This window comes from Cryptomeria japonica, chromosome 3 (genome assembly GCF_030272615.1).
Source record: "Cryptomeria japonica chromosome 3, Sugi_1.0, whole genome shotgun sequence".
NCBI lineage: Eukaryota > Viridiplantae > Streptophyta > Pinopsida > Cupressales > Cupressaceae > Cryptomeria > Cryptomeria japonica.
In genome coordinates, this window is record NC_081407.1 from 578,866,951 (window position 1) to 579,011,129 (window position 144,179).

Consider the following 144,179-nt stretch of genomic DNA (forward strand, 5'->3'; position numbering starts at 1 on the left):
TTTTATCCTCTCTTGAACAAAATACTCCCAAGTGCTAAACTACGTGATCAAATGGGATGACTCCAAGATTCCAATAGTCAGGTCTTGACTTTATATTGCAGATAGACTCAATGATTGTGATGTGATATCTACTAGAATCACAAGGGGGACTTACGTTGCTTGCATCAAGACCTATCCATTCTCATGTTTCATGATTGATTTAGACTCCATGATTTAGGTCATCCTTGAGCAACATCTTGACTTAGCCAAATTTTGTTTTTTGTACCCTAATTCTTTAATTTTGACCCCTTACTAGCATTGCCTTAGGTTTTATTGGAATTCTTGCTTCTCTAGCATGGGCATATTTCTAGGGTTCATTCGCACAAATTTCTCTTGATGAGCAAGCTAGTATCATGACCATGACTTAAACAAAATTTTAACTTAGTCAAATTATCTCCTCCAAACTTCTATGAGTTCATTGCCTTCATTCTTCATCATTTGGATGTCTTTTGTCATTGGAAGGTAATTCTTGACCACCATACCTCAATCTTGACCTAAGTTATACCCTAAAACCCTAGAACCTAGTCATGTTTACAATTGAGATCTTGGTGACTTGATCACTTAATACAGTTTAATCATGAAGGTCTCATCTAACTCTGACTCCAACACTTAAGAAAATCAACCCTAGAAACCAAGTACTTTGGGAAATATCTTGCAACTTGACAACATGGGTAATGATGGAGGAATGGAAGGTGAGACCTATAGAGGTGAGAGAGAGAGAGGGTGAGAGGAAGAGATAATGACCTGGAGAGGGTAGAGAAAGAGAAGTAGAGAGGGAGAGAAGAAGAGAGGGATGGAGAAAGAGACCTAGAGAGGGGAGAGAGAAGATATAGATAGTAGAGAGGGATAGAGAAGAGAGATAGAAGAGAGATACCAATGTCAATCTTTTTCTATTAAAAAATTTTTCCAAAAAATCGGCCTATCATCGGAATTACGACTCCAAAGGATAAAATTTCGACAGAGGAGTGTCATCGGATGCACATCATCCTCATTGGAACTCTCCTAGAGGCCTCCAGGAGAGTTCTGATGAGGATGTTGTGCATCTGACGGCACTCCTCTGTCAGAATTTTATCCTTTGGAGTCAGAATTCCGACAATAGGCCAAGATCGCGATGGTATTCTTTTGTGGTATGAGCATCCATGGCTGTCGTCAGAAAGGTTGGAGGTGATGTCGGAATTGCGATGACCACAAGGATAGTCGGAACTTTTGACACAAAGTTTTTGATGACCTTTTTTTTTCAGTAGTGTGACGAAATTGTGTCGGAATTCTGATGATTTGCCGTCAAAATTTTGACCCGAATGTACTAGTGTATATATATATATGATATGTAGGTCTTGGCAGTGATCTATTTATGTTTTGTTATTCATGTATGCTTATATTATGCTATGAGTTTTATGATGCATATCTATTTGATTCTATATGATTCTGAATGCAATGGTAGTACATATATGTATTAATGATGCTAATGAATGTAATGGAATTTATAATGAATGTTTTTTAATCCTATAATGAATGCAATGGAATGTATTATGAATGCAATGGACTCTATAATGAATGTAATGAAATCTATTATGAATGTTTAATAAAATGTATTATGAATGTTTTTGTATAATAATGGCTGAACTAATTTTACCTCAGATACACTGTGAAGAAATGCTAGTTAGATGATAGAAAGAAAAACTGATGATAGAAAGAATGTTAGAAAGAATGCGATTTAGAAAGAAGATGAGAAATCAATAAACTATAAATAAGAAAATGAGATGAGAATGAAATTGAAAGAATCACGAACCCGTGTCACATATTTTATTACATCAATATATATTAATCACTGAGCCTTATTATTGAACAATGAAGCTTAGCACATCAAGGTATAAGGAACCAAGATGCAAAGATATCTCATTGTAGAAACAAACACATAGCAGACAAGGAGTGAACCCTCCATTCTATGAATTATGCTAAGGATCGAGGTATGTGTGGCATCCAATAGCTGAATGCTCCTATCACAGACACCCACTAGAGCAATTTCCCTAGAATTTCATCAGTTCACACTGTTGGTTAACGGATTGGATTTCTCAAAATTCATAAATAAATACTCCTGTTGCCCAAATAGAAAACCAACGAGAACGAGTAGTTGGGTAAATAATTATTGTTTTTACCCTCTATGTTAACGTATAGCTCCCTATATGATATTCAATGAATTTTGAATAAATTTTTTTATGTGATTCACTTTTAACCAGAAAGCAAACAAAAGGCTTCTACATTCACTAGTCAACACAACGTGAATGCTTAATGATGGATAATAAGATTCAAAATAAGACATTTGATCTCAAATGAAAATTAACTCACAGGATGATGAAAAGAATATTTGAACTCTGATTGATACTCGCTCATGTCTCACAGGACAAGGGGAATCAAAAAATTCAAATGCTTTCGGCTAGTTTCATTTACCAAATTGATTCGCAGACTTCAAATGAAAAATCAGAGAAAGAAAACAGATACATGAACACATAATCATTACAACAAAAATTTTACGCATTCAAAACACACAGGTTTCTAAAGTTGTATCATATATTTCATTCCACTCAAAGATGGGTATTTCACTGAAATTACAAGTGAGATCAGTCTGTTCCTCCCAATTTTTACACAAAAATTCTATATCCCATGAAAAAACATCCTTACTAATATATATAGCCCCTAGGCTTAATTGTCTTTTTTTAAAACAAAATGAAATTATGAAATTCAAGAGACAACTGCCTGTAACTGAAATTAACTAAATGGCTACAAGCCGTAAATAGAGCCATAACGAAAAGAATAGAAAATGGCCTAAATTGTCTTTGGGATGTGGGTGTGCCATGTATATTTCACCACTCCATATTAGCCATGGAGAAGTTATGAACAACTTGGTAATGTGGGAGCCCAATGTGCAGGATGCGTTGCTTCCAAACTTCTTTATCCATACCCACTTGCGTGACTTTAGTTTTGTGCACTTCTAAGTGATCTGAATAGACAACCAACATGGATTCAATGCGAGCTACTCTAGTGAAGTCATCTCGGGTGAAAGATTTTGATTCTTTAATAGAGTTTATTTTCCCTTTGAAACTCTGCACAATATCTACTACCTACTCAATAGTCTATCCATCTTCCTTCAGAAGTTGTACATCGATGCACTTCAAGTCTTTCTGCATCATGGCAATGAGCTCTTTCAATTCTTTTAACAATTTAATGGGCTCTTCGTGACCTTGTTTTATGATTGAATTTCTCCATTCAATGTTTTCCTTGGCCACATGCAGTACCTTGTCATCCAAATCATTTACTAGCTTTTCTGTAAGGAAGTTCATGACACCATACTTCTATACATCTTTCATTTGAATCAGTACTGCAGCCCATTTTTTCCTTTCCTTTTCCCATGCCGACACCTCTGTTTCAAGCTCTTGAGTTACAGTTACAACATCCTCATACACCTTGACCAGATTAGCAATATGCTCTATTCCTTGCTGAATTATGAATTCAAGCCACTCCTTGAAGGTTTCTGCCAGCACATGATTTCTCTGAACCTTATCCAACAAATTTTGGTTCATGGGAGATTTAGGATCAAAACTCTGAGGAACCCGTGACAGGGGCTATGCACTAGGATGATGAATGGCATTAATGTACTCCGCCATCTGCTTAGCGGTCTATTTCAACTCATGTTTGTCCTTCTCATCCTTCCATGTTCTGGACAACATTCATTTAGCGAAGGACTCTAGGTGTTTTGCATTAGCAGCCCTTGAAGCAGTTCCTAAATCAAGCTTTTCAACAACAAAATCTTGCTTAGTTGCATTCTCTGGATCTTTGTCTGAAATCGGCCTAGCCACTTCAGCTACCCAGTGCCCTGTATTCTCATCCACCTCCAACATAGCTTCGGCTTTTAGCTTTTTAGACATAGGTGTTTTCCCGAGGCATTTACTCACCATATCCTCCATGGGTACACTGATAGGGACTACATTGCGTTTCTTACTTATTGATGCTCCCAACCACCTTGAAACATTTGAGGATATCTTTGCTGGTGGTGTTTGAAATTCAGATGAATCCATGGTAGCCAAAGTAGTCACTTGATTGGGGCCTTCCCCGGGTTGCTCCTTTTCTTTACCTACATCTTGAGCTACAGGGATGTTTGCTTCCGGTTCACCCATAATCACTTGGGCCTCTTCAGTATCAAGAACTATGATAGTTTCTTTTCCTGTAATGTCTGCACCTTTCTTTTTACTTCTGCAATAGGTGACTCGGACTGTTGACGGGCCAAATAGTGGTTCTTTAAGTCTTCTAGTTTGAACCTTCTCACCTTGAGTACCAGTGACACCTGCAATATCAACAATAATGTAAGAAGAAGAAATGGGTACAATAGCATGAGATTTCTCAATTGATTTCTTGACTGAGGTAGCGGTTAGTCTTCTTCCAGACCTATGATCTCTTAACCATTTCTCCATTCTCCTTATTACATTAAAGGTTTTAGACTGAATATTTTCTTCTTCTCTCCCATCCCAATCAATTTCAGGAATAGGTTGCTCATGAACTCTTTCATTGAACTCTGAGTCCAATACATCTTCACCTTCCTCTTCTTGTATTCATGCAATGTTCATTAGCAATTTCAAAGTAATGATTTGCCGTAAAGTGAACCTTGACCATAATCTTCTCCAGACTTCAAATTCATCACAACAATCTTCCCAATAGTCTTCTAACTAGGGTATATGTGAAAAGTTCACATCAACATTTAGGTGCTTCACTGCATGTTCTTTGTTGTCGAACCCCTACCGAGTAACATATGGCGGCAAATTCATCTTCTTGAGCTCCAATTCTAAGTTCAATGCATCAGAAACAGTTTGGCAACTATAATGTCCGAGTTTAACTGGGAAAATTGCTTCAGAGTCACTTTTCATCCCTAATCTCTTATCCACATGAGCTAACTGTCTCCTAACTTCTAAAAGTACATAACTATCGAGAGCATATTTGGGCAATCTGAAAGGTTCATCTTCAAAGCCACCAAATCTAATATAAGTAAATCTAGGAAATTGAATAAAACAACTCCCATATGTGGTGACCAACTTTAATGCCTCAGGTGACATTATATTATTCAAATTTCCTTATAGTTCAAAAGTTAATCTTCCCACAATGACATCATTCCATCTCAAAGAGTTTTCTATGTACCTCTGTATTTGCAAATGTTGATAGCACTCGTAGACCTTCATTCCATTAACCCAAGGTTCTTGATGTAATCCTGGCCATTCTCTGACATAGGCTAAAATATAGAACAAGTATGAAGTCATGTGAAAATTAGCTGTTCCAACAAAATTACTCAACCCTTCATGCAATCTCTCAGCAATTACTTGCACCTAGTCAAGGTATTTTTCACCAGATAAGAGTACCTGAATATAAAAATACATCCAATCTTCCCAATAGAAGGTATGTGAATTTCCCTTAAGCCTGTTCAAAAGAATCATGATGTCCCTAACTTCTGTGATGAAATGCTTTCTTGTTAAGGGTTTAGGCAACCTAGAACCCCCCTTCTGTATTTTAAGGAGCCAGTTTCTAGCAATGACGCTTCGATTAACACTTCTCTTCTCAAAGTAAAATGTGTATGAGGTTCCTATGGACCAATCTTCATACAGCTCTTTGTGAGGAATTCCAATTGCAGCCATTATTGTTTCTCTATCAATCCGCACTAGCATGTCTCCATTTTTGGCTCTAATACACCTATTACTAGCATCATATCTGTTCATGCATGCATATACTAATTCTGGGCAAGGAGCAACAATTGGGAATGCGGCGGCCTCAACAAGACCACTGTGAACTATCTTTTCCATCATGGAATTGGTTGTTGGGTTCTTGGCCCTCTCTAGAAAATTATCTAACTCATCCTGAATGAAGGCTCTATCATCTAACTCTGGGAGGGTACTAACCAAGCATGATGTTCGACCCAATTTGGGCACAGTCGATCTCATTTTTGCTTTAAATTGCATCAACGAGACAACATTCAACTTCGAGGCAAAGAATTACACTTTTCCAATTTCAGAACTAAAATAGAGCAAGGGAAAATAAGCAATTGAACTCACCTGTCTTCAACATCAAACTGTGAAACCCTCGAAAGAACTGAGCTAAATTACCTTCTGCGTCTCCACTCTTCGTCAACAGTAACAATAATTATCTTAACTGAGACGCCCCATATTTAAAGACGAAAAACACTGAAAAGAACCAACACACGCTTCGGGCCAGCTCATTCATCCGTGTAAAACCACTTGTGATTTGAGATAATTCTGACATGCTTATTAATTAGAAATCAACTCCACATAGTCAACATGCCTTCTCATGATTGTTTCCATATTTGCAATTTGAAAACATGAAAACCAAGGAAAATTCTGTTTTGATTGCGCCGCCTTTTCTTCCAAGACACCATTGGGCTGATTTGAAAACACCGCTTTGAACCTTGAACTTATTTAAAAAGAATTTCATTGGTTCAAAGTTCAATGACAAAAAGTCACAGTTGTGAACAAGAAGAAAGAGACAAAAGGAACATTCAATAACATGGGAATGAACCCTGAACCTTGAACCATTTTAAAACAAAGGTTCAATGGTTCAAGTTCAAAGCGACCACAAGACTAGTACTAAAGAGACAAGGGCAAAACACAAGACAAAAGACCGATTGAACCTTGAACCTTGAATCGAAAAGGTTCAAAATTGTGAACTTTATGGATCGCATTTCTCTTGAACTTGAATTGTGAACTTTATAAAAGATTTGACGAATGAGTACAAAACTCGTTTGATGAAGACTTAAGTCCTACGAAAATAATGACCCCTATTTTTGATAGGTTAAAAGTGAAAAATAAAAAGGGGACAACAATTGGCTCTGACTAGGTAACCAGACTGTGAAGGACTAGGAAGGAACTTAGGATCTCTTGTTTCGCACTAAAACAAGGATGAGGATGCAAAATAGGTACAACTTGACACAACAAAACTGAGAAAACAAAACAGAGTTATGTACAGCGAATGCAAGGAATACTTGCTTAAAATTTGTAGAGCTTGAGATCCTATACATTATAAAACAGGGGAAGAACAGTACCATCCATATATGCGAGCTTGAAAGATTTCGGTCCCTTCACCTCATGAATTAGAAATTGGCCTTTCCACAAGGACTCAAAATTTCCATGTGCTCCTCTCGGCTCCCTTCTTTTGTGCCAGAGTAGAACTTGATCTCCCTGCATAATTTTCCTTGGCCTGGCTTTATGGTCAAAAATATATTTAACCCACTGCTGATGTTCCATAATGTGGTCAACCAATTTTTCCCTTTCCTCCGTTATTCTAGCTAGATGCATAATCCTCCTTTCCAGTACATTTTGAAAATGTGAATCTTCAATAACTGTCTGTAATTTGGAAGCTGGCAATTCAAAAGGAAGTGAGAGCTGAGCCCCAACACCATACACTATTTCAAAAGGTGACATACCAATTGCTCATTTTGGTGATGTCATGTCTACCCACAGGGCCTCATATAACCTTTTATGCCAATCCCTAGCATTTTCACTGACCAATTTCTTCATGATATTTATCAGATTTTTGTTGCTAGATTCTTCCTGACCATTACCTTGTGGATAATAGTAAGAGGAATACGCCAAGGAAATACTGTGATCATAACAAAACATGGATATTTCTATAGAAGAAAAACTTGCAGCATTGTTAGTCACTATCTTCAATGCTACCCCAAAATGAATGAGAATATTTTCTTTTAAGAATTCACATATTATATTTTAGACTATTATGGATACTTTATTTTGATTCATTTTGAGACTTAGAACTTATATGATTTTAGGATATTGGATAACATTGCTATGATTTGATGATTTACTTACATGCTTAATGAGATAGAACACTACATGATTATTAGATAGAATGATATTGCAATGATAGATGTCGTTATTAAATTTGCAGGACTATATTCTGAATGTAGAACTATGATGTATGTTTAGTTTATGTGATTTGGGATGAAAATTGCTTATGTGAAATTTCTTGGTAAAAGTTGTAGTTGATCTGTGCAGATGAAAATTGTATGCTACTGATGATGTGCATTGTTATATTATTGAATTATATTATATTTGGATAATTGGAAATACTAATGGGTAAATTGAGATACGCAGGAAATTTACCATGTGACCATGGAAAATTACGGAGAATCAAACCTAGACTTATGTATGTTCGTAAAGCCAGGGTTTGTCTATTTGGAGAGACAACACCCCGTTTGTGTTGTATTTTATTCGTAACTGTATATGCTGCATGAGTGTTAAGTGTTAATTACATTTTAATGTGTAAAAATCTCAAGAGACAACTTCATGTTTTATTTTTGTAAAAGTGTTTTAATTGTGTCACTTGACACGTGTGTATTTAAATTTAATTATTTTGTCTCTTGGAGGGAAAGTGTTTAATTATAGTTCTTTAATAAATTAATGTGTTGTCAAAGATATTTTGAGAATATAATATTTGGAGAGGTCAACTTATGTTTGACCCGAAAATAAACTTCAGAGGGGTTTAAAATGGGTTAAATGAACACCTAGGGGTAGTTTAATAGGGTTTCCTAAAGCCCATAAGGTATACCTAGGGGTTAGGGGTAATTTTAGGCAAGTTTCTACTTTATAATGATCTTTTTAACGCTTTAAAAATTGGCTTTTTTGAGTTGAGCGAAAATTGAAAATTGAAGTGAAATCAAATCAAGATATTTTCCTTTTGGGAAGGAAAGTCTTTTTGCATTTTTGCTTTCTTCCTTCTTTTTGTTTTTTTTAGAATCCTGTGAGAACTCAGAGAGTGAGCTTCTTAAGGAAGATTTTTGGGGAATAGCTGGTTAATCACCCACTCTCCATTTTTGGAGACAGAAGAAAATTTAGAAGAAAAAATAATGTTATGGAATAGAGGAATTTGAATAAGGGTAGAAGGAAAAAGATTTGTGGATTGGGCAGCTCTTCTTCAGATATCATTATAACCTTTGGGCAGATTAAGGTTGGTTTCAATTTTTACTTTTAATGTCTTTTCTTGTTTATTTCTGAAAATTGTTGAATGAGAAATCTGTATTCTTGAAAATGGATGTTTGAAATTCTTTTGGTGTTTTGTTTTATGAATGAATGAGTTTTTGGGAGTTTTCTCAAGATCTCTTACTCTTGGGAGGGAAGAGAATCTTGAGGGTGGTAGCAGTGACAGCCCTCGAGTGAGAGACTCTATTTGAGAGCAATCATAAGGGATCTTTGTGTGACCCTTGCTGCATGGCCTGTTTCTGCAATGGGGGTCATAAGGAGGGTTATAAGGCTAGAATTCCTTTGGGGGGGCATAAGGACTAAGGGGTTGAGATTCTTGATATTTTTATTTGTGCCATGAGGTGGCTTCTTGTTTATTTCATACTTGCAGATTCTCCTCAGGGTATTTGGTCCACTACCACCCTTGAAATGATCACCACCAGAGTGTGGTGCTGTGAAAGCTAGGTTGGGAATGTGTCTGGAATATCTGTATGCTTTGCTTTCTATGTGTTTGCCTGTTTGTTACCCGTCTAGGAATTGGTTCTCCGAGCTCGGGGGTGGCTACCAGTTAGCCTAGGCTGGGAGGTGAGCACTCCGTGGTCATATTTGAGTCTTCTTTTATGCAGGAAAATCAGTGGAAAGAAAATAGGAACCATGAGAGAGATACAGAAGATTGTTATTGAAGATACTTGAATTCAATTGCAGAAGTTTGTTTAAAGTTGCTATGAAAATATGCCTCATTTATAGAAAAGAGAAACAAGTTGTATTTTGTGATAGTAGACTTGAAGCTTTATTGTTATTCAAAGAAAACATTCTGTAAATTGGAAGATTATCTTAGAGATGTTGTAAATAAGAAAAGCTTGTTATTTCTACTTCTGGCTTATTTAAAAAAAAAAAAAAAAGTTAATTTGTGTAGCATGCAAAGCTTTATGTATTTTGGAAAGAAAAAAAAGAATTGCTTTCATTTAGATTTTACCTATCTATTTTAATTGAGACAATCTAGAAGTTTATTTAAACAAAAAGCTTTTAAGTATTTTAAATGGAAAAAAAAAGTTGTTTTATGTGAATATTCTATTTAAAAAAAATAATATCAATGGATTTCCTTATTTCCAGAAAAAGTATAATGTAGCTTTGTAAAATACTTTGAATTGTATTTTTGTTAACATTGATTTAAAAGCTAGTTTTATAGATGAATTTATATATATATATATATATATATATATATATATATATATATATATATATATATATACTTATATTTTTATATATATATATATATATATATATATATATATATATTTTTGATTAAACTTAATGTTATCTTTTTCTTTATGATATTAGTTTAGAATTTTGTATGTAAAATTCTCTTTCAAAAAAAAACCATATATAAATTTATATTGAAATAAATTTCATCTTTTTTTACTATGCTTATTTAAGTTTTATATATATATATATATATAAATATTATTATGTGTTTTAATTTTATTTTTTTTTAAATTGAAAGGACTATATAGTCATATCGGGAGATAAATTAAAATATCTCTCCTATTCCCTTTAGTATGTTTAATTAAATAAAACTATTGACTAAGTATCTCTTGGAGGTAGAATTTAAACCAGTAGATTTTCCGCAATTAAAATATAATAAATTATCAAAGCTTAATTCGCTTCGGAAATAGCCGAAATTTAATAATGAAATTTTCGTTAACGCTTGTCGCAAGAGTGTACTTGTTAATTAAATTAGTATCTTTTAAAAAAAAAATTGTTCCGTTTTTGCCCTAAATTTTGGGCCTGACATTTTGGTATCAGAGCAAGGTTTCCACACTAGGAGCCTTACTCACTTACGTTTCGCCTTAGAATATTTTAAATTATTTTGTTAATGGAATTCTGAATTTAAATAAATTTAATTCTAAAAGAAATAAATTAATTGTTTTGTCTTATTTCCTCTTAGGATGCCTCCATTGACGCGACAAGCTCGCAAGCGTGGACGGGGTCCTAGACGTGAGCGTCTAGCTCGCAATGGGGAAGAGAGGGAGGCATCGGTTCTAGAGGAGAACCCAGGAGAACCTCCCGAACAGCCAAATGAACCTAACCATGACCTTTTAGCAGCCATTCAGAATCTTATTGGCATTGTTCAGGAAAGGATTCCAGCAGAGAACCCTCCGGTTAGGAGTCATGACTCTGGGAGTCATAGATCTGTTGATAGAGAACGAAGCAGGAGCCCGACTCTGATTCCTGTAGAGAGCCAGGGTGGTAATGAGCCAGAGTCAGTGCATATGCCAGGACCACGTCCTGCGGTGGAACCAGTTTATTTTGAGAGAGGTCGTCGAGATCCAGGGGATCTCATCAAAGAGGTCATGCGCCTCCAACCACCATCCTTCGGAGGTTCTACAGATGGAGTAGAGGCCGAGGCATGGCTTCTGAGTCTTGAGAGGTGCTTTGCATTGTGTTCTTATGAGAGCAACTTGAAAGCACGTGTTGCAGTTCATCTTCTGAGAGGGACAGCCTCCACCTGGTGGAGACAGGAAGAGTACAAATGCGGATTAGTACCTGATACACTCACTTGGGAGATATTCACTGAGAGGTTCCGTGAGAGGTACCTATCAGAGCACTTCAGGCAGCGTCATATAGACGAATTTCATGATCTCCAACAAAAAGGTTTGTCAGTAACCCAGTATGAGAGTAAATTCTTTGAGTTGTTGCCATATGTAGATTATCTAAAGGATGAGAAACTTCTTGTAAACCGCTTCATCAGGGGATTGAATGTCGGTATAGCCGGGCCTATTAGGATGTCCGCTCCAGAGAACCTTCGGGTTGCTATAGAGAAGGCACTGATTGCCGAGGAAATTCAGGCTAGACCACAGGACAATAGGGATCGGTATCAGAACCGAAATCCCGCACCTCAGACTTATGGATTCCAGAAACCACATTGGAAGGGGAACAACTGAAATTCTCAGGGGTTCTCCAAACCCCCTCCTCCACAACAGACACCATAGAACCAGAGGCAGAAGCCTCCACAGTATCCGCAGGGCTCCAAGCCCAAGCAGTGGCAGACTCAGGGATAGAAACGTGATCAGAGAGCACAGGGGCAGTACACACAGCCAGCGGGGACTCAGCAGTCCTCCAGGGGTGGGTACAGCGGATCCAGTAGGACAGGAGGTCAGGCTTTTTCTAGGCCTCAGGGTGCCCAGTTCTAGGCACGAGGTGCTTGCTTTACTTGTGGAGCCATGGGGCACTTGGAGAGGGATTGCCCTCAGGGACAGGTAGTAGGGAGTCAGCGGATGGCCGCTTCAGAGCCGACAGTTGGTGATATGGGCAGGTCCCATAGAGTATTCGCAGCGGTTGACAACCGCCAGGCTGATCATCAGGCCACGGTTATCGAATCTTCAGGTATTATCAGAGGTAACAATGTATCTATTTTGTTTGATTCAGGAGCTACTGACTCCTTTATATCTCCATTGGTTGTGGAGCATTGTGGGCTAGTGGCAACTAGGCAGGATGTCAGTTGGGAAGTGGAATTAGCTTCAGGGGCTAGAGTGTCAGTGGAATTAGAGGTGAAGGCATGTCAGTTGCAGATTGGCAAGACCACCACTTTAGTTGACCTTAGAGTGACTCCACTTGGATCTTATGGAATCGTACTTGGCATGGATTGGCTTTATGCCCACAGAGCCAAGATGGATTGCCGCCTGAAAAGGATCGAGTGTGAGGATGATCATGGTTCGCCCATAGTTATCACCGGAATTCAGAGGCCCATGTCTCTTCGTATGATTTCCGCAATGCAGCTTAAGCGGAGCATGTGGAAGGGATGTCAGCTTTTTGCTATCACTATCAGTGACAGAGGAGAAGAGGAGGAAAAAGAAACATCGCTAGATGACCATCCTATCCTTCAAGGATATTCAGATGTATTTCCTTCAGAGTTACCGGAAATGCCTCCCCGCAGAGAGATTGACTTTCATATAGACCTAGTACCAGGAGCCGAGCCAGTTTCCAGAGAACCTTATAGAATGACCACAAATGAGCTTAATGAACTTAAAATCCAGCTTGAGGAACTTCTTGAGAAGGGTCATATCCGTCCTAGCGTATCCCCGTGGGGTGCACCAGTCATCTTCGTTAAGAAGAAGGATGGATCTCTATGATTGTGTATGGATTATCGGCAGCTAAATAAAGTAACCATCAAGAACCGATATCCTTTGCCCAGGATTGATGATTTATTTGACCAGCTTCAGGGTGCCAAACTCTTTTCCAAAATAGATCTGAAGTCAGGATACCATCAGTTGAGAATAGTGGAAAGTGATATCCACAAGACCGCATTTCGCACTAGATATGGTCACTATGAGTTTACCGTAGTCCCCTTTGGACTTACGAATGCCCCAGCAGTTTTTATGAGTCTCATGAATGGGGTGTTCCGTACCTTTCTGGACCATTTTGTTATTGTGTTCCTCGATGATATACTGATATATTCTTGGAATGAGAAGGAGCATGAGGAGCACCTGAAACAGGTATTGCAGTGTTTGTGGAATAACCAGTTGTTTGGTAGCCTATCAAAGTGTGCTTTCTTTCGGTCTGAGGTCAAGTACCTTGGACACGTTATTTCCGGTGATGGGATCTCAGTTGACCCATCAAAGATTAGGGCTATTATGGATTGGCCAGCGCCTACCAGTGTGACAGAGGTCAGGAGTTTCATGGGTTTAGCAGGTTATTACTGACATTTTGTCGAGGGTTTCTCCAGAGTCACACACCCTATTACCTCTCTTCAGCGTAAAGGGAAGAAATTTGAGTGGACAGAAAAGTACGAGAAGGCCTTTCAGGAACTCAAGAAGGCACTTACTAGCGCTCCTATCCTTGTTGTACCAGATCCTTCAGCGGACTTCATGGTTTGTACAAATGCTTCCCTAGAGGGTTTAGGGGCAGTTCTTATGTAGGGTGGTAGGGCCATAGCTTTCGAGTCTAGGAAACTTAAGACTCATGAACTTAATTATCCCACTCACGATCTTGAGCTCGCAGCAGTAGTGCATGCACTTGTGAGGTGGAGACACTTCCTTTTAGGTCATCACTTCGAGTTGCATTCAGATCATCAGAGTCTTCAGTACATCTTCACTCAGCCGAACCTTAATGCACGTCAGAGGAGATGGATGGAGTTCTTGTGCGAATATGATTTTGACGTTCACTACATCAAGGGAAAGGAAAATGTTGTTGCAGATGCCTTGAGTAGGAGATGTCATGAGGTTTACACCATATCCATGGGCACAGACTTGACATACCGTATACTTCGGCACTTGTCAGAGGATGGATGGTATGCAGAGGTTTGTCAGGTATTACGTTCTCAGGTTACTCTAGAAGGGAAATATGAGGATTATTTTTTGGAGTCCGATGGACTGTTACGCCACAGAGGGCGCATTTATGTACCTTCCTCCGGAGGGTTGCGAGAGATCATTGTCACGGAAGCTCATAGAGCTCCTTATGCAGTGCATCCTGGGGTTAAGAAGTTGCATGCTGACTTGAGGCAGTTGTATCATTGGCTGGGAATGCGGCAGCTCATTGCTGAGATAGTAGCTCGGTGTCTCGAGTGTCAGAGGGTAAAGGCAGAGCACCACCATCCAGGTGGGTTGCTTCAGTCTCATGCTATACTAGAGTGGAAGTGGGATACTATATCCATGGATTTCATCATTGGTCTCCCTATGTCTTCTCGTCGCCATGATGCTATCTTGGTGACAGTTGACAAGTTGACCAAAGTAGCTCACTTTTCACCAGTTCGTACTACATTCACAGCTCCAGCAGTAGCACAGGTGTTCTTGCGAGACATTGTTAGACTACATGGCATACCCCACAAGATTATTTCTGACAGGGATTCTCTTTTCACTTCCACCTTTTGGAAGTCATTACAGGCAGCTATGGGCACTAAGCTCAATTTCAGTACAGCCTATCACCTGGAGACAGATGGTCAGACAGAGAGGGTCAATCAGGTGTTAGAGGATATGCTTTGTATGTACGTCATGGATCATCAGACCCGGTGGGAGGAGTATCTTCCTTTAGTGGAGTTTACCTATAACAATGGGCATCACACTTCTTTGGGGATGCCACCTTACCAGGCATTATACGGCAGGCCTTGTAGGACGCCCTTGAGTTGGGATCGCATAGAGGGTAGAGTTGCTATTGGTCCTAAGTTAGTTTGGGATATGGAACAACAGGTGGATTTGATTAGGCAGCGTCTCAGAGAGGCTCAAGATAGACAGAAGAAGTATGCCGATGCAAAGAGGATAGATCGTAGTTACTTGGTTGGAGACAGAGTTTTCCTGAGAGTGCGACCGCATAAGAGTCCGATCCGTTACGGAAAGGGTTCTAAGCTCACACCTCGCTTTGTTGGACCTTTTGAGATTTTGGAGAGGATAGGCCCAGTTGCCTACCGTTTAGCCATGCCACCTAGCCTGTCACGCATCCACGATGTGTTTCATGTTTCAGTTTTGAGAAAGTATATCTATGATGAGTCTCACATTTTAGATTGGGATGCCTTGCAGGTGGAGTCGGACGGGCAGCTAGCTTTGGAGCCCATTCGCATTTTGGCACGCCGGACATTGGCCCTTCGAGGTCGAGAGCTGGACCAGGTTAGGGTCTAGTGGGATTGTTATGATGAGGTTACGGCTTCATGGGAGGACACAGCACGTATGAGATCAGAGTACCCTCACCTCTTTGATGAACTCCAGGAGGAAGTTCATGCCTAGAGGGGGAGGATGTGAGGCCTCACCTCGACTCAGTCTGACATTCAGTGGATTTTATATTTTAGACTATTATGGATACTTTATTTTGATTCATTTTGAGACTTAGAACTTATATGATTTTAGGATATTGGATAACATTGCTATGATTTGATGATTTACTTACATGCTTAATGAGATAGAACACTACATGATTATTAGATAGAATGATATAGCAATGATAGATGTCGTTATTGAATTTGCAGGACTATATTCTGAATGTAGAACTATGATGTATGTTTAGTTTATGTGATTTGGGATGAAAATTGCTTATGTGAAATTGCTTGGTAAAAGTTGTATTTGATCTGTGCAGATGAAAATTGTATGCTACTGATGATGTGCATTGTTATATTATTGAATTATATTATATTTGGATAATTGGAAATACTAATGGGTAAATTGAGATGCGCAGGAAATTTACCATGTGACCATGGAAAATTACGGAGAATCAAACCTAGACTTATGTATGTTCGTAAAGCCAGGGTTTGTCTATTTGGAGAGACAACACCCCGTTTGTGTTGTATTTTATTCGTAACTGTATATGCTGCATGAGTGTTAAGTGTTAATTACATTTTAATGTGTAAAAACCTCAAGAGACAACTTCATGTTTTATTTTTGTAAAAGTGTTTTAATTGTGTCACTTGACACGTGTGTATTTAAATTTAATTATTTTGTCTCTTGGAGGGAAAGTGTTTAATTATAGTTCTTTAATAAATTAATGTGTTGTCAAAGATATTTTGAGAATATAATATTTGGAGAGGTCAACTTATGTTTGACCCGAAAATAAACTTCAGAGGGGTTTAAAATGGGTTAAATGAAAACCTAGGGGTAGTTTAATAGGGTTTCCTAAAGCCCATAAGGTATACCTAGGGGTTAGGGGTAATTTTAGGCAAGTTTCTACTTTATAATGATCTTTTTAACGCTTTAAAAATTGGCTTTTTTGAGTTGAGCGAAAATTGAAAATTGAAGTGAAATCAAATCAAGATATTTTCCTTTTGGGAAGGAAAGTCTTTTTGCATTTTTGCTTTCTTCCTTCTTTTTGTTTTTTTTAGAATCCTGTGAGAACTTAGAGAGTGAGCTTCTTAAGGAAGATTTTTGGGGAATAGCTGGTTAATCACCCACTCTCCATTTTTGGAGACAGAAGAAAATTTAGAAGAAAAAATAATGTTATGGAATAGAGGAATTTGAATAAGGGTAGAAGGAAAAAGATTTGTGGATTGGGTAGCTCTTCTTCAGATATCATTATAACCTTTGGGCAGATTAAGGTTGGTTTCAATTTTTACTTTTAATGTCTTTTCTTGTTTATTTCTCAAAATTGTTGAATGAGAAATCTGTATTCTTGAAAATGGATGTTTGAAATTATTTTGGTGTTTTGTTTTATGAATGAATGAGTTTTTGGGAGTTTTCTCAAGATCTATTACTCTTGGGAGGGAAGAGGATCTTGAGGGTGGTAGCAATGACAGCCCTCGAGTGAGAGACTCTCTTTGAGAGCAATCACAAGGGATCTTTGTGTGACCCTTGCTGCATGGCCTGTTTGTGCAATGGGGGTCATAAGGAGGGTTATAAGGCTAGAATGCCTTTGGGGGGGCATAAGGATTAAGGGGTTCAGATTCTTGATATTTTTATTTGTGCCATGAGGTGGCTTCTTGTTTATTTCATACTTGCAGATTCTCCTCAGGGTATTTGGTCCACTACCACCCTTGAAATGATCACCACCAGAGTGTGGTGCTGTGAAAGCCAGGTTGGGAATGTTTCTGGAATATCTGTATGCTTTGCTTTCTATGTGTTTGCCTGTTTGTTACCCATCTAGGAATTGGTTCTCCGAGCTCGGGGGTGGCTACCAGTTAGCCTAGGCTGGGAGGTGAGCACTCCGTGGTCATATTTGGGTCTTCTTTTATGCAGGAAAATCAGTGGAAAGAAAATAGGAACCATGAGAGAGATACAGAAGATTGTTATTGAAGATACTTGAATTCAATTGCAGAAGTTTGTTTAAAGTTGCTATGGAAATATGCCTCATTTATAGAAAAGTGAAACAAGTTGTATTTTGTGACAGTAGACTTGAAGCTTTATTGTTATTCAGAGAAAACATTCTGTAAATTGGAAGATTATCTTAGAGATGTTGTAAATAAGAAAAGCTTGTTATTTCTACTTCTGGCTTATTTAAAGAATAAAAGAAAAGTTAATTTGTGTAGCATGCAAAGCTTTATGTATTTTGGAAAGAAAAAAAAGAATTGCTTTCATTTAGATTTTACCTATTTATTTTAATTGAGACAAACTAGAAGTTTATTTAAATAGAAAGCTTTTAAGTATTTTAAATGGAAAAAAAAAGTTGTTTTATGTGAATATTCTATTTTAAAAAAATAATATAAATGGATTTCCTTATTTCCAGAAAAAGTATAATGTAGCTTTGTAAAATACTTTGAATTTTATTTTTGTTAACATTGATTTAAAAGCTAGTTTTATAGATGAATTTAAATATATATATATATATATATTTGATTAAACTTAATGTTATCTTTTTCTTTATGATATTAGTTTAGAATTTTGTATGTAAAATTCTCTCTCAAAAAAAAACCATATATAAATTTATATTGAAATAAATTTCATCTTTTTTTACTATGCTTATTTAAGTTATATATATATATATATATAAATATATATATTTATATATATATATACATATAAATATTATTATGTGTTTTAATTTTAAAAAAAAAATAATAAAAAAAAAAAATGTTTGGGGCCCCCCGCGGACTCCACTGTGTGTACGCACAGTGGACGACCGCGCGGCACCCACTGTGTGCACACACAGTGGAGCCGCTTGCGGCACCCACTGTGTGGGCACACAGTGGATGGCCACGGCCGCCACTGTGTGGCCACACAGTGGGGAGCCGCTAGCGGCGCCCACTGTGTGGGCACACAGTGGTGCCGCGGCGCCACTGTGAGCTCACACAGTGGTGCGCGCGGCCAGCCCGCCACTCGAAACCCCCGTGACCTGCAACTTGAGATCATGGCCGCTTGTAGGGCCTTCGGCCCAGCATGAAACTTGTCTGTTAAAAAGAAAAATTGGGTTAAACCCTAGCCCGAAAGGGGCTAGGGCAAGTTAAATAAAAAAAAAAAATATATATTATTTTGTTTGGAAAATATTTATAAAAGAAATTAGAACCCTAATTAGGGTTGGGCAACAATATGGTTTTTAATTAGGAAATTATAATGGTATTCAAATTTAGATTTAAAATATCTGCCATTTAAGTAAAATATATATATATATATATATATATATGTTTCCATATATATATATGGGAAAATATATATATATATATATATGTAAATTTATGAATTTTTGGAGCATTTGTATAGTAATTAAATTTTAATATATAGATATATGCATATTCAAATATGAATATATGTATATATTTAAATAATCCTGATTTTAATTTGGGATAAAATATAAAGAGAAAATTTAAAAAAAAAAAAAATTGTTCCGTTTTTGCCCTAAATTTTGGGCCTGACACTGTAGCCATGAGAATATGTGTATGTCCAGCGTTGGAAGAAGTTGTTAGCGGACCAATGAAATCTAGTCCCCATTGCTTGAAAGGTTCTTCCACAATTACTGGCCTGAGAGGTAAAGTGGCTAGTTGTGGTTTCCCTGTAAAGAATTTACATTTATCACACTTTGCAACCCAAACATAAGCATCTTTAAACATACCGGGCCAATAATAGCAATTTCTTAATATTTGGTATGCCGTGACTATAGAAGAGAAATGACCTCCACAAGCATCATCATGAAATGACTTCAGCAAGGACTCATGCTATGCTTTATCCACACACCTTAGGAAGGTTCCATCCAGACCTTTCTTATATAATATGTCACCAAAAATAACATATTTAGCTGCTTTTAATTTTAGGTTTCTCTTTCCTCTGGGGGACAAATGTGTAGGACATTCTCCGTATGTCAGGAAAATGGCTACATCGGTGAACCATTCATCCTATAGGCTAACAAAAAGAGCTAAAGGCAAGATTTATTCTTCTTCTTTATTTTCTATTATTCATTCCCACCTCTTATTGAGTCAAGATACTTTTAACAACATAATTTGGCACAAAAACAACTGAATGAGAATGTAATATGTAATACCTAAAATGTTTAACAGCTTTTACAACTGCGAAAGCCTGCTTCTGGTTCAATGAATAGTTTAATTCATGCTTTTTAAGTGGAATGCTCATAAACGCAATGGGGACCTCTTCACCAAGTTCATTCTTCTGCAGGAGAATACCGGACATTGTGTGTTCTGAAGCCTTACAATAAATAATGAAACTTTTCTTGAAATCAGGATTAATTAATGTTGGGGCTTGAGCAATGGCCTTTTTAACTTCTTCAAAAGCTTTCTTTGCATCTTCTTTCCATTTAAAGATCTATTTCTCACTCATCATTCCTACAATATGCTTAGTGATCTCGGCAAAATATGGTACAAATCTCCTGAGAAAGCTTACTTGACCAAAGAATGATTTGACACCACTCTTGTCTGACGACAAAGTTAACTGCTAAATAGCTTTAACATGATTTGGATCAATCTTTATACCATCTTGCAAAACTATATGACCTATAAGCTTTCCTTCAGTGACACAAAAAACTGATTTCTTTGGGTTAAGAGAAATACCATGATCTCGGCACCTTTGCAACACAGCTTCCAAATCCTCAAAATGATCCTCCCTTTTCTTGGAGAAAATTGTCAAATCATCTAGATACACAGAAATGGTCTTACCAATCAAATGACCAAATGAAAGGTTCATTGCTCTTTGGAAAGTAGCTCCAGTGTTTATTAGACCAAAAGGCACGCGATTATAGGCAAAAGTTCCCCATGATGTTGTGAAGGCGATTTTGTGTTGATCTTCTTTTACCACATTTATCTGATTATATCCAGAGAAACCATTGAGCATAGACATCATTTCAGATTGGGCAACAGTCTGGAGAATGTGATCCATTGCAGGAAAAGGATAATTATCTTTTAAGCTACCCTGATTCAGATTCTGAAAATCAACACAAATTCTTATCCCTCCATTTTTATTTCGAACCGGAACAATGTTAGCCACCCATGTTGAATGATGAATTGGATAGATTATCCTTGCCTGAAGCATTTTATCTATTTCTCTAAAAATTGCATCTTTAACTTTTAGGTTATAATTCCTTAATTTCTGCCTGAAAGGAGTCACTTCTAGTTTAAGGGGAATATGATGTTGAAATTGACCATCTCTGAAATCTTTCAAATCTTCATAGGACTAGGCAAAAACATCAAGAAACCTTCTCAATAGTTCGATGTACAAATGCCTTTCTTTCAGAATGCAACATTTACCCAGATTAACCATTTTTGGATTCTTTTCCTCACCAATATTAATCTTCTCATATTCACCTGATGTATAAGCATCATGGGAATGAGTTCTTCTTACAGACTTGTCGTTACGATCGAAAAGCTTCTCTAAAGTCACCAATCCTTTTGGAATTCGATTTCCCTTAAGCTGAACTACTCCCTCTTTGAAGATTCCCTTCTCATCTGGACAAAATTGATTACATTGGTTTTCTGAACCTTCAAAATACGAAGAAGCAAACATAGCAGCATTTTGTAAGAACTTATCAATATGCTTATCATCTTCAAACACTTCCCAAAAATCAGAATTATCAGGGACGTTTGGACGATAAACTACTTCAATTCTATAAACATTTATACCAAAATCTGGATGTGGAAGTAATAATGATGCTAATACTGCTAGGGAATCCGCATGAGAATTTTGACTTCTGGAAATAGCTTCTATTGAAAATGCATCAAAATACTCAATTTCATCCGAAATTCTATTTCTAAAATGCTTGAGCCTCTCATTTTTCATAGAATAAAGATTACGTACCTGATTAACAATCAATTTTGCATCACCTTTAGCGCACAACAATTTAATCCCTTTCTTCTTGGCTTGTTCAATTCCTAGCAACAATGCCTCATATTCTGTGGTATTATTTGTATTTTAAAACTCCAACTTAAATGAAAAAGGAAAATTCTCACCCCATGGAGAAATAAGTACCACTCAAGCGCCGGATCCAGCAGATGTACAACTCCCATCAAATTCCATTGTCCACAACCGTGCACTGTGATCATCCACATCTTCTAACATATTTTTAGTGTCATCAGAGAAAAGGAAATAGTTACCAAATTCACATTCCTGTTACAATATTTGTGATTTTGGATCCTCTGAAGGAAACACTGTAAATTTGGATTTTGTTTCTGGTATGAGAGTAATCTTCTGCCTTCCTATAGGAATCGTTGCCTCAGACCAATCCATTTTAATCTCACCACATAGGTCTTTAAAAAGGGTCCTACTCAACAACATTCCATAACTTGTTGGAATATCAACAACCAATATTGTGAGCTTTACTCTTTTATTGGGATGAACTGCTAAAGAAACTTGACCATCTTTAATCTGACCGAGTAAAGGAATTTGTTTAGAATCCATTAAGAAACATTTGCTGAAGGTCTTAGTGAGTGTGAGACCTAATGCTTTGGCCACCGTAGAAGACATTATATTATCTGAAGCTCCTGAATCAATAATACAATTATTAAGTTTATAACCATTGATAAATAAGGAGACACAGAAAGGCTCAAGTTTTTGGTCAAGCATATGTGATGGTCCTATAGGTTCATTAGCTGGCACTTTTGATGTAAGAGCATTGGCTTGTTCTGTTAACTGGGATTCAGTATTGAATGGTAAACACTCAAAGTTTGTCAATAAATCAGAGGGCTGCAACTGAGAGTTTTCCCTCCGCACATATTTAATTAACTTTTCCAGTTCTTTGGGATTTAGCCTGAGGTATTTAGCAGGAGAAATTTGAATTTTTGATGTTTTACAAAACTCAACAATATCAAAAGGGATATCAGACTCAGGTCGCTTCAATATTTGAACCTCTTGAACCTTTGAACTTACTTCTGAATTTTGGTTCATAGGTTCCTTACCCTTGGTTGAATTTTCATAGGATGATGGAGTGCTTGTATTTTGAAATTGATGCTGGTTTCTAGTGAAAATGACACAAGAGGGATCTTCAAGGGTTACCAATATATCTCCTCCTCTATCTGTTTTAGATTCATATTCAAGAAAGTGTATTCTAGAGTTGCCAGGTTGTTCATGAATTTCCTCTATTGAGCCAGGTTCATTTAAAACTTCTCCTATACTAAGCATCTACGCATGTCTCACCATTTCTGGACAAGAGTTACCATCATGGTCATCTGTTAAATAAAAGATGCACATATTTCTCCTGGGAGGGGGTGCTTCAATGGCTAGTCTTTGCTAAGTTGGGGGCAATTGTAAAGCTTTATTTCCTGTTTCGGCAGGCTGATTATTAGGCCATCTTGGAATGTCTTGATAAGGTTGAGGATATGATGTATTAGCCTTGGGGAGTTATCTCTTGAGAGTGATCACATCATTAACCAACCTTTGGATTACGATATCAGAGGGAGTTGTGGAAGTTGATGGTTGTGAGTTAGTAGCTTGAACTTCTCTTCTCCATTTGCTTGCATTGATCAAATCATCTTCTAATTCTACTGCAGTGGTTTTGGCAGTGGCTAAATCCTGGACCCTTTGCCTACAAATAAAGAAACTTATTTTTGCAAGCATTTCATTAATGAAGAAACATTTCAAATTATCATCAGAAGGTCTCTGATTAATCGAAATCTTATGAACAATCTTGTCAAACCTTGCCACAAAGTCCCTCATGGATTCAGGTATTTCCTTCTTCAGTTGAGCTAATTGGGCTAAGAGAGAATGGTCATCTTCTGCCACTTTAAACATATCCTCGAACCTAGTTTTCAAATCCTGCTAGTTTGTTATTACACCATTTGGCAAAAGGTAAAACCATTCGGCTGCTATTCCAGTCAATGTCTGAATAAACAACATTATTGCTACATCTTCATGCTGAACCACCAACACGTCGCATGCAACATAAAAGCATTAAAATGCTCATCAGCTGTAAATTTCCCATCACCATTAAACTTAGGTAAATGTTCTCTAGCCACTTTACATAAAGGATTCAAATTTGCTCCAAGGGCAAGTGGTCCTACTGCTGGACCCCAGGGATTATTTGCAGCCATAGGAAGGATAATATTTAGAGGGGTAGGATTAATCACAGTGGGAAAGACAACACCATGTAAAGTCAAGGAATGGCAAATAGAAGATTGGGAAGGAATAGAAGGAGATCTTGGGGGCCTACTTCTTGCCCTTTTTTGAGGTGTAAAGGAAGGGAAGGAATTTAGATTTTGCAACTCTTCGAAAAATGAATCAACTAACCCTTCTCGCCTTTGGGATCTAGTATATCTTTTAGTCTCCAACGTGCTCACACCCAATTTAAAATAACTTATGGCTATAAAACTAATCCTGTTATTCGATCCCTAGCAGAGTCATGAAAAATCTGTTCGTTAATAGATTGGATTTCTCAAAATTCATAAATAAATACTCTTGTTCCCAAATAGAAAACCAATGAGAACCAGCAGTTGGGTAAATAATTATTGTTTTTACCCTCTGTATTAAGGTACAGCTCCCTATATGATATTCAATGAATTTTGAATAAATTTTTTTATGTGATTCACTTTTAACCAGAAAGCAAACAAAAGGCTTCAACATTCACTAGTCAACACAATGTGAATGCTTAATGATGGATAATAAGATTCATCATAAGACATTTGATCTCAAATGGAAATTAACTCACAGGATGCTAAAAAGAATATTTGAACTCTGATTGATACTCGCTCATGTCTCACAGGACAAGGGGAATCAGAAAATTCAAATGCTTTCGGCTAGTTTCATTTACCAAATTGATACGCAGACTTCAAATGAAAAATCAGAGAAAGGAAACAGATACATGAACACATAATCATTCCAATAGAAATTTTATGCATTCAAAACATACAGGTTTCTAAAGCTGTATCATATATTTCATTCCACTCAAAGATGGGTATTTCACTGAAATTATGAGTGAGATCAATCTGTTCCTCCCAATTTTTAAACAAAAATTCTATATCCCGCACAAAAGCATCCTTACTAATATATATAGCCCCCAGGCTTAATTGTCTTTTTTTAAAACAAAATGAAATTATGAAATTCAAGAGACAACCGCCTGTAACTAAAATTAACTAATCAGCTATAAGCCGTAAATAGAGCCATAACAAAAAGAACAGAAAACGGCCTAAATTGTCTCTGGGATGTGCGTGGTGCCACATATATTTCTCCATTGCATATGAGCCGTGGAGGAGTTATGAACAACTTGGTAATGTGGGAGCCCAATGTGCAAGAAGCGTTGCTTCCAAACTTCTTTATCCATACCCACTTGCATGACTTTAGTTTTGTGCACTTCTAAGTGATCTAAACAAACAACCAACATGGATTCAATGCGAGCTACTCTGGTGAAGTCATCTCAGGTGAAAGATTTTGATTCTTTAAAAAAGTTTATTTTCTGTTTGAAACTCTGCACCATATCTACTACCTGCTCAATAGTCTATCCATCTACCTTCAGAAGTTGTACATCGATGCACTTCAAGTCTTTTTGCATCAGGACAATGAGTTCTTTCAATTCATTACATTGGTTTTTTGAACCTTTAAAATATGAAGAAGCAAACATAGCAGCATTTTGTAAGAACTTATCAATATCCTTATCATCTTCAAACACTTCCCACAAATCAAAATTATCAGCGATGTTTGGGTGATAAACTACTTCAATTCTATAAACATCTATACCAAAATCTGGATGTGGAAGTAGTAATGATGTTGATACAGCTAGGGAATCTACGTGAGAATTTTGACTTCTGGGAATAGCTTCTATTGAAAATGCATCAAAATACTCAATTTCATCCCAAATTCTATTTTTATAATGCTTGAGCCTCTCATTTTTCATAGAATAATGATTGCATACCTGATTAACAATCAATTCTGCATCACCTTTAGCACACAATAGTTTAATCTCTTTCTTCTTAGCTTGTTCAATTCCTAGCAACAATGCCTCATATTCTGCAGTATTATTTGTATTTTTAAACTCCAACTTAAATGAAAAAGAAAAATTGTCACCCTATGGAGAAATAAGTACCACTCTAGCACCGGATCTAGCAGATGCACAACTCCCATCAAATTCCATTGTCCACAACCCTGTAGTGTGACCATCCACATCTTCTAACATATTTTTAGTGTCATCAAAGAAAATCAAATAGTTACCAAATTCACATTCCTGATACAATATTTGTGATTTTGGATCCTCTGAAGGAAACACTGTAAATTTGGATTTTGTTTCTGGTATGAGAGTAACTTCTGACATATTCTAACATATTCTAACATCTTCTACATCTTCTAACATATTTTTAGTGTCATCAGAGAAAAGGAAATAGTTACCAAATTCACATTCCTGTTACAATATTTGTGATTTTGGATCCTCTGAAGGAAACACTGTAAATTTGGATTTTGTTTCTGGTATGAGAGTAATCTTCTACCTTCCTATAGGAATCGTTGCCTCAGACCAATCCATTTTAATCTCACCACCTAGGTCTTTACAAAAGGTCCTACTCAACAACATTCCATAACTTGCTGGAATATCAACAACCAATATTGTGTGCTTTACTCTTTTATTGGGATGAACTGCTAAAGCAACTTGAGCATCTTTAATCTGACCGAGTAAAGGAATTTGTTTAGAATCCATTAAGAAACATTTGCTGAAGGTCTTAGTGAGTGTGAAACCTAATGCTTTGGCCACCGTAGAAGACATTATATTATCTGAAGCTCCTGAATCAATAATACAATTATTAAGTTTATAACCATTGATAAATAAGGAGACATAGAAAGGCTCAAGTTTTTGGTCAAGCATATGTGATGGTCCTATAGGTTCATTAGCTGGCACTTTTGATGTAAGAGCATTGGCTTGTTCTGTTAACTGGGATTCAGTATTGAATGGTAAAGACTCAAAGTTTGTCAATAAATCAGAGGGCTGTAACTGAGAGTTTTCCCTCCGCACATATTTAATTAAATTTTCCAGTTCTTTGGGATTTAGCCTGAGGTATTTAGCAGGAGAAATTTGAATTTTTGATGTTTTACAAAACTCAACAATATCAAAAGGGATATCAGACTCAGGTCGCTTCAATATTTGAACCTCTTGAACCTTTGAACTTACTTCTGAATTTCTGCATTCAATATTTTCCTTGGCCACATGCAGTACCTTGTCATCCAAATCATTTACTACCTTTTCTGTAAGGAAGTTCATGACACCATACTTCTGTACATCTTTCATTTGAATGAGTACTGCGACCCATTTTTTCCTTTCTTTTTCCCACGTTGACACCTCTGTTTTAAGCTCTTGAGTTACAGTTACAGCATCCTTGTACACCTTGACCAGATTAGCAATATACTCTATTCCTTACTGAATTATGAATTCAAGCCACTCCTTGAAGGTTTCTGCTAGCACATGATTTCTTTGAACCTTATCCAACAAATTCTGGTTCATGGGAGATTTAGGATCAAAACTCTAAGGAACCTGTGATAGGGGCTGTGGACTGGGATGATGAATGCCATTAATGTACTCCACCATCTGCTTAACAGTCTGTTTCAACTCTCGTTTGTCCTTCTCATCCTTCCATGCTCCGGACAACATTCATTTAGCGAAGGACTCTAGGTGTTTTGCATCAACAGCCCTTGAAGCAGTTCCTAAATCAAGCTTTTCAACAACAAAATAGTGCTCAGTTGCATTCTCTGGATCTTTGTCTGAAATCAGCCTAGCCACTTCAGCTACCCAGTGCCCTATATTCTCATCCACCTCTAGCATATTTTCTGTGTTTAGCTTTTTAGAGTTAGGTGTTTTCCCGAGGCATTTACTCACAATATCCTCCATGGGTACACTGATAGGGACTACGTTGCATTTCTTACTTATTGATGCTCCCAACCACCTTGAAACGTTTGAGGATATATTTGCTGGCAGCATTTGAAATTCAAATGAATCCATGGTAGCCAAAGTAGTCACTTGATTGGGGCCTTCCGCGGGTTGCTCCTTTTCTTTACCTGCATCTTGAGCTGTAGGGATGTTTGCTTCCGGTTCACCCATAATCACTTGCACCTCTTCAATATCAAGAACTATGATAGTTTCTTTTCCTATAATGTCTACACCTTTCTTTTTACTTCTAGAATGGGTGACTCGAACCGTTGAGGGGTCAAACAGTGGTTCTTTAAGTCTTCTAGTTTGAACCTTCTCACCTTGAGTACCAGTCACACCTGCAATATCAACAAAAATGTTAGAAGAAGAAATGGGTACAACAACATGAGATTGCTCAACTGATTTCTCGACTGAGACAGCGGTCAGTCTTATTCCAGACCTATGATCTCTTAATCATTTCTCTGTTCTGCTTATTACATTAAAGGTTTTAGACTGACTATTTTCTTCTTCTCTTCTATCCAATCAATTTCAGGAATAGGTTGCTCATGAACTCTGAGTCCAATACATCTTCACCTTTGCTCTTCTTGTATTCCTACAATGTTCATTGGTAATTTCAAAGTAATGATTTGCCATAAAGTGAACCTTGACCATAATCTTCTCTGGACTTCAACTTCATCATAGTAATCTTCCCAATAGTCTTCTAACTAGGGTATATGTGAAAAGTTCACATCAACATTCAGGTGCTTCACTGCATATTCTTTGTTGTCGAACCCCTGCCGAGCAACATATGGTGGTAAATTCATCTTCTTGAGCTCCAATTCTAAGTTCAATGCATCAGAAATAGTTTGGCAAGTATAATGTCCGAGTTCAACTAGGAAAATTGCTTCAGACTCTCTTTTCATCCCTAATCTCTTATCCACATGAGCTAACTATCTGCTAACTTCTAAAAGTACATAACTATCGAGAGCATATCTGGGCAATCTGAAAGGTTCATCTTCAAAGCCACCAATTCTAATATAAGTAAATCTAGGAAATTGAATAAAACAACTCCCATATGTGGTGACCAACTTTAATGCCTCAGGTGACATTCTATTATTCAAATTTCCTTGTAGTTCAAAAGTTAATCTTCCCACAAAGACATCATTCCATCTCAAGAAGTTTTATGTGTACCTCTATATTTGCAAATGTGGATAGCACTCGCAGACCTTCATTCCATTAACCTAAGGTTCTTGATGTAACCTTGGCCATTCACTGATACAGGCTAAAATATAGAACAAGTATGAAGTCATGTGAAAATGAACTGTTCCAACAAAATTACTCAACCCTTCATGCAATCTCTCAGCAATTACTTGCGCCCAGTCAAGGTATTTTTCACTAGATAATAGTACCTGAATATAAAAATACATCCAGTCTTCCCAATAGAAGGCATGCGAATTCTCCTTAAGCCTATCCAAAAGAATCAAGATCTCCCTAGCTTCTATGATGAAATGCTCTCTTGTTAAGGGTTTAGGCAACCTAGAACCTCCCTTCTATATTTTAAGGAGCCAGTTTCTAGCAATGACGCTCCGATAAACACTTCTCTTCTCAGAGAAAAATGTCTATGAGGTTCCTATGGACCAATCTTCATACGGCTCTTTGTGAGGAACTCCAATTGCAGCCATTACTATTTCTTTGTCAATCCGCACTGGCATGTCTCCATTATTTGCTCTAATATGCCTATTACTAGAATCATATTTGTTCACACATGCATATACTAATTCTAGACAAGGAGCAACAATTGGGAATGCGGCGGCCTAAACAAGACCACTGTGAACTATCTTTTCCATCATGGAATTGGCTGTTGGATTCTTGGCCCTCTCTAGAAAATTATCTAACTCATCCTGAATGAAGGTTGTATCATCTAACTCTAGGAGGGTACTAACCAAGCATGATGTTCGACCCAATTTAGGCAGAGTTTGTCTCATTTTTTATTTAAATTGCATCAATCAGACAACATTCAACTCCGAGGCAAAGAATTACACTTTTCCAATTTCAGAACTAAAATAGAGCAAGGGAAAATAAGCAATTGAACTCACCTATCTTCAACACCAAACTGTGAAACCCTCAGAAGAACTGAGCTAAATTACCTTCTGTGTCTCCACTCTTCACCAACGACAACAATAATTATCTTACCCGAGACACCCCATATTTAAAGATGGAAAAGACTGAAAAGAACCAACACACGCTTCGGGCCAGCTCATTCATCCGTGTAAAACCACTTGTGATTTGATATAATTCTAACATGCTTATTAATTAGAAATAAACTCCAAACAGTCAACATGCCTTCTCATGATTGTTTCCATAATTGCAATTTGAAAACATGAAAACCGAGGAAAATTATGTTTTGATTGCATCGCCTTTTCTTCCAAGACACCATCGGGCTTATTTGAAAACACCACTTTGAACCTTGAACTTATTTAAATAGAAGTTTATTGGTTCAAAGTTCAATGACAAAAAGTCACATTTGCGGACAAGCAAAAAGAAACAAAAGGAACATTCAATAACATGGGAATGAACCTTGAACCTTGAACCATTTCAAAACAAAGGTTCAATGGTTCAAGTTCAAAGTGACCACAAGACTAGTACAAAAGAGATAGCTGCAAAACACAAGACAAAAGACCAATTGAACCTTGAACCTTAAACCGAAAAGGTTCAAAATTCAAGTTCAACGACTATGCTAATGATGACTTAGAACTTTATGGATTACATTTCTCTTAAACTCGAATTGTGAACTTTATAAAAGATTTGACGAATGAGTACGAAACTCGTTTGATGAAGACTTAAGTCCTACGAAAATAATGACGCCTATTTTTGATAGGCTATAAGTGAAAAATAAAAAGGGGACAACAATTGGCTCTGACTGGGGAACCAGACTGTGAAGGACTAGGAAGGAACTTAGGATCTCTAGTTTCACACTAAAACAAGGACAAGGATGCAAAATAGGTACAGCTTGACACAACAAAACTGAGAAACAAAACAGAGTTATGTAAAGAGAATGCAAGGAACACCTTCTTACAATTTGTAGAGCTTGAGATCCTATCCATTATAAGACGGGGGAAGAACAATACCATCCATATACGGGAGCTTGAAAGAATTCGGTCCCTTCACCTCATGAATTAGAAATGGACCTTTCCACAAGGACTCAAATTTTTCATGTGCTCCTCTTGGCTCCCTTCTTTTGTCCCAAAGTAGAACTTGATCTCCCTACATAAATTTCCTCGGCCTACCTTTATGGTAAAAAATCTGTTTAACCCGCTGCTGATGTTCCATAACCTGGTCAACCAATTTTTCCCTTTCCTCTTGTATTCTAGCTAGATGCATAATCCTCCTTTCTAGTGCATTTTGAAAATGTGAATCTTCAATAACTGTCTGTAATTTGGAAGCTGCCAATTCAAGAGGAAGTGAGAACTGAGCCCCAACACCATACACTAGTTCAAAAGGTGACATACCAATTGCTCATTTTGGTGATGTCATGTCTACCCACAGGGCCTCATATAACCTTTTATGCCAATCCCTAGCATTTTCACTGACCAATTTCTTCATGATATTTATAAGATTTTTGTTGCTAGATTCTGCCTGACCATTACCTTGGGGATAATAGTTAGAGGAATGCGCCAAGGAAATACCATGATCATAACAAAACATGAATATTTCTGTAGAAGAAAAACTTGCAGCATTGTCAGTCACTATCTTCAATGGTACCCCAAAACGAACTAGAATATTTTCTTTCAAGAATTCACATATTATTTATGAGGTTGTTCTCCTAATAGGCACTACTTCTACCCACTTAGTAAAGTAATCTATAGCCATGAGAATATGTGTATGTCCAACGTTGGAAGAAGGTGTCAGCGGACCAATGAAATCTAGTCCCCATTGCTTGAAAGGTTCTTCCACAACTACTGGCCTGAGAGGTAAAGCGGCTAGTTGTGGTTTCCCTGTAAAGAATTTACATTTATCACACCTTGCAACCCAAATATAAGAATCTTTAAACATACCAGGCCAATAATAGCAATTTCTTAATATTTTGTATGTGGTGACTGTAGAAGAGAAATGACCTCCACAAGCATCATCATGAAATGACTTCAGCAAAGACTCACGTTGTGCTTTATCCACACACCTCAGAAAGGTTCCACCCGGACCTTTCTTATATAATATGTCACCAAAAATAACATATTTAGCTGCTTTTAATTTCAGGTTTCTCTTTTCTCTGGGGGACAAATGTGTAGGACATTCTCCATATGTCAGGAAAAAGACTACATTGGTGAACCATTCATCCTGCAAGCTAACAAAAAGAGCTAAAGGCAAACTTTCTTCTTCTTTATTTTCTACCATTAGGTGACATAATCCCTATCCATGAACTAATTTCATTGGCCTGATATCCAAGTCAAACTCTTGAACCTTTGAAACCCAAGTTGCTGTATTATTCATTCCCACCTATTGTTGAGTCAAGATACTTTTAACAGCGGAATTTGACACAAAAACAACTGAATGAGAATGTAATATGTAATACTTGAAATGTTTAATAACTTTTACAATTGTGAAAGCCTTCTTCTCGCTCAATGAATAGTTTAATTCATGTTTTTTAAGCAGAATTCTCATAAATGCAATGGGGACCTCTTCACCAAGTTCATTCTTCTGTAGGAGAATATCAGACATTGTGTGTTCTGAAGCATTACAATAAATAATAAAACTTTTGTTGAAATCAGGATTAATTAATGTTGGGGCATGAGCGATGGCCTTTTTAACTTCTTCAAAAGCTTTCTTTGCATCTTCGTTCCATTTAAAGATCTATTTCTCACTCATCATTCCTACAATATGCTTAGCGATCTTGGTAAAATCTAGCACAAATCTCCTGAGAAAGCTTACCTGACCAAAGAATGATTTCACACCACTCCTGTTCAATGGCAAACTTAACGGTTGAATAGCTTTAACATGATCTAGATCAATCTTGATACCATCTTGCAAAACTATATGACCTAAAAGCTTTCCTTCAGTGACACAAAAACTTCATTTCTTTGGGTTAAGAGAAATACCATGATCTCAACACTTTTGCAACACAACTTCCAAATCTTCAAAATGATCTTCCCTTTTCTTGGAGAAAACTATCAAATCATCTAGATACACAACAATGGTCTTACCAATCAGATGACCAAATGAAAGGTTCATGGCTCTTTGGAAAGTAGCTCCAGCGTTTATTAGACCGAAAGGCATGCGATTATAGGCAAAAGTTTCCCATGGTGTTGTGAAGGCGGTTTTGTGTTGATCTTCTTTTACCACACTTATCTGATTATATCTAGAGAAACAATTGAGCATCAACATCATATAAGATCTGGCAACAGTCTGGAGAATGTGATCCATTGCAGGTAAAGGATAATTATCTTTTAAGCTAGCTTGATTTAGATTCTGGAAATCAACACAAATTCTTATCTCTCCATTTTTCTTTCGAACCGGAACAATGTTAGCCATCCATGTTGAATGATGAATTGGATAGATTATCCTTGCCTAAAGCATTTTATCTATTTCTCTGAAAATTGCATCTACAACTTTTGGGTTATAATTCCTTAATTTTTGCTTGAAAGGACTCACTTCTGGTTTAAGGGGAATATGATGTTGAAATTGACCATCTCGGAAATCTTTCAAATCTTCATAGGACTAGGGAAAAACATCAAGAAACCTTCTCAACAGTTCGATGTACAAATCCCTTTCTTTCGGAGTGCAACATTTACCTAGATTAACCATTTTTGGATTCTTTTCCTGACCAATATTAATCTTCTCATATTCACCTGATGTATAAGCATAATGGGAATCAGTTCTTCTTATAGACTTGTTGTTACGATTGAACAGGTTCTCTAAAGTCACCAATCCATTTGGAATTTGATTTCCCTTAAGCTTAACTACTCCCTCTCTGAAGCTTCCCTTCTCATTTGGACAAAATTCATTACATTGGTTTTTTGAACCTTTAAAATATGAAGAAGCAAACATAGCAGCATTTTGTAAGAACTTATCAATATCCTTATCATCTTCAAACACTTCCCAAAAATCAAAATTATCAGGGATGTTTGGGTGATAAACTACTTCAATTCTATAAACATCTATACCAAAATCTGGATGTGGAAGTAGTAATGATGTTGATACAGCTAGGGAATCTACGTGAGAATTTTGACTTCTGGGAATAGCTTCTATTGAAAATGCATCAAAATACTCAATTTCATCCCAAATTCTATTTTTATAATGCTTGAGCCTCTCATTTTTCATAGAATAATGATTGTATACCTGATTAACAATCAATTCTGCATCACCTTTAGCACACAATAGTTTAATCTCTTTCTTCTTAGCTTGTTCAATTCCTAGCAACAATGCCTCATATTCTGCGGTATTATTTGTATTTTAAAACTCCAACTTAAATGAAAAAGGAAAATTCTCACCCCATGGAGAAATAAGTACCACTCCAGTGCCGGATCCAGCAGATGTACAACTCCCATCAAATTCCATTGTCCACAACCGTGCACTGTGATCATCCACATCTTCTAACATATTTTTAGTGTCATCAGAGAAAAGGAAATAGTTACCAAATTCACATTCCTGATACAATATTTGTGATTTTGGATCCTCTAAAGGAAACACTGTAAATTTGGATTTTGTTTCTGGTATGAGAGTAATCTTCTGCCTTCCAATAGGAATCGTTTCCTCAGACCAATCCATTTTAATCTCACCACCTAGGTCTTTACAAAAGGTCCTACTCAACAACATTCCATAACTTGCTGGAATATCAACAACCAATATTGTGTGCTTTACTCTTTTATTGGGATGAACTGCTAAAGCAACTTGAGCATCTTTAATCTGACCGAGTAAAGGAATTTGTTTAGAATCCATTCAGAAGCATTTGCCAAAGGTTTTAGTGAGTGTGAGACCTAATGCTTTGGCCATCGTAGAAGGCATTATATTATCTGAAGCTCCCGAATCAATAATATAATTATTAGGTTTATAACCATTGATAAATAAGGAGACATAGAAAGGCTTTTCTTTCTGGTCAAGCATATGTGATGGTCCTACAGGTTCATTAGCTGGTACTTTGGATGTAAAAGCATTAGCTTGTTCTGTTAACTTGGCTTCAGTATTGAATGGTAAAGACTCAAAGTTTGTCAATAAATCAGAGGGCTGCAACTGAGAGTTTTCCCTCTGCACATATTTAATCAACTTTTCCAGTTCTTTGGGATTCAGCCTAAGGTATTCAACGGGAGAAATTTGAATTTTTGATGTTTTACAAAACTCAACAATATCAAAAGGGATATCAGACTCAGGTCACTTCAATATTTGAACCTCTTGAACCTTTGAACTTACTTCTAAATTTTGGTTCATAGGTTCCTTACCCTTGGTTGAATTTTCATAGGATGATGGAGTGCTTGTATTTTTAAATTAATGTTGGTTTCTAGTGAAAATGGCACAAGAGGGATCTTTAAGGGTTACCAATATATCTCCTCCTCTATCTGTTTCAGATTCATATTCAAGGAAGTGTATTCCAGAGTCACCAGGTTGTCCATGAATTTCCTCTATTCAGCTAGGTTCATTTAAAACTTCTCCCATACTAAGCATCTGTGCATGTCTCAACATTTCTGGACAAGAGTTACCAGCGTGCTCATTTGTTAAATGAAAGATGTACATATTTCTCCTTGGAGGGGGTGCTTCAATGGCTAGTCTTTACTGAGTGGGGGGCAATTGTAGAGCTTTATTTTCTATTCCGGCAGGCTGATTATTAGGCCATCTTTGAATGTCTTGATAAGGTTGAGGATATGATGTATTAGCCTTGGGGAGTTGTCTCTTGAGAGTGGTCGCATCATTAACCAACCTTTGGATTATGATATTAGAGGGAGTTCTGGAAGTTGATGGTTGTGAGTTAGTAGCTTGAACTTCTCTTCTCCATTTGCCTACATTGATCAAATCATCTTCTAATTCTATTGCAGTGGTTTTGGCAGTGGCTAAATCCTGGACCCTTTGCCTACGAATAAAGAAACTTATTTCTATAGGCATTGCATTAATGAAGAAACATTTCAAATTATCATTAGAAGGTCTCTGATTAACCGGAATCTTATGAACAATCGTGTCAAACCTTGCCACAAAGTCGTTCATGGATTCAGTTATTTCCTTCTTCAGTTGAGCTAATTGGGCTAAGAGAGAATGGTCATCTTCTGCCACTTTAAACCTATCCTCGAACCTAGTTTTCAAATCCTGCCAGTTTGTTATTACACCATTTGGCAAATGGTAAAACCAGTCGGTTGCTATTCTAGTCAATGTCTGAATAAACAACCTTATTGCTACATCTTCATGCAAAACTGCCAACACACCGCATGCAACATTAAAAGCATTAAAATGCTCATCAACTGTAAATTTCCCATCACCATTAAACTTAGGTAAATGTTCTCTAGCCCCTTTAGGTAAAGGATTTAAGTTTACTCCAAGGGCAAGTTGTCCTATTGCTGGACCCCAGGGATTATTTGCAGCCATTGGAAGGATAATATTTAGAGGGGTAGGATTAATCACAATGGGAAAGACAACACCATGTAAATTCAAGGAATGGCAAATAGAAGATTGGGAAGGAACAGAAGGAGATCTTGGGGGCCTACTTCTTGCCCTTCTTTGAGGTGTAAAGGTAGGGAAAGAATTTTGATTTTGTAACTCTTCAACAACTGAATCAATTAACCCTTATCACCTTTGGGATCTAGTATATCTTCTGGTCTCCAATGTGCTCACACCCAATTGAAAATAACTTATGGCTATAAAACTAATCTTGTTATTCAATCCCCAGCAAATTCGCTAATAAATACTCCTGTTGCCCAAATAGAAAACCAACGAGAACTAGTAGTTGGGTAAATAATTATTGTTTTTACCCTCTTTATTAAGGTACAACTCCCTATATGGTATTCAATGAATTTTGAATAAATTTTTTTATGTGATTCACTTTTAACCAGAAAGCAAACAAAAGGCTTCAACATTCACTAGTCAACACAACGTGAATGCTTAATGATGGATAATAAAATTCATAATTAGACATTTGATCTCAAATGGAAATTAACTCATAGGATGATAAAAAGAATATTTGAACTCTGATTGATACTCGCTCATGTCTCAAAGGACAAGGGGAATCAAAAAATTTAAATGCTTTCAGCTAGTTTCATTTACCAAATTGATTCGCAGACTTCAAATGAAAAATCAGAGAAAGGAAACAGATACATGAACACATAATCATTCCAATAGAAATTTTATGCATTCAAAACATACATGTTTCTAAAGTTGTATCATATATTTCATTCCACTCAAATATGGGTATTTCACTAAAATTACAAGTGAGATCATTCTGTTCCTCCCAATTTTTACACAAAAGTTCTATATCCCGCACAAAAACATCCTTACTAATATATATAGCCCCCAGGTTTAATTGTCTTTTTTTAAAACAAAATGAAATTATGAAATTCAAGAGACAACTGCCTGTAACTAAAATGAACTAAATAGCTATGAGCCGTAAATAGAGCCATAACGAAAAGAACAAAAGATGACCTAAATTGTCTCTGGGATGTGCGTGGTGCCACGTATATTTTGCCACTGCATATGAGCCCTGGAGAAGTTATGAACAACTTGGTAATGTGGGTACCCAATGTGCTAGATGCGTTGCTTCCAAACTTCTTTATCCATACCCACTTGCGTGACTTTAGTTTTGTGCACTTCTAAGTGATCTGAACAGACAACCAACGTGGATTCAATGCGAGCTACTCTGGTGAAGTTATCTCGGGTGAAATATTTTGATTGTTTAATAGAGTTTATTTTCCCTTTGAAACTCTGCACCATATCTACTACCTGCTCAATAGTCTGCCCATCTTCCTTCAGAAGTTTTACATCAATGCACTTCAAGTCTTTTTGCATCACGGCAATGAGTTCTTTCAATTCTTTTAACAATTTAATGGACTCTTCGTGACCTTGTTTTATGATTGAATTTCTCCATTCAGTATTTTCCATGGCCACATGCAATACCTTGTCATCGAAATTATTTACTACCTTTTCTGTAAGGAAGTTCATGACACCATACTTCTATACATCTTTCATTAGAATCAGTACTGCAGCCCATTTTTTCCTTTCCTTTTCCCATGCCTAAACCTCTATTTCAAGCTCTTGAGTTATAGTTACATCATCCTTCATACACCTTGACCAGATTAGCAATATACTCTATTCCTTGCTAAATTATGAATTCAAGCCACTCCTCGAAGGTTTCTGCTAGCACATGATTTCTCTGAACCTGATCAAACAAATTCTAGTTCATGGGAGATTTAGGATCAAAATTCTGAGGAACCTGTGATAGGGGCTGTGGACTGTGATGATGAATGGCATTAATGTACTCCACCATCTACTTAATGGTCTGTTTCAACTCCCGTTTGTCCTTCTTATCCTTCCATGTTCTGGACAACATTCATTTAGTGGAGGAATCTAGGTGTTTTGCATCAGTAGCCCTTGAAGCAGTTCCTAAATCAAGCTTTTCAATAACAAAATGCTACTCAGTTGCATTCTCTGGATCTTTGTCTAAAATCAGCCTAGCCACTTCAGCTACTCAGTGCCCTGTATTCTCATCCACCTTAAGCATAGCTTCTGCTTTTAGCTTTTTAGACTTGGGTGTTTTCTTGAGGCATTTACTCACCGTATCCTCCATGGGTACACTGATAGGGACTACGTTACGTTTCTTACTTAATGATACTCCCAACCACCTCGAAATGTTTGAGGATATCTTTGCTGGCAATGTTTGAAATTTAGATGAATCCATGGCAGCCAAAGTAGTCACTTGATTGGGGCCTTCCGCGGGTTGCTCCTTTTCTTTACCTGCATCTTGAGCTGCAGGGATGTTTACTTCCGGTTCACCCATAATCACTTGCGCCTCTTCAATATCAAGAACTATGATAGTTTCTTTTCCTATAATGTCTACACCTTTCTTTTTACTTCTAGAATAGGTGACTCAAACCGTTGAGGGGTCAAATAGTGGTTCTTTAAGTCTTCTAGTTTGAACCTTCTCACCTTGAGTACCAGTCACACCTGCAATATCAACAATAATGTTAGAAGAAGAAATGGGTACAATAGCATGAGATTGCTCAACTGATTTCTCAACTGAGGCAGCGGTCAGTCTTATTCTAGACATATGATCTCTTAATCATTTATTTGTTCTCCTTATTACATTAAAGGTTTTAGACTGAATATTTTCTTCTTCTCCTCTATCCCAATCAATTTCAGGAATAGGTTTCTCATGAACTCTTTCATTGAACTCTGAGTCCAATACATCTTCACCTTCCTCTTCTTGTATTCTTGCAATGTTCATTAGCAATTTCAAAGTAATGATTTGCCGTAAAGTGAACCTTGACCATAATCTTCTCTAGACTTCAACTTCATCATAGCAATCTTCCCAATAGTCTTCTAATTGGGGTATATGTGAAAAGTTCACATCAACATTTAGGTGCTTCACTGCATATTCTTTGCTGTCGAACCATTGCTGAGCAACATATGGCGGCAAATTCATCTTCTTGAGCTCCAATTCTAAGTTCAATGCATCAGAAATAGTTTGGCAACTATAATGTCTGAGTTCAATTGGGAAAATTGCATCAGACTCACTTTTCATCCCTAATCTCTTATCCACATGAGCTAACTATCTGCTAACTTCTAAAAGTACATAACTATCGTGAGCATATCTGGGCAATCTAAAAGGTTCATCTTCAAAGCCACCAATTCTAATATTAGTAAATCTAGGAAATTGAATAAAACATCTCCCATATGTGGTGATCAACTTTAATGCCTCAGGTGACATTCTATTATTCAAATTTCCTTGTAGTTCAAAAGTTAATCTTCCCACAAAGACATCATTCCATCTCAAGAAGTTTTATGTGTACCTTTGTATTTGCAAATGTGGATAGCACTCGCAGACCTTCATTCCATTAACCCAAGGTTCTTGATGTAATCATGGCCATTCTCTGATACAGGCTAAAATATAGAAAAAGTATGAAGTCATGTGAAAATTAGCTATTCCAACAAAATTACTCAACCCTTCATGCAATCTCTCAGCAATTACTTGTGCCCAGTCAAGGTATTTTTCACTAGACAATAGTACCTAAATATAAAAATACATCCAGTCTTCCCAATAGAAGGCATGTGAATTCCCCTTAAGTCTGTTCAAAATAATCATGATGTCCCTAACTTCTGTGATGAAATGCTCTCTTGTTAAGGGTTTAGGCAACCTAGAACCTCCCTTCTGTATTTTAAGGAGCTAGTTTCTAGCAATGACACTCTGATAAACACTTCTCTTCTTAGAGAAAAATGCGTATGAGGTTCCTATGGACCAATCTTCATATGACTCTTTGTGAGGAATTCCAATTGTAGCCATTACTGTTTCTCTGTCAATCCGCACTGGCATGTCTCCATTATTGGCTCTAACACACCTATTACTAGCATCATATCTATTCATGCATGCATATACTAATTCTAGGCAAGGAGCAACAATTGGGAATGCAGCGGCCTCAACAAGACCACTATGAACTATCTTTTCCATCATGGAATTGGCTATTGGGTTCTTGGCCTTCTCTAGAAAATTATCTAACTCATCCTAAATGAAGGCTGTATCATCTAACTCTGGGAGTGTACTAACCAAGCATGATGTTCGACCCAATTTGGGTAGATTCAGTCTCATTTTTGCTTTAAATTGCGTCAATCAGACAATATTCAACTCTGAGGCAAAGAATTACACTTTTCCAATTTCAGAACTAAAACAGAGCAGGGGAAAATAAGCAATTGAACTCACCTGTCTTCAACATCAAACTGTGAAACCCTTGGAAGAACTGTGCTAAATTACCTTCTACGTCTCCACTCTTCGCCAACAACAACAATAATTACTTTACCTGAGATGCCCCATATTTAAAGACGGAAAAGACTGAAAAGAACCAACACATGCTTCGGCCCAGCTCATTCATCCATGTAAAACCACTTGTGATTTGATATAATTCTGACATGCTTATTAATTAGAAATCAACTGCACACAGTCAACATGCCTTCTCATGATTGTTTCCATAATTGCAATTTGAAAACATGGAAACCAAGGAAAATTCTATTTTGATTGTGCTGCCTTTTCTTCCAAGACACCATTGGGCTGATTTGAAAACACCGCTTTGAACCTTGAACTTATTTAAAAAGAAGTTCATTGGTTCAAAGTTCAATGACAACAAGTCACATTTGCAAACAAGTAGAAAGAGACAAAAGGAACATTCAATAACACGGGAATGAACCTTGAACCTTGAACCATTTTAAAACAAAGGTTCAATGGGTCAAGTTCAAAGCAACCACAAGACTAGTACTAAAGAGACAGCTGCAAAACACAAGACAAAAGACCGATTGAACCTTGAACCTTGAACTGAAAAGGTTCAAAATTCAAGTTCAACAACTATGCTAATGACAACTATTTTATTTTTTTGGAATTTTTCGGCACTTTATATGATTTTTAGGATTTTTTCAGGACTTTATATGATTTTTGGGATTTTCTCAAGACTTTTTCTGATTTTTAGGATTTTTTCAGTTATGCCCCCAGTGTGTAGACCTGTATGACATGATGATCTGTAGAATACATGTGGAGACAATGAATTTTTGACATGACCTATGTTAATGCAATATGCATGATGAAGATTCTTTTCCTATTCGAACAAGATTGATTGTGTTTGTTTTATCATTTGTAATACACCAATTGAAATGGAGGTGCAAAACATTTCATAGATAAGTGGTCAATCAATTCCTAAGGTCCTTTGGAACATTCAACTCAACATACTTAGTGACTTGGATTTAAAAATGGAGACGCGAAAAAATTCCCCATTGGTTCTTGATACTTTGACCTTCTTTTGACTATGTGTGTGTAGATGAGTTAATTCATGCTCTTGTGTTCACTAAAGATCCTTAGCATCCTCTATGACTAGCTACCTAGATTATCCTAGCTTCAAAAGCATCCTGAATAGAGCCTCGCTGCCAGCAAGCCTTGAGAACTCCGACGAGGTTATAGACTGTAATTGCTCAAATATTGCTCCATTGCCACTAGGCATTCGTAGCCTTGATGTAGTTACTTTCATGTTCCCACAGTCAATCTTTTTGTCACTCTTTGTATACATGGTATTTCAGTTATATATCATTTCTCTTTTGCCTTGAGATGGATATTTGGCATAGCTCTTTTTATTTTTATTTTCTTGCCTTGACTTGTAAGTAATGAAACCTACTTGGGTGTGACAATTACAACGGTGCTGAAGTAGAATTTTAGATTTTTCACTAGTCATATGATCAATTAGGTGTCTAGAATGAATTAGAGATTTTCTTAATATGTTTGAGATATAGCAATTAATAGATTTTTGGGTTAACAAGTGTCAAATAGTGAAATCATTACCCAACCATAAGTAAAGCATTGTCATAGGGTAATGTTGTGAATGAATTATCTTAGGACCTCATAGACTTCATGTCTGAATATCTAAGAAAGGAGATGACCCTTGTTTCTCTTGAATGTAAACGAATGATAAACTTGAATAGTTGCCTTGTTTTCTTGATGCTCTAATATGAAAATGCTGAAACTTGGAGGATGTGATGCATTTGAAAAAGGAAACTATATGTAATGCAGGGTTTTGAATAATATGACATGCAATGCGGAAAGTAAAACCTAGACTACACAACCCTTAGGTATAATATCGTTTAAGGTGCATGCTATTCATAGGGTCAAAGAATGGATCTCTCTCCATGGTAGCCAAATTATATGCTCCATTTCCTATGACCCTTTTTATGATGAAAGGACCTAGCCAGTTAGGTTCAAATTTCATTGGCTTTTCTCGTTCCACTAGGTTCCTTTGATTTTCTTTAAGGACTAGATCTCCCACTTCAAAAGTTCGTGGGTGGACTCTTTTATTATAACTGTGTCTCAGTCTATTTTGATATCCTTGTAGATGGTTGAACGTTACTTGTCTTTTTTCATCAAGGGTTTCGAGTTCTTGTAACCTTGCTACCCTATAGTCTTCCTTTGATATGATGTTCTATAAGGAGACTCTTAGACAAGGTATTTCTATTTTAATGGGGAGTATCACTTCTGTACCATAGACCAAGGAATATGGTGTTGCTCATGTAGGTGTGCATACTCCTATTCCTGTAAGCCCAAAGAGTAGGATTTAACTAGAGATGCCACTCCCATCCTGTGTCAGTGACTACTTTCTTAAGAATTTTCAATATTGTTTTATTTGTAGCCTCTGCTTGTCTGTTGCTTTGTGGATAATATGGCGTGGCAATTTTTTGTTGTATTTGAAATTTGTCACACAACTCTTTCACTTCCTAGTTTTTAAATGGATGTCCACCATCTGTAACGAGGCACAGTGGAATCTCGTATCTGCATATAATGTAGTTGAGCATGAATTTTGATATCTGATTTCCAGTGGTGTATGTAAGAGTAATTTCCTCAACCCATTTGGTAAAGTACTCAATGGTTGTCAAGATGAACTTGTGCCCATTGGAAGAAGTAGGGTTGATTTTACCCACTAGATCTAATCCCCATTTTGAAAATGGCCATGGTGATGTAATGGGTTGAAGATCTTGTGCTAGTGCATGAATGAGGTCTCCATGCATTTGCCATTGTTTACACTTCTGTACATACTTGTAAGCGTTATTTTCCATAGTTGGCCAGTAATAACCTATTCTCAACAATTTCTTTGATAATGGCAGACTGCTTTGGTGAGCCCCACATATTCCATCCTGGACTTCCTTTAAAGCAAGGTGTGCTTCATTCTCATCCAGACATTGGAGAAGAGTTACATCAAAAACCTTTCTATACAAAGTATTAGCTATAATGGTGTATCTAGATGCCTGATGAATAAAGGTCTTCTTTTGATTTCTGGATAGATCCAGTGACATGTATTGAGTATGTAAATATGTATATATTTCATTGTACCAAGGTGATTTTGGACCCACAATTGCACATACATATTTTGATAGGGAAGTCTCATAAGCCAGTAACATCAACTGTTCTATGATGAACTCAAACTAAGTTTTGTTAGCAGGCATATTCAGAAGAGATCCTATGGTAGCCATTGCATCTGCTGCCTTGTTTTGTTTTCTCGGGATCTATTCGAAGGTAATTTTGCTAAAGTGCTCCTTGTAATCTTTGACCAACTTCTTATAAGGCACGAGTTTGTCATCCTTCATGTTTTAATCATCATTGACCTAGTTTACAATCAACTGCGAATCACCATAGACCTGCAACTCTTGTATTCTCGATTGTACAGTTGTACAAAGCCCTATGAGGAGAGCTTCATATTCAGCTATATTGTTTGTGCATTGGAAATTGATCCTAAATGAGTTAGGTATAGTATCCACTTGAGGGGTGATGAAAATAATCCCTACTCTAGATCCATGACTTGTATATGACCCATCAAAATATAATTTCCACATTATAGATGTAGTTAATGTAAACATGGATTCGTCTGGAAAGTCTATCAGCAATGAGTGACTATCTTGTAAAGGAGCCTCTTCTAATTGATCTGCTATAATTTGTCCTTTGATGGCTTTTTTTATGTATGTATTCTATATCAAACTTGCTCAGGATCATAACCCACTTAGCCAATCGCCTGGTCAATGTTGCTCCGCTCAATAGGTACTTGAGTGGGTCAAAGCGTGCAATGAGTTGTACCTTATGAGTTAGCATGTAATGTCTAAGCTTTTGGGATGAAAATATTACTGTTGAACATGCTCGCTCTATAGGGGTATAATTAAGCTCATAGCCGATTAGAGTCCTACTTATATAATAAATGGCTCTTTCTTTTCCATTTTCATCATGTTGTGCCAATAGAGCTTCTAGAGCTAAGTTTGTTGCTGATATGTATAACAATAGAGGTTTTCTTGGAGTAGGTGATACTAACACTGGTGTGTTTACAAGATAATATTTCAGAGCTTGGAAAGCTTCTTGGCATTGTTCTGTCCATTTAAAGGTAACTCCTTTTTCTAAGTAAATGCTAGAATGGGTGACACTTATTTGCCAACTGGGCTATGAATCTCCTTATGGATTGTTGTCTTCTTTGTAACCCTCTTAGTTGTTTAAGTGTTGACGGAGGTTGCATATTAATTATTTCCTTGACCTCGGTAGGGTCTATTTCAATTCCTTTGTTTGACACTATAAACCCTAACAGTTTACCTGCTATTACGCCAAACACAAACTTCTTCAGGTTTAATCTAACATTATACTGCTCCAACCGATCAAATATCTATGCAAGGACTATAAGGTGACCTTCTCTTTTTTGTGATTTAGCCACTATATCATCCACATAATCTTCCATTATGTTGTGGATCATGTCATGAAACAATGTTGTCATGGCTCTTTGGTATGTTGCTCCAACATTTTTGAGACCAAATGGCATCACATTCCAGCAACATGTTTCCTATGGGCTTGTAAAGGTTGTTTTAAGTTGATCTTCTAGTGCAATTTTAATCTAGTTGTATCCTAAAAAACCATCCATTAAGGATATCATCTCATTTCCAGTTGTTAGGTCAACTATCATATCGATATTTGGTACCGGGAAGTCATCCTTAGGACAATCTTTATTTAGATCCTGAAAATCCATGCAAATTCTTATGCCTCCTTTGGGCTTAGTCACAATTACCAGGTTGGATATCCATTCCATATATTCAATAGGTCTAATGAAACCTAAATCCAACAATTTTTGTAGTTCTATTTTAACCAGTAATGCAATACTTGGATGCTTTTTTCTCAATTTTTGCTTGTAAGGTTTAACTCCTGGTATCAAAGGTAAGTGATGCAACACTAATTCAGAGTCTAAGCCTGGCATATCTACATAGGACTAAGAAAAATTGATAGGTCTTTTCTTGAAAAAATAAATGAATGTCTTTTTCTTCTGTGCTTAGTGATTTTGCTAGATGGATGTTATGTACAACCTCCCCTTCTGCTATGTTTAATTCCTTTGTTTCTTCTATAAGCAATGTTGAACTTTCTCTTTCAATAGGAAGGTTACCCAACTCGCTCTTTCCTTTATGGGTGTTTTTATCTTTATCTTCTATTGTAAAGGTACTTTCTTCTCCAAAGTATGTTGTTCTATCTAGGTCTACAACAAACCCTCCTTTGTGATCACCTTGTGGAAGCCCCTCTCTGACTTCGAGAAATTCTGCAATTGCTTCATCATTTTCAAACCAATCTAGCATTGGTTTTCCTTCTTGCCCCTAATCAATCAAGTGTGAATGTACCAAGGGTAAATCATCGGTCCCTTCTATAGTAGACTGTGATAACATGAAGACTTGATTATTTGAATGACTTTGTGTATTTTCATCTTGTATAGGCTTTATTTGATACCTTAATATTACACTTGTTGGTGGGCTAGAATCATGGATTGATAAGAACTTGTATTAGTGAGAGTCTCTATCAATTTCAATATATGTTTCTTCTTGTGAGCTATCATCACTTATTTCTTCTTGTTCCCGTCGCTGATTCTTGTGTAGATTGACTAGTCTTCTTTGGACATTAGTTACCCTTCTTAAGCTTGGTATAAGCCTTTGCAATATTTCTTCATCTGATTCGTTAGGTTGAGCATGATTCATTTATCATGGCAGAAGTAGTGATAATAACCATGGATGAGATTCAGCTAGTGGTGGTAAACTTGTCTCTATTGCAACATTATCCTATACCATTGTATTAATAACTACATCATTTTGTGATTGAGAGCTAGGTTCTTGCAGGAGTTGTCTCATGTCTTCCCCATCTGATTCCACACTAGGCAATGTGGGTACTTGATTACTTGTTTGAGATGAAGATGGAAGCACCTGCGGGGAAAAATCCATTTGTGGTATGTAGTCTAATGGTTGCATTGGTTGATTTAGTATATCAAGGGTGTGATGTCTTGCCTCTACGATATGTGGTACATGTTTATACCCCAATCCTTGATTACCTAGATTATCATGAGGAACAATAGGTTCTAGTCTTCCTTGTTTCTATAACCCAAGGCCTATGGTACCATCATATCCATGTCTTTGGAGCATTTTGAATCCATTGCCATACTGATCTATGTGTATTTTGGGTGTTGTCATATGATCTTCTTCTCTATATATCCAATGGTTAACATCTTCATTCAGGGATTCTTCTTGTAAGTCACCCCATCTAATAAAAGAGCATGAGTCTATGTATCTGGCAATTTCTTTTCCTTTGTCTTGTTTTTTTACTGTATTGCGAGGTTTCCCAAAAGACTTAGGAGAAAGAGATAATTTTTTCCCACTTAAATTATTAATAGAATACTCTCCACAACCCATATCTTTTATTTGTAAGGAGGATGTTGTAGGCATGCCCTTTTTTGTTTCTGTGATCTTTAATGTCTCCAGTTGTGTAGTGAGAGGTGTTGCCTGATTGATAGGTACCTGATTATCCACATTTTCTTTAAGTAATTGCAATGTTGGAAGGGATTTGGATCACCCCTTATGGTCATTTCAATACCATTATATGGGAATTTGACACACTGATGAAATGTGAATGGTACTACTTCCATGGTGTGGATCCATGGGTGACCCAATAATATGTTATATCCTAGTTCTCTATCCAGGACTTGAAAAGTGACCTCTATTGTTATGGGTCCCACTTGTACTAGTAATGTTACAATGCCTTTTGATGGATGTTCTTCATCATCGTAAGCCTTGGTATTTATCCTCTTGGAAGAATCAATGTGAAGTTCAGAATATCCTAGTGCCTTGACCAGCTTTAAAGTAAAAATGTTGAGACTGGCTCCCCCATCTATGAGTACTCTTTTGATTCTTCTGTTATGAATGTAAGCTTTTAGATGTAGTAGGTCATTATGAAGTAGTCTATCACTAGGAATATCTTGTTCTGTAAATGCAATACGTGTGCCTTGTGTCAGATTTCCTACCATAGACTAGAAGGCATTTTCATCTATATCTCTGTCCACTACCGAATATTGAAGTACTTTGTCCAGTATAGCTCTATGAGTGGGTGAAATACACAAATCTCTAATAATGATATATGTGCCAGAGTTTTCTTAAGTAGTTCAACAACATTGTAAGTCCCTACTCTTAGTGGATGATTTGTTGGTATCCCCTGTAAAGTTACCTTTGATCTGTGAGTAACCACTACACAGTCTCTGTCTCTGGGAGTTATGGTGATTGTAGTGACTGAATCATATGACTTACAAGATTTGTTAGTATCATAAGCTATTTTATGAAGATTTATGTTAAATCCCTCTTCATAGTCTTTATGTGTATGTTTGACATCCATGATGTGTTCTATGAGTTCATCTTCAAACCAACCTGAGTGAGATGGTTGACCATGCTCCCAGTCTCTAAGACCAATATTTCTATCATCATCATACTTTGGTGCCTCTGATATCATGCAAATTTGGTTATCATCTGTGTGAGTGTCTTGATATTGGTCATCTTGATCAAGTGTTTCTTGTGAATCATTGTTTGCTACATCTCCTGAGCTAATGGCATGAATAGTGTAGTCATATGAGACCTTTGTGTAGTTAGTTGTATTGTCTTGGGTACTTGATGTGGTATCTTTCCCTTTGTCATGCTTAACAAAAGGATCCTTAAAATTTGTATGATTTGTGTTTGCTGAGGTTTTATCAGTATCAATTGTGATGTCCCCTTGGTCTATCATATCTTGGACCAAGTTTTTCAATTTGTAGCAACTTGTTGTTTTGTGACCTTTAGTCTGATGATAATCACAGAAATCATTATCATTCCACCATTTGGGTTTGAAAGAACCTAGTTCATACACTCTTACTTCAAGTAAAGTGATCATGTTTGTCTGTATTAACTTTTTGAGCCCTGACTCAATAGGCTCTCCTAGAGGTGTGTAATTTATTCTTGGAGCATTTACCCTGGGGTATCTTATGTTCATGTTTTGTGTAGAATTTACATTTGCAAAGGTTGTGTTATTCCCTATATGTGGATTAGATGACTAACTCATTCCCAAAGATAAAATGGGTTTAGTTTTGTTTATCGTTTTGGCGTCTACAATACCATCATTTGTCACATTTTTGTTTTTCGACTGAAACTTAGATTTGTCATTGTTGTTGGTGTTGCCATACTTAATAAGAGCTTGTTCTACTAGTCCCTTCTCATATTTGAGAGCTTTTTCCATGATTTGTTTGAATGTGGTTAAACATTGCATTTGTATCATATATTTAATCTTGGGAATCAAGTTTTCTATGAACATATCCACTTGCTCTATTTCTGGGATAACTGTCTTTCACCTCCTATAGAGAGCCCTCCATCATTGTATGAAGGATGCAAATGTTTCATTCTCATATTGTTTAGCAGCCCATAAGTCCATCAAAGTAACTAGGGTGTCAATTTTATGTGAGAAGTTTGCAATAAATTGTTCAGCTAATTCTCCCCATGATGTGATGGTTGGTGGTAAATGTGAAAACCACTCTAAAATGTTGTGGAAAAGGTGGCATGTATAAGGTTTGATCAAATGGATAAGGACATAAGTCCTGCATTGTGTAGCTCTTTTTATTGTTACTAGTCTGCATGGTCATCATTTGTTGTTGCAAATTCTGTATTTGTTGTGTCAGAATCTTTGTTTGAGTCAAAGGTAAACTTTGTGTTTGTGTATGTCCCACAAAAGGATTCATGGTTGCATAAATAGGAGTTTGTTGGAAGGTACCATGGTTATAAATTTGTGTGTTGTGCATTCCAATAGGTACTATGAAGTAAGTAATATGCAAATCCATGTTTGGTTGAGTTGCACTTGTTGTATTGCCAAGACCTAGATTTGCATTTTGATGACTATATGTTGATCCCATAGAATAGGAAACTGGAGGTTGGGTTGCACTTGTTGCTTGTGTTTGAATAGGTGCTAAGACACTTGATATTATCGGTGTGATTTGTGTTGGTATACTAACATTGATTGCCAAGGTTGATGCACTTGTTTGAAAGTTTGCATTTGTGTTGATATTTGTTTGGATAGGTATGTTTTAAGGAAAACTGGAGGTCGTTGCTTGTATTTGTGTCATGAGTGGTGTTTGACTGTTATCTTGACCTAAAGTTTTTCCCGGTGGTAAGATCTTTGTGACATCAAAATATTCAAGTAGTTTCACCCCATTTTGTAATAACAATGAGAGATACTTGTCCCTATCACTATGTATAAGTGCATCTAGGATCATAACGATGTGTGGATCTTGTTGAGCTGACTCAATTTCTTCCTTTGTCATATGTTGTTGTAATTCGTTTAGGGTAGACATTGTCCGAGGACTTGAGTGTTGACCAGTTGACATGTCCATATTCCAAGTGGGGTTTATAGACTATGTGTTGTTCGAGTCCATTATACCTTTTGCTTTTGGTGACCTAGTGATGAGCATCTTAAACTGCTATATGATGGTGGTTCTAGGCAAGATGACGACTAACACTAGACTGTAGATGTAAATATGAGGTATGCAAGGCTATACTAGACTCTCTATTGAGGATTTTGACATGAGACCTGTTGAGCATTTCTGGATTTCTCTAATGCAAGTCTTTCCATTTCTTTCCTAAGTTGCTAATCTCAATCTCTCTATCAATTCTATGGGCAATTTTAGATTCAATATTTATCTCGTGTATGACTCCCATATATTGAGGTGTGTTTCTTCTTGAGTCCCAAGCTAAGTTAGCTAGACCATCAATGATTTCTCATTGACCGCCATTTGGTACTAAATTAGGTTGCTCGAAGGGGAGCAAACCATCACCTGGGAGACCCATGACGACACATGTTATGACTCTATAACTGACAATGGACTTAGATGTATATGAGGTCTAGATGAAGACTTGAAGAACTTCTGCAAGGACTTTAGGATGATAATGAGGATGTAAGTGGGACTATGCCAAGACTTAGGAGGATAATGAGGATGTAAGTGGGATTATACAAATGTAAGGACTTCCTAGGGTCACAAGTATGTTAAAATTTTGATTTTTTGGTTTCAAAATGGACTTTGTTTTCTGTGACTTCATGTGTATGAAAAGTTTTTGGTAGTTTTCCAAATCTAAGAACAATTGCTTGGAGGTATGTAGAGCTAACTGACTCAATTTTCATACAATCTCAGAAAATTTAGAGATACGTAGGATAGGGCCTGAAATAGCCCATAGGACTGACTCAATACTAGTCTAACACAACAATACATCAAAAATCATGGAATACAATCTTAGGCTGGAAAGTGGACACCATTCAATGAGGCCCTTAAAATAAAATACCAAAACAAAATGAACAGATAGAGAGTCTGGCAGCACTGGCTCCACTCTATGACACACACTTCTCTGGCATGCCAGTCTCTCTTACCCCGAAGATCTGAACATCTTATAGCTAAGGGATTTTTGTATCATAGTCTAAGGTACATGAAGGGTATCTATGGGGTATGATCCACAATCCTAGAATCACTGAATGTAGGATTTTTGGCAACTAAATTGGTTCGTAGTATTAGGTTACAAGGGATCCCTATCCAATGAAGGATTCTTAGAGCAAGCCACTTAAGACTTTAGTTGAGCTTATCAGTGCAGGGAAGGCCCACACATACGTCAAATTCACTCAACACTCTAGCCGCCTGACTAGTATACTTATATAGTGACTCGAAAAACCTACTCAAGAGTATGCTGGGAGAGATGATATCCTCAGTGCATCCCAATTCTAAGTACCTCTATGGGGTGATGAAATCCCAAGTCAAAGATACCCCTCACTACATAGAGTAAAATAAAAATTAGATGTCATTTTCAGCTTCCTCCTTTCTCCCAAGAACCTGAAGGCGGGTGGAAAGTTGGTTAATGCAACAATAGGTCTATTACTACTTATCACATTGCCATTAGTTTTATATTCAAAGTCATACTATATATTCTAGTTGGTTTGTACTACCGAATCATGCAGTCGGTATACACACAAAGAAGTTGGTATGCATAGTCTAGTCGGTTACAAAAGAAAGCAGTTACAAAACACAGTATACACTGAGCCGTCTACCGAGTATCTTATTGAGACTACTAAGCAGTAAAGATGACACACTGAGTTGATATTCACCAAGTGAAATGTGTTACTAGATACATTGAACCTAGACATGCATATGAAAACATGTTACAAGATTGAGGCACATCTAACCGTTATTACATTGGAAATTGCACCTGAAGATTGTGTATGATTACAAGGACAATCTAACCAATGAAATATTTGGTATAGTTATTCATTCGAGGAATCTTGTTTGTAAGATCGAAGCAATGAATTGGATCACCGTTTTAAGAGATCTATTTATACAACATGAATTAAGAGAAAGGTGTGTGCATGTATGTATGAAGGAAGATTGTTATAGAGACACAGAGGTCACCGAGAAGGTTTTCAGAGAACAGGCGAAGAACAAAGAAAACATAAGGGTTTATCGAGCTACTATATGGGTTACCGAGGTATGCTTTAAGCAAGGTAATCTTATTCTGAGCACATAGAATCTGCTATAACATTTCAGATGTAAAGATGCAGATATTTGTAATGATTTTATTGTAATATTGTGAAGTTGAAAGAGAAACCTTTAACAGGGTAAAAGACTCTAACCAAGTCTATAAATTGTAAAGCCTCTAACCAGGTGCAGCATTCAGAATAAATGTTGTAAACTCCTTTAGCAAGGTAGATCTAACAAATCTTGATACTCCTAATAGGGTAAGCTATTAGAAATAGGTAAACATGTAGCTCTAACCAAGCATCTTTATTATTGCAGTAGTGAAGTTGTGGGTGCCATTCCCACCATAGTTTTTCTCTCTAACCAAGAGTTTCTGCATAACCAAAATATGTGTTATGGAGTGAATCATGTATGATTGTTATCTATTTGTTTTAACTTTATTTTATGTTACTGCACTATTCGGTTTATGCATAACAATAAAGTTATTATTCAAGAAAAGTTTGAAGTACTGATTCACCTCTCCCCTCTCAGTGCATTAGCTTTCCATATTGGGCCTAACAATTGGTATGAGAGCTTCAAACTTGGAAAAGGGTTTAACTACCTAAAGAGAAAGATCATATCAATGGAAGGCTATAAACAATCTCGGAGGATTGTGTATCTGCAAGAAGAGCTGGATCATGCAAATCAAGTGATTGCAGACATGCAAAGGCAAATACAAAAATCTCTGAAAGTAAGAAGGAGATTATCTGATGACTTGTAGGATTCTCAAGAGTTAGTGGAACAAATTGAGACATCACCTGAGAATAGTATATCTGAAGAAACTGAAGAAATGATTGGAGTATTAAAAGAAAAGAACAAAGCATTGGTTGATCAACTAAAAGCAATGAAAAGAGAACATGAACATTTCAGTACACGGATGACTGAAAATCTAGATGCATTGAGGACAGCTGAGGATAAAGCAAGAGATCTACAAAGAGAGAAACAACAATTTGAAGTCTTGGTATCTGATAAGAATGATGAAATCATAAGGTTGACTGGGATTCAACAAAATATGATAGATCAACTAGGCTATGCACATCATGAAGCAATTCTAAAGAATGATGAGAATCAAGCATTGAAACTTGAAGTATCAAGGTTGACTAATGAACTTGAAACAAAGAAGAAATCCAAAGAAACATTGAAGAAGAGTTATGAAGAATCAAAGATGTTCGATGAGCAATTGAATACAAGAAGACCCAATAAAGATGCAGGACTCGGTTATAAAGGAAAAGACTCTACCAAGAAAGGAATTCATACTACCGAGAGAGGAGAATCATCAAAGCAAGCTGGAAATAGGAATAAAATCAAAAGGAAGAAGCCTATTTGCTACTACTATGGAAATCAAGGTCATACTGCCAGCATATGTTAGATTAGAAAAGGTAAGCAACTGAATATCACTAAGTCAAATGAGTATTGTTACAAGTGCAATAAATATGGTCACACATCTAATCAATGTAGGACAAAGTCTGTTAAAAACCATCAGAAGGCAAAATTCAAAGGGTTTTGTAAAAACTGCAATAAATATGGACATAGTACCGAGAAGTGTTGGTTTAAGCAAAAGAATCACATGTGGTTTGCACACTGAGCAAACACTAGTGGTTACCAAACTCACACAAATCCTTACCGACAATATGCAGCAGTACCATGGGATTACAATACAAGGATATGGTGCGAATGTTGTGGAAGATATGGACATATAAGTGCCAACTGTTTTATAAGATTTCGAATGAACAACCGAAGATCATGGAGAAATCTTGGTATGGCATGTTTTCATTGTCACGAAGTTGGACATTTAGCTGGAGATTGTAGAGATCAACCTAGAGGAGACATTGAAGAGATAAAAGAAAAATTCAAGATGATTTGGAAAAAGAAGGAAATCATGTCAGATGAAGAAAGCACCTTACCTACTGAGTTAGGTGCACCTATTCCAAATTAATTAGCAAAGGTATGAAGGGATTGCATTCTCTAAAGGTTAAATCATAACAATTCCTATTCTATTATGTAAAAAGTTCAAAATCTGCATAGTTAAGATGCATTAGTAAGTTTGAAATTCTATCAAAAGTACTTTATAGAAAACCTATCAAGTCGGTAAACAAGGAAATTTGGTTACTTGGTTAAAATGAAAGAAAAGAGAGTAAATCGGTTAAAGGTAAACCAAGTGCATTTAATGTTTTGACCTAACCCTCACGGAGCCCGATAAGGTATTTTGTGTACTTAAAGGTATTTTCGCGGTCATTTTCATTCACCAAGTTTTCGAGAGAGCAGACCAGAGCGAATCAAGGCAATCAAAACTTCATTCAAAGCGAATCCAAGGTATCTACATCAAATCTCATCACTGTTAAGATGGTTTTCCGATCTTGTCAAATTGCTACTATCTACCGAGTGTGAATCGTTTGTCATTTGTAAACCATCAAACCCTAAGGATAGTTTGCTAAGTTTTATCTAGAATTTACACCTAAGATCCAAGATCCCGTAGTTGTCAAGAATGTGGAGAAGCCATCTCTGAAATACAATTTGACTCCTAAAGTCACCTCTGAACCGAATGACAAAACTAACTTTTCACTCATCCCAGATCAAGTCTTGTTAGTCGAAGATGTTAGATTCTTCACCAAATGCCATGTTGAAGAACTCAGTCATGTTGAGATTAGTGACATATATGATGAGCTATGTACCAATGGCAAAATGGATAGGAAGTTTGAGCATATCAAAATCAAGGGATTAACTGAAGCCCTAGCCTATGCCCGTGTATTCAAACCCCAGTGGGTTAAGTTTGTTTTAAGCAAAGTTCATGATGATTTTATGTGGCTAGAAGAGAAACCATTCAAAATCACTAAGGAAATCATTCATGTGATCACCGAATATCCTATCTATGATCATGCACGGGCACAAAAAATGATATCACAGAAGGAGTTAATCAGTTTAACCGAAGTAGAATCTGATTACTGAGGATTGAAACTAAATAATGTCACTGATGCAGAACTTAAATTTGCAATTAGAGTAATTGGTTACTGTTTCTTCCAATTAGCAAGGGAAAACAGTGTACCCTATGCAGCAGTTGACTTAGCCTACAAAATAGTGAAAAAGGGAATGAAAGTAGATTTATGTGAAGTGTTATTGAAGAACTTGTTTGAGAACTTGAACACAATAAGGAAGCCGAAAAAGAACAACTTGGCAAACACACTAAAGTTTGGTTCACTTCTTGTATGCATGTTTTTCTACTTTGAGAAGTTCTTTCCCTCAGTTGGTAAAGTAGTTTGGGAGCTACATCGACCTATCACCCATCAAATTAATGACTTTATCAAGAAATTGGGAGACAATTTTAATGATATCATGGATGACTACTTCAACAAATTTCAAGAAAATATGCACAACAGGTACTGGATTCCACCATGGCTGGTAGAGAAATATAAGGATGATATATGTTTTGAGGTAGACACCGATTACTGCTATGTGAATGCTGTAGAACCTAGGACTCAATCTTTGCCACCAATGGGTTACGAGATTGACTGTGATATCGCACAACAACAAATTGATGCATATCTTACACTGTCGAGGCATGCTACTGAACTAAGATATGGAACTGATGAAGAAGTTAAGGAAAAGGTGAAAATGAGCATTGTGGTACCTAAAGCTACAAGAAAGGCTACAAAGATGATAAAGGTTTTATCTAAGAAATTTAGAGAAGAATCCTCCTCTACACCTATCAAAGGCCCTCTTGCCATTACCAAAGAGGAATCTGAAGCTCAAGAGGCAGCAATAACATTGAGTACCGAGTTGCCTAAGGGTAAAGTTTTGAAAAGAAAGAAACTAGACACTACAAAGGCCCTACCAACTCCACCAACAAAGAGACCCAACACTAGAGCATCAACTGCATCACCGAGTAAGAAACAAAAGAATGTTACTGTTCCCAAGGTAACCAAAACCTATAAGAAATCTACTTGGAAACTCATTCTGGCAAAAGAGTCTAGTGATACAGAATCTGATGATGCAAACAAATTTCAGATTGTAAAAAGCAAGAAGGTAAATATTCATAGTGTTGAAAACTTTTGTGCCAATCTTAAAGAATATGGTGGATTTGCAGGATTTAGATATGTCAAGTATGAGACTAGGAATAATGATGAGAAGCGACAAATTGAAGAAGCTATCATCTGCACACTTCTAAAGTTTCGGCTAGCTCCATTAGAACTAGTAAAGTCACTTTCGAGTGAATTGTACTTACATATTGATAACAAATGGAAATATGCAATGGACTCAGAGAAACAAATTAGAGAACAAAGTCTAGTCCATCTATTTCTTGATATGTCTATAGCAGAAATAAAGGAGTATTTGACAACCTACAATTCTAAATTTCTTGTCAAACAGAGAGCCTTAAAATTAATGAATGGGCTATACATTGATGTAGAAACTGAGACAAAAGCCAAATGGCAGGAAATCTTCAAAATAAAAGATGTCGGTGAACAGTCTCAAGTTGAAATTGTTGATGTCACCGAGCAAGATCGTGATGTCACCGAGCAAGGTCCTAATGCTACCAAGCAAGACCTGACTGACACTATTCAAATTGATGAAGATGTCATGGATGCAGAAGCATTGGAGTAGGAAATGATAGAAGGCACTACCTATGCAAAACTTATATCTAGTGAATCTGTGATAGTACAAGTTCAGCCTTATCTGTCGGTCAAACCACCTGTCTCTACCAAAGCTCATAAAGATACAACACAAGGCATCGAAGGTCACAAGTTTGAAGCAACAGAAGGTACAACTAAAGATCAAACCTCTCAAGCACCGTCAAGCACTAAAAATGTTACAACTGAGACCCCCAATACCGAGACACCCAAGGACACCACAATGGCTACAGGAATAGACCAAAGTGTTGCCTCTACCGAGCAACCTACTAAGGGTTAGCAAGCCTCACAAGCAATTGTCTTGTTACAACCAACCAAAGGTAAAGAGAAGAAAGTGAAAAAGCATAGTTTTAAAGTTGATTTAACTAAACCGATAGTGTTGCCCAATGTGGATATTTCAAAATTAAAGGGGCAAGCACTTATTGATTTCGGTGAACTATGCAAAGCAAAGGCCGAACAAGAAAAACAAATGGCCATTCAAAAGAAGAATAAAGTACTACAGAAGGTGAAAACACAGCTAACATAAATGCTACCATCAGCTACAGTGTCAACTGATGCAACCATCCACATTCAATTGGATGAACTCCTTAATCAAATAGAAACATTTGGAGTTGATGCATCTGAGTACTTGAGCAAGCTAAAAGATAAAGAGCTTACTACAAAAATGATAGAAGAGGTACAAAAAGCTCTAGCTATAGGAAAAGTCAAGCTTGTAAAATTCATTGCTGAGTTGTCCCCTCAACTCAAGCATATTCTTTATTTATTTCAGAAACTTTGTACATTTTCCTTATTTATTAAAGATATCAAGAATAAAACTGATGCAATTGAGAAAGAGATCACCGATCTCTCAACTAAGTTGACCACAAAGCCTAATTCAGTTCATAACTTTTATACCAAGCTTCAACAGCTCATGGCTCAACAATTAGAACTCGGAAATGAAGAGCATAAGATCAGGATGGATATAATGACCCTCTAGACATTATTCCTTCCTCATCTCTCATCAGTTCAAGAACATATCAATCAAGCTACATGCCTATCAAATACACAAGAGGGAAGCACTCTTGATGGCTTAATATCACTATTGGCTAATATTCAAGCACAAAATTCTTTAATGGAAAGTGTAAAGGATGCACTCTCAGTCACACTCACCGATGCCCGAAAGAAGTATAAATCTATTTTTGATCAGTTACCACCCCCGGATGGATATTAAGTTTTTGATGTTTGTCAAAAAAGGGGAGTAATACTACATAAGGAGAGTAATATACTATATTTAGGGAGTGATACAGTTTTAATAATATAGTTTTGAGTATTGTATAAAGGGGAGTATACCGAGCAGAGTATACAGAGTATGCAGAGCAAGCAAAGAGCACACAAGCACAGAAACAAGCATGCAAAATCAGAGTTATGTATAGGATAATGATAAGGGGAGTATATCTGAATATACTATTTTATTGACTACTATATATATTGTCATTTTGCAAAGTATATAGATTTTTGAGTTATGACTTTGAAAGTAGTTTTTGTCAAACATCTCAACTAATGTCAAAAGGGGAGATTGTTACTACTTATAAAGTGGCCATTAGTTTTATATTCAAAGTCATACTATATATTCTAGTCGGTTTGTACTACCAAATCATGCAGTCGGTATACACACAGAGAAGTTGGTATGCACAATCTAGTCGGTTACAGAAGAAAGCAATTACATAACATAGGATACACCGAGCCATCTACCAAGTATCTTTTTGAGACTACCAAGAAGTAAAGATGACACACTGAGTTGATATTCACCGAGTGAAATGTGTTACCAGATACATTGAACCTAGACATGCATATGAAAACGTGTTACAAGATCGAGGCACATCTAACCATTATTACATTGGAAATTGCACCTAAAGATTGTGTATGATTACAAGGACAATCTAACCAATGAAATTATTTGTATAGTTATTCATTCGAGGAATCTTGTTTGTAAGATCGAAGCAATGAATTGGATCACCGTTTTAAGAGATCTATTTATACAGCATGAGTTAAGAGAAAGGTGTGTGCATGTATGTATGAAGGAAGACTATTACAGAGACACAAAGGTCACCAAGAAGGTTTTCAGAGAAAAGTCAAAGAAAAGATTAAATAGAAGGGTTTACCGAGTTACTATATGGGTTACATACCGAGGTATGCTTTAAGCAAGGTAATCTTATTCTAAGCACATAGAATCTACTAAACATTTCAGATGTAAAGATGTAGATATTTGTAATGATTTTATTGTAATATTGTGAAGTTGAAAGAGAAACCTTTAATAGGGTAAAAGACTCTAACCAAGTCGATAAATTGTAAAGCATCTAACTAGGTGCAGCATTCAGAATAAATGTTGTAAAATCCTTTAACAAGGTAGATCTAACAGATCTTGATACTCCTAACAGGGTAAGCTATCAGAAATAGCTAAACATGTAGCTCTAACCGAGCATCTTTATTATTGTAGTAGTGAAGTTGTGGGTGCCATCCCCACCGCAGTTTTTCTCTCTAACCAAGAGTTTCTGCGTAACCAAAATATATGTGTTACGGAGTGAATAATGTATGCTTGTTATCTATTTGTTTTAACTTTATTTTATGTTACTATACTATTCAGTTTATGCATAACAGTAAAGTTATTATTCAAGAAAAGTTTTGAAGTATTGATTCACCCCTCCCCTCTCAGTACATTAGCTTTCCATATTGGGCCTAACAAGGTCCACCCCCAACACGATAAAAATTCTTTACTTCAAGAAAAAATAAAAATGAATTAATCTAATGCATCCTAATTCACGTTCATTTTATAGCCCAAATTTAGGTGTTGAATACTCATGCCCATGTCCATTTTAAACACCAACTCAAAATATGAAGGCATACATGTCCATTTTAACCATTTCTTGATTTTAAGCACCAAAAGACAAAATGTGAGATACATGCATGTCAATTTTAGCCCAAGTTCATTTTAAGCACCAAACAACGAAGTGTGAGATTATCCATGCATGTCCATTTCAACTGTTGTTGATTTTAAGCACCAAAAGATGAAGTGTTAGATGATGCATGCAACTTATCTAATCCTTTTTGTAAATCTGCCATAGGCTGTAAACATGAGATTAGTAGTAAAATCAAACCAATAGAAAACAAAAACTCAAAATTTGACAAAAGCGAATGTGTGACAATACCTATTCGATTGCGTGATACTTACAGATTGAATGTGTGAACCTAACAAAGCATATGTGTAATTCTGATAGACAAAATTCATAATGATAATAGATCAATTGTGTAATAATAATAGGTTGATTGCATGATAGACAAGCAAACAACAAAAAATTAAAAAAACTAAAAAAACTAAAAGAAAACTAAACCCGATTAGCAACCTACAAAACCAACTGTGAGGCCCTAGCCAAATCTCTCATCATCCATTCAATATTGATTAGATAATATTTAAATTGATAAGAAAGATCTAAGTTGTTATATCTATCAAAGGCCAGTTGTTCTTCTGAATCTTGTATCTTCTTGTCTACTTGGAGAACCTTTTGATAGCATTTGGCTTCTCTTCTTTGCTCTTTCGTCCTTCTGTACCTGAAATCCTGAACTGTAGCTTTCTTGCCATAAGTTGTTTTAATCAAATCATGAAATAGAAGTAATTTGTTTCCAAATCAATCCAAATTTAGACAAAATTAAATAGATCAAATAAGATACAAAATACAAAATTAAACAGCAATTTTCCCTATGAATGCATGATCTGGAAAGGGCGATTGTGTGACCTGGAAAGGGCGATTGCGTAACCTTGTTGGAGTGAATGCATGACCTCAAGGGGTTGAATGCATGGAACTATCTATGCAATTGTGTGACGATGTAAGCACGATTGCGCGATGAAAGATCTATTCTTGAAATCCATGCAAAATCTATAAAAAAAAAATGCAAAAATCCATACGACCTGCAAAAATTACACAAAGAACAAAGAAGGTAAATTAGCAGTTGATTCATGTCGGGTTCACCAAAATGTCATATGTAAAATTCATCTTTAAAAACAATATAAAATATCAATTAGAAGCAAAGGGAAATCATGAATCCGTATCTAATCAAAGAATCTTAACAAACTAACAATGAAATAACAGAATCAAGCAAATAGGAATTTAAATAATTCAAATCAAACTCCCTATTCCAAGATTGCATATAGCTTCCATTGCTCTTCTCTTCTCTATGGTATGATGGCTCTCAGATATTGTGCTGGTAACTTGCAAGTGACACAAAGATTCAAAGTTCGCGATTGTTGAAAATGGAGATTGAATGCTCAATTTATAGATTTTTGGAGAAGATTGATTGAAAGGTGGAACATAATGATCAAGAGGTGGAACTCAGGTGAGATCACATGCTAATTGATAGTTAAACTACTGACTTGGAGGTGAAATAGAATAGATTGAATAGATTATTTGAGTCAACTGATTGAGAAAAAACTGACTGAAAGAAGAAAAAGGATGATTGGAGGAAATTAAGAAGATGACAAAGAAAGCTTAATATAGAAAAAGCTAATTGAAAGATGGAAATAAAGATTGGGGAGATAATGATTTAATTAATTAATTTAGCATGTGCTTGCATTTTAACTTAGATTTTCAATTTAATCTTTGCATGAGATTTTAATTCAAATAATTGAATTTATTTTAATTCAATTTAGCATTTGAATATATTTAGAACTTGACTTTGATTTTCAATTTGGTTTTTGAAATCATGCACATGTATTTGAATTTGTAAGAAATTAGAAGAATAAGAAATTAAATGAAATTAGAAGAATTAATTAGTTAATTAAATAATTTAAAGAAACTATTTAATTATTTAGAAATGGAATTTAATTAAATAATAAAGATTATTTAATTTAAAGGATTAAATTACAATTAATTAAATAATAAATATTTAATTAATATTTAGAAGAAGGTCGAATGATTAGATGATTAGAGGTAGAAATTAAGAATTAACTTATTTAAATAATAACAATTATTAAAATTGGGGAATTAATTAGAATTAATTAAATAATAAATATTTAATTAATATTTAGAAAATGGTTAAAATGATTAAATGATGATAGAAATATAAAATAGAATAATTAGTAAGATGGTGAGGAAATATGAATTTAGAACAATATGATTAATTAACTTAATTAAATAATTAAAGAATTATTTAATCAATTAGAGGAATAATTTGTACATGATCAATGAGACATTTTTAGGTCTACACTATCAAGTATAATTTTTTGATGGAGAAGGTAATGAAGTCAGTTTGGTTTGAGAAATCATTTGAGTGTTTCAAAGATAGATTGGGAGTTTTTGCCCATTCGGTAGAGACTTGAGTGATGTTGATTGGCATTAGTCTGGTATGCATTATCAAAATTATCATTCATTTTAGATTGATGTGGTGGTGCTACTACTCAAGGGGAGTAGTGAGCTATGTGTTTCAGAGAATTTATGATTTTTCTTTGATGTTAATGTCAGATTTATGAAATAAATGTCAAAGGGGAAGAGATATATATGTGAAAAAGAGAGCTTAACAATGATATCAGTCAAAGGGGAAGGAACAAAATTTTAGATTCATTGTATCCCATTGGAGGAGTTTGGTTCAGATCTATGGATTGTTAATTGGTACAGAGATATTTGGTTCTGAACTTCATTGTCATATCATTTGGGGAGATTGTTGGATGTCTTCCTTTGGGGGAGACTTGTTTGACATTTCTTGGTACTTGGATGTTTTCTACATCTAGTGTTTCCATAAATGTCAAAGGGGGAGATTTCTGACAATTTGGAGGAATTGATTATGTGTTGCATTGATGTTTGTCATTGATGTCAACACTAGCTGTTTTTCTATCTACCACATTCCGGTAGTGTCGTTGAATTGTGTTGAACATATCAAGGATATGTTTTAGCTTGTGGAAATGGTTTGGATTGGTTATCCATGTGTTCCTGATGCGTATCATATTCTGTTGGTTCAGGATTTGATGATCTAGATGCTATCATTTTTTCTAGTAAGCCTTTCGGTTACCGGTAAGGGTTTTACAACAAGAGGTTTGTTTAAGATCTTGTGATGAATCCAATAAGTCATGTTGGTGCATCTTCTATGAGGTTATCAAAATGTTGATGGTTATCTTGTTCATGTTCCAGTTGATTGGTGGTTTTTCATTTAGCACTGGACCTATTCTATTCTATGATATTCTGCTAGGTTATGGACTAGTTTATGTAACATGTTGGTTGATGCTCTCGATGCATCACTGGTAGGATTTATTGTTTAGTTTATGTTGTTTTAGTCTTAGGTTGACTTGGTTTATCATTGGTTTGTGAGATTATGTAATGGATCTATTGTATTATCTTTTAGGTGGCCAACCTAATTGTTTAGGTTCCGAGTTGGTATAAATATGATGTAAGATATCTTTGTAGATCATGATATGTGGATTATGAGATTATCTATATGTGAATAATGTTGTAATCTTATGTAGAGGTTTTGATCGATCATCGGTGATCGAATTTGGTTTGTGTAATAGGTTTAAGAGCTTCGGTATTGAGCTTAACCAAAACTATATTCAAGCATAGGAGATGCTATTCTTACAGTTCAATCTTCATTCCAAATTATAGTTTGATGTTTTGTGTAGTTAGTGAGGCTCCTTTTGTGATGAGCAGTGTGCTCTAGGCTGTTGGCCTTCTAGCATGTGCAAGCCCCTTATTGTAATATTTATTCATCTGATTAGTGGATAGATATTGTGGGTCTCCAATCCCACCATGGATTTTCCTCTTTGAGGCTTTTCACTTATAAATTTGTGGTGTAATGGTGTTCATATTTGTGGTTGTGTTGTTTCTTATGGCTATATGCTTTTATATTTAATGGTTGCTAATAAGGTTAAATTTATTCATTCTAGTAGAACACTAATTCACCCCCCCTCTTAGTGTTCCTGGATCCCAACAATAATCTGTGGCGATATCAAAACTAGGTTTTCTCTCCACATCTACACAACAAGAAATCTCATCCACTCCATTTCTTTCATTCATCCCATTTCACTCATCTATCTTGGAGACTCCAATTTACTCATTCACCCCCCCTTCATCATCTTCATCTTTTCATTATCTAGTTCTCCTATCCATTTTGAGAGCACACTCGTGTTCTTAGAACCCACATGTCCTCTCGAGGGGGCATACCACTACCTTTTTGTCATCCTTCCTCATTTCACCTATGATTAGGGCATCATGTTACTCATCCTTATTCTTTCCATCCACTATGTTTTATTCTTCTTCGATAAACCATCACTTCATGATGCTATATCAAAGAGGGGCAAAATTTAAACACTTAAAATTAATTAAATTAATATTTAATTTATTTAAGCCTGACAACATAATTAGCCAGTTTAATAATGTTAATTCCCTTCTTCTTATGTTATTTAAATCAAATTTAATCAATCTTATCACTATAGTCCAATAATTAATTTATCAATAAATTAATTATTTCCTCATTCTTCTAAAGTCACCTCAACCATTATTTCTTCTAAAACCCACTTAATTAATTTTAATTAATTAACCCAAATATCCTCTCTTTTTGGAATTTTCAATTCCTTCTTCCTTCCCCCAAGGAACTTTATATTCCTTTTTCTCTTCCCAATGTACCTGGGATCCCTCCCCATGTACCTTGAGAGGTGTGGAGATAAGAAATACCTTTATGGTATATCTCTTAAATCTCACACCTTGACCTCTCAATCCATGTGCTCCCTCTCAAATTGATCTCAACCCTTCATCCCAAAATCAGTCTTGGCCCTTTATTTTGGCCTCCTCCAATCTATAAATTGGAGTCTCCTCTCCTCACAAATCATGCACTTTTCATACATTCTTGTGCTAGCCTTTTCATCCCTTCATCCAGTTCTCATCTAATCTATATCCATCATCATTCAAATCTAATCCAAATCCAACCAAGTTGTTATGTGTGGAGAGAAATACACATCCCAATCAAGGAGCTAAAACAAACAAGTTGACGAGGGGCACATCCTTGGTTTCACCAATAGCTTAATTGGAGGAACAAGAGAGAAATATCTCTTCCAAGATATAAGAAGCTTGGTTTATACTTTATTTGGTCTTTTATGATTATTTGGGTTTAAACTAACCATCTAACCTTTCATTGGTTTTCACTTGCTTCACAATGGATAATCATGTTTTTATTATCATTATAAAGGACAAAACTCTAGAAAGTTCTACGCAAAGGAGTAAAGTTATTTAAAAGGCATTAGACCATCTTCCTCATTTTCAAAAAATGAAACCTTTGAACACAATCTCACAACCCATCGAGGTAAAGTCACCTTGCAAGGTGTTCCACCTAAGACCACCACCTATTCATTTTCCAAGAATGAGTATGACCCTCTAGATCTGTTACAGAAGATACCCTCATTTCCATCCTTGAGCTTTTACGCATATCTCCTGCACATTCGCCAATTATTTGGGGTTAGCTTTAAAATCATTGTAATATCCATCCCTAAAATTTTTTAAAAAAATTGGTCAGACCATATGCATTCCTGCAACACTCCTCATTTTTTTTCCAAATTTTTGGGAGACTGTAATGACTATGCTTACTAGATTAAATCCGAAAGATTAACTATTTTAATCAAATTTTGAACCCTCTAGAATTGGAAATAACTTCAAAATTCAACATTTCAACTTTCAAGAAAAAATTTAAAATTAAAAGGTTATTTATTGTCTACCCGGATTTTAAAAATTCTAATTTTAAAATTAAGTGGTATTCCCTTGGCCCTAATTTTAAAATTCCAGTTTCCTTTTTTATTTGGAAATTGTGTCATAATTTTCCCCCAACAAAGTTCAAATTGTGTAATCATTATTTCCCTGCATTTTGTATTATTCAATTTTATAAACTTTTTTCTACAATTCAAAATTCAAATTTTTCGTCTAGTGCATGAGTTTTACCACTATTAGTCCTACCTATCCTATATCTATTATACGAAGCATTATAATTAAGGCATCACAAGGTTTAATTACCGAGGAGATGAAGCCTAATTTGGGTGACTTCTTTAATGAGGATCATGCTAATTCTTCCCATCCTAATCATGTGCCTATTGCTGGATCTCATTGTGAAGAAGAAGCTTTAACAAGGGTTTCTTTAGATCAACTTTCTACATTGGACAATCAATTTGACAACTTTCAACATTGGATGTCCCAATAGTACCTCAATAGTGAAACTCTTCCATTAATTGAAGGTCTTAAGCGCATGCTTCAAAGTAATAATAATGGGATTGATATATTGTGTGGCATTTCACATATTGTTGATTCTAATGTCATGCCTATCAAGAGTTGTGCCAAAACCCTAGGTTACTCACAACCTTCAACACAAGTTAATTCCTCTATTTCTTTCACTAATCCTATGACTAGCATTCCTACTTTCACATCTAACATTATGGGTACTTCTATCATCCCTACAACCATAGGTCATGGGCACAATCCTTCTTCTTCATTTAATCCTCCATTTTTACCTATGTCTTCCATGAGTATTCCTATTATTCCTCAACCAATCAGTGTGACACAAGGGGGCTATTCCTTACACAACTTTATACCTCCTTTAAGTGTCCCTTTTCCTACCCAATGATCACCAATCCCTACTTATCATAATGTCCCACCTGTTGGGTCTGAAATCAACAGATTGGATAGGTTCTAAGGAAATACCAACTCCTATGATCAAACCCTCCAATTGACTTGGCCAACATATAGAGTGAACCTGTTTGCTTGCTAACTCTCTCACTTTAGGCTCTGCAGGACCTAGGCGGGTATACCTATTCACTAAATGTCTCCAATTACTAGTGCTTTTTATAGCAGATTTATCATCCTAATCTAATATATCCTGATCTTGAAATGGCATGAGTTCCTTGAATGGAGATATAGCAGATGAGTTCAAGATTGTTGTTTGTTTGCTTTATGTTTCTTAATTACTCCTATTGCTTATTAAAACAATCAATTATGAATGAAATGATGGGTGCAACTTGTAATTTAGCCAGTGCCTTCTTCGCTGTTTGGGTTACAGAGTCATTACACTTTTCTTTAGGACTTATGGTGCGAACCTGTGAGACAGTTTTTTAATTCATCCCTTTATGAACCTGTCAGTTATTATTTCTTTTGGAACCAAATGAATGCTTATATCATATGCTGATTGAGTGAATTTAACCCTACCCTTAAGGGACCAGTCAATTAAGCTTTGCAAGGAACAATCACAATCCGCAAGCAAAAATTTTGTTGCAACATTATAATATAAAACATAGATCTGATCTTAAGAACATGAATAACCTTATCTTATCAGACAATATCACAAACGATTGCCAAAAGAAAATGAAATGATCCACAACACATATGCAGAGAAATAGTCGATCAAAATTTGTATTCCATTATAGTTTGTATACAGAAGACTTACAGGCTGTCATCTATCGCTATCTTCAACTTATCTAATCACTATCCCCTTACATTACAAAAATCATTCTCATATATATATGAGGATGAAGGCCTCTCATAAAGAGACACGACCTTTCACAATGCTAATCGTTAATTTGAATATTTCTAAACTTAAGCAAAAAGAGATTTAGGAGCCCCAAATGATGGATGTAATCATTGTCTTTGAAGGTTTTGATTCGAGGAGTTTGTTTCTTCAATTCATCTCCCAGCGACAGATACTTGAATATTATCTGGTTGACAGTAGGGGCCATATCCTTACTTCGATCTATCTCTGACAAGGTCCAATCCTTGACGCTGGCGAGCTCTTTTCGCAAATCCTCCAGGGATATCACTTCTCCTTCTTTGTAAACAGAAGGCATTCCAACGGGTTTCTCATCATCCAATTCCTTTAGGTCTCTTCTCAGCGTATCTTCAAGTTTGACATGATTTTCCATATACGCAGTCCCCTCGGCCTTTTCCTCTGGTGTCATGGCATCGACATTCTTTAGTACTTCATGTAGTCATGCTTTTAACCTCTCATGCTCTGTTAACGCTTTTATCATTCCATCGTATACTTTCCAATATGGTTCAACCTGTAAGAGCATGGTGTTAAACCGATGTCCTATGATGTCATTGACCAGTTGGTCCATCCTTTGTTGGATACCTTCTGCACGTTTATTGGCTTTCTCTGCTTGATACTTCCAGTACAGAGCATCAGAGACATCGTCCAAGCTACGTCCCACGGGGTATGAGGTGTATTCGCTGATAGGAGTCCCTGTCTCTAGTTGCAATACTTTTTCTTGCAACTTTTGATTCTCCTCTTTATATTTTTCATATAACCCCTTATATGTGACGTTCTCTCTGACGAAAAACTCTGTCTGGTCCAAGTTCAATCTGGCAACATCCAAGTTGAGTTTTGCAGTGACCCTAGGGTCAGTTTTTCCAACCTCATGAACCATGAGGTGCCCAAAGGTTTCTTCAATGTCCACAATGATAGGCCTCTTCCCCTTTGGATATAATGCCCATTGTAGGAGAGCTTTCTTGTCTGGATCATATCCAGAGCCTAAGAACAATTTGTCTATCTCCTGAGGCATCACCTGTTGATTCAAATCTTGCTTCTTCAGGAAGCCATCAAATAAAAGTGCTGAATTTATATCCCAACCGGAGAAAATGATTACACCGGCCTCTTTTAATAATTTCCTCCCTTTCTCAGGAGTCATGTCTTTCATGAGGACATCAATCTCATCCTGCAATCTCTTCATTTGTTCGTCCTCTAGTCTTCCAGCCATGCTTCATTTTACATGAGCTCCTTTGTATTGGTACAAAAATGAGAGGAATTCCCTAGAAGAGGCGAATCCATCATCAGCAACGAAATCCTCATGCTCAGTCATTCTTATATCAACAACATCCTTGATGTTAATTTCACCAGTGTCCATGTTCATTTCTGCTTCGAAACCAGGAGGATAATCTTCTCTAGGAGAATCAGCAGGGATACTACTTGCAGTCGATTTTGGTGACATGTGGGCTAGGGGCTGACTATCCTTCGCAGTATATATGAAATGAAGGAATTATGAAGGCACTCTATGCATGATTTCTGCTTCATGTTGAAGCAGCCTTTTAGCCACTTCCAGAGGATCTTGGAGATTTCCAATTAGGTCTCCATCTATCATTCCCCTTGCCCTTTTCCATTTGTAGGCCTCCCAAATTAACTCACTCTTTTCTCTCAAGGCTTTGGCCTCCTCTCTTTCAAGGTTCTTAATCAGGTCATCTGGCATTTTGGCCACATGTATTCCAGCTTTGAGTTTTTGTGATGCTCTGCCAGCTCTTATATATCCTTCAGGATCGAAGTTTTCCCTAGGCTCACCCAGAGTCATACCATAATAGTCTAATTTATTCTGAAGTAAATGATAACTTTTTGAACTTTTGACAATGAAATCAGAGAAAACCAATAAACCTGGAACAATAGATTGTTTACCAAAATCAGTTAAGTGTTTAGCACTGGCAATAGACAATTGTCTTATAATCTCCAAGCTAGCCACCCTGTTTGGCACCGTAATTGGGAGCATGTGGGGTTTTCCTTCATATCCAAATACCCTGATTTCTATGTGGTTGTTATGGCAATACCAATCACCCCAATTATGATCGATCTGTGATTCTGGAGAGAAGTCCTTTGGTCTGAGGAATCTTTTGATTTCGGGAGACAAAGTGTAATCCCTGTGTTGCCCAAAAGCTGCACTAAGAGGTTTCACAAAGTATTCTTGAAAGTGCCAGTACTGGTTGTTCATGAACCTCTAGTCCGATGCAAATACCCATAACTGAACTGGCTTCTTCAAACCATTTTTATCATAGGATCGAATGCAGAAATCATCTGACCAGAAATTAAGCTCTTGTCCACAATAAAGAATGATATGCATTAACAAGAAATACAATGAAAAATGAACATTCACAAGGTCCCCTTTCAACTTTTCCAATCCATGATTTAAAGCATCTGCAATATAAGTGGCAAAATCAATTGACCTAGGGTCTTTTGACTGTAAATCAGCACACAGAACCATAACCCCAATATCCATGAGCGGATGAGCCTCTAGGCCTAATACTTGAGCTGCAACATAGTAGGTATATTTAAAATAAGGATGAAAATGGTTGACATCAAACGGCACCTTGTCATCTTTGCTGAACGGAACAAATGACCCACCCACTTTTGGCCTGTGAATAGGTAGTCTCCAAGTTCTGTAGATATTTTCCAAACTAAAGAATTCTTGTGAAAGTTTCTTCATATCAATACTCTCCTCCACCTCCCAGTCCAAATCAAACACCATATCAATAGTCTGTTTGTTAATTACTACTAATGTATTCCCTCTGTAATCACATATGGTTTTGGTTCTTGGATTGTAGCAATCTACCAGAGCTTTCATCAATTCTACATCTACAAACACATTTGGGACTACCAATTTGCCTAAGTTCTTCTTCCATAGATTACTTATGGGTTCAGGAGCATCCCTTCTTTTGTAGCTAAACAAAAACAACTCATGTCCTCTTATTTCAGTCCAAATGTCTCCTAGATTTTTGAATCTATCTTCTAATCCTTCTTCCTCACTTTTGATCTTTTTGGACCTTACACTAGATGAGGGACACTGGTCTAACAAATCCTGAGTCAGAGCTCTCCCTTCTTTCTTTTGTCTCTTGGGCTTCTCTTCAGGGTTCAGCTCTTTTCCTTTCCTACTCTTTTTAGAAGAAGAAGATGAAGGTTCCATAATTACAGCAAATACGAGAGACAACACTTACTTGGAGGAATGCTCAGCTCTTCTAGTTATCATTCGCAAGTCTCCGCAAGTTCTTCGCAATTCTCAGTCTTTTAGCATCGATCTGGTTCTTATGAAAATTCACTCAGTTCAACTGTAATCATATGGGCAACTTGTGCACAGTTAATGTTCTGCATCTACAATGGCTACTCAAGTGTTTAAACTTAATTGCAGATGTGACACTCTTCAATTGGGCCTTTAACTCTTTCACGGGAAGTACAGTTCGCTCAAAGTGCTCATATTTCAAGTTGTCGATGAAACCCTTGTCTTCAGCCGAGTGTTTAAATCTTCCATCGAAAACTCATTTTCTTCGATACTATTGTTTCGGTGAATAGCTCATGTCGAGAAGCCGCTTTTAAGACTCATCAAAATCATTCTTTCATCGATAGACCCCTTTTTCGATAAGTCACTTACAATTTCCATCGAAATCATTCCTTCGATGAGTTTCTTTCTTCGATGAAGGCCTATGTATGTTCATCGATATCCTTTTTTCATCGATATCCCTCTTTATCGATGAAACAACTTTGCCTTTGTTCGACATCATGTTCATCGATGAAAACTTGCATTTTGATGAATGCTTTATGAGTTTCTTCGGTAATGATATCCCTTCGAAATCACTTTTTGCCCCTTTTTGCTTTTTGCTTTTACCTTTTCGATGAAACTTGGGGTATCGATGAGCAGTTCTTTGTATTCATCGAAGGTAACTTTTTGTCGAAATACTTTTGTATGGCGCTTTACGTACCTCTTTTCGATGAAAATATTCTTTCGATGAAACATCTTTTGAAGTGCTCGATACAGTTTGCTGGCCGAAACATCTTTTAGTCTTCACGCCTATGGGAATATACATTTTTTTTATATTTTTTATTTTCAAATATAGTGTTCAACAGCGGCTCTGACTGAGGATGGAGGCATATTGAATATGTCTTCAAGTATTCAGAATATTTGGTTAGCGCAGATTTATGGTGGTATTTACAATGGAAATGGATCCTAATCTACTGTACATGTGATACAGAATGTTCAAGAAAAGAATCTTTTTAAGAATTGCCCATGCACCGGCAATTCTTGGACCTCTCCTGTTGTGTTTTGAAGCAAATAGGAATCCTCCCCTTTTTTGTCTATAATCACATATGGGCCGATCCACAGGGCTTCAAATTTACCATGCTTGCCTTTGTCTTGACTCTTGGCATTCCACATTAAAACCCAATCACCTACACAAAATTTTTTGTTTGATGTCCTCTTGTCATATAATCTCTTCATTTGATTTTGAATCCTGATATTCTGCTTTTGAGCTTCTACCCTGACTTCATCAAGTTCTACCAACTGCATTATTCTTTCTTGTGATGGATCTTCAACATCTATCTCTTCTTGAATCATAAATCTGTGTATAGGTAAGAGGTTATCCAAAGGTAGTCTGGGCCTTTTGCCATAAACTAGTTCAAATGGAGACTTTCCTGTAGATTTTTTCACAGTTATCCTGTCTGCCCATAGTGCAAGATTCAACTTCGAATCCCATGCTTTTTTGTTCTATCCCAGCATCTTTTTAATGATCTTTAGGATATTCTTGTTGCTTGATTCAGCTTGCCCATTCCCCTGGGGGTGGTAAGGAGAAGAATGTGATATCTTAATGCCATATTCTTCACAAAAAGTGTTGAATTCCTCTGATCTGAAGGACATGCCATTATCTGAGATGATCCTTGCAGGAACACCGAATCTAGTAATAATGTTCTCCATTAAGAATTTTATCACCACCTTACTAGTGGCCTGTCTGGTAGGTATTGCCTCCACCCATTTGGTAAAATAGTCTGTAGCAACCAATATCCATCTGTGTCCTCCACTGGACCTTTCTGATATTTCCCCTATAAAGTCTATTCCCCACTATTGAAATGGTTCCTCAGCCAACATTGGTCTCAGTGGGAGTGATCCTTGATACTTTGTTTTATTTAAAAACTTCTGACAAGCTTCACACTTTCTGACATATCTATAAGAATCATTGAAGAAACATGGCCAATAATATCCAGCTATCAATATTTTATGTGCTGTAGTCTTAGCCGAGAAATGGCCACCACAAACCCCATCATGCATTTCATGAAGAACTTTGTCTACCTGGTAGTTGTCTAGACATAATAACAATATCCCATCTCTATTTTTCCAATATAGGTCCCCATTGATAATTACATATCTTGCTGATTTTAGCTTCAGAGCTCTCTTCTGATTATCAGTCATACCATCTGGACATTTCAAATGCTTGAGATAGTATATGATATCGGTGTACCATGCTGTTCTTTCAATACTGAAGTTAGCTTCTTCCCATCCAACCTGATTCACACCAGACTCCTCAATTTCAGTTCCTGTCATGAGTTTGGCCAGCCCTTGTCCTTTGATAACCTGTGAAATTTTGAGTTCAATGTTAAATTCTTGTATCTGATTGATCCATTTGCATCTTTTGCCCGTGACCTCAGTCTGTCTGAAGATATCTTTTACTGCTGCATTCGGGACATAAGCTATAACTTCAGCCCCCACTAAGTATGGTCTAAATTATTTCACTGCTTTGACCAAAGCATAGGCTTGCTTTTCATTTAGTTCATATTTTACTTCTGAAGGGCTCAAAGACTTGCTAAAGTATGCAATGGGCTGCTCATACCCTTCTGAATTTTTCTGCAACAACACTGCTGCTATAGTGTGACAAGAGGCAAATGAGAATATCATAAATGGTTTATCAAAATCTGGGGAAATTAGTACTGGTGCCTCAGAAATTGCTCTTTTGATTGCCACAAAAGAATCAATTGCCTCTTCAGTCCAGTCAATTTGGGCCTCTTTCTTCAACATCCTTACTATAGGTTTTATTATGTCTGCAAAATTCAAAATGAACCTTCTCACAAAATTAATTTGTCCCAAGAATGATTGAATGGCTTTGATAGTTCGAGGGATGGGGACCTCATTGATAGCTGCTACTCTTTCAGGGTCAATTCTCACCCCCTCCTTGGATACTATGTGTCCAAGTAGTTTTCCCTCTTCAACACCAAAGTGGCATTTCTTGGGATTCAAGGAAATTCCATATTCTAAGGCTCTTTTAAATATCTTCTCAAGGTGTTCATAGTGATCATCAGCTTTCTTTAAGTATGCAGTCAGATCGTCTTGGTATACCACCATGATTACATCAATCAATTCTGCAAAAGCCACATCCATTGCCCTTTGAAAAGTAGCTCCAGCATTGGTCAATCCAAATGGCATTCGTGCATAAACATAAGTGCCCCATGGGGTTGTGAAGGCTGTCTTATATTTCTCAGTTTCTCTAACTTTCACCTGATTGTAACCTAAAAATCCATCCATCATAGATAGCAGCTCACACCCTGTTACCCTCTGCAGCATATTATCCATATTTGGCAATGGATAGTTATCCTTTAGAGATGATATATTCAAATTTCTAAAGTCTACACATAATCTAATATCCCCATTTTTCTTCCTGACAGGTACCAAGTTAGAAACCCATGTGGAATATCTGCATGGCTCAATTATTCCTGCGTCTTTCATCTTTATAATTTCTTCCCTCATTTTTGGTAACAATGTAGGATTAATAGGTCTCTGCTTTTGCCTGAATGGCTTAGCTTCTGGTTTAAGTGGTATCTCATGTTGAAAGAGATCTTCCCTGTAAGCTTTGAGATCTTCATAAGACCATGCAAACACATGTTTGTATCTTTTTAGCAATATTATCAGTTGTTGCCTCATAGTAGGAGTTAATTTTTTTCCAATAAAAACATTTTTGGGGGCTTCTTTGCTTCCTAGATTGATTTGTTCAATATCATTCTCTTTAACAGTTGACCCTTTGGTTTCAATCACATCTTGAGCATTAAAGGTTCTTTCTAATGCTACTAGGCCTCTTGGTAATTTATTTGATTTTAGTTGTATAATTTCATGTCCAAATAAAGTTTCCTTACCTTCAGTTTTCTCCACAAAGTCATTAAAATTTATAGCTTGAGTCTGATAATGATCAATACACTGTAAGAAGTTCAACAGATCTGCATCATCTTGAAACACTTGCCAATTATACAAGTTGTCAGGAACAGATGGTCTTACTTTCACTTCCACTTCAGATATCCCAGTTAGTGTTATATCATTGCCTTTTAATGCAATATTTGCTAAAAAATCTGCCATGATGTTTTTTGACCTATCTATCCAGGTTATCTGAAAAGCATCAAAAAGCTCCATGGTATCCCACACAGCATTCCTGTATTGTTTTAGTCTTAAGTGTTTTGAGGCATATCTTTCCTTTACTTGTGAGACTATTAATTCTGAATCACCAAAGACACTTAGCAATTTGATCCCATGTTTGACTGCTATGTTAAGACCAGTGAGTAGAGCTTCATATTCAGCAATGTTATTTGTACATTAAAATAACAACTTGAAAGAATATTTGTAAGTTTCCCCTGTGGGTGAGATAAAAAGGATTCCAGCCCCACTACCTTCTTTGCTACAAGACTCATCAAAAAATATTTTCCATATCTGACCATCCTTTTCAGTTAGACATGACTCAATGGGGATCCACTCTTTAAATTTAGGTTTTGTCAACTGTACCTGGAAGTTGTCCATGTCAGTTTGTAAAAAACATACTTGGTTCATTGCTTCTTCCATGTCTTCTATGATATATGTGGACCGAGGTTCCCTGTCAATTTTTATTTCCTGTCCATTTATTGGAATCGTAGCATATGACAAATCCAGCTGTACATATCCACCAATCATATTCGACCATTGTCTAGACAATAACATTCCATAATTTGGAGGAACATCTACCACTGTGATATCTGTTTTATATGATGCTTCTGGACAGGCTAGTAATCTGAACTCTACATCCTTCATGATACCAACCACTGGGACTGATCTATTGTCCATGGCATAGCATTTCCCAAAGGTAGTATCAACTTCCAATCCTAGTTCTTTCATCACCCCAATAGGCATGACATTTATGGCTGCCCCTGAATCGATCATACAATTCTTCACCCTTTTGTTGTTTATCACCAAAGTGAGATAAAATGGGTCTACTTGTGTTGGGTTTTTAGTTATAGTGGACCCTAAGTATATAACTGGAGCCATTTGTTCATTGTTGTCACTTGTTGGGACCTCTTGTTTCTGTTCATTATTCTTTTCTTCTTGGACACCTGAAATCATCTCCAAAGTTTTTTCTCTATACTCAGGAAACCTCATTATTTCCATCAATGGAACAGAAACTTTTAATTGTGTTAATGCAGTTGAGATATCAAATGAGGTAGAGTGTTGTGATGAAGGGAGTTTTACTGTTTCTTCCTTTTGAACATTAGGACCCTTCTTATTATTCTTTGGTACAACCTCCTTAGTCATAGCTCCTTTGTTTATTCGCTTGAGTGTCTCATCAGTTTATTTCATAAAAAGACTAGTAGGTTTACCTTGCTCTGGATTCACTACCCTATTCCTTAAATCATAAGTCCTTTTTGCTTGTGCAACGGCATACGCTGTAATTCTTCTTTTTTCTTCCTCAGTAGGGATTCTGAGCTTAACACTTTCATTTTTGCTGGTGGTCACAGGCAAGATAGAGCATTGATCAATATTCATGGAATCTGACCTTCCTTCCTGACTAAATGATATCATATTAACAGTTGAATCATCCACATGTTCTTCATAGCTATCCTCTTCCTCTTGCAATCCTTTTGCTACTGCACACAAAGAAGAAGTGTGTGGCATATTGCAAGCATAACACCACATGTCACCATCTTGAGTATAATTTACTGTTCTTTTTAAAGGATCTGGAATTTGTTGATTGTCTCTGTGGTTCCTGTCTACTGGTTTTCCATCCTTCCATGTGGTGTTATAAGGCATGTCATGTAGTCTAGGTCTCTCAGGACGGTAGTATTGCTGCTTCTCTGTTTTGTTTACTCTTACAGATAAATCTTTCAGGGCATTTAAAACTTTGTCAAGCTTATCTTCATCTCTATTAGCTTTAGGTGCTCTAGGATTGTATAACCTTGCATCCTCTCTCTTTCCCACTTTACCAGCAGCCTTTCTGTTGTTTTCTATAACAATGGCATCTTTCATAACATCCCGGAGGTCTCTAGGATTTCTGGTTCTTAGCTCATGGTTTGTTTTACTGTCATAAGCATTGATATAATACAGAATGCTCACCTCAGGTACTGGTTTCATCCTGTTGGGGATTTTGTTTAAAACCCTGTTAAATCTTTTGTTAAAATCTATCACTGATTCATTTTGCTCCTTCTTTATACTAATGATTTCGTGCAAAGCAAACTCAGGGTTGTTATGGTCTCCATACTGCTCAAGGAACAAATCTTTGAATCCTGCAAGATCTCTAATGGATGCATCAGGCAACGTCCTAAACCAATCTCTTGCATCTTCTATCAATGATTGCATAAACAACCTGATCTTGACATCTTCATATGGTAACCCAAAATCCTCAATTACTGCATCAAAAGCTTTACAGTGAGCCTCACCTGAAACTGCATTACTTCCTGTGAACTTTGGTATCGTTGTCCTGATTTCATTTGGGATAGGATATGGGTACACTATCATTCCTGAAAAATCAAACTGCCTCATTTGCTCCATATTTATTAGTCCATGCCCTCCATGAGGATTCCCAAAGTTTTGGTTCACATTACCATATAAGGGTATTTGATTTTGATAAGGAAGAGGGTATTGATTCTGGTGTTGATATTGAAACTGAGTAGGGGGTGGATGTTGGTTATAAAATTGACCAGGGGGTGGGTACTGATAATGAGTATGTGAACTTTGCTGGACTGGTGGTGCACTTGATTGCACACGATCATCCCTTCTGCTACCAAACAAGGGATTCTCATAAGCTTTGAAATCATTACCCTTTGTTTTACCCACTCCTTGAGCATATGTTTTCTTGTAGTTGTTTACATCTTTATTAAAGTCATCCTCACCAACATTTATGCCCAACTTAGCACACAGCTCCAAACATTCCTGAGTCCTTCCTGAATCTCTCATCTCAGCAGCTGTCTCCATCATTTGTCTAGTTAAATCTGTAAATCTATCTGCAGGGTCTGCCATACTTGATCTTGATGGAGGTGGTGTGTATTGTCTGGACCGTGCTTCGTGATTTTCAAAACCAGGGGGAATTTGGCATCGCCCCTTTTGAGCTTTATATGCTGCAACCAAATCCTCATTCACCGAGCTTGAAGTTGTTGTTCTATCTTGTTCTCTTAAGGGCGAATGTTGGCTACTTTCATGTTTATACTGGTTGTATCTTTCTCTCATGGAATCATTCATGGGTTCTTTATTTTTGTTCTTTCGTTGAGAGAAATCTAATTGGGATAAAGATTGTCCTTTTGTAACCGATCTTGTTCCATGCATTGATATTCTTATTTCAGAGTCGCCACCTCTTTCCTAGAGGATATGTGTTATTTTTTCTGAGTTCTTTCCCACAGCAGAGTTTTAATTCTTCTCCCCAGCAGAGTCGCCAATCTGTTGGGTCTCAAATCAACAGATTGGATAGGTTCTAAGGAAATGCCAACTCCTATGATCAAACCCTCCAATTGACTTGGCCAACATATAGAGTGAACCTGTTTGGTTGCTAACTCTCTCACTTTAGGCTCTGTAGGACCTAGGCAGGTATACCTATTCACTGAATGTCTCCAATTACCAGTGCTTTTTATAGTAGATTTATCATCCTAATCTAATATATCCTGATCTTGAAATGGCATGAGTTCCTTGAATGGAGATATAGCAGATGAGTTCAAGATTGTTGTTTGTTTGCTTTATGTTTCTTAATTACTCCTATTGCTTATTAAAAGAATCAATTATGAATGAAATGATGGGTGCAACTTGTAATTTAGCCAGTGCCTTCTTCGCTGCTTGGGTTACAGAGTCATTACACTTTTCTTTAGGACTTATGGTGCGAACCTGTGAGACAGTTTTTTAATTCATCCCTTTATGAACCGGTCAGTTATTATTTCTTTTGGAACCAAATGAATGCTTATATCATATGCTGATTGAGTGAATTTAACCCTACCCTTAAGGGACCAGTCAATTAAGCTTTGCAAGGAACAATCACAATCCGCAAGCAAAACTTTTGTTGCAACATTATAATATAAAACATAGATCTGATCTTAAGAACATGAATAACCTTATCTTATCAGACAATATCACAGACGATTGCCAAAAGAAAATGAAATGATCCACAACACATATGCAGAGAAATAGTCGATCAAAATTTGTATTCCATTATAGTTTGTATACAGAAGACTTACAGGCTGTCATCTATCGCTATCTTCATCTTATCTAATCACTATCCCCTTACATTACAAAAATCATTCTCATATATATATGAGGATGAAGGCCTCTCATAAAGAGACACGACCTTTCACAATGCTAATCATTAATTTGAATATTTCTAAACTTAAGCAAAAAGAGATTTAGGAGCCCCAAATTATGGATGTAATCATCGTCTTTGAAGGTTTTGATTCGAGGAGTTTGTTTCTTCAATTCATCTCCCAGCGACAGATACTTGAATATTATCTGGTTGACAGTAGGGGCCATATCCTTACTTCGATCTATCTCTGACAAGGCCCAATCCTTGACGCTGGCGAGCTCTTTTCGCAAATCCTCCAGGGATATCACTTCTCCTTCTTTGTAAATGGAAGGCATTCCAACGGGTTTCTCATCATCCAATTCCTTTAGGTCTCTTCTCAGCGTATCTTCAAGTTTGACATGATTTTCCATATACGCAGTCCCCTCGGCCTTTTCCTTTGGTGTCATGGCATTGACATTGTTTAGTACTTCATGTAGTCGTGCTTTTAACCTCTCATGCTCTGTTAACGCTTTTATCATTCCATCGTATACTTTCCAATATGGTTCAACCTGTAAGAGCATGGTGTTAAACCGATGTCCTATGATGTCATTGACCAGTTTGTCCATCCTTTGTTGGATACCTTCTGCGTGTTTATTGGCTTTCTCTGCTTGATACTTCTAGTACAGAGCATCAGAGACATCGTCCAAGCTACGTCCGGCGGGGTATGAGGTGTATTCGCTGATAGGAGTCCCTATCTCTAGTTGCAATACTTTTTCTTGCAACTTTTGATTCTCCTCTTTAAATTTTTCATATAACCCCTTATATGTGACGGTCTCTCTGACCAAAAACTCTGTCTGGTCCAGGTTCAATCTAGCAACATCCAAGTTGAGTTTTGTAGTGACCCTAGGGTCAATTTTTCCAACCTGATGAACCATGAGGTGCCCAAAGGTTTCTTCAATGTCCACAATGATAGGCCTCTTCCCCTTTGGATATAATGCCCATTGTAGGAGAGCTTTCTTATCTGGATCATATCCAGAGCCTAAGAACAATTTGTCTATCTCCTAAGGCATCACCTATTGATTCAAATCTTGCTTCTTTAGGAAGCCATCAAATAAAAGTGCTGAATTTATATCCCAACCGGAGAAAATGATTACATCAGCCTCTTTTAATAATTTCCTCCCTTTCTCAGGAGTCATGTCTTTCATGAGGACATCAATCTCATCCTGCAATCTCTTCATCTGTTACTCCTCTGGTCTTCCAGCCATGCTTCGTTTTACATGAGCTCCTTTGTATTGGTACAAAAATAAGAGGAATTCCCTGGAAGAGGCGAATCCATCATCAGCAACGAAATCCTCATGCTCAGTCATTCTTATATCAACAACATCCTTGATGTTAATTTCACCAGTGTCCATGTTCATTTCTGCTTCGAAACCAGGAGGATAATCTTCTCTAGGAGAATCAGCAAGGATACTACTTGCAGTCGATTTTGGTGACATGTGGGCTAGGGGCTGACTATCCTTCTCAGTATTAATGAAATGAAGGAATTGCGAAGGCACTCTATGCATGATTTCTGCTTCATGTTGAAGCAGCCTTTTAGCCACTTCCAGAGGATCTTGGAGATTTCCAATTAGGTCTCCATCTATCATTCCCCTTGCCCTTTTCCATTTGTAGGCCTCCCAAATTAACTCGCTCTTTTCTCTCAAGGCTTTGGCCTCCTCTCTTTCAAGGTTCTTAATCAGGTCATCTGGCATTTTGGCCACATGTATTCCAGCTTTGAGTTTTTGTGATGCTCTGGCAGCTGTTATATATCCTTTAGGATTGAAGTTTTCCCTAGGCTCACCCAGAGTCATACCATAATAGTCTAATTTATTCTGAAGTAAATGATAACTTTTTGAACTTTTGACAATGAAATCAGAGAAAACCAATAAACCTGGAACAATAGATTGTTTACCAAAATCAGTTAAGTGTTTAGCACTGGCAATAGACAATTGTCTTATAATCTCCAAGCTAGCCACCCTGTTTGGCATCGTAATTGGGAGCATGTGGGGTTTTCCTTCATATCCAAATACCCTGATTTCTGTGTGGTTGTTACGGCAATACCAATCACCCCAATTATGATCGATCTGTGATTCTGGAGAGAAGTCCTTTGGTCTGAGGAATCTTTTGATTTTGGGAGACAAAGTGTAATCCCTGTGTTGCCCAAAAGCTGCACTAAGAGGTTTCACAAAGTATTCTTGAAAGTGCCAGTACTAGTTGTTCATGAACCTCTGGTCCCATGCAGATACCCATAACTGAACTGGCTTCTTCAAACCATTTTTATCATAGGATCGAATGCAGAAATCATCTGACCAGAAATTAATCTCTTGTCCACAATAAAGAATGATATGCATTAACAAGAAATACAATGAAAAATGAACATTCACAAGGTCCCCTTTCAACTTTTCCAATCCATGATTTAAAGCATCTGCAATATAAGTGGCAAAATCAAATGACCTAGGGTCTTTTGACTATAAATCAGCACACAGAACCATAACCCCAATATCCATGAGCGGATGAGCCTCTAGGCCTAATACTTGAGCTGTAGCATAGTAGGTATATTTAAAATAAGGATGAAAATGGTTGACATCAAACGGCACCTTGTCATCTTTGCTGAACGGAACAAATGACCCTCCCACTTTTGGCCTGTGAATAGGTAGTCTCCAAGTTCTGTAGATATTTTTTAAACTAAAGAATTCTTGTGAAAGTTTCTTCATATCAATACTCTCCTCCACCTCCCAGTCCAAATCAAACACCATATCAATAGTCTGTTTGTTAATTACTACTAATGTATTCCCTCTGTAATCACATATGGTTTTGGTTCTTGGATTGTAGCAATCTACCAGAGCTTTCATCAATTCTACATCTACAAACACATTTGGGACTACCAATTTGCCTAAGTTCTTCTTCCATAGATTACTTATGGGTTCAGGAGCATCCCTTCTTTTGTAGCTAAACAAAAACAACTCATGTCCTCTGATTTCAGTCCAAATGTCTCCTAGAATTTCGAATCTATCTTCTAATCCTTCTTCCTCACTTTTGATCTTTTTGGACCTTACACTAGATGAGGGACACTGGTCTAACAAATCCTGAGTCAGAGCTCTCCCTTCTTTCTTTTGTCTCTTGGGCTTCTCTTCAGGGTTCAGCTCTTTTCCTTTCCTACTCTTTTTTGAAGAAGAAGACGAAGGTTCCATAATTACAGTAAATACGAGAGTCAACACTTACTTGGAGGAATGCTCAGCTCTTCTAGTTATCGTTCGCAAGTCTCTGCAAGTTCTTCGCAATTCTCAGTCTTTTAGCATCGATCTGGTTCTTACGAAAATTCACTCAGTTCAACTGTAATTGTATGGGCAACTTGTGCACAGTTAATGTTCTGCATCTACAATGGCTACTCAAGTGTTTAAACTTAATTGCAGATGTGAGACTCTTCAATTGGGCCTTTAACTCTTTCACGGGAAGTACAGTTCGCTCAAAGTGCTCATATTTCAAGTTGTCGATGAAACCCTTGTCTTCGGCCGAGTGTTTAAATCTTCCATCGAAAGCTCATTTTCTTCGATACTATTGTTTCGGTGAATAGCTCATGTCGAGAAGCCGCTTTTAAGACTCATCGAAATCATTCTTTCATCGATAGACCCCTTTTTCGATAAGTCACTTGCAATTTCCATCGAAATCATTCCTTCGATGAGTTTCTTTCTTCGGTGAAGGCCTATGTATGTTCATCGATATCCTTTTTTCATCGATATCCCTCTTTATCGATGAAACAACTTTGCCTTTGTTCGACATCATGTTCATCGATGAAAACTTGCATTTCGATGAATGCTTTATGAGTTTCTTCGGTAATGATATCCCTTCGAAATCACTTTTTGCCCCTTTTTGCTTTTTGCTTTTACCTTTTCGATGAAACTTGGGGTATCGATGAGCGGTTCTTTGTATTCATCGAAGGTAGATTTTTGTCGAAATACTTTTGTATGGCGCTTTACTTACCTCTTTTCGATGAAAATATTCTTTCGATGAAACATCTTTTGAAGTGCTCGATACAGTTTGCTGGCCGAAACATCTTTTAGTCTTCACGCCTATGGGAATATACATTTTTTTTATATTTTTTATTTTCAAATATAGTGTTCAACACCACCACCATATTCTTAGTCCATACCTTCTTTCAACAACATCACACCACCTTCTCAATCACCTATGTCTAACATCAATTCTTCTACCAAAATGACAATTAACAATCTTTCTCAAATTGCATCTTCCTTACAACAACAAATTGCTTCTACGAGTCAATCTAGGTTTAGTGTGCCTACCTTTGATGTTATGAGCCCACTTTCTCTTGATATTGTTAAAGTCGTACCACCTAAACATGTTGACATCCCTCAATTGGAACTTTATAATGGAAAAGTTGATCCTCTTATGCATGTCAAAACATTTCAAACCTTGTGTACCGATTTTGCTTATGATAAGCGATTGCTTGCAAAACTATTTACAATAAAAATACGAGATAAGGCCTTACAATGGTATTTCTCTTTGCCTTCTTATTCTATCACTTGCTTTAGACAATTAGAAAATTCTTTCATCCAACAATTTCAAAACAACATTGGTCCTAAAATCACTTTGACTTATTTAATGCATTGTAAACAAGGTGTTAAAGAAAAAGTGATTGATTTCATTGGTAGATATAAGCATTTGTGTGCTTAAATTTATTTTCATGTACCTGATAATGATATTCAAAGAATTTTCATTTCTAATTTACAAAAAGATATTAGGGAAAATCTTCTTTTATATAAGTTTACTTCCTTTCTACAGTTGTGTGCAACACTCCACAATTATCAATTGGCAGTGAGTCAAATGGAGCAATTCACTCCTATGGCTCCAACTGATAAGGGGTAGAGTGTTCAACAACCATTTGCAAAGTTCAAACTAACAAAAAACTTCATCAAGTTCAATGATCCAATCAACAACAACCATGTGAATGCTACAATAGGTGTGCCTTCTCTTTCTAATTTTTTTCAAAGAGAAAGACAATTTACTCATTTGAATGAATCTCTACATAGTATTATGTCTCAGTTGTTGCACAAAAATGTTATCAAACTTCCTCCTATAAAAAAATTAATCCTTCCAAACCTGCATCTCCTTATTTTGATAATAATTCCTTTTGCCAATTTCATCGTCAACCTGGTCATGATACTGAGATATTTTTTGCATTGAAAAATAAGGTTCAAGACTTGATTGATAATAATACTATTTCTGTGGCAGGTGTGAATGATAAAGGGAATAAATCAGTTGCTCCTCCTAATAAAAATCTTAATATTTTCACTAATCCCTTGCCATTTCATACCTCTAACTTTATTGATATTCTTCCTAATTCTCTCACTTCTGAAGAATTCACCTCTATGTCTCCAAACTTGGTTCATATGGTAGAAACACAAGATACACCTAAGGATCCCTATATTACATTTAGCCCTAGTGAGACCAATAGAGCACTCGATGGCCCTTTATACATAGTTACAAAGGTTAAGGATATCCCTTGCCATGGTGCCCTGATTGATCCCTCTTTCATGGTTAATGTCATAACTGAAGAGTATCTTTTTACTTTATGATTGCATAAACCAATATATGATAATTCTAATGTGGTTGTGAAGTTATTTGATGGATTATATTTTCCTACCATTGGCTCTATTACCCTTCCTATTGAAGTTCATGCTAAATCCATGGATGTTGACTTTGTTATCATACCTTCTTTTGAGCAATTCCATGTGAAGTTGGGCTATCCTTGACTATCTTCCATGAAGGCTATTGCTTCTCCAATCCATAAGTGTCTTAAATTTCCTCACAATGGAGAAATCATAACTATGAACCATAGTTTATTTCATCCATCTGAAAGAAGCTCCAGTGTTCCTATTGATCTCTATTGGTGTAAACAATTTCAAACTCTTCCATCAAGGAGTGATGCCCTTTTTCAATCTTATGAAAAATGGAAGAACGATATTATCTTATCCTTAGGTCAACCTAGATCTCCAACACTTGATATTATTCAAGATGAACTTCCTCCTCTCTCAGATATATCTAATCTCCCTCCTAAGGAAGATTGTCCACCTACCTCTATGGATGTGACTTTACCTTCTCTTAAGAAGAGCCATAATATTCCTCCTAAGGTTAGACCTATACCTCCTCATGATGGGCCTGGTTTCCTTCCTACACCTAATATTTCTCCTTTCTATGGCACAACTCCACCTCCTTCCTCTTATCAAGAGAAGAGGCCTACTTCTTCTATTGTTCAACAAAAAACAGCTCAACCTAAACCTTCCACTATCAAGGAGAGAAGCATTGCTACTTTTCCAAATGTTTCTCCTCCTTCTCAGCCTTCCACTAAGACTCGATGGAATCATTTTGCGAGAGAACGTTGATGAAGATGTCGTGATAAAGATCATGAAGCTATCCCTCAAAATACTCAATCTCCTTAGACTCTAGCAGTTGACATGATTCCCTTTTCTCCTTAGCAAGATGTTCAACCTACATCTCCAGATCATAAGTTACATAAAACATGTGATGGTTTTACTGCTATTCATGTTCTTGCTCCTCTTTCTTTAAAATTTGATAAAGAAATGGGTGAAAATGTTATTCATAATGGTAATACAACTCCTAATGCTTTTGATAGTGAGTATGAGTATGTTTATGTGGACAAATATTTATCGGATGAGTTTTCACAAACCCTAATCCTATCTCCTAGAACTGAACAAAGTGACTTACAACATGAGCATAGTCCTTGTTTGGATATTGTGATAGCTCCATCTGTTGTTCTCGATGTCACTCCTATAGCGTGTTTCTCACCTTCCTAAAATAGTGATCACCAAGATCAAGAGCCAGATGTCATGCTAGATTAATGATACTAGAACTGTATATCTTCTCTCTCTCTCCTTTCTCTTTTGTGACCATTCTTATATTTGTATCCCTTTTCTTCTATTGTTTTGTTAATGTCTACTTGGGGATGATGCAAAGCATTGAGATCTTTTCTTGGTCTCTTTCATGTTGACTCAAAATACATCCTCTCTTCCCTTTCTTCTTAGGTAGTTTCCTCTATTCGTCAACCATTTGATTAAAAACCTCCCCTTTCATCTACTTATTAATAAATCTAAGGATTTATTTAATAGGTTCATTTCAATAGGCCTCTTTGATTAATTAATTCAAATTAATTAATTCTTCTCCATCAAAATCATTCTTCTAATCTCCTAATTAAGTAGAACAAATCAATTATGAGTTGTTGAAATTAAGTAGCCTTTTCCTATTATTTGAATTTATATTTTCAAATTCTCCTAGCTTTTAACCACCTAACCTAACCATTCCTAAACCTAACCCATTCCATTTACCCACATGTCCCCTTTCCTTGAACAGTTTACCCTCTCATGAGCAAAGCTTTGTGACACTTGTCACTAAGTGTTCTCTTTCATCTAACTTCTTCTAGAAGCTTTGTGACACTTGTCACTAAGTGTTCCCTTCCATCTAGCCTCTTCTGGAATCTTTGTGACACTTGTCACTAAATGTTCCCTTTGATCCAACCTCTTCTAGAAGCCTCTTGATGCTTGTCACTAAGTGTTCCCTTTCATCCAACCTCTTCTAGAAGCCTCTTGACACTTGCCACCATAGAGATGGTAGATGTTCCCTTTAATCCAACCTCTTTTCCAACCTCCTCCAATTTCACCATTGATATCTTTAGACTTAATCTTGACTGTTGATTCCTGCCACCTCACCCCTAGCCTTGGAAATCCTATAAATAGACCCCATTTTGGAGCAATATTGATCCCATCTCATTTGCATTCAAGCATTGTTACTATAGGCATATAGCTATTAGAAAATCATTCTTAGCATTGTTATCATGTTCAATTTTAGCTTAATTGCATCTTCATTCTAGCTTATTTTCTAGAATAATCATGAAATCATGTAGCTTAATCATGCTATCATTGCTAGCTTATGCATCTTCATCATTTAAATCCTCCATTTAAGTGTAGTCAAGTCACTAGAATTTGCATAACTAGATCTAAGAGAGAAATTCATACTCGCATTTACTAGGAGGCAATAGATCTATTAGCTATGGTTTTATCTTTCATTGATTAATTTTCTAACCATTACTTGTAATGATTTATTGAGTGTTTTCTGTTGCAGCTGCAGGTATCACATGTATAACACTTCACAAGCACGACAATCCTCATATACATGATCTTCGCATTACTCACACCATCAACATTCATAATTTCAATTATTTCCATCATATCCTAACGTATCACAAAATGATCTAATCGAATGACCTATATACCCTTACAGTCCTTCATGACTCATCTTGGCTTACATAGATATTTACAAAATGATTATACATGTTGACTCATTACATATATACATAAAGAACAAAATGAATTGTTGATTGTCGAATCTACCAATGATGTTTTCCTCCTATACTAGTACCTTGTTTGTAAATCATGTTGGCCTTCAATGCCAGTACCCATAGAATCCTTGGACTATCGGTGAAGATACCTGTTGGTGCTGGTGAAGTCTCTGCCGGTGAAGAACCAAACCAAGGAATGAATCCAAAACATGTTTCCATCAATGACAACATATGAAAGCAATAAAATGAGTTTCAATTGCCAACAATATCCCCCTTTGGCATTGATGGAAACACTCATGTGAAAAATGATAATGGTTTCTATCTACCAGTTTCACCCTGAGACTGCTCCCCCTGAGCTGAATATTCATTTGTGATCATGATCTATAAAAAATAGTCCATATTTTTTGATGTCAAGAATATAATTTTTGACATCAATGCCAAAAAAAATAAAACCAAAAATCGGAACGAAGAATGAAATTTTGTACATAGAATGTGTCCCAAAATAGCTTACCAGAGTTGAATATACTTGAAAATTTCTGGATAGGCTTTCTCCAAAAGCTCTAGATAAGTGTTCCAATTAGATTTGAATGTGTAAAAAACATATACAAGTCTATTAGGCATATGAGAATACAACTCTTTCTCCTTAAGCTCTACTGGTATGGTATTACCAACCATATCAATGCATTCGTTCTTATGTACACTCAAGGATTCCAACTGGGGACTCACCAATCCTCTGAGCCCTTTATCTCTCCTTATGATTTTGTCTTTTGCCCTTTAAATACCTAAAATTTGAACTTCTAATACCAAAATCTACCCATCAGTAGATGTAGTCAAACAATTGGAGCCATAAACAAGATTTGATTATACCTATAATTTTTTACTATGAATTCTTAATCCCTTTATCTATATCTACAGTAAGTAATATTGTGTTACAAAACACTCTGTATATATTAGTACATTGCCTTAAACAATTATTAATTAAGTTGAATTTGTTAGTAATCTCTTTCTTCTTTGATTCAATCATTTGATAAAAAGTGGCTCTCTTAGCTTGTCTGAATCTCTCTAATGCCTATTGGTTTGATATCTATTGCAGTGAAAGAAAATCCTTAGAAATATGCTCAATAATCATTTTGAGCTTTCCTAATGGGATTTCTCCTTTGTCAAAATTGCACTCCGGGACAAGACTATGCAAAATGGGAATTGATTGATCAATTATTCCTTTGTCCACTGATCCATCCTTCATCATCTTCTGAGTAGCCATCATCATGATCTTAGTAGAACTCATCTCAGTTATGATCTTCTGCTCTACCTGAGAGGTGTCAATTGACAACAATGATGTGCTCACTACCAGTTTCCTATTGGATTCCTCTCCATTCTCCTCTAGTGGTTGATGAACTTTAATAACTTCCTCTTTTGTATCGATGGCTTAGCCACTTGGTGTAGTATTTGTTATTGCCGGTTCCACATGAATTGTATCCTCAACCTGTACATTCTGATCCAGAGGACAATTGCCCTCAACATTTGTAACCTATACATTCTGTGAAACTACCAGTATATCTACTTTAGCCAGTATCTCCTTATTGTAATGTACATTAGATTCTACCGGGGGCTCTACATCCAATCCCTTATTATCATTCATAACTGTAGGTGAGGTGCCTACTATACATTTGCCTTTCCCTTCAATCGGGATGTCAATAGTGTCTGTTTTAGTTTTCGCTGAAGTGTATAAACCAAGGTTGTCATTAAAGAATTGAACCCATGCCTTGTGGGTCTTATTGATTATTTCATTAACCCCACCTGGTGTAAGACTAATTATCCTATGCTTTCTTCGAAAAATTGTTCTATCTGCAACTTCAAGTGTCATATCTAACTCATTTGGAGTAATTTATCTACAAGTAGTTAATAATTCTTGAATTTTTTTGCGCTTGTCCTCCTCCATAGCGGATAATCTCCTAGCATCTACATTTCCATATAGTTGTGCTAGTATTTTCTTCTCTATTTCTAACAAAGCCTTCTAAAATATACCCAGATATAACAAAATTGTTTCCTCAATTTCTCTCTTCTCATCATCATCTAAGTCATAATAGAATTGTACATTTTTCAACATACCATCCTTAGTCATTTCATCTATCAAAACTCCAAAAGTCTTGGGAGGGATAATAGCTACATTATCAGATACAATAGTAAGGTCTTTGTCATCCATCTTCTTTCTTCTGTCAGTACCAGATGGTGCAGATGTTGTATGAGATGTTTCCCTTGGAGCTCTTTTCTTTTCAGGTTGGATGGGCAATACCTTGATTGTGACATTTCTTACCAGTTTCTTCCTTTCTTCCTCCTTAGACTCCTCACCTTTCTTCCTCAATACCCTCTTGAATTCTAAAGGTGTGTCATCTTCAGTTCTAGAGTCTGATGGAATAGGTTCAATGAAGATTTCACACTCTTTCCTCTTCCTTCCTTTTTCCAGAGCAACATCCATTAAGGCCTTGATGTCCTAGGATACTTGTTCAACAAATTTGTTGGCCTTGCCTTGCTGTTTCTTCCTCTTCTTCCATTTGAATTCAGTTTGAACCTCTTGCTTCTTTTACTTCCTAGTACCTAAAGACTTTTCAGCCTCATCAATAAGAGCATCAATTAACATTTTGGCATAAGCATCTATAATCTCCACATCAAATTCATATCCCATCTCCTCTATCCATATCTTTTAGGGTTTGACTACTTCCATTAAGGTTTCATCCTTTTTTACCATAAAACATATCTCGGTTGAGTTTTTCTCAACAATGTGTTTAGGAACCCTCTCTCTAGTTTTCATTGCTTTCTAAAATACCTTGAAATAACCCCAAACCTTATCATCTCACTGACTACACAAACTAGCAATATATTGCTTCATTTGTCTTCCTACCAAGATATCAAATGCCCATTGTCTCTTCCCAAAACTGGGAGTTTCATTAAGGAAAAATAGCATCAAGCACACAATGAGATTCCCATACCAGAATATCCCCTTTTTCTCTCCTCTACTCTTCCCAAGGTTAATTAACAACTCATCTAACATCCATCCACAAAGATCTATCTTCTCACTTTCTATCATAATCTTATGTGTGACATATATGCATGAGCTAGAAACATAATTGAGATGATTGGATTGAGTTACCTCACACCCAATGATCATGTCGCCAAATTTGATATCACTGTCAGTAATGATGTTGAACCTCATCGATCGTCGGTTTGAAGTTGCACCAGTGAGTTTGTTAACTTGGTCATTTTAAATCTTTTTCTCTGAACATTGACCAATCTACGGAAAAATGGTGATGGCCCTAATGGCCTCCTTCATGATCTTATAAGGGCTATCCAGCCAAAAATTCTCGATGAGCTTTGTTCAGTACATATCTGATGATCTCATGTTCTAATTCAGGGATATCAAGAATGCCTGTAAACCCTAGATCCTCAATGTGCTTATACTCAGGCTTGATATTTTCAGAGTCACCCATCAACTCACTCATATACATACTCTTGACATCACCAGTACCTAGATCCTCAATGTGGCAGTGAATGTATGCTCTGACATCTTCCACATAAACAACTCCTTCTGAAACATGTGAAAATGCACCAACCAAATCACCTAAGGTGGTAATATGCAGGCATTGCTTGAAAATTGGCTTGGGACGATCCTTCACATTGACAATAATTGGATTTGCAATGAAAGTAGGTGTAGAGGATGAGTGAGCTTCTATGATGAAAGATAATTGTGATAAATACCTAAGAAATAGTTGTGGGTGAAACCCTAGAGAACTCTTTTGATCACTGGTGGAATCGGTAAATAAGATATCTATTCACACTGAATCACCTTAGACTCACTCTGTATTGCTCTTAATTACTCTGAATGCAAGTTGATCAAAATGAAGTTGATTAAACCATTTAACCTTCAAGAAACCCTAATCCATCATTGATATGAATGTCTTCTAGTGGAACATACCGCATCTCGGTTGAACATCTCCATGCAAAATAAATCTTTTCCAAAATCTAGAACATCTTCCAGAACTCCTTCCCAGGGCATGTGCAATATTTTAATGAATTTTCCCTACCCTTAAGGCATCTACCTAAGTTACTAGATAAGCTCCCTACTGGTGTAGGAGCAATCTCCTTTGTCAATTGAGTAACTGGAGCAATTCCATCTCTTGATTGATGATATGACTTCCTGACCCATTTCTTGATATGATCTTGCTAGATTTCAATGACCTTTTCTTTCCCTTTATCATTTGATCCATCATTGTTAACTAGTAGATTTTTGCTTCTACAAAATTTAGCTATGTATCCAATCTTGTTGCATGCATAGCATGTAACATTGTTCTTTTGAATTGCTTTTCTATAACCGGTATAATTGTTTGACCTACACTGATTAGCCATATGTCCAAATTTTCCACATGCATGACATTTAACATTCATTATGCAATCTTCTATCTTATGACCATACTTATTGCATTTGGAACATTGACTGGAAGTAGAGTTATAGTTTTGATTTGTTCTATTTCTACATTCCCTAACCATATGACCAAATTTATTAGAAAGAAAACATATATAATTAAAATTTGTAAGCATTAATCTTCCTTACTGGTGTCTTCTAGTTCCGATCTTCATTTGCAGTACTGGAGCTTTGACCTTGTTCAAATCCAAGTCCACTGGAATCTCCATTTTGTCTTTGGCTTTTCAATAATTCATCAAGTTGTGCAAAACTAATCTTGAATTTGTCCTTGTACTCACTTGCAATAGCCAAGTCATCTCTTAGAATTATCATTTGTCTTTCAAGTTCTTGTTCATTTCTTTGGAATTGCACTAATTCTATTCTCAACATATCATTTTCATGAGCCAACCAGACGCATTCTTCAGATCCGTCTTTCAGAGATCTCCTAAGGTTTTCTTCATTCATCTTTTGGTCTTCGATCTCCTTTGACATCCTCATAGTTAGGGCTTGAATTTCATTCCTCATGACCATATTCTCCTGACTCAACTTCTAACATTTTTCATTAAGGGCATCTTTCTCTTCATATCCTAATTTTTCAGAAGTTCCTTCCTCTTAGCTTGAATAGATGATAGCCTGTCCTGTAGGATAAGAATTAATTCCTTGGCAAAATCCAATTCATCTTGTAACTTCAAGTTCTTCATCCTTTGAGCATCATAATCTTCAAGTGCTACCTCAAGTTTCTTCTCCATACTCATATCCTTGGATTCCTGATTCAGGATCTCCCTCAAACTATTAGACTTCCTCTAAGGCACAAGGCTCTAATACGAATTGTTGGAATCCAAGAACACTAAGAGGGGGGTAGTAAGTCAGTGTTCTGCCAAAATGTTCACTTTTAACATTATTAAAACATGCATTCACCAACTGGTAAACTGATACATATATAATTGAAATAAGTAAATCAATCAATGAACCAATCACACAAACTAACACCATACCACTAAAAATTTATATGTGAAAAATCTCAAAGAGGAAAAACCATGGTGGGATTTGTGACCCATAATGTCAATCCACGGGCCAAATGAAAAGATATTACATATTATGGGGGCCTGCACATGTAGGAAGGCTTAAATCCTAGAGCGCACTACTCAACACAAAAGAGTCTCACTAACTATAGTCACTTTGAATAAGAAAACATAAAACTAAACTCATTTAATGAATTTGCTATTCCTGATAGAGTGTCAGTTTAAGCTCTTACTATTCCAGTTCTGAAACCCTAAACCCTTACAAGAATAACCTTTTACATAAATGTCCTCATATACACGATCTTCACATTACTCACAACATCAAAATTCATCCTTACAATTTTTTTTATCATATCCTAACATATCAAAAAATATTCTAATCAATTGACCTATATACCCTTACAATCCTTCTTGACTCATGCCGTCTTACATAGATATTTACAAAATGACTATACATGTTAGCTCATTACATATATACAAAAATAACAAAATGAATTGTCGATTGTTATATCTCGCAATCATGTCAGCCTCCTATACCGGTACTCTATTTGTAAATCATGGCAGCCTTCAATACCGATACCTATAGAATCCTTCCTACCTGTGAAGATACCTATTGGTGATGGTGAAGTGTCTGTCGGCGAAGAACCAAACCAAGGAATGAAGCCAAAACATGTTGCCATCAATGAAAGAATATAAAATTAATCAAATGAGTGTCAATTTCCAACAAATAGAACAAGGCACGATATTGGAACACAATACAAAAGTCAAGTTGGGATATTGGAACATAATACAAAAGTCAAGCATTCAAGAATTCAAGTCCTCTTCATTCATCCCTTGGAGCAACATTACAACATCCATTTGCAAGCATGTGTGTGTTATAGGGTTTTTCCATGTTACATGCTAATTCATGTGACATTTGTGATTACATTCAAGAAGCAAAGTAACCATCATCAACGAATTGCAGATCTACAAGGTATACATTTCCATTATTTACATTCAAGCATTTGCAATTACTTTCTTTCAAGGTTAATTCCTCAACCATGGTTTGACTGAGGCAAACCCCTATCCACAACCCTTATTCCCTTATTTTTTGTGTGTAGGTTGTAGGTGGGTAGCTATATCTTCAGATTTGGACTCCATTTACAAAGGTGGAAAAACCCTTTTCATTTCGCGGATTTTTTGGAGGACCCTGTGCACTTTCAACATGGTCCTGATGAATTTTCTCCAAATTTGTAGGGCAGATCTGTATCAATCTAAATATATCAAATCTGAAGTTACAATGCAAACCAAAACCTATAGCTCCTCATTTCAGTCATTTTATCTCTCTTCTTACATGGTCAACAAGTCAACTTTCTCATTTACAAAAGAGGGAAAATCACACTTCAACCCTTGTAATCCACCTGGAATTCAAATCCTTGTTTCTATTGGATTTGGATCTACTGGATTCAAGCCCCTCTTTTAAATGTAAATTTCCCCCAAGTGAAAATCATCCTAGTGACTTCCTTTCTCTCTCCTAGGTGGGGAGTCACTAGGGTCCAATTTTCCACTTTATATTTTGGTGAACCCGATATCTTACACATTAATTTTGATTTCCCATTATTAGATCTGATTAAGTGCAATTTGAATTTCAAAATTTCATTTCCAAGTTTGATCTATTTGCTAATTTTAGAGGTTAATTGCATCAAAACCCTAATTTTTCATTTTGAGAAAGTTAAGCTTGTGAGGTGTAAAATTTTAATTCCTTGTTTCAGATTTGACTTCTATTTCAAAATTGCAACTCAAATTTGTCTTTTTGTTTTGAAAATTCAGTGGTTAAAAAACAAAAGCCTAATTTTTAAGATCCTTCTATTTTCGACCCTTGACTACTTATTTGACCGATCTAGACATCTCCAAATCAGTTGTTTTTTGGATTTTGCAATAAAATCACAATATTTATCATCCCTAAAAATTTCAAAAAATGTTGGTCGGACCGTGTGCATTTTCAACATGGTCCTTGGGTTTTTTCCTAAAATTTTGAGAGACGGAATTGTCTATAGTTTTCTACTTAAATCCATAAAATTGGTGCACTTTATCAATTCTAAAACCTCCTAAGGTTGAAAACAAATTAAAGTTTCACCACTTTCATCTTTTGAATTAATTTTCATAAAAAGGTCCTAATTTTAGATCTTCTTTTCCAGCAAACTAGGATTTTTATTAAGAGACTTTCAATGGCAATTAATAAATTAGATTTACTTTCTATTTCGCATATGATTACATTTCTTTTCACATATATTTATTACAATCATGTGCCAGATAAGGGTTTCTTTCATTTTATGTTACTTCTCTTCATTTATAGCACTTGGTCATATTGTGTTGTTAGGATTTCAAAATTATTTCCTTTTGAAATAGATCTCAAAGCTTTCATGTATCATTTATGTTGCATTATGGTGATTTTGTTAACAAAATTTATTTCTTATGCTAATCACATTAAAGCTTTTGTAGATCCTGAACCTAAAGATTCTAACCATTGTACCTCTCCTAGGGTAGCTTGTGTGGATGAGATTAGACCTAATGCTTCAACTAATTATCTATTTAAAAAAAAGAAAGCATTGGAAAGTGATGTGGAACTATCTTCTTCTCATACACATACCCTTGAGAAATGGGGGCAAAATTAAAACATTAACATTCTTACATCTTTTGATCCTCCTTATTCTCCTAAGACCTATCTTCAACATCAAAGTATATGTAGGGAGGATGATGTCATGCATTTTATTCATGATCTTCCCCCTCACATAGAAATAACTAAAAATGAGCTTCTAGATGATGAAGATGTTCATCCCCAATCTCCCAAAAAGGATATGCTTGATAAAGGAAAGGAGATTGTAATGTCACATGATACACCTTCTTCATATAAAAATCCTTTTCTTCCCTCTTACACATTAGATTTCAAGGAAATTTATGATCCTATTCCTCCATTTAGTCAATTGCAACATTCTTATACTTGTGGCTTTCATATAATAACAAAACAAGGTTTTAAAGAACAAGGAATTGGGAAATTTGAGCAAGGAATTCATGTCCCTATGAACCCTCTTACACAAACTACTACCAAAGGTCTAGGAAATGATGCTCCTCTTTCTATGAATGAACTCCATAGGCTCCAAAATTTTAAAAATTATCTTCAAAGACAACAAATCAAAAGAGCCAGCAAGAATGCTTCTTCTTCAAAATGTCCTTTTTGTTTATTTCATCAAACCCATGACCATAATGTTGATGATTGCCTTGATTTTCAAAAATATATTCAAGATGGTATAGATAATGGCAAAATTAGAGTTGTGGACAGTAATCCTTCTTCTAACAATCCTTCTCCTTTATGTCAAGATGATATTTATCATCCTGAAAGACTAGCTGCAAGAATTTGTTGAAAATTAAAATATGATAGGAACATTTCCTTTCCTCCTCAAAAGAAAAACAAGAATTTTAAGTAAGTGAAGGGTATTGAATATTCCATTTTTCATGATGTATATTCACATTCTCTAGGGAAATGTTATGCATTTAAGAAATTTGTTCAAAAGTAATATGATCTTGCATAAATTCATCTTACAATAGATCTAGCTATCTTCCTTGACATCAAAATAGTGTCGTAGCACTTCTTTTCTCTTTATGTTGCTCCTCACCCTATCACATAAATAGTCAACTTAGTTGGGGTTTTTTTATCATTTTTGGTGGTCTTGTTTTAAATTTATATACTTTGGGGTAGCAACATGAAATTCATTTTTCCTCATTCTTTCTATATATTCATCTCTATCTTGGTGAATTATTCATTATTAGATCTCTTTTCTTGCATAAGAATAATTCATATGTGAGAATATAATTGTTCTTGGGTTTTCCTCTCTGCTTGAGAATGGTTTCTTTAATGAGTAGTGCACTTATTCTCTTTCCTTCATTCTCCAGGAAAACTTACCTCTTCTATGGTCTTGATTATTCTCAAGTAAGATATACCCCTTGGAATGGAATGATCTCTTGAGAAGTATGTATCCCTTCCTTGCGAGGATTTGTTCAACTAGGAAGGCATATCACTTGCCAATAATCACCATTAGAAGATGTGTAATGTCTCTCTTTGTCCTCCTCACTTGGGGGGCAAGGAACTTTAGTCCTTCTTTCCTTCTCTTTATCTCATGTATCAATGTTTCCTTTAGGGGCTGTACTTTTCATATGCGATTATCATTTCTTACAATGGTATATTTTTTTGATTAATCCCCCTTGGGGAATATGTGATTATTTTTCTCTCTTCCTTTTGAAGATTACCACTTCTTGAGACATGTATTTTACATATACTAATGTCTTTCGTTCCATGCATTTATGAAAGCTTATTGTGAATTTGATTATGTTTAGTCTATCTATAGAAGATTGTGTAAGTTTTTATCATTGTCCCTACACTTGGGGGGAAATGATCCCTCTCTCTTTCTATAGGGATCCACTTTTCCCTATTTTGTGGATAGTGTGAGTTATGTTACTTGATGTCATTCCTTGTGCAAAATTGTTGGTGGTTTGCTCAATGATTCTCCCCTATACAAGAGGTGTAGGTCCTTGAATAAAACCTCTTACACACTTGGTAATGTACATCTATGATAAATTCACCTATCCCTCTTGGGGCTACAAGTGAGTCATCCCTCATCAAGAATCCCTTCCACCTAGGAATAGGAGGAAGTATTTAATTCTTGTTCTCTCCTTTTCTTTGTTCTATAAGATGTTATATTTGTCTAAGACAACTTCCCTTGGAGGGAGTTGTATTTTGAACAAAGATATCTTCTCCTCGAAGGATCCCCTTTACACTTACAACAAGATATTTATTTTCAACTATCCTATCTTTGCTTGAAGAGTATTCCCTCTCTTGCTTGGATTTATGACATTGTTGCATAATGGATATCTTCTTTGTGATGAAGGTAGGTATCCTTGTTCTACTTTCCTTAAGATATAAACATCAACCTATGTTGACATCTTAAGGGTGGGCACCCACACTATTCCTTTGTACTATAGCTCTCTCATTCATTGTATAGTGGGACATTCTTGGAACCAGAGGGAAACCTCTTACAGGAAGATGCCATCACTTTCTCTTGTATAGTGGGACATTCTTGGAACCAAAGGGAAGCCTCTTAGAGAAAGATGTCATCAATTTTCTCTGTACATGTTAGGAACTGGGAAGGACAACTGGGAGAGGGGGGGGTGAATCAGTTGTGAACCAGTTGTTAATAAATTGTAATCCAAATGCAAACTATTCCAACTTAAACTTAATGCCAGTAAACCAAACTTAAGTGTTAGTAAAACAGATTAATAGTTATAGCAGTATCGATATAACTTAATGCATGAAATAGAAAGAGAAATAACATCCACAACACATGACACAAAGATTTTGACGTGGAAACCTTGTAAGGGAAAAACCACGGTGGGAAACCTAACCAACAATAAGATGATACTACTGCAGATAGTAAGTATATACAAATGGGGTCTTCACATGTACAAAGGCCAACTATGTAGAGGTCATTGTTCAATCACAAGATAGGAGTCACACTAACTACAATTGGATGGTTAAATCCAATGATAATGTATTGCTCAAAGTAGCATCTATAATGCTAGATTCATTTTTGGTTTAAGCTCTGAACATGAATGTCAAATACCTTCATAACCTTCCTTTAACCTTCAAATAATGTCTACGTGATTCGCACAAGGATCTGCTTATTTTTTCTCTTTAATATTTGAACACACTCATACCATATCCCATATCCTGATCTCCAATAAGATCTTACAATCATATATACAAAACCTAAGACCAAATGTATAGGTTGTCTCACTAAAGATATTATAATTAAAATCAGTTACAAATAAGTTTTGATGCGATACAACATGTTGGCTCAATACATTTACCATATTATCCAATCAATAAACCATCTCCATAATGTGCCATGCTGATCTAGAGTTTCGGTCCATAACCTAGACCTATCTGTCGGTAAAGGAAAATCTGTCAACCCGATTAGACCAATAAGAAAAATAATAAATCCAAACTTCCAATCCATGTTTTCAACATAGCCAAATGATCTCCAAATTATCATCGTTGTCAGTGAACCTTCAAATAATGTCTACGTGATTCGCACAAGGATCTGCTTATTTTTTCTCTTCAATATTTGAACACACTCATACAATATCCCATATCCCGATCTTCAATAAGATCTTAAAATCATATATACAAAACCAAAGACCGAATGTATAGGTCATCTCACTAAAGATATTATAATTAAAATCAATTACAAATAAGTCTTGATGCAATACAACATGTTGGCTCAATACATTTACCATATTATCCAATCAATAAACCATCTCCATAATGTGCCATGATGATCTGGAGTACTAGTCCATAACCTAGACCTATCCATCGGTAAAGGAAAATCTGTCAACCCAATTAGACCAATAAGCAAAACAATAAATCCAAACTTCCAATCCATGTCTTCGACATAGCCAAATGATCTCCAAATTATCATTGTTGTCGGTGAGCCATATAACTTGCTGGTGAACATGTACCAGTGATTGTGCATAAGTCACTAACCATACTGGTGAACATAATGTAGACCTCCAAGAAGACAAATATTGACATAAAGGACAAAACCAATGCAACACATGATGAAGTCATCCATTATACCAACAATCTCCTTCATCAAAGTTAGAAAAAGTTTTTTCTATTTAGTCCCTGTCAGTTTGATGCCAATCTTCATCATTCAAGTTTTTTCCGGTGGGGAAATTACCCCGAGTTGCTCTTTGCGATATTCAAATGTTTCCTTAGGCAAAGGCTTTGTAAACATATCTGCAATTTGGTCTTTAGTATTCACGTAAACCAATTTCACTTCATTTGTTTCAACATTCTCTTTCAGAAAATTCAACTTAATAGAAACATGCTTTGTCTTAGAGTGAAATACCAAATTCTTTGATATATTAATTGCTTCTAAATTATCAAAATAAATGATTATCAGTTCTTTGCATTTTACCTTTATATCCTTCAACATTTTCTTGATCCATAATACTTGAGTACAATTAGTTGCTGCTACAACATATTTTGATTTTGTTGTAGATAATGATGTACAAGTTTGCTTCTTGCTTATCCATGAAATTAATCTTTTGCCAAGAAAGAATGCACCACCAGTGGTACTATTTCTGTCATCTACATCTCCTACCCAATTTGCATTGGTGTATGCACATAAATCAAAATTTTCTTTAGGATACCATAAACAAAGATTTGATGTGCTTTGTAGGTACCAGAAAATCCTTTTGACTGCTAATTAATGATTTTATTTAGGATTGCTTTGAAATCTTGAAACAATACACACTGCAATCATTATATCAGGTCTGGTTTGTGTTAAATACAGTAAACGTCCAATCATAGATTTGTATCTTGTCAGATTAATAGGAGCTGAATCATCCTTCAATGTCAATTTATCAATTGTAGTCATAGGAGTGCTTACCGGTTTGGAATTTTCCATACCAAATTTATCCAAGAGTTCCTTCAAGTACTTTGTTTGACATATGAATATACCTTTATCTGTTTGTGAAATCTGCAAACCTAAAAAATAATTTTATCTCTCCAATCATAGACATTTCAAATTCTTTTTGCGTCTGGTTAGCAAAGTCCTTACATAATCCATCTTCACCTCCAAAAATGATATCATCCACAAATACTTCAATAACTAAAATATCATCATTGGTAACTTTTTAATACAAATTGTTGTCAGCATTACCTTTTGTGTAACCAACCTTCAAAATATATTTATCCAATCTAGCATACCAAGCTTTGGGAGCTTGCTTCAAACCATATAAAGCTTTCCTTAACCTACAAACCATATCCTTATTATCTATCAAAGAAAATACATCAAGATGTTCAATGTAAACTTCCTTCTCAAGATCTCCATTAAAAAATGCACATTGTACATCCATTTGATAAACTTTATTATTTTTATGAGCTGCAAATACAAGAAATAGTCTAATTGCCTCAATTCTGGCTACTGGTGTAAAGGTTTCATTATAATCAATTTATTCTTTTTGTGAATAACCTTTACAAACTAATCTTTCTTTGTTCCTGATTACTTCTCCAACTTCATTAAGTTTATTTCTATATTCCCATTTAGTTCCAATTACATTTTTGTCTTTAAGTCGGGGAACTAATGTCCAAGTGTCATTCTTTTCAATTTGTTGTAATTCATCTTCCATTTCTTTTATCCAATATTCATCCTGACATGCTTCAATAATAGATGCTCATTCAACTTGAGAAATTAAACATGTACCTCTTCATTTGCCAATCTTCCTCTAGTCATAACACCTTAATTTTGTTCCCAATTATCTGATTCTCTGAATGATTCAATCTTACATACCTGGCTTTGTCTGATTTCCACTTACATGCTATTATTCTTCAGTCATAGTTGAGGTTTTTAATGATGTTGGTGTGACTGGGTCTTCACTCTGTACTGGTGCAATCTGTGTTGGTTCATTTAGAATCATTTCAACTGTCGGTTCTATAGATCTTGAATCTCCTCTAAAGTGTTCGTTTATCTTCACATTATTACTCTCAATGATTTTATGTAACTTTTATTATAACATCTATATGCCTTTCTTTTAGATAAATAACCAAGAAATATTCCTTCATCACTTCTAGGATCAAATTTGCCAATATAATCATCTCTTCTAATATAACATTTGCTTCCAAGTATTCTGAAATACTGAAGAGTAGGAATATGACCAAACCATAGTTCATAAGGGGTCTTACTATTTTCACTTTTGATGTAAACTCTATTGAAAGTATAAACTGTTGTATTCACTGCTTCTCTCCAGTACACATGAGGTAGACTTGCTTCCATTAGTATGGTTCTTACTACATCTAGAATAGTTTTGTTCTTCCTTTCCACAACTCCATTCTGTTCAGGTGTCTGGGGTGCTGATAGTTGTCTTTTGATTTCATTCACTGCACAAAATGCATTAAATTCTCTAGATGTAAATTCTCCTCCTTGATTTGATCTTAAACATTTGATTTTCTTGTTGGTTTCATTCTCTACCATTTCCTTGTATATCTTGAATCTTCCAAAATCTTTTGATTTCTCCCCAAGAAAAGTAACCCAACACATTTTAGAATAATCATCAATTATTAGCATAAAGTATCTACAACCTTGTAGACTTCTTGTTCTTACTGGACCACATAAATCAGTACGAATTAAATTAAGAATATTATTAGATTTCTAATTAATTCTCTTAAATGTTGTTCTAACTTGCTTTCCCATTTGACATTCCTTACATACTGGATTATGAGGTTTCACAATCTTAGGTAAATCCCTTACTGCCTTAGTTGAACTGATATTTACAATGCAATCAAAATTCACATGACAGAGTCTTTTATGCCATAACCAACTTTCATCAATGTGTGCAATCAAACATATCTTATCACTGGTATTCAAGTGAAAGATATTACCTTTAGTCTGATTATCGGTTGCAATCTCCAATTCAGTTTTGTTTATGATTTTGCATTTCCCATTCTTTAATTGTAATTGAAATCATTTTTCTACTAACTGACCAACAATCAAAAGATTATGCTTTAAACCTTCTACATAGCAAACATTGTCAGTATTATGCTTACCAACCAAAGATATAGAGTCTCTTCCTTTGATTAAACAAGCTTTATCATCTCCAAACCTTACTAGACCTCCATGAATTTCCTAAAATGATAAGAATTGTCTTTTATCACCAGTCATATGATGCAAGCATCCACTATCTAAAATCCATTCATCCTTTTCTTCAATTTTTGCTGCCAGTGCCTACTCTACCAATTTGACAACAACTACCAGTTGATCTTCTTCTATTACAACAAAAGCCCATTCTCTATCCGCTGGATCTTCATCTGAATCATCTGTAACACCTTCATCTACATAGTAACATGACTTATCTCTATTTATTTTAAATCTGTATCTCTGATATTTAGGGCTAGGCTTATATGATCTTTTTGCTTCCTCCCTTAGTCTTGCATGTCTATCAGGACACCTAGAAGCCATATGACCAACTTTATTGCAATTAATACATTTTGAAGGTACTTTACCTTCATACTTACTTCCTGCTAGACCTTTAGGCATTTTCCTTGCAAATAGTGCTTCAAGTTCTTCAAGTTCTTTGTTTTCTCTTCTCATATCTTTAAGTTCTTTTGCATAAAGTGCTTTCCAATCAGTTTTGTCAGATGATGATGATGCTAATGTTGATGCTGATGATGATGCTTTGAAAGCTAGATCATTCTTGACTATAGCAACATGACCAAATTCCTCAAGCTCAAATGCTGACAGTTTTCCAACCAAAGTATCTCTAGAAACTGAAGTATTAGGCATTGTTCTTAACTCATTAATAGCAGTCACTTTCATTTTGTAAGATGGTGGAAAAGATCTTAAAACTTTAGACATAATTTCATCTTCACTTAAGGATCCTCCACAACATTGTATTCCTATAACAATTTCATTAACACTTTCCATAAATACAGAAATTATTTCATCTTCTTCCATTTTTTAAGTTTCCATACCTGACTTGGTAACATTCTAGTTTTGCAATTTTGACACTTGTATCTCTTTCATTCAATGTTTCCAGTTTATCCCAAATAGCTTTAGCAGTAGATTGGTCTGATAATCCCATGATTTGTTGATCTGATAATGTGCTCAGAAGTGCTTCTCTTTCTTTGCAATCATTGTCCAAGTCCTTAGCCAATGTTTGTGGATGAGGTTGATTCAGAGTAGGACCAACATAGAAATTATTTGTAACATCCCATATATCTCCTCCAATACAGTTTAGATGTGTTTCCATTCTAATCTTCCATAGTTAGTTCCATCAAGTTTTAGATTGTCCTTCCTAAAAATATTTGTTGCCATAGGATCTCCTCAAGCTGTTAGGCTTTTGCAAAAAAAGGACTTGGCTCTAATAACAATTCTTAGGAACTGGGAAGGACATATGAGAAGGGGGGGTGAATCATTTGTGAACTAGTTGTCAATAAATTGTAATCCAAATGCAAATTATTCCAACTTAAACTTAATGATGATAAACCAAACTTAAGTGTCAGTAAAACAAATTAACAGTTATAGCAGTACCAATGTAACTTAATGCATAAAACAGAAAGAGAAACGACATCCACAACACATGACACTGATATTTTAACATGGAAACCCAATAAGGGAAAAAGCACGGTGGGAAACCTTACCCACAATCAGATGCTACTATTGCAGATAGTAAGTGTATATAAATGGGGTTTGCACATGTAGAAAGTTAAACCACCTAGAGCTCACTACTCAATCACATGATAGGGGTCATGCTAACAACAATTGGATGGTTAAATCCAATGATAATGTACTACTCAAATTATCATCTATAATGCTAGATCTTCATTACTGGTTTAAGCTCTGAACATGAGTGTCAAATACCTTCATAACCTTCCTTCAACCTTCAAATAATGTGCATGATTTGCACAATGATTTGTTTATTTTCGCTCTTCAATAATCGAACACACTCATACCATATCTCATATCCCAATCTTTAATAAGATATTACAATCATATGTACAAAACTTAAGACCAAATGTATAGGTCGGCTCACTAAAGATATTACAATTAAAATCAATTACAAATAAGTCTTGATGCATTACAACATGTCGGCTCAATACATTTACCATATTATCCAATCAATAAACCCTCTCCATAACTTATCTTGTTGATCTGGAGTACCGGTCCATAACCTAGACCTATCTGCTGGTAAAAGGAAACTCGATCAACCTGATTAGACCAATAAGAAAAACACTAAATCCAAACTTCCAATCCATGTCTTCGACATAACCAAATGATCTCCAAATTATTATTGCTGTCGGTGAACCATATAACCTACTGGTGAACATATATCGATGACTGTGCATAATTCACTAACCATACTGGTGAACATAATGTAGACCTCCAAGAACATAAGTGTTGACATCAATGAAAAAACCAATGCAACACATGATGAAGTCATCCATAATACAAGCAGTATAGTGGGTCATTCTCTAAACTAGAGCACAGACTCTCAGAGCAAGATGACGTTGCTCTTTCCTTGTACAATGGGTCATTCTCAGAATAAGATAATAGACTCTTAGAGTGAGATGTCTTCACTTCTTCTTTTCTTGTACAATGGGTTATTCTCGAACCCAAAGCACAGACTCTTAGATCAAGATGACATCACTTTTCTCTTATGTAGGTTGATTATTCTCGAAACTAGAGCACATACTCTTAGAGTGAGATGCCACACCTTACTTGACACTTGTACTATATATTCTATATAGGTTGTAGCGTACTTGGCCATAGACTCCTATGAGGCATTTAGACCCTCACTTGCACACACATGCTTAAGGTTGGGTGGAACTAATATTGTTCTCACTCTCCTCCCAAACATGGATCACCCAGATAGACTCTGGGGGCTATATTTCCATGTCCTTTTCTCCATGGATCACCTAGTTTTATGGGTGAGATGTCCATGGTTACTCTCTTGTTTGCCTTTATTCTCATGGATCACAAAAGTGTGTATTCATGTCCTCCCTCTTCTTCCTCTCATGAACCCATAGTTTTACTATTGATGGCTCATGGATGATGTTAGATTTTCTCTTTTATGTGATCACTTGTGTTTATGTGATGGCATTTATTCTTGTGTTTCAATTAGTTGTTGGGACATTTGAGTATTGAGGTCTCTTCAACCAATTGGTCTCTAGTCTTGTGTTTGTTGTGTGTCTTTTGTGCTTGGTCTTATTCTTGTTTTCCTTGTTCCTTGAGATTAGTGATGTCTTACACTCCTTGTGGTATTGCTCTAGATCTCTCATCTGTATCTCGTCATCTTATACTTTACTAATAGTATTGGTGTAGGCCATACTCTCGCTAAAGTGGGGGATAAATGTAGTGTCATAAAATTGCGACCCCTGCAATTTTAACCATATTTGAGGTCCTCACATTGGCGACAACATCTTTCTTCCCAATTAAGACCTCTTTCTGTATTTTCATCCCATGAACCCTTCCTATTTGAGCTCTGAGATAGTCTCAGAACGTTGTCTTGGCCCCAAGATAGAGCAAGATAGGGGCATGGTGCTCTTGTCCCCCTAAGACAAGGGTGGGGCACCCCTATTATCCTAGGACAAGGGTGTGGCACACCTATCCCCACCTCTTAGGGTGGCCCTAAGAAAGGTCTACCCGGTCCCCTTTGCATAATTTGTTGTTCGGGGTTTGCATTCTTCTTTGTCGGCCTTTAGTGGATGAAAATTAATCCTCTATGCATGTATAAAAGGAGATTAAATTTCCTCATTCAATAGAACAAGGGGGGATATTGGAACACTATACCAGAATTCAAGTAAAAGGTATTCATCAAGCATTCAAGTCTTCTTCATTCATCCCTTGGAGAAACATTACAACATTCATTTGTAAGTATATGTGTGTGTAAGGGCTTTGTCATATTACATGCCATTTCATGCAACATTTTTTTATTACATTCAAGAAGCAAAGTAACCATCATCAACAAATTCTAGATCTAAAAGGTATACATTTTTATTATTTACATTCAAGCATTTGCAATTACTTTCTTTCAAGGTTGATTCCTTAGCCGAGGTTTGACTGAGGCAAACCCCTATGCACAACCCTTCTTCCCTTCTTTTATATGTGTAGGTTGTGAGTGTGCAACTGTATTTTCAGATTTGGACTCCATTTACAGAGGTGGAAAAACCCTTTTCATTTTGCAGATTTTTCAGAGGACCGTGTGCACTTTCAACATGATCCCAACAATTTTTCTCCAATTTTACAGGGTAGATCTGTATCAGTCTAAATATCTTAGATCTGAAGTTAAAGTGTGATCCAAAACTAGTAGCTCCTCCTTTCTCTCATTCTATCTTTCTTCCTACATGGTCAACAAGTCAAGTTTCCCATTTACAAAAGAGGGCAAATCACACTTCAACCCTTGTAATCCACTTGGAATTTACATCCTTGTTTCTCTTGGATTTGGATCTATTGGATTCAAGCCCCTCTTTTGAATGTAAAGTTCCCCCAAGCAAAAATCATCTTAGTGACTTCCTTTCTCTCTCCTAGGTCGGGAGTCACTAGGGTCCAATTTTTCACTTTACATTAGGGTTTGTAAATACTTCGATGTTTTTTGATTGGTCTGCTCTCCCAAAGATCCGATTTCTCACTTTGACCTGAAGGGTCAAACCTCCCCATGCTAGAGCCACTTTTGGATATGGTAAAAGTTTGGTTTTATGTGGTGCTTTTTCCCTGAGAGTTAAGGTTTTAGGGTTCATAAGGGTTTTATTTTATCTTAGGTTCTCCTTCTAGTTCTCCGGGGCTATGTTATTTCTCATTGTTGACTTATGATAGCAGGTGTTTGTGTCTTAAGTGATGATCGAAAGGGTTATTTGATGTCATATTACTATCCCTTTGCATTAGGAATTGCCATTTGTAAATATCATTTTAATATGAAAAATATTACTAAGTATTGCTAAAAAACCCTAGGTCTTAAGTTCCTTATTTCACTAGGAAGGTCCCACACATGATCACTTAACACATGAAATTTTTTACGTGTTCTAAATGATTACTTAAGTGTCAAACCCAAGTGACTCGGTCATGCAAGATTAGATTTCAAAAAGAAGTGCCCTGTCCCTTATCCTGCATGTAGTTTCTATTACTCTAAAAAATGAGAAACCCAAGTTCACCTACAATCTATCTATGAAATAGCCAATCCCAATCAATGAAAAGCTTTAGGGCTTGGAAAACATAACATAGGATCCTAATGATCCTCCTACACTTCAGGTTCTGATAAACCTAGGGAGGGACACCCCTTGATGCATAAAATATAACCAGTTACAGACATATGGCATCAATAAAAGAAGATGAATCTCAAAAGGCTCAACAACAAGGAGGTTACTACAGATGGGGGGCAAGTGCAAGGTAATGAGTCATAAATTTGTGGAAGTTCGCGCGTTGGAAAATGCACTTTTATAAACGGGGACCCGTTTTCAAAAAACAGGGGCCCGTTTATGCTTCGGGCTCTCGAGCCGAAAGGTAACGGGGGTTTGAAGCAAAAAAAAATGGGCCCTTGTTTTGTTCTAAAATGGGGGCCTGCTTTTAAACAAAACGGGGGCCCATTTTTAAAAACGGGGGCCCGTTCTAAAAAATGGGGGCCCGTTTTTTAAAAACGGGCCCCCGTTTCTAAATGACATTTTTCCTTTTTTTTTCTACAAGCCACCCTTGTTTGAAAACGGGGGCCCGTTTTGTGGAAGTTGATTCCACAACCTACCACTTGGCTCGGGATTAGGCCTGGGATAGGCCTGGGATGGCCACACCTGAGACATGGACCTACAAATTCAAATCTCCATGAATGAAAGCACAAATATGAACTTCATAAATAGTTTACGCGCCTCTAATCAAAATTTTTTTATACAAAATTAAAACCCATTTCAGATTATACTGTCTAGATTCTAAATATGTAAATTTATTTAAAAATTGATTATTTTAACTATTTTTCATTTAATTTATACTAAATCGGGTCCATAAATTTGAAATATTAACTAATTTTGTTAATTTAATAACTTTTTTATTTTAAAGAATTTTGGAAAAAAAATTATATGTCATCAATCTACACAAAATTCTTTTGTATTTGAAAAAAACAAATCAAAAAATGTTAAGTTTACATCAAATTATGTGGGTCGTACACGTCAAATTTTTAAAAAGATAATTACGGCCATTAAAAAATTAATTAAAAAAAAATATTAGAAAAAAAAAAATAGAAAAATATGCTCATCAATCTTCATTGTGTTACAAACCATTTCCCAAAAAAGTTTGAGAAAATAATTTTAATTGTGTCAAAAAGTGTGGGTCGTACACATGCATGGTATGGTCCTAAAACAAGCATTTTTAAAACATAGTTTTTAGAACTCCATTCAAAAAGTTATTTTTTATTATGTGGGTATTAAAATAAATTACATATTTGGAAAGTACACTCAGAGGGATAATTTTTATATTGCTGACTTTTTCCAAGATTCAATCTCTAAGTGTTTCAAAATTTAAGCTCAAATGAGACAAAATCTGAAAATCAAGGAAAACACTTCCACTTTTTGGCCAAAAAGTGGACTCATCTTCTTGCACTGACCCTGGGCTAGATCTACATTGACATCTCAACTAGATTGGAGCATGAGATAGGTGGAACAAACTAAACCTACAAACATAAAAGTAAATGGATTTTTGTTTTTTTAAATCTTTGAGAATCCCTAGAATTTGCAAGACCAGTGCCTTATCCAAGGGCATGGAGTCAAACATCAAATTGTAAATGAAAACTTCTATTGCAAATCCAATTTATTGAGAAAGATATCCCTGTATTAATGCCTAACATTAATACATTCTATACTCGAATAGAGGATCATACATATCCAAAGATTATCCTGAATCCAAAACGATTGTTCATAGAATTTAAACTCTTCCTTCAAGAGTACCTAAGAACACCCATTACACTCCCACTTTGAGAGGACAAACTCAAAAAATATGGAACCCTCACAAAAAGAAAAGACCCTCAAAATAAGGAGGAGAGGATGAAATCAGATTTCATCTCTAACAATGGCAACCGCCCAATCTATCAGCATTAACTGCTCACACACTTGGCCTGCAGAAAATCTAATCTTTCTGACTGAAAAATAAATTTTGTGATCCTGAGGTAGCTACCCCAAAAATACTTGTCATGGCTTACACTTGACTGGAGAAATAGTTTCATCAGATCAAGTGCTTTCCAACTATATATAATGTCTATATTAGGGCAAAAGAATAATCCCTTAGTCATCAATCCCTCTGCAGGTTAGTCATTATTATTTCAGCCCTTTCACCATAGTGAGAAACTATGTTTTAAACCTTTGAATTTCCTGCACAGATTTCTGCCACCTTGCACCTCTGGATTGGCTTTGGGGTCCTTATCCTACCACCTCAACATCGTCTAGACTCACTATCGGAATGAATCTCTTTGTTTGTCTTTTCTTTATCGTTGATCCATGATGATTATTCATCATGCATCTCTACATAGCGGATCAGCGACCACCGTCAGATCCTTCCCAACTGGCTTGCTATTTATCTTTATTTCTCCTCTAAACTGCTCCTTTTCTTTTGGGCTCCACCACTTGGTCGCCATGTCTCTATGAATAAAAATCACACATCTTCCTATTGCAACATGGTGACCAATGTCGGATCAACTCACCCAGCCATTGGATCGTCCTCAACCTATTTGGCCTTTATCTCTTCTGAGTAGCTTCCTCTATCACTTTGTCCATTCACACCATGTGTCAACATTTGGTTCACCTAAGGATCCACCTAACCGCCCCATGGGCTTGCCATTGGACTTGAGCCTAGCTTGGTTCCTTTTCTTGTACTCTGCCACCTAGCACATCTTAATTCCCCCCGAGCCCACTTGGACTGCCACCTCGCCACTCACCAAATCACGGGGGATAACAATTGAGCATCTTAATCTCATGGTATGGCGACAATTGTTGATCTACTTTAAACCTGCTCGATCCTTAACACCTGAGCCCCTCACCATTTCCGCACATACCATGTTGCAAAATCGCGGTGAGTATTCAACGAACATCTTTCTATCACTGTATAGAGACCACCATTAGATCTCTCACATGACCGTCTAATTTTCCTTAATCTTCCCAACCATTAACCTTGGCTAATCTGATCCCTTTCGCCATGTGTCACCACGTGGCACCCCCTGATTGGCTAATGAGATCTGCTTGGGCACCACCTGTGTGCTAGGCCTGCCACGCATTAACCTCTAGTTCACCACCCAATCCACTTGAGCACGGCCTCATCCACCACGTCAGCACCACTGGACCCACCGTTTCACTTTCGTTTATTTGACATCATTCTTTCAGCAAAACTCCTCCCTCGGCGAGCCATTCACATGTCTCATTGACATCAGAGTTTCATCGATGCTTTATTTTATCACCGGGAATAGTTTGAATTTTTGCAATGCACCCTTTGTCGATGGAACTGAGATTTCGGGGAAACATTTTTGTGATCCATCACGGCCAAGGTTTGTTCGACAATCATTTTTATGACATGCCATTTGTTTTTCCACATCATCACCACTAGACCTTCCACCTAGACTCGGGCCCACCACCTCACCAGCCACTGGACTGCCACCTCAGTAGTTACCAAGTCACAATGAATATCCATCGGGCAATTTTTTTTGTGACTTGGCGACAAGCGTTGATCTTCCTTGAATCACCATCCGATCTTCTTGACTCACTTGACCATTACTACTTCGCGCCAGCCTGCACAAAATTTGGATGACCCAAGATGCGCGCATAGGGCCCATCACTTCCTTAATTGACCACTTGCCAAAAGCCCATAAGCTTTGACACTAAGGATGCATGTGGCTTTGTATTTAAATACTAAATTGCTCATCCCTGCGGCCATTGTGTGATAAATAGTCTACACCTAGGCCTTTCCATAGGATCATTAGGACTCCTCCAAACATGTTAGCCTGATGGCTGATGCCATCTTCCTCCACCTTATGATGTTCCATGGGGTCATCAGGTAGCATTAAACTGCACTATTCTGATGGCCGATGTCACCGATGTCTACCTCCTCCTCTTGCACTGTGTCATTGGGTGGTCGGATAACATGAAACCGCTCTCGGCCCGATACCCGATAACTCCCGCACTGTTTTGAAATTTCCATCGGGTCATCGGGGAGACTTCAAAACCTGACTTCCAATGGCTGATGACAACCTTCGTGCTCTGCACTTCTCATCGGATCATCGGTGTAACATGAAACAGCTCCTTCTGATAGTCGATGACTCCACTCCACTCTAGTGACCTCATCGAGGTAAGTCTTGTCGATCGGGGTAGGTCTTCTTGATAAGGCAAAAATTCAAAAACTAATAGAAACATGCCAGGAGGAAGTGCAGATGAAAAATTATTAAAATTGGCTTCCCAAAATCATCAAAATTTTATGAGTCCCAATAGTTTCAATGTGTATTTCAACCCCATAGGATAAATAAATGTTAATATTCAAAGAGTGCATCTTATCCTGTGACATAATTGCATCAATTATCTCGCACCATGGGATAAGAAGAAAGAAAGGATTACAAAGGAATCCTTATCTTGCAACAAGTATAAGGTGAGAAAAGAGCAATGTGGGATAAGGAATGGTTCAAGGAAGTTGCGGTAAAGTCTTATCCCACAATGAACCTAGAACATTGTGAAAGGCCCATGAGATAAGAGTTGACTTAAGTGCAAAGAGAGTCTTATCCTGTAGGGAATCCAAGCCACCACAATAGCATTGCCAAGCAATGCGAGATAAGTCAACAAAGAAGGGTGCAATGATTTTCTTATCTCACGCATCCCCATGGGGATAAGAAAAGAGTCACGGGATAAGAAAATACTTAAGTAAAAGGCAAAAGAGCTTATCCTACAGAGCAGCTGAAATCCAGAACAACGGTGAAACTCAAGGTGCACCGTAGGATAAGAATGTTGAAATATCATAGAGGAAGTCTTATGTCACGATGTGTTCTTCTTTCTCAATGATGGCCACAGGATAAGAATTGTAAACGAGAATAAGAGAAAACCTTATCCTGCAGGTTCCAACGGGGATAAGAGAGGTGATGTGGGATAATAAAAGGCTAGTTCAAAATCTTATCCCGCAGATGGTAAGAAAAAGACTTGCAGGTAAAAAGGCTAAAGGAAGGACTAAGAGCAATGCAAGATAAGGTTTCCAAGGTAAGCACATAAAATCTTATCCCAGAAGGAAACAAGAAAGGGTGAATGACACTGCGAGACAAATAAAACAAGGGAACTCTATAATAGAATATTGTCCCACAAAGAAAGATAAGATGGCTAAGGAAGCTCCAAAGAGTATGAATTTCTAAGGTGACAAAAGAGAATTTATGAGGATGCCACATCATTATTTAGGTAAGGTCAACGAACAATCCTGACCTTCCATTGCCAAATTAGAGGATAAAATTCAAATTGGTGCTAACAACTACCTCAGTCTAGCATGAATAAATTAATGACATCATAATAAAATGAGATTTCAATGGAATTATCTCATACCTTGCATCTAGAGAGAATTTAGAGCATTTTAGAGTGAAAAGAAAAGCAAATTCCAGCATTCCTGTGCACCCTTAAGCAATTTCAGTCAAAGAGAAAACCAGTAAGTGATTATTTCCTTCTTATATGCATTATCAAACTGTTGTTGTGATATTTTGAGTTATCTATGTGTGTGCCCTAGAAGTTGGTAGGTTTTATTCATGCATCTTCTTTCCAAGTCTTTTCTTAGTCTCAAGTGTTAAGATTGCCTCGCCTACTGAGAATTATGCTACCCCTACTACTAAGAAAGCTCACACAACTAAGGCAAGCTCATTAATTCCTATCATTGAGGCTACACCTATAGATATGCTTCCCCCATGTAGGAAATTATGAGTGCCCATTTTATGCAACAAAGCCCTCAAATCGTCCCACAAGTATCTGAGGAGGTTGAAGCTAGCTCCCCTCTAAAGGAAAAGGCCATGAAGAGAAACAAAAAAATAGTTTGGAAGACCATCACTATTGTTTCTGATAGTGAGTCTTTAGATGATCCCTCTCCTACTCATAAAACAAGAAAACCCACTCCAAAGAGGAGGAAAAGAACCGAGAAGGCTTCAGCCGAAGTAGCCTCTACTGAAACCCCATCCCTTGCACATAATGCCCCCACTACAACTAACCCACTTGCTGAGGAAGACCTAATTCATCAAAAGCAAACACCACAGAAACAAAACCCATAAAAGCTAGCCAAAGAGGCTGCTAAAACCAAAGAAAAGACCCCCAATCTTTTAAAGTGCTCCAAGAAGCAATCCACAGGAGAATCATCAGCTTGGGAAAAGCAACCATCCACACAACCCCCTACTCCTCTTGCTCCTACCATGACTACTGAAGAACTGCAATATGAGGTTGAGCAGAAATTAGAAGAGAGTGCAAGATGGCCAACTAGACAGACCAAGAGCTTGCATCAAAACCTGCTAGAATTATTTGAGGGATCCACAAGGTAGGATCATCCGAGAATTGTTTTCACTGAAAAAGAGGCAAGGTGTAGGGATGCTATCACCAAGGAAAGGGGCTCAAACATTTTCCATTCAGTCTATGGTAATATAGACAAGGCCATCCTAGTATGAAACCCCTGGATACTAAATCTGGGCAGGTTAGTTGTGCCCAATGTCTTTGTGGAGCCTTTGCTCATAAGAGAGTTGGCAAATGCATATGATTCTTCACGGCTAATTTTTAGGACTGTAGAAGGCTATGTTCTAATGGACATCTCTCCTAGGGCTATCATTGAGTGTTTTGAGTTAGATAAATATGCCCTCACAGGCATAAATAGGGACAATTTGAAGAGGGATTATGAGAATGAGAGAGATAGATACATGAAGGACCTTGTTCCTCACTTCATGAGGAAACTCTACAAGGATGAACATAATTATGTCCTACCATTTGAAACAGAGTCATTCATGCTTGACTGCTTTGAGCCCTACTTTGTCAAAACTTATTATGCATTAGGGAAGGTCCTCGCGGTTGATTGCGGGCTCACCAAACTGCCCATTGATTTTATGATGATGGCAATTAATATTCAGCACCCCTCAATAAATGAATTATGTGACTTTGCAAGTGTTATTCATGATAAGATTCATGAGGGACTGATGAGGGCTAAAACAAAAGATGAGAAATTGGAATTCCTACATTATTCTTTGGTATGCCATTTGATTCTTTATAAAAAACAAGCCTACTGGGGCCCGGAGTTGAAAATAAGGATCAATGATCCCTACATAGGTCTCCTATGACTGGTGCAATGATGGAAGTTCAGATATGAGACAAGAGGTCCAAAGTTGGTGATTACTGTGTATTCTTTGATCACTTTGTGATGAAAATTTTGACAAGGGTAGGGCTAGTAGTGCCAAGATTGCCCGAGGAAATCATCAAAATATTGAGAATAAGGAGTTGCAGGGCCACTGGACTAATCTATCCTGAGGGTGCATTCACCCACAATTTTGGGGATTTCTTCGTTTACAGTAATTGTACAATTTTTAGAGTTTATGGGTGTGAGAAGGCACCCCATGTGTTGCCACTTTTTGTCTGTCCAAGGTTAGCATTCCTTGAATTCATTTGGAAAATGATGTGGACGAAGAAGGAGCAAATCGGAATTGGTAGAAAGGGAAAGCTTCTCCATAGGTTAACAATTTTTGATGAATTCACTATGGGCTGTGAGGCCTTAGAGAAGGTGCAAGACTTTTTGGTGAAGAATTATAGATTGAGAGCTGCCCAGGCCAGCTATTTTGACCCCGAGGGATGCATAAATGATATTACAGTAAATAAATTGAAGGTGAAGGGGTATTTTTGTTCTTTTTTAGAAGGGGAGGACTTAATTAGAAATTCTCATCCACGTGAGGTAGATTAGAGGAGGAATAAGTGGGATCTCATGAATAAATTTGAAAGAGAAAGGAAGCAAGAAGACCCCAATTTTGTAGGTTCCTTCTGGCATTTCAAGAATGATTTTGCCAGAATGTCTTTAATGCTAAGAAAGGCATATAATATAATTAAGGATGAGTTACAAAGAAGAGAGGCTAGGGATAATGAAGTTGAATACAAAGAAAACCCATTTGATCCAGCTCCTAAAGCTCAGCAAATGAAGGGGCATGAGGATATAATTGAGGAGACACTTATGGAGTCCTCTAAAGGAGGGATAAAAAAGGATAAGGGGGTGATGTTCAGGAAGGTTAGGAATATTGAAAAAGGGAAAACCGAGATATTTTATTTTGTGGATATCCAAGAGGATTATGATACTTCGGTGCCACCACCTTCGCCTCCAAGGGAAACATTCTAGGATGATGCAAATGCTTAAATTCGCAATGATTTGGACAAGGCTATCATCCCAACCATAATCCCTATAGAAAAAGCTGATGATGGAAGGATTGTTGCTTCAAAGAATTTTATGGTAGATGAAAATTTTGTTAATTCCCTTGAATTTAGATCATTTTGGCTGAGAGAAAAATTGAAGAAAATGTCTCATGAAGAAATCAACAATTTTGACAAGAGCAACTTTAATTGCACTCCTGAAAAGGGTAGAGAGATGGTGATGAACAAAAAAATGCTCCTTGTCCCAGGGTGGAATTTTGAAAGGATATTCTTGCTGAATCAGATCATGTAGCAGAAGGATCCCAATTTTGCAAGAGAGTTTGGAGAATATGGATCTAGGGTTAGTATAAGCTCAAAAGATTTTTCTATGTGGTCCAAGGCCCCTAGCTCACTCAAAAAGCCCATAATTTTGTAGGGGGTACAATAGAAAATATGTTAGGATTCCCAAAGATACTGAGAGGGGGGGTGAATCAGTATCTTGCTAGTTCACAAAAATTTTAATCTCATTAAACAAATTGCACGCCAAAATAGTGTACCGGTAAACCAAAAATAATGCAGTAAATAAGATCAAAAACCACAACATAGAAAGCATACCATAACACAATATTTTTGGTGAGGAAACCCGATGTGGGAAAAACCTTGGTAGGATTTGTGACCAACAATATTCACTCACTAGCCAATAAATGAATATTACTTACCATAGGGGCCTACACATGCAAGAAGGCCAATTGCCTAAAGCTCACTACTTAAATACAAAAGGGAAGTCTCACTGACTTACAAAATGGATTATGCAAATCCAATATCATGTACTGCTTCGGTTCAGCATCTGCTATGCCAGGTTTAGTGCCAGTTTAATCTCATACAACTTCCATAAAACTTATTCCAAAATATGCCTTAATATTTGCATCTACCTATTACATTCCTTACTTGCTTACGCAAATGATTTACAAGATATATCATACTTATATGAGTCCTATTACAATTCGCCTTGTTAGCTTTACAAAAATATTTTACAATTAAATACAAAATATAATAAATAAAATCCTGTCGGCTGGGGTGTCGGTAAACATCTTGGTCATTGCCGCTGCCGCTGCCATAGGATTGTAAGGTTGTCATCAATGAGAATACCTTCAATCACCTACAATTTATCATTGGAGTGTGCATTTTCCAACAATATCCCCCTTTCGCATTGATGGCAACACTCATGAGAAAAAGTCAAAATTATATCAAAAAATGTGTTGTCCAAAAATATCTTCCAAAACTATGTGCTCATAACCTGTGTGCTCCCCCTGAGAAGATGATGTCTACTGCCAATCATTTTTCTCATTCTACTACTCCCCCTTTGGCATCAATGACAAAGATTGTCAATTAATGTCAATTTAGTGTATTTTTTCTAAAGATCTATGTAACCGGTGGGTTACAATCTGATATAGATCCGCTAATGCAAAATTCAAGTTGTTAGTGAACCTCTCACTATCCTTCAAAGCTACTTATGTCCTTTGGATAGTACCGGTGAGTATGTACATTTTCTCTTCCGGTGTCTTAATTCTTGGAACAAGAGCCTCATAAATCTCTTTTCTCAAAGAGATGAGGATGTCTAGCTTCGGAACAAGTTTGCATTTGAGTTCCTTAGCCTTGTATTTTATTCTTTCCTTCTCCTTTTCCAATTTCTCAAGTTTCTCCTCAAAACCTACTATCTCTTGCTCTATAACTGATATGGGTTTTGATGAACCAATGAGATTGTCAGCTATATCATTTATTTCCTTCTGTGTTATGCTGATTTCTTTGTTGATATCCACTGTCAGAAGATCAGTCTTGTAGGTGTCTCTGTACAACTCCTTCAACTCTGTTAAAGTTTTGTTTAGTGCGGGTAAAAGGGTATCAATGTGTTTCATGCATTTCTTTATTGTCTTTTCAAAGAATTTTTCTTTTTCCTTGTTCATTTTCTCATTGAATGTCTCCTCATTTATCTGATCAACTATCAAAAGATTTCTGGTGATGTACTTAGACAATGTGTCTTGTTGACTCAAAGAATCATTATTTACCACATTACACTTGGGTGCAATCAATTTCAATAAAGGAATAGTGTCATCAATAGCCTTATATGCTTGTGCATTACACTCTGTGATCTTCTCGATGAAATCTAATAATACCTCTATTACATTTGTTGGTCTGAATTCTATTAAGGAGGAACAAGATGATTGTCCAACTGCCTTAAAAATCTACAATTCACTGGTGTGAGTAACCTCTTTTCTTATATTGACCTTTGGAAAGTTAGTTTGAGTCTGCATTTATACTAGCAAAGGTTTGGGTTTCTCAGCTGTTGTCTGTGGCATTGTCTCTATCTAAACCTTTTCTTCTTCATGTTTCTCAGAATGTACCTCTGTCAATTTCTCTGTGCTTTCCACTTCTGGTTTCTCTGATTCTATCTCAGTGTTAACTACCATTTTTTCTGTATGTACCTCTGAACTGTCTACTACTGGTATCTCAACAGATTTATCAGTAGCCAGTTGCTCAATAGGTTTATCAGTGTATACATAAGTGGTATCTTCCTTCCCAGTAACTAGGGGATCAGTTGATTGTTCACTATGTGTTTCAATCCCAATCTCAACATTTCCAACTATATCCTCAACATTTGTTTCAACTCCAATGTTTTCTACCGGTGACCCAGTTGCCACATCTCTCTTTTCAGTTGTTTCCTTATCAACCACAATGTTGACTTCTTGTGTGTCAATATTCATGGTATACAAAAACTCTGAATCAGGATTGCTATCTTCATGTGTTGTCTCCATACTCTCAAAATTATCTTTTACTGGTGGTGTATCAACAGTTTGTGCTGGTGGAGTATCAGAAGAAGGTGGGGGAAAGTTATCTATTATCTTTATGCTCAGAGGTTCACCTACCTTACCTTTACCTTTATCCTTTTCTTTTTGATAGACTTTAAAAGTCTTTGGTCGTTTAAGCTCTTCTTGCTTTTCCTTTTATACAAAGAAGATATCCCATTTGTCCATTGTCTCTTCAGTGATCTCATTTTCTCTGCCAGCCATTAATGCTACATGCCGGTGACCAGTGGAAAATATAGTCCTATTGGCTTCACTTATCAGTTCATCAATTTCTTTTGCTGATTTTACTAGGTGAACTGCAAGTAATTTTTCTACCTTAATCTTCTTGTCCAGTTCCACAATTGCTAACCTTTTTGCATCTAACCTTCTATACAAGTCACTGGGTAGATCATCTACAACTTCTATCAAAAATTTCTTATAAATATCTAAGTGTAGAATAACACTATTTTCTATGCTTTCCTTTTCTTCATTAGTAAAAGTGTTATACAACTTGTTGACATTTAACAAGTTTCCATCTTCAGTTATTTCATTCAAGAGATTATCAAGTTGGGGGATAACTTGCTTTTCATTTTTCTTCCTTGGGGTCATTTTCTTTGTCAGAGGCCTTACTGCCTATTGTTTCTGTCTTGTTCTCTTAGGAGTAGGAGCAGGTACCGGTGAAGGTTTCCTTTTCCTTACCACTCTTTTGAATTCAGCCGGTATTTCACTATCAGAGGAGGTAGCAACTGGTGAAAGATGTGTTTTGGGTTGTAATCCTTCCAAGTTTCTCTCCTTAATACCAGTCATATTCAATATATCTTCCTTGATTTCTTTTGTCTGTCTTGTTGCTTTTCTAATTGTTTGTTCTGTTTTCTTTATTCATATCTGTGGTTGAACTTTTCTTTCAATGGTTTCAGCACTACCAAATATTTCTTTTGTTGGTTCTCTAGGGGCTTCTAGAAGTGCTTTAGCATAAATTTCTATTATGTTCTCATTAGCCTCATAACCCATCTTTGTAACCCAAAGTATCCTTGGAACCATTGCCTCCATCTAGATTTCATCCTTTTTTATAACAAAACATATCTTATTGATATTTATCAACTATGGATTGAGATAGTCTTTCCCTAATTTTCATTCTAGCCTTTAGTGCTTGAAAGTGTTCAATTATGTTCTTCTCCCTCTCATCTCCCATGTTATTAAGAATATCCAAAAGTTGTTTTCCTACTAGAATGTCAAAACCAAAATCTTTTTTGCCAATACCAGGAACTTCCTTGGTGATATACAACAATAGACATACAAGTAAGTTGCCAAATATGAATGTGCCTTTCTTGTAACCCTTAAGTTTCTTCAGATTGTCTATTAGCTCATCTTTTAACCATTCACATATGTGAATCTTTGCATTACTATTTACTAAGTCATAAGCACTCTTGATACATAAACTAGAAACAGAGTTTACTCTATTGGCAATGAATCTTACATTGATATCCTTTACATCATTGACTCTCAGGGATCTCTTATCATAGGTTGCACCGGCTAGGGTTATTACAGTGTCGTTTGGAACCTTTTTAGTCTTGTCAGTCCTGCTACTGGTGGAAGGTAACCCTATCACTGCCCTAACAGATTCTTTTGTTATCTTATGAATGAAATCTAACCATAAGAACTCCCCATGAACTCTGCTCAATACAATCCTTATAAAATCCTTGGGAAAATCAAGAATACTAAGTATCTCCACAAAACCTAGGGTTTCAATTATCTTGTGTTTCGATTTTACATTACCATTTTCATCACATATACTGTCCTATACATGTTCATAATCTCTTCAGCACCTAGTTCTTCAATATGACAATGTATGTAAATTCTAGGATCCTTTGGGTATTTTAGAAAATGCTCCTAGGTTATCATCCTTCTTCACTACTTTGGGAATGATTTTAAATATGGGCATAGGGCATTAAATCACTTCAATTACTGTAGGGTTTGCAATGAATTCAGGTGTAGAGGAGGAAGCCATTGTATAAATACCTTAATCCGCCTTTAGGTTTGAATGCTTGAATGAATTGCTTCACTTCTCATTGTGGATGCCTTCGCTTAGGTTTTTTGCGCTCTAAGGAAATTTGAATGCTCGGTGAGTGAAAAAGAGTGAAAAACACTAGCTTTATAATGTCATTTCCTTCAACTACCACATTAAATGCCCATCGGTTAAGTGGAACTTAACACATCTGCCAGTAGAGAAGTAATTCAACTTCTCACCATCAACTGAGGGTAAACTAGCATGTTTTTCAATTTGTTGCCATAACCCCCAAAGGATTTCTTTTCAGTTAGATGAAGAGTCTCCTACCGGTGGAGTGATACTCTATTCTATCGGTGAAGGAATAGCTTTATTGACATTCATATCTGACTTTCTAATCCATTGTTTTGAAAATTCTTGCTTTACTTCTTCAACCTTCTCTTTACCTTTCAAACTGGGTCCTTTGTTATTTGCCGATGATGCCTTCTACAAAATTTTGCAATATGTCCAATCTTGTTACAAGCATAACAAGTCACATTGTTTTTCTAAATATCTTTTCCATATCCTATGTCGGTATGTGTTCTGCATTGATTAGATAAGTGTCCAAATCTTCCACAAACATAACATCTTACATTCATTCTACAATTTTCTGAATTATTACCATCTTTGCTGCATTTAGAACATTGACCGGTGGGTGCATTGGTGTTCTGATAATTTCTAGATCTACATTGATTTTCTCTATGACCATACTTGTTACAATTAAAGGATTTCCCATTAAATTTATAGGCATTAGGTTGTCTTACCGGTTTACTGTGATCATGATTGTTTGCAGTACCGGAGCTTTCACCAACTTCAAAGTCGAGACCATTAGTATCTCCATCAGGTTTCTGATTTTTCAACATGTCATCAAGTTCTTCTAAACTTTTCTTGAATTTCTCCTTGTGTTGATTTGCAGTAGCCTATTCATTTTCTAAGAAATCTTTCTATCTCATGAGTTCAGCTTTATCATGCTCCAAGTCAATTATATCTATCTTCAACATATCATTTTCATGACTCAGTCTTAGATTTTCATTTCCAGCATCATTGATTCTCCTAGTCAAGTCATCTTCATTCTTCTTTCGGTCTTCAATGTCCTTACAAAACCTCATAGTCATATCTTGCATCTCATTCCTCAAGGTCATGTTTTCTTGCTTCATCTTGCTTACAAGATCATTAAGAGTTTCTTTTTCATCATCATCACTTCATATCTTCTCATGAAGTTCTCTTCTTTTGATCCTAGCAATAGTGAGATTTTCTTGAAGTCCTTGAATGATTTCCTGTGCAGCCTTCAGATCATCTTCAAGTTTCATATTTTTCAACTTTTCCACATCATAATCTACAAGAGTTGTTTCCAATTTCTTTCTTAAGTTTTACATCTGTACCGATGTCAGAATCTTCCTCAAGTTGTTAGGCTTTTGAAAATAGAGGACCAGGCTCTGATACCAATTGTTAGGATTCCTAAAGATACTCAGAGGGGGGGATGAATTAGTATCTTCCTGGTTAACAAATTTTTTAATCTTATTAAACAAATTGCATGCCAAAATAGTGTACCGGTAAACCAGAAATAATGCAGTAAATAAGATCAATAACCACAACATAGAAAGCACACCATAACACAATATTTTTAATCAGAAAACCCGGTGTGGAAAAAATCTTGGTGGGATTTGTGACCCACAATATTCACTCACTGGCCAATAAATGAATATTACTTACAATAAGGGCCTGCACATGCAAGAAGGCCAACTGCCTAAAGCTCACTGCTTAAATACAAGAGGGAAGTCTCACTGACTTACAAAATGGATTATGCAAATCCAATATCATGTACTGCATCAGTTCAGCATCTGCTATGCCAGGTTTAGTATCGGTTTAATCTCATACAACTTCCATAAACCTTATTTCAAAATTTGCCTTAGTGTTTGCATCTACTTATTGCATTCCTTACTTGCTTACACAAATGATTTACAAGATCTCATACTTATATGAGTCCTATTACAATTCACCTTGTCGGCTTTACAAAAAGATTTTACAATTAAATAAAAAATATAATAAACAAAATCCAATCAGTTGGCGTGCTGGTAAACATCTTTGTCACTGCTGGTACGAGTGCCTATGCCTGTGTCAGTGCCTGCTGGTGCCATAGGATTGCAAGGTTGCCATCAATGACAATACCTTCAATCACCTACAATTTTTCATTGGACTGTGCATTTGCCAACAAAATAGGGGATGCTATTGTAAGCACCCTTAAAGATACTACTGCTTTTGAGATTATGGTGAATTCCAAACATGTAATTCAGTTTTCTCAACTTGTAGCAGAGGATTTGCAGTAGAAGCATGTAAAGATAAAGGATATGCATGTTGCGTTAAATGCAAAAGACAATGAATTATTTATTGAGAACATTGCATTGAAAGAGCAGATAAAGAAGATATCAGTTGATTATTCTAGAGGGATTAGACTCAAGGAGCTTGAGAAAGTGAATAAAGAAAAGCAAGGGGTCAAAGATGAAGCAACAAGCAATTATTTTGAAATTAGAAAAAAACATTTTTGAGGATTTCAGATAAAATCATTGATAAATTGGATGAAGTTCACACTTCATATTCTTTGACATCTAAGCTCTTGAGTCAGATTGATGAATTCATTTCATTCTTCCAACCAATTAGAGCTACGTGACTGCCAAGGGGTAAAAGCTTGAAGGAGGTCATGTTGGTGGTGAAAACTGTTGCCCAACTACCTTAGATTGTAGGGGTAACTTGGAAGAACTATAATTTATTAAATAAAGAGTTACCCGACATAGAGGAGGAGATAAAATCATTAATGGGGATTATTGATTATTTCCAGGGGCTCAAAAAATGGCATGTCCCTGCTATTTTGACATATGAAGGGCAGATTAAGAGCCTAGAAGAATGGAAACAAGGCTTCCAAGAAGCAGTAAATGTCATTTTGGCATCCTTGGAAGATGAACCAAACCAAGGTGATACATTTCTTAATATTGTTGATAAAATTATGGAAGTAGAACAAATGTATCATATATTTGCCTTGGAAGCTGCAGTTGTGCCCGCCCACAAAACAAAGGAAGCTATGAACAAGTTGCATAGCTTGAAGGGTTTTTCTTAGCTAGCTAATGAGATTGAAGCATTGCATTAAAAATATCGCTCCTTGGAAGAAGAGCAACTTGAAGAGGACTAGTTATAGTCTTTCCATTTTTGCTATTCCTAAAAGTTTTGCGCAGGATGTCTATTTTGGGAGAATGATTAGAGTGCTTAGCCAACAAGGACTAGTCTCCAAGGTACCTGCCACCACATGTTAGATTTCACTTTTGATCGTGATGGGAGCAGATATGAAGTACAAAGTGTGAGAACATATTTTTAAGATCCACAACCCAAACTCCTAGGATGATGCCTTTTCAGCCGCCAGCATTCAATGCAGGTTGCATGTAGAAGTCAAGAACCTAAGCTTAAAGTCAATTTTGTAATGCAATTAAATTTTGACATGTGTCTTCTTTGGCCTGAGGCTTGTTTTGCTCCCTTGTATTATAAAAGGGAATTCAGGTCCAAGAAGAAGGATTCCAAAATTTTGATATGTATGCATTAGACAAAACTTTAATATAGCAACAAATAGTCTTTTGATAGTTTTTTTTATTCATTGTAATATCTTCATGAATGTATCAGTTTTATCTTGAAAATAAATAAAGAGAACATTCATTTTTTTGGCTCATATCTCTTCTAATGTGTTGTATGAATTGTTGTGTGAATGACATATACAATTTGTTTTCTCTAATTGGGAATGTGTATTTTTTGATGGGCTTCATTTTAAGCTAAAATGAATTAAAGTTTGTCTTGAATACTGCAATAAAATATGAGAGATTGTGGGGATGTTATGAATGCATTCTCAATCAAGTACTTTAAATAAGTCTTAAGTGTTTAGTGTTGAACTTTAATGCTGATAGTGTTACTTTGTTTGTCACTAGGACTATGATTTGACTCTGTTTTCCCTTAGAATAGGCACCGATCATACTTTCCTGAAGTTTGTGGGTCATCTTTACATTCTTATTTCACCTTTTATTTTTCAGTTTTTAGTCTTTCCGTATTAGGAGTAGAAGTAGGTTAGAGCCAATTTTCAATGCAAGCAAAAGTGATAAGAAACTAAGGTTCAAGCCAGAGTTTGTGGTATGTTATGCTTTTTCTTGGTATATTTCCATTGAAAACATTTGTTATATAGTACATTGTCAGTTAACATAAAGCCAATATATGGATAACAGTGCAATAGGTAAACCCACATAGATCTTGTAGAGGCTGAAGAGTAGAAGATTGTAGATTCCATACTGAATCTTATTCATTGGCCAAGTCCCATCCTTAATCTATTCATGTATTAATGGCTATTTCTCTAAGATTTAAAATCTATTGATTTGGGAACCAACACATATTACATGTCTTACCATTAGTTTCTCCAATTTCTATCAAAACACCATACCAATATTCCATTCCTTCTACCCGACTTCCCCACATTTCCCTTTCCGTTTGCTCCACTTTATCACCTAGTGGCTCATCGTTGAATGAAATGCTAATTGCCCTCTATAATAAGTTAGTCAAATCTTCTCATTTAAATATCATTATAATAAGTTAGTCAAATATTCTCATTTAAATATCATTTTGAATATACAAATATTTCTGTAACATGTAAAATGATAAGCGACTTCTCTGAAACACCTTATTTTTAGAGTCGCAAAACTTAAATTTGAATAGTAGCGTAAATGCTAAACATTAATATATTCCATTTCAGCGTCTCTTCAACTACTAACTGATTATCGGTTGAAGCATGTAGATTTTTCTCTACAATTAATTTAGTGAATGCTCTCAGCCTTCCTGAAATACCTAACTTTTAAGTCGAATAACTTCCTTGAAACGCGCTATATTTAAAGTCAAAAAATTACTTTAATTTGCATAGAACATGAACCACAAAAAAAATAGGGTTTTACTTTTCTTCACTCAAATCACCTGAAGTGTCTCAAAGTCAGATATGTCATACAACACAATTTTTAATGAATTTCGGCGTCTCTGCGAGGGCATGAACCTTTTACTGCGTCATTTTAGAAGATGGCATTGCTGTAACTTTATTGTTCACTTTATAAATGGGTGATAATATTCCTTTGTATTCCATCTCAACCTTCATTTAGTACCCATTGTTCAGTGGAAACGTATATTTTTAACTTTGCATTTGATTTAGGAAAAGCTTTCAGCCTTCAATATGAGGAGTTTGATGGGAATGAAAATCATCACACTGCTTGTGGTGCTCTTGATTATGTTTACACTCCATGTCCCCGCTAGATATAATTTCCCAAGTCCATACTCTGCTTAGAGTGATGGAGCATTTAGATGAGAGTGCCAATTTTGATGGCAATAGCAAAGACAAAAGATCTTGGTGCTCATTACATCTTGGACAAAGCAATAATCTACTTGGAGGTATGGAGTAGTTAAGTAGTTGTGCGAACTATGAGGGCCATGGTAATGACCCAAGACCCTGTTGCTCACATTCCAACTAGGGTGTGGCTTTGGAACCGAACAGTGCATCCGAATGTCAAAACATATGTACCAGACCTTGTTAGAATACTGGATGAAATAGAATAGAAATATATGGAGAGTGGCAAATCTGTACAGCAAATAAGATATATACATATATGTTTGTATATATATTTATATATATACATAGATGAGATGAATATAGGAGAAGTAAAATGGACAAATAACCTATGGATTTTGAATTAAGATATGTATAAATTTAATTTTGGTATATATATATATATATATATATATGTGTGTGTGTGTGTGTGTGAGTTCTGTTACATAAGTTTTGATTCTCTTCTTCATGTTTGATGTTGGGTTAAATACAATTCTAATATAGAAATACCATAGACCTTTAAGTCTATTATTTTTGTCAGCAAAATTTATAAACTATTTTTTTTCTTTTTCCTTAATGTTATTAAAAAATATAAAGATGCTTATTGTTTGGTATCATTCAATAGATATATTTACTTCTAAATTAATGGGTTAGCATTTTGTTGGTATGCCAATATGGAATTGTTTTTTCTATAAACAAATTATAAACTTTTATTTGAGTGGTTAATAATTGATTGGTAAATTGTATTTTATGTTCTTGGAAATGATGTTAGGATAGAAAATAATCATTAAATATGATGGCATCTAATTTCATATACTTGTTAATGGGAAGAAGAATTATATCATATTTAAGATATTTTTTAATCTTTTATTATTAATATATTTATTTTTTATGTAAAAAATAAATAATGTGCGATTTATTGTAGTGTTTAACAGATAGTGAGTAATATTCACAAATGAATATTACATTGCACATTATAATGGTCATGAAATTTCCATCCCATTATATATGAATCATTTATACTACATTAAACCATTATTACCATAGTAACTATATGATATCCATTGGCTAATCACCTAGAGTTACTAGAACTACATTACAATCAAATGTCACACTTTCCATTACTAGTAAAGTTCCACCCTATCAATGAAACACTATTTATTTTGAAACCATGAAGTGTGGTATATTGGTCAATCACTAAATACTAAAATATAATGCAATATGATTAACCAAATTTTAATTAATACAATTAATATTCTTAGATGGTTCATTCACACATTTCATTATGCTATTGCTTCCCTTTGTTCTTCATTTTTTCCTCCTAGTGAAAGTGTGTTGTCTTTGAATTATTGCATGAGGCCATAATTTTACTGTATCAAGGGGTTGATCTATGAAAATCTAGCCATAAAAATCTACTAACTTAACAAAAGATACTTTTAAAAATTATTATGTTTATGCACATTGACATATTACAATTTATAATAAAGAAGGATTGAAATGTTTGTGATGCAAGAGAATCTAAGGGTGTTAGAGAAATCTTGCATCACCCAAAATATTTATTTAAATTTGTTAAGAGAATAAAATTAAATGCAAGCTACTATAAGTCTCCATGTACCTTAAAAAGTGTTCAAGGGGACAAAGAGGGGTAAAATAATTTAATATTTGTGTACTATATTAAATGGCAATAGTAATTTTTATGAAGGGACACTTTTTAAGCATTAATTATAAGGCAAAATGGACAAATTTTCCATCTTGGTATTCACTTGGGGAAGGGGATCAAACAAGATTACACATGTATTTGTAGTTGTATAGTAGAATGTGGAAAGTCACCTCCTTAGGTGACAACTTCAGAAATTTGAAGAGAAACCACCTTAGGTCCTCTCTTTGCGAAGTTGAATAGAGTCTCTAATTGGTTGTGTGTTGATTTCCTTGATGGTCATGTGTTAATATCCATAAGGGGGTGTGGTATTTCCAAGAGAGAAAAGAGTACAATAAATTGGGGGCTTGCGCTAGTTGTTTGATACTCTAAAAGTTGATTGTATCATCTAAAGTCAAGTGTGTCATCCAAAGTGGAGTATATCATTCAGAGGAGTGGATCATTCATACTTGGGCGATCATTAAAAGTTAAAAATATTTTTCCTTCATTTCAGAGTTGAGTACTACTTCCAACTTGCATAAGTTGTAAAGACCATAAGGCTAAAGCATTATAATTAGTGATTTTTTATTTATTTTTGTTGAGAAATAGAAGAAAAATTATTTATTGCAATATTTTTTTTATTCTCTTGGTTATGCTATGTGTGAATATTGGGTGGAGTAAACCTTCATCAAGTGTAACAAAGATTTAAGAGGGAGAGTCTCCTTTACTCAATGGTATTAGAGAATGAATTTAAAACTTTAAGGCAAGTCCTTGAAATCATCGTATCAGAGTAAATGTTTACGAGCATGTAGACATGGTGTCAAACATGAGGTAGTCTTGTATAAGGATCTATTGGTAGAGTGCATGATTTGTTCTAGGGTGGTGTTTATGATTGTGAAAAGAAATCATTGAATGTGTTCTATTCTAGTTTATGTATCTATGAGTAGAGTGTTTGAGTTATTGTTACACCAAGATTTAGAGTGCATGAGTTGTCACAAAGTAATGTTCTTGATCGTGTAGATATAGTACCAAAACATGAGAAAATATTGTACCAAGACCTATGGTGAAATGTGTGTATGAAAAAGTTGCAAGAGGAGTTACGTAGAGAAGTTGTGCAGTAGTTTTTCTTAGTGAATAAGTAGAGTGTCAAATGTAAGGAAGTTTAGACTTGGATTTGAGAGTGTTGATGATTCAAGAAGTATAATATGGAAAAGAGAAAAAGGAGAATGGAATTTTTCATTTGATAGATTTTGAAGATTCATATACTTGTGACGAGAGAGAAAATTAAGAACTAGAATGAGATATTAGATTACAGAGATACAATGACAATTGAATGGTATAAGAGAATATATTTAAAAGATATTGCAATAGTGTAAAGTAGAAAAGGAAAAAGGTGTGGGTAATTTTTTTTGTTTATGTTTTGATTGTAGGAAAGAAGAAAGATGCAACAATGTACCTTGTATGTGCTAGACAAGAAAAGGTTGTAGTAGAAGACTTGGAAGGTCCAATTTTTTTTATGGAGATGAAGAAGCTTTTGAAATAGAGACATATTTGTTAAAAGGAATTAAGAATGAGATCAAGGAGGTTGTGGTGAAGATGAAGATGATGGACTTTAAGGGTCCCTTGTTTGATGTGTTGATCAACAAAGATGAGGATGCCAAAAGAATCAATAACTTCTTGTAAGATTACCCTAGGAGATTGCAGTAGAGGGAAGCATATGAAGAGACCTAAAAAAATTCATAGCAAAAGGTGAAGGTGAAGAAAGTGTTACACTAATGGATGAGATTGAAATAGTACAATAAAAGTAGATTGCATCAAGTAAAGATAAATGACAACATCTTTGGGTATGCATGAAAGAAGAAAATAATGATCTTGCAATTGTGGGTGGTGTTGCATCAAATGAAGAAGAGACATTTCATTTTGAGGGCATGAGGATGATTAAGAGAATGGACTAACAAGACATAGAGAGGCTATTTGGAAAGGAAGAGATAGTTTAAGAAGAAAATATTGTAGATGTTGTACTAGAGGATGCTAGATAGGTGTATGTGTTAGGGTTTAGATAGATCTGAAGAAAACACAAACTAACAATTATATGTAGACACAAACACAAAAGATGAATAAAAATGGATAACATAGATAACACAAAGATTTAACGTGGTTCACCCAAGATGAGATACATCCATAGAACACAACCGTCCAATTTTTCTGATTATCCAAAAAATCAGTACAATACAATTTCATGCCTTTACATTCTAGCTGCTTATTATAAGATATTTTTAGGGCAACACTCAAAGTCAATTATTTTTTAGGGTTTTCTTACAATGTCAGTTTTTTTTCAACAAAAAAATTTCCCTTGGAGCTACGCCCTCGAACCCCCACTCAAGGACCGACAAGGAGACATGATGAATGTAAAGTAATTTCCTAATAAGTTGCCACATATCAACAATCTCACACTTGGAGACTAATCAAGCTCCACACGAAACAATCTCCCACTTGGAGATTGATCAAGGATAAAACTGCTAAATTTGCAACTCCCAATGGATAAAACTCCTCAACTTGGTTTCTCCTTAATTCCCCAGTATTTAGTCAAGAAGTCCAAGAGAAACAAAGGAGGAAATCAACTTCTCTCATGTGGCAAGCATTGTGAACATATCTATAGGATTATCACTTGTATGAATCTTCTCAAGCCATAACTGGCCATCCTCCAAAACCGACTATATGAAGTGGAACCTGAGCTAAATATGCTTTGTCCTCAAATGATGAACAAAATTATTTGCAAGATGAATGATACTCTAGATATCGGTATACAATGAGATAGCCTCCTGCAACTAACCCAATTCTGCTAGAAAACATTGTAACCAAATCATCTCCTTGTTAGCTTCAATAGAAGCTACATACTTGGCTTCAGTGGTTGAATGCACAATAACCTTTTGCAAGCTAGAAATCCAACTATCTATAGTTCCCCTTATATTAAAAACATACCCTGTAGTACTCCTCCTTATATCAATATCACCTACCAGATTAGAGTCAACATATCCACATAGAGAAGCATTTGTTCCTTGGAAACATAATGTCTGGATAGTAGTACCTCTCAAATACATGAGAATCCATTTTTGTTCCATTCTTGGATTTCTCATATAGCTACTCACAACTCCTACTACATGTACAATATTTGGCATTTTGCATACCATCACATACATCAGACTACAAACAACTAATGAATACAAGATGTTAGACATTTTATTTACCTCTTCCTATGTCTTCGAACACATCTCCTTAGTCAATTAAAAATGACTATTTAAAGCTGTACTAACTACTTTTGCATTCTATATGTTAAATATTTTCAACACCTTCTTTATATACTCACATTGGATAAAAGTTAACATTCTATTTTTCCTGTCCCATGAAATCCTCATACCAAGGATTTTCTTAGCTGCACCCAAATCCTTCATAGCAAATGACTTTGCTAATTTCTATTTAAGTTCATTTATATCCTAAATGTTAGACCCAGGAACAAGCATGCCATCTACATAAAGTAGCAAGATAATATAACTACCATTATCCAATCTCTTAAAATTAACACAATTGTTCGGGTGCTTGCTTCAGGTCATAAAGCCTCTTCTTCAACTTGCACACTAAGTCTTCCTTACCTTTGACCTCATATCCCTATGGTTGCTGCATGTAGATTTCCTACTCCAAATCCCCTTGAAGAAAAGTTGTTTTAACATCTAGCTATTCAAGATGAAAGTCTTTTGCAGATAGAAGACTTAGAACAATTCTAATTGAAGTCATTTTTATAATTGTAGAAAATATTTCATCAAAATCTATACCCTTTTTTTGTGCAAAACGTTTAACCATGAGTCTCGCCTTATATATTTTTTGTCCTCCATCATCCTCCTTTAGCCTATAAACTCATTTATTTGGCAAGGCTCTTTAACCTGCAGGTAATGGGACTAAGTCCCAGGTCTGATTCTTTATCAAGGAATCCATTTCCTCTTTCATGCCTAGCTCCCACTACTATTTGGCATCCACTTGCATTGCTTCTTCATATCCTTTTGGTTCACCAAAATTAGTTAATAAAATAGAATAAAAAGAAGGAGAAAATCTTTCAGGACGTCTACTTAACCTCGTAGAATGTCCAACCCTTGCAGGAGTTTGTGGGATATTTTGTTGTTGCTGAGCATCAGGTACCAATGGAATTTTATTTTGTGGAAGCTCATCCAACACCACATATTTCTTCTTGGCCTGTTCATGCTCCTTTTCCTGTATTTAATCTTTATACATGACCTTCTCATTAAATATAACATCTCTACTTCTAATTATTTTCTATTTTTCAAAATCCCATAACTAATAACCAAAGTCATACATTCCATATCCAATGAAGGTACATTTTTTATATTTAGCATCAAGCTTTCTTCTATTCTCTATATCAACATGGATAAAAGATTAACAACCAAAGGTTTTAAGAAAATAATAATTTACCTTTTTACCAGTCCATGCCTCCTTTGGAATGCAACCATCCAAAGGGTTTGAAGGCCCTCTATTTATCTTATGCTCCTAGCACACTCCATGATTGTCCAATTTATTCTCTCAGACACACCATTTTGTTGTGGGGTTCCTAGAATTATCTTTTTCCTTTGAATTCCTTTGAAAGAATAATAATATTCAAATGCTTTGCTGTAATACTCGCCTCCATTATCAGATTTGAGACACTTCGGCCTTTTTCTTATGTCATTCTCAACCAAAGCATTTCATTTCTTAAATGTTTCAAAAATATATAATTTCTATTTTAGGAAATATACCCATGTTTTTCGGGTAGCATCATCTATAAAAATAATATAATAACAAGAGCCACCAAGACATGATACCTAAGCCGGACCCCATACATCTGAAGGCACAAGCTCTAATTTCTCACTCTTTTTCTCTTTTCCAACCTTGAGAAATCTGACACTTTTTTGTTTACCATAAACACAATTTTCACAAAATTCTAAATCAATCTGCTTCAATCCTAGCAACAAATTTTTAGAGTGAAGGATTTTCATCCCTTTCTCAGTCATGTGCCCAAGTCTATGGTGACATAGTTTTGAATCTGTCCTTGCAACATCTATTGTAGTTGTCCTTGCAGCAAATTTTTCTGTAGTAGCTAAGGTAGAATAAGTATTACCAGTACACAAATACAATGTGGATACATTTTCACCATTAGATACTACTAATGCACCTTTAATCACCTTCCAAACGTTGTCTATCAAGGTAACTATGCAACCTTCACAACCCACTTGACCAGCAAAAATTAAATTTCTTCTTAAATTAGGAACATGTCTTACCTCTCACAACATCCAGTCATTTCCATTCCGCAACTTGATTTTTATCTTGCCTTTTCCAACAATTTGATAGGGCTCATCATCACCCAGATATACTTGTCCAAAATCACCTTGAACATAATCTAGAATATATTTTTTATGGTTTGTAGCATGAAATGAATCCCTTGAATCTATCACCCATGAATTAGTAACATTATCTAAACATAGGATCAAGGCATCTTGTAAAGTATTACTTGCAATATTAGCTTCCTTATTGTCATCTTCATTTCCATCTCCTTGTTTTTTTTTCCAAGACCAGCAATCTTTCTTAAAATGTCCCATATTTCTATAGTACCAGCAACCCTTTCTTCCTCTGGATTGAGAGTGAGATTTCTTTGACTTCCCTCATGACTTCTCATGTTGAGGGCCTTTTCCTCTTTCCTTTGATCTTTCCCTGTTCCCAACATTCAAAATAGTTCTAATGATGTTGAAGTCTCACCTATGCTTTTCCATCACATTTCCTCGCTTAGGATAACACCAACAACATCATCAAATTTCAAAGTATTTGAACTAGAGATATAGTTACTTACAATCATAACCAAGGTATTCCTACATCCTGGCAAAGAACATAAAATTAAGAGAGCCGTAACCTCTTCACCAAAGTTAACATTTATAGAAGTCAATTGGCTGGTAACTGTATTAAATTCATTTAGATGATCTGCTACAGATCCTCCCTCACTCATATTCATAGTAAACAAATGCTTCATAAGAAATACCTTTTTCAAAGCTAAGGTTTTTTCATACAGTTTAGCCAGTGCCGTCATGAGATCCGAAGTTGTTTTTTCTTGTGATATATTGAATGCTACAGATGGTGCAAGGCATAACTGAATGCTTCCTAGTCCCTTTCTGTCTAGAATATCCCATTCTTCATCTAAAATTGTGGTCAATTTCTTTAACTTTCCTTCCAATGACCGCCATATATCCTTTTGATATAGGTAATCCTCCATCTTCATTTTCCATAACTGATAATTCTGGCCGTTGAAATTTTTAACCTTTAGTTTGGTTTCATTCATTACTCCGACTCAAAACTGAAAGTCCCTGCCAATTTACAGAAATACACTTCTCTGATACCAATTGGTTGGGTTTAGATAGAGTTGGAGCAAACACAAATTAACAATTATATGCAAATACAATCACAAAGGATGAAGGAAAATGCATAACACAGATAACACAGAGATTTAACATGGTTCATCCAAGATGGGCTATATCCACAGAACACAGCCGTCTAATTTTTCTTATTATCTAGTAAATCAATACAACACAATTCCATGCCTTTACATTCCAGTCACTTATAATAAGATATTGTTAGGGAAACACTCAAAGTCAGTTATTTTTAGGATTTTCTTACAATGTCAGTTTTTTTAAAATAAAAAATGCCAATTTATTTATTTCTCAGGGGTTGCGCCCCCAAACCCCCACTTGAGGCCCAACCCGGTGAGGATACATGATGAGTGTATAGTACCTTCCTGATCAATCACCACATATCAATAGTATGTTTAGGTAGTGAGTATAGAAGACACTATAGATTATATCTAGATGAAGTGGTTGGACTTGGGTGGGTTAAAACCCACAAAGAAGAGAAACAAAAAGTTGACTTGTGAGATGAGGAGGAATGATAAGTGGAGTGCAATATTTCATGGAGGATTTCAAATTATGGTGGAATAGATTCGACATTGACTAAGAGGATTATAAAGTAAAGTTGTTGATAGAGAAGGATTCTTATTTTGGTTAGGTTCTAGAAAAGAAGAAAGAAGATATTTAAGGTACCTATTATAATAGTTGGGTTCACTAAAGATTATTGGCAATCTAAAAGGATGTATCTACTATCAAACTCCATTTTGTCAGATGAAGTTCAATTTTTTTTCTCACCTGAGGTGTCTAATGTAGGATCATCAATGATCTAAGAGAAATATTGCATCGTAGAAGAATGATTTTAAATGCACATTACTATATGTCTACATGTACATTGGGAATTGACCAAGGGGTCATAGAGGGATAACATAATTTAATATTTGTGGCCATGTCAAATGACAATTGCAATTATCATGAAGGGACACATATCAATATTATTTATAAGGCACAATGTCTAAATTCTCCATCTTGACATCCACTTGGGGAAGGCAAAGAGTCAAGCTTACACATGTCTTAGTTTGTATAAAATAATGAGCAAAGTGACCTCTTTAGGTGCCCAATTTGGAAATTTAAAGGGTCACCACCTTAGGCATCATTTTGGAAAAGTTGTAGAATCTATTATTAGTTGTGTGCTGATTTCCTTGATTGTCATGCATTGGTCTCCAAGAGGGGGTGTGGGATTTCCAAGAGGCACAAGAGAAGTATAAATTGGGGGTTTGGGTTTTTTGTTTGATCATCCAAAATTTGAAAATATTATCTATAATGGAGTGGTTCATTCAAAGTTGAGTGATCATTTGAAGTTAAGAAAAAATATCCTTAATTGGAGAATTGAGTAGCAGCTCCAACTTCTAGTATTTGTAAAGCCCTTGAGACTAAGTATTGCAATTGTTGAATTTGTATTTCATTTTAGAGAGAAATAGAAGGCAAGTTATTTTGGCAAGATTTTGTGTTATTCTCTTTGTTATGATCTATGTGAAAATTGCTTACACTAACCCTTCATCAACTGCAATAGAGATTTGAGAGGAAGAGACTCCCTTTTTCTATTGTATAAAAGCATTAGTTTAGGTGTGTAAAAGACATAGCCTATACCTGCTTGTTATGTACTAGGTTATATTTTTGCCTCCCAAGATCAACATTGATCCACTTAAAATTGATCTATAGAAAAATGAATCTATTTTAATTTTAAAAAGTGAACATACCAAAAACATTTTTTAACATTGATTAATAGACTTTATTAAATATCAATATTATTTTTTGATATTATTCTTATAACTAAATACTGTATCTATTTACCCTTAATTTAAAAACTATTTTAAATAATAATTTATCAATTTTAATTACTTTATATTTATTATACTTTTTATTGTTTGAATAAAGTTGTTGAGACCTATATTAACTCCTTTTTTATTAAATAATCTAATTATGCCAAGAGGCATCCTATACAATGTCAGCACATCTGTAAAACAAAAAATAAAGGGCACTTATAGTTGGAGCATATAGAATTCCAAGAGTCTTGCCATATTGTGCCCATTAACTAGAATTGTAGTGAAAGGCTAGATTCATAACTATAGCAGAGTCATGGCACCGAAAGGCCAGTTGTTTTAGCTTTCATAGTTGTATCAACAATGGAAGACCAATTGTTTCATTCGTAACTATAGCGGTGGTGGAAGACCAACTGTTTCATCTTCACTATTGGTCTTTTAAAATGAAATTGCATTCTCTTTTCCAGTCATTGGTTTCAAAGATATTTGGCATTCTTTTACCAATGATTTGTTTCCAAAATATTTTTTTGCAAAGATTGAAATACAGGTTACAGTCCATAAGATGTGCATCTTGCTTAAGAAGGCCACATTATTGGTAAGCTGGATTTTAAAAAATATTTATTTTAAATTAATTTTTCCTTTCTTGTAGAGGAATTGAGTGTATTTTTCTTACAATTTTCAGCGCATTATATTATGTGGTTTTCGCTCTTTACTCTGCATTTTTTGTTCAAAATATTTGTTGCATGTCTACTATACACATTGGAGTTTACCCAAAATAAGGTATGCATCCTTCGACTGCCACAACTTAGTCTGTTTAATCATTTTGTTAACTAAAAAAATCAATTTTTTTAATTATTTGTACATTTATTAGATTCTTTCATTTGTCATTTTCAATAAAAGGATATACAATAGCTCAAAATGCACTTTTTTTTTCCGTAATCAATTTAGGCATCGATATCACTTAAACATCAATATCTCTATAATCAACTTGGTATTCATATCTTTGTATTCATATTAGTTGTGCACCATATCTCTGAAATCAACCTGTGAAGTGTCCTATGAAATGTATATTTTAAGTAACAATGGAAATGTAGTAAAAAGAACTCTTTTAGATCGTAGGTTGTAAAGATTTCTAAAACTGTAAGTTGCAATTCATTCTAAGTTTAAGTATTTATAATAGTACAAATGAAGGGACAAATGGCTTAAAGTTTACCATGTTATATACTATATATATGTTACCTAATATTAAAAATTCACTATTTAGAACATAGTTTGTCACCATTTGGTATATAGTCTATTATTTATGCACAAATCTTGAAATATGGGGTCATAAATATAGCCAGAGAGAGCTCTATGAAAAACTAGAAATTAAACAAAAAAAAACCAGAAATTATCCATAGGTTTTGTCATGGGTATTTATGATAACATATTTTTTCATAGACCATAAATTTCTATGAGAAATTTTGTGTGATGATACAGGTAGCTAAAGAGAGCTCTATTTTTAACTATAGATTTGAGGGTTTATAATACCATGTTCCATGTTACCTGTGGATGTGAACTAGTACACTACATATGATAACTTTACTCCTTAATTTTTGGGTTCTGGTTTTCAAATTTATTGGATTTTTTATATTCCTCTTTAGCGTGGGATTCATATTCAATCACTGGTCTTCCTATATGGCATTTTGATTTAATTTATATTCATATTCGATGTGGGAGTGGATATTCAATGCAAGTTTTAGTGGCTTCTTTGTAGATATCTCCAACAAGATCTTCCCTTTGTTTTTTTCTTATCGTAGACTATAAATCTCCCTGAACCAGCATATTCCCTCATTTTGTAAATCGTTTACTTCTTTGATTGTTTCAAGATTTGCATGTAGATTCAAACATAGGTAATAGACATATCTCTGATATTTGACTGCAATTACAAGAACTAGTAAGTGATCTTCCCTACTCTTCCAAAGGTTGTTGATTTACGTTTCCTTGTAATTTGTGAAGAATTAATATGGAATTTGAATGAACTTGAACAAGATGATGATAAAAATTGATGGAATGCAGAGCTGTGAGAAACTTGCCTTCACTTAACAAATAAATGAATAGGAAAATAAATAATGGAATTGGTATCCAATAGAGTCTCCCAATGGTCTCCTTCAACCATCGAAGAATATGGGACTCGCAGTGATGAATGCTATCGCAGCCCTCAGAGATACAATTCTTTTACTTTTCATTTCTTTTAATCAAATAATTTTATGTAGATTTTTATTTAATAAAACAAATTAATATTAATAAATTTAAATTAAAAAATATTTAATATTTAGATTTTAATAACAAATTAGAACATGTGGTCTGTAAAAAGTTTATAATACAGTCAAAAGATATTTTATTAAGTGTTTTAGATTTTGGGACTATTAAACTAGCCCATCAATCTATCAATATTATGATAAAATACATTTGCACACTTTTACTTATAAAAATAGTTTATCATTATTAGATTGCATAAATAATGGTTCATATTATTTACTTCTTAATGTTGAAGTATTAAATTTAATTTTGTTAACATCTCTTATGATGTTTGTTACATAGAATCATTATCTCTTATATTTTGACTAGTGGTAAGAATCAATTCTTATAATTTTCATGCCTTAGCCTTAAATATGCAGTCATTATTTGTAACTAATATTTCATTGAGTTATTGTGAGAATGCATCTTATGATCTATATTCATATCTGATATGTGCATGTACCATTGAAATAACTAATAATGAAATAATATCATTTGACCAATACAATATAATAATATTATATTAATTTAATAAATATATATTATATAATTAGAAATATATTTTGATAAAAATAAAATATATTATAATATCAATATAGCGATATTAATATTATATGATATGTTATAATATATTATATTTGAATCTTGTTATTGTTAATTTGTTAAGATATTGATGTCTACATGGAATGTTGTTATAAAAGGATTAAAAAGGAAGGAAAGAATCTAATTTTCAATTTAGAAAAATTAAAATGGATTGGAATACTAAAAATAGAAGCAATAACTTTACCAAAAAAAGGAATGAAAGAATCTTAATTTTCAATTTAAAAAGATAAACAAAATTCCATTTTTCTAAATTCCAATCATAAAAATATAATGTTTCTAAATTCAAAATATTAAAGTTGGGTACACACACAAATATTATAATATTTAAGATATAAAAAAATTTAGTATTAAAAGTTTCTAATTTATCACTTAGATGTGATTTTTCTATTTTAGTTGACTTATAAAAATATTTGAAAAATAACATATGATTATTAATTTAGAAAGGTCAAAAAAAAATTCTATGTTAATTATTAAAAATTTAAAGGGGGTTAAAGAAAATAATTTTAATTAAAAAATACTTTAAGCTATTTTAGAATGTCTTAGTTTAATTAGAACAATGTTTAAAGGTATTTATTTTATAGAAGTATTGAAATAATGTACATCACAATGAAGATTTTTATTAATATTTCATAAGAAATAGATAATAAGTTTTATGAATGCATAATACTAGAATATTAGCCCTAATTGTAGCATAATATTAACCCTAAAATTAATCTTACCATAATTAAAACCTAAAGCTTAGAAACTTAACTCTAACCTTAGAATTAAACACTACCTAGAAATTGAACCTTAATTGAACCCTAAACTTTACTTGAACCCTAGAATAAAAAGTGAGCCTACCTGAACCCTAATCCTAAATGAATTCTAGCCCAAACCTTACATTATTTTAACCCTAAGCCTAAAGTAATTTAATCATAATCACAATTCTAACCCCAATTTAAATCTAATACTAATCATAACTATGATCAACCACTTATCATAATTAAACCCTAATCTTGACAATATCCCTAATCTAGACCCAATTGATCCCTAACCATAACCTAAACCTAAACTTAGCTACAACCCTATAATTAAGCCACAATTACAAGTTAAATTATAATCAAACAATAATTGAACCATAGCCCTAGATTTAATCCTAACTCTAATTGAACTCTAGCCCTAAACTTAACCCTAACTAAACTTTAATCATAATTAGACATTAATCCTTATTAAATCCTAACCCTAATTTACCTCATACCTTAATCCTAATTAAGCCCTTAACATAATCAAATAGTAAGCATAAGTGAACCCTAACTCTTACTTAACCATAACCGAAAACCCTAACCAAAAACCCTAACCCTAATAATAATCCATAGTCCTAAACCTAATACCTAACCCTATTCCTAACCTTAACCATGATGTCGACTGTATCCCAAACTATAATCCTAATACTAACCCTACACCCTAACGTTAACCCTAGCCTAACCTAAACATATCCATTATTTAAACCCTGACCCTAACCCTAACCATTATTTAAGCCCATATGTTGATTTTAATTAATCCCTTACCATATTCATACACTAAGCATAATTAAACCCTAACTCTTACTTAACCATAACCCAAAACTCTAACCCTAATAATAATGCTTAGTCCTAACCCCAATACCTAACCCTAACCCTATTCCTAACCTTAACCATGATGTTGACAGTATCCCTAACTATAATCCTAACACTAACCCTACATGCTAATGTTAACCTTAGCCTGACCTAAACATAACCATTATTGAAACCCTAACCCTAACCTTGAACCTAACCCTAACCATTATTTAAACCCTTGTCATAAAACTAAACCCTAGCCCTAACCTAACCATAATTCTAACCCTAACCATGACATAAATCCAAACCATAATCCTAATCCTAACTCTAACCCCTAACCCAAACCCTAAACATGATGTAAACCCAAACAATAATCCTAATCCTCGCACTAACCCCTAATCCAAACCATAACCGTAAGCCATTACCTAACACTAAACTTAAATATATCCCTAATTGAATTCCAACCATTACCTAACCCTAAGAATAACTCTAACTATAGAATGAAACCCTACCTGCAATCTCAACCTTGATCTAATGCTAATTAAACCCTAACCTAATCCAAACCCTAACACTTATTGAACCCTAATCCTAATTGAATTCTAGCCCAAACCCTAAGCCTAATTAAACTTTAATCCTAATTTAACTGTAACCCTAGTGGAATTGATTCATAAAGCTAATTCTAACCCTAACTGAACTCTTATACGCACCCTAATGATAATTAAAACCTTACTATAATCAAACCTTAACGTTGACAATATCCCTAATCTAGACCTAATTGAACCCTAAACCATAACCTAATCCTAAACTTCAACTTTCATTGAACCATAATTGAAATCTAACCATAACCTAACCCTAAATTTAAATATAACCCTACAGTTATGCGCTAACTATAACTTGAACCCTAACCTAACCACAACTAAATCCTAGCCTAAACTTGATCCTAACCCTAATTAAACTCTAATCAAAATTGAACTCTTATCTTAATCTAACCCTTACCATATTCAAACCCTACTCATATTTGAACCCTAACTCTAATTATCTATAACCTTAACCCTTAACTCTAATCCCTCTAATAATGGATATATAACCCTTTTTTACTATCTATAACCTAATCCTAAACTTCAACCTTCATTGAACCATAATTGAAATCTAACCATAACCCAACCCTAAATTTAAATATAACCCTATAGTTATGCCCTAACTATAACTTGAACCCTAACCTAACCATAACTAAATCCTAGCCTAAACTAGATCTTAACCCTAATTAAACTCTAATCATAATTGAAGTCTTATCTTAATCTAACCCTTACCATATTCAAACCCTACTCATATTTGAACCCTAACTCTAATTATCGAAAGATACAATTCTCTTTGAGCTAAAAGTTATTCAGGATGAGATTCAGAATAATGGATATACTAATTCTTCAAGAGATGCTGAAGATGTTATCCTTATGATATATCATGACATAATAGCAAAAGAAGAAACCTTTTGGAAAAAAAGGTCAAGAAATGTATGGTTGAAGGAAGGGGACAAAAACACTAAATACTTCCATATGTCCACCCTAAAACATAAGGCCATCAACAAAATATCAAAAATTAAAGTGAATGGCAGAAGAGTTGATGATGAAGAACCTATGAGTAGGGCTGCAATGGAGTTCTTCTCCAATCTACTTGCTAAGGATGAGAATTTGGATAAGTAGGCCCAAAAGAACCTAATGGATTGTATCCTACTATCCTGGACGCAGATCAGAATTCTCACTTGATTGCTATCCCTTCCAATGATGAGATTCTAAAAGTTGTCAATTCCTTTGAAGGCAACAAGGCGCCAGGCCCAGATGGTTTCCCCTTGTTCTTTTTTCAAATGTATTGGCATATTATTGGAGATGATGTGTCGAGAGCTGTGAAAGAGTATTTTCGTGCTAGAAGAATTTTGAAAGAGATAAATGGCACTTTTATTTCTCTTATTCCCAAAAAGATGGGAGTTGATTCCATGGATCTTTTCAGACCTATAAGTCTTTTCAACTCTCTTTACAAGATTATCTCCAAGGTTCTAACCTCGAGAATCTTGAAGTTGCTTCCTTTTATCATTTCTCCTCGACAAAGTAGTTTTGTCCCTGGTAGACAAATCTTGGATTCGATAATCTCAGTCCATGAAAACATTCATTCTTTGTCTAATTCTAAAAAAGAAGGCTTTCTTCTGAAGCTAGACTTATCTAAAGCCTACGATAGAGTGGCTTGGGATTTAATGATGGAAGTTCTCTTAGCTTTTGGTTTTTTCTCTAGAAGTATTAGTCTTATAAGGAAATTAGTCTCTTTGGCTTCTTTTTCTATTTTAATTAATGGATCTCCTTCCAATTTCTTCAAGTCCTCAAGGGGACTCAGGCAGGGAGATCCTTTTTCTCTGATTATTTTTATTATCATGGCAGAATGTCTGGGGAGAGGTATAGGGAAGCTGGTTGAGAAGGGGGATTTTTGAGGTTTGAAACCACCTTCTACGGATCAAGATTGTTCCCACCAGCAGTTTGTGGATGACTCTATGTATTAGCTACTGGGCAACTTATTAATTGGTCTAAAAGTTTTATTTATTTCATCAAGACTTCGGAGAGAAGAAATATTAAAATAAGTAATATCTTGGGATGTCAATTGGGGAGTCTTCCTACGTCCTACTTGGGGCTTCCCTTATGCCATGATCCTCCTGACACTTTCTAGGGAACTTTGGTAGATAAATTTCACAAGAAGCTAGCTGGCTAGAAGGGCTCTCTTCTTAGCCAAGTTGGTAAGGTTCAATTGTTGAAATCTACTCTTCAAAGTATCCCTCTTTATGCCATTAGCCTTTTCAAAATTCCTGCCAATTATGCAGAGGCTATTGAAAAGATCCAAATAACTTTTTTATGGACAGGGGTTGAGGAGAAGAAGAGAATGAATCTGATTGTGTGGGACAAGGTTTGTAAGCCAATAAGAAAGGGAGGTCTAGGTCTTAGAAGAATAAGAGACATGAATGAATACCTTATGGCCAAGTAGATCTAGAGAAGGTATAAAACCTAGGGAGAATGGAAACTGATATGGGACAACAAGTATAAAAGGCAATGTCCCACACTTCAAAGCTTCCTCAAAGCGGAAGATATCCCAATTGGTTCCAATATCTTGAAAAATGTCTCTAGAACAAGAGATTTAATTGTCAGAGGTGAAAAGTGGAAGATGGGGAAAGGGAACCTTATCAAATTCTGGGAAGACTCCTGGCTGCTCGAGTCCTCTTTGATTGAAAGTCCCAAGTGGAGAAGATTACAAAACTAGTGCAAGGAAAGATATGGATCAATGGTGGGTGATTACTTGCAAGATGGACAGTGGAAGTATTTATCTCAGGTGGATGAGTCCTTGGGAAGTCTAAACAAAATAATGAACTCTATGGTTTTGGTAGAAGATGAAGATCAATTAATATGGAAACTCATAGCAAATGGTAAATTCACTATGGCTTCTCTTTATTATCATTAGTATTCTAATATGGAGAGTCCATGCTGGGCTAAGGCCTGGGTGAAAGGCCTTATCCCTAAGATTAATATTTTTTTCTGGACAGCACTTCAAGATAAAATTCTAACTATTGAGAACCTCAGAAAAAGATGTATGTGTATGCCTAGTGTTTGTTTTCTTTGCATGTAAAGTGAGGAGATCATCAACCATTTTCTCTTTCACTACCCTTTCTCTGTTGATATCTGGGGAAGATGTTTGGATCATTTCAAAATCAGTTGATGTTTCCAAGAGTCAGTTCAAGAGGTTTTTAACTCTTGCCA